Source organism: Myotis nattereri, assembly GCF_964212035.1.
Source record: "Myotis nattereri genome assembly, chromosome: 16".
NCBI classification, from domain to species: domain Eukaryota; kingdom Metazoa; phylum Chordata; class Mammalia; order Chiroptera; family Vespertilionidae; genus Myotis; species Myotis nattereri.
This window is the reverse complement of record NC_138091.1, coordinates 49,022,818-49,134,646: the sequence shown is the minus strand read 5'-3', so window position 1 is coordinate 49,134,646 and position 111,829 is coordinate 49,022,818. Positions and strand designations below refer to the sequence as shown.

The 111,829-nt window shown below is 43.5% G+C and overlaps 8 protein-coding genes and 1 pseudogene across 9 annotated transcripts; all 9 read left to right on the top strand.

The window, feature by feature from the left end:
- Positions 1–8,352: 8,352 nt before the first annotated feature.
- On the top strand, positions 8,353–15,912 carry LOC308531888 (uncharacterized protein; the record flags this gene model as incomplete). The annotated part of the gene is made up of 3 exons (XM_081108979.1): positions 8,353–8,428; positions 8,557–8,681; positions 15,541–15,912. The coding sequence occupies 3 exons, from the start codon at positions 8,353–8,355 to the stop codon at positions 15,910–15,912; spliced, it is 573 nt and encodes a 190-aa protein (XP_080965105.1).
- A 7,018-nt stretch (positions 15,913–22,930) lies between these two features.
- LOC308531886 (uncharacterized protein) lies at positions 22,931–23,365 on the top strand (the record flags this gene model as incomplete). The annotated part of the gene is made up of 1 exon (XM_081108977.1): positions 22,931–23,365. One exon carries the CDS (start codon positions 22,931–22,933, stop codon positions 23,363–23,365), a length of 435 nt encoding a protein of 144 aa, XP_080965103.1.
- A 6,807-nt stretch (positions 23,366–30,172) lies between these two features.
- On the top strand, positions 30,173–40,867 carry LOC308531885 (uncharacterized protein; the record flags this gene model as incomplete). The annotated part of the gene is made up of 4 exons (XM_081108976.1): positions 30,173–30,225; positions 36,025–36,261; positions 40,479–40,582; positions 40,671–40,867. 4 exons carry the CDS (start codon positions 30,173–30,175, stop codon positions 40,865–40,867), a joined length of 591 nt encoding a protein of 196 aa, XP_080965102.1.
- A 1,157-nt stretch (positions 40,868–42,024) lies between these two features.
- On the top strand, positions 42,025–48,528 carry LOC308531884 (uncharacterized protein; the record flags this gene model as incomplete). The annotated part of the gene is made up of 4 exons (XM_081108975.1): positions 42,025–42,097; positions 44,400–44,517; positions 44,567–44,816; positions 48,187–48,528. 4 exons carry the CDS (start codon positions 42,025–42,027, stop codon positions 48,526–48,528), a joined length of 783 nt encoding a protein of 260 aa, XP_080965101.1.
- A 3,807-nt stretch (positions 48,529–52,335) lies between these two features.
- LOC308531883 (uncharacterized protein) lies at positions 52,336–52,902 on the top strand (the record flags this gene model as incomplete). Its single annotated transcript, XM_081108974.1, has 1 exon — positions 52,336–52,902. The coding sequence occupies one exon, from the start codon at positions 52,336–52,338 to the stop codon at positions 52,900–52,902; it is 567 nt and encodes a 188-aa protein (XP_080965100.1).
- Positions 52,903–60,176: 7,274 nt separating this feature from the next.
- On the top strand, positions 60,177–60,695 carry LOC308531882 (uncharacterized protein; the record flags this gene model as incomplete). The annotated part of the gene is made up of 1 exon (XM_081108973.1): positions 60,177–60,695. The coding sequence occupies one exon, from the start codon at positions 60,177–60,179 to the stop codon at positions 60,693–60,695; it is 519 nt and encodes a 172-aa protein (XP_080965099.1).
- A 15,679-nt stretch (positions 60,696–76,374) lies between these two features.
- LOC308532420 lies at positions 76,375–87,830 on the top strand (annotated as a pseudogene). The gene is made up of 2 exons: positions 76,375–76,837; positions 87,674–87,830. The product of its transcript is annotated as an uncharacterized misc_RNA (transcript).
- On the top strand, positions 82,676–83,224 carry LOC308532408 (uncharacterized protein; the record flags this gene model as incomplete). Its single annotated transcript, XM_081109858.1, has 1 exon — positions 82,676–83,224. The coding sequence occupies one exon, from the start codon at positions 82,676–82,678 to the stop codon at positions 83,222–83,224; it is 549 nt and encodes a 182-aa protein (XP_080965984.1).
- Positions 87,831–109,761: 21,931 nt separating the features above from the next.
- LOC308532413 (uncharacterized protein) lies at positions 109,762–110,166 on the top strand (the record flags this gene model as incomplete). Its single annotated transcript, XM_081109862.1, has 1 exon — positions 109,762–110,166. One exon carries the CDS (start codon positions 109,762–109,764, stop codon positions 110,164–110,166), a length of 405 nt encoding a protein of 134 aa, XP_080965988.1.
- Between the last annotated feature and the right edge of the window lie 1,663 nt (positions 110,167–111,829).

The window sequence follows — 111,829 nt, the reverse complement described above, 5'->3', positions numbered from 1 at the left end:
GAACTGTATTCCTAACTGCAGGAGTCTTACCCTTTGTTTCTTAATAAATTCTATAGCATAAAATTCATCCATATTGCGTTTTATTTATTGCGCCGAATTCCTGACACAGGGATTTAAATACATACTGCATACTATATGCATTATCCCTACTGAGCATTGTAACAGCCCCACAAGAGGTATCTCTGTTTGTAGGGGGGAACCCCCGTTAATTGATTAAGGTCTCGTAGCTAAGACTGGACTGACTCAGATCCAGGAAAGTCTTCTGTTTCTGCCCAAAGGCACGCACATTTACATCCCAAAGAAGCCTCGGGTGAATGTTGTCACGGGGCATGCACCACTCCGTAAATGCCCACAGTCCCGATGCACTTCCCCCTGCTCTCTACCTTTCCTGCCAAGTGTCCCTCACCAAATAGGAACTGCATCCTCTGCCTGCTACTCTATTCCTATGACATTCCAAACTGACCAGATGATCATTCTGACTTAGATGATGTCCCTGACAAAAATGTGCTCTCACAGGAGTAGAACCTTCAGTCCAGGAGGGTCTGCAGCCGTGATGGGACAGGAAGCACAGATTCCCAAGTGTGTCACTAGTGGTTAACGTGAGGAGATTCACTCTGACGTCTGCCCAGCCCGTGTGTACTCCCATTCGAGGACATCTGCGGTCCTACGTTAATGATATAGTAATGGCCATTGGGTTAAGGTACAGTCCTCATCCAGAAGACAATATATCAATCCCGTATGTTGTCACCTCTATGGGGGTGTCGTTGCTGCACATCTAAGAGACCAGTCCAATTTTTTACCAGGCCAGCAATTCCTGTCACGTGATGCACGGTAGGACAAGTAGATCCATGGTTACGTGCCTATTGTTGACCTTGTTCATCATAGAGTGGGCCCCTTGGCCCAACGTGATGCTATTCAGGGTCCTATGACAATACTGTAAGCTGGTGGGTAGCACTGCAGACAGGGAAGACAATTCTTTTTGCCAAACATGCAATCAAGGTAAGGAAGGACTGCCTTTTTCAGTGTGGAAGTGATCCGAGTGGAACACTTGGGTCCACTTGGGGTGGTTAGTCTTCATAAATGATGCTATCGATACCAACTCACCTCTTGTCCCGACTTATGACGACAGCACATCCAGCAGAGGCAACTGTGGGGAGAGGGGACCTGTGCTGTGGGTCCACACCTGCCTCAATCCCTGCCACCATGGCTACTTGGTTCATGCCCCTGTGCAAGTACCGGTGCACCTGAGGACCTGGACAAGGTGAGTTATACCAACTTGTACTTGTCCAGAGCTTCCTCAGTGGTGGATGCTCTCTGGGGAGCACTGATGTGGCACACAAAGAGGAAGCACCATCTTCTGACATACCATCTCCATGGACACGATTCTTCTCCAAATGCCTTTATCTTCCAATCATGCTTCTTCCAGGGATAAGATAACTCAATCAGGCCTTTCACCATTTGCAAGTAGCCAATAAACATCATTTTCTGAAGCCATCGACCACCTCCCATACAAAATTACACACACACACACACAATCATTGTACTCATCACAGTTCTTTTCATTGGGAATATATCCTCTTTCCACTGTCTTTGCAGACCAAAAGTTTTTCATCTGTTGCAGTAAAAATTCTCCATCTGGCATAAAAGCTGCCATTGGGGCCATCAATCACTGAAGTTTAGGTAGTCCGTGTTCATATATTATAACCAAGTAGGGTTTGAAGGAGTCAGACGGAATTGTGCTGAAAATTACCACTCATGTATTTTTTTAGTCATTGAGATGAGCTCTAAACTCTCCATGGATGTGCCATGATTTCTCATTAACACCTTTGTTTTAATGTTTATAATTTGTAAACTGAGGTTAGTTTGTATTAACTCAGGGATTCAAAGATTACCAAAATAGACACTATCTTAGATTATTGAGGAAGGGAAGAAAAACTATTCTCTATAAATAATAAGGGCGATGAATATATTTTTTTCTGTAACATCCCTTGAAAATATAAGAATTGGGGTCTCTTATAAAGGTATCTGACTACAGACAGACTGAACCAGTAATATAGGGGGGAAAGAGAAAGAAAACACTTCTAGATTAATCCTTCGGCAGACCTATATGTAAGATGGTAGCTGAAAAATGAAGATATATTTGTAAGAGATAACACAGTATATTGAGAAACAATTCATGAGTTGGTTTAAGTGTATTCTATCTTTACCCCCAAAACATATGGCTAGTGAGTGCCAGAATAGGAATTGGGGACTCTTCCATATGAGTTTAATTCCCTTAACCAAAATATGTTGCATTCTACTTTCACCATAGAAAACTTACGGCCGAGGATAAAACAAGAGGTAAATAGATGCACAATCTTGGTGGCAATTTAGTATAGAAAATGGATAAGGCAAACTAGAAGCACCTTACAAAACAGCATAGGCACAAGTAATAAGAATGGTAAGATATGGCCGTATACTGTACAGGATAAGGAGATCTCATTCCACTAAACCAGAATCCGATAACACCTAGAATATTTTGAGAAACAACACTGAACTTCATCTTGCAAATCAAGATACATTTTCAAGGTTAGTGACAAGGGCCTTGGGGGAAAATGCACATCATAAAATTCATGCACTCAACAGGGAAATGCTGTCCTTTGTCAGGAAGCATCCCATGAGGCGGGGAAACACATGTCAGAGATCAGAGTGAAGGGAATGCGATGCTGCAGCAGGCCTCTCAGGGGACAAGGTGACTAATGAGAGGAGGAGCTGCTCTGCAATGCCCTCTGACTGTCTGATCAAAGGGATCCCGATGAGCAAAAGATGCAGGAGGCCCAGGAGGGTGGACGCTCAGATAAGGAAGCTGAGTCTCGCAGTCATCATATGAAGAGAAAGTAGCCAATTCTACATTATTTCATTCATATAAAGTTTAAGAACAGCCTAAACTCATGACGTTTGGGGATGAGTGAGCGCTATAATTTGAAGGGGATGAGGGTGAGATTCTCTCTCTCAACCAGAGTGACATGGATGTGTTCACTTTGAGATCTTTTATCAAGTTGAAAATTAATAACAATTTACTAAGTTGGAAATTATATATTTGAGCACTTTTTAAGATGAATGTTAAGCCATAAAAACTTTTGAACATGTTCATACTCAATGATACTTCAGGTATCATCTTTCCTGATCTAATTACTACATTAATGACAAAAAGAAAGACAGTGTGCAGTCAGTGACCTAAGTGACTCTGGAATAAACCGAGTGGGCATAAAGTCACCAACCACTGGACCTGCCCAGGCAGCAGGCACTCTATGGGTCAGAGCACCCACCCGATTATGAAGCAGGAACATGCTGATAATGTGACCATTTCTTATTTATCTATAGAAAGGTTCCTATGAGTTATTCTCAATTAAAAAAATAGATTAAGAACTTATTTTGAAGAGATTAATTACATTTAGGGAACAACTTCCTCTTCAAAATTTTCCAAGTGACAACATTAAATATGTAAACAAGAACAAGGAAAACCCGGGCCATTCGTGCCAACATTTTGGGCCGCAGGTATAAAAGCTCCAGAAAGAAAGGAGTCATCAGAATCCGAAAAACTCACCTCTGAACAGGATCCCACCCTCCACACCTGACACCATGTGCTGCTCCCCTTGCTGCCAGCCCAGCTGCTGCAGGCCCACCTGCTGCAGGTCCAGCTGTGGGTCTAGCTCAGCCGTGGGCAAACTACGGCCCGCGGGCCAGATCCGGCCCATTTGAAATGAATAAAACTATTGGAAAAAAAGAACGTACCCTTTTATGTAATGATGTTTACTTTGAATTTATATTAGTTCACACAAACACTCATCCATGCTTTTGTTCCGGCCCTCCGGTCCAGTTTAAGAACCCATTGTGGCCCTCGAGTCAAAAAGTTTGCCCACCCCTGGTCTAGCTGCTGCCAGCCTTCATGTTGATGAGTCTTCCCTCAAGAACCACCAACTGGAAATAACACCATCTGTGAACTGATTTGCCATGTGGACAATTTTACTTCCTAGACTTCGAAGACAGCCAGCATACCACCACCACCATTTCTGTCATGCACCAGCCGGCTCAGAGGCTTGAGATGCAGTGTAGAGGCCTTCACTCGGTTCTCTCTCTTCCATGCTATGGATCATTAGTCAGCTTCCTGCATCCTCGATATGGAGTCATGTTCTTGCTTTGACTCTTAAGTCAGGATCTCTTGCTCCTTTTAAGTAACTCATCTTCATAATTTTTAATAGGTTTCTGCAATTGATCAATATCTTCCTAATCATATATGCATAGTTTTTATCCTACTTCTTCTTTTCACAATCACTTTGTAACCTCTCCCCGGATGCAGGGAATCTTACACATTCCTTAATAAAATCGGTACCTTTTAAATCCCATACTGTGTTTTCTTTTACTGTACAGTATTCCTGACATAGGAAGTCATATACCTATTGCACACCATGTGCAGCATCCAACTGGAGCTGCAGAACGGACCTCCATGAATTATTACCCAGTTTTAGATGAGAAAACTTCATTGTGTGATGCCATGTAATAACGGACAGACTGAGCTCCAGGAGGGGGTCTTCTGTTCCTGCTCCAGGGCACCAGCGCTCACAGGTCCATACAAGCGTCAATGATACTGAGCGCCGAGGTCTAGCAAGAGGGCAAGTAATTTTCTCCCTCAACAGCGGCAGGAGCAACCCCTCATGTGTACAGGTGGTGCTGTTCAGCACACTCCTCCCGTGTCAGGTCCCGGCAGCGACATGCTCGGGCCGCAGGGACCGCATCTGCAGCTCTCCTGAGTGCAGGGAGCCTTTCCTGTCTCAGGCGCTGTCCAGCCACTCATGCAATTCCTCTGGCCACTCTCACCACTTGATTTAATATATTACGGAAAGTCCTAGCCAGAGTAATTAGTAAAAATAGGTTTTTTTAAACAAAGGCATCCAAATTGGGCATGAGGAAGTAAAACTGACTCTATTTGCAGTTGAAATAATATTACATATATTTTTTTAAAACCTAAAGATGACTCAGAAAACTTTTAGAACTAATTAATAAATTCAGGAAAGTTACAGGTTACATATATATATTGCATTTTTATATATTAGCAATGAATTATCAGAAAGAGGAATTAAGATAATTTCATTTATATTTGCATAAAAATGAATAAAATAACTAGGAACAAATATAACCAAGAATGTGAAAGACCTTTACCCTGAAAAGTAAAGATATATATGAAAGAAACTGAAGACCACACAATCAAAAATATATTCTATGGTCGTGGATTGGAAGAATTAATATTGTTAAGTGTCCAAACTACTCAAAACAATATTCAGATCCAGTACTATCAATATTAAAATTCTAATGGCATTTTTCACAGAAGTAAAAAAATATTAAAATGTATATGGAACCCCAAATATCTCTGACTAGCCAAAGCATTCCTGAGAAACAAGAACAAAGCTGGAGGTATCTTGCTCCCTGATTTCAAACGATATTACAAACCTATAATAATCAAAACAGTATGGTACTAGCATAAAAACAGACACATATCAATGGAACAAAATACAGAGCCTAGAAATAAACCCCCATATAATGGTCAATATATTTATAACAAAGGAGCCAAGAATACAAAATGGGAAAGGGACAGTCTTTTCAAAAATGGTGTTGAAATAAAATTGGGCACTCACATTGCAAAACAGTGTTACTGAATCACTACCTTACAGCATAGCATACACAAAAATTAACTCAAAATGGATTAAAGACTGGAATGTAAGACTGGAAACCACAGAATTCCTGGATAAATGCATAGGCGATAAGCTCCTTGACATGGGTCTTGCCAATGATTTTTGTATTTTTTTTTATATGACACCAAAAGCAAAGACAGCAAAATAAACAAGTGGAACTACATCAAACTAAAAAGCATCTGCATAGCAAAGGAAACCATCAACAAAATGAAAAGGCAAACTACTGAAAGAGAGAAAATATTTCAAATCATACATCTGATAAGGGTTAATATCCAAAATACATAGAGAACTCATAAAACTGCATAGCAAAATGAAGACAAAACTCCCAAACCCATAAAACATTAAATTTAAAAATTAGGGGAGGCCAGGGGATTGGCAAGGGTGGGGGGAAAAAAGGACACATATGTAATACCCTTTGTAATACTTTAAGCAATAAAAAAATAAAAATAAAAATAGACAGAGGGTCTGAATAAATATTTTGCCAAAGAAGACATACAGATGGCCAAGAGGTACACGAAAAGGTGCTCCACATCACTAATATCAGGGAAATGCAAATTCAAACCACAATGAGATATCACTTCATACCTGTTACAAGGATAAATAAACGAAAAGACAAGACGTCACACGTGTTGGTGAGGATGTGGAGAAAAGAAATCTCTTGTGCACTGTTGGTGGAAATTTAAACTGGCATAGCCACTGTGGAAAACAGTGTGGATGTTCCTCAAAAATTAAACATAGAACTGCCTAATGACTCAGCAATGCCACTTCTGGATATTCATCTGAGAAAAGCCCCACTAACTTGAAAAGATATGTGCACCAACAATGTTCATTGCAGCATTATTTATAATACCCAAGATATGAACACAACCTGCATATCTATCACACACACCTTCCCCCCTGAATATTATTCAGCCATAAAAAGTACATCTTTTCATCTATCACAACATAGACCTACAAGGCATTATGCTAAGTGAGATGAGTCAGACAAAGACAAAAACCATATAATCTAGAATCTAAAAATAAAACATTGGTGGTAGCCAGTGGTGGGGACTGCAGGGTGGGCAAGATGGGTGAGGGGGTCAAAAGGTACAAACTTCCAGTTATGAAAGAAATGAGTCATGGGGATGTAATGTACAGCATGATGACTACAGTTAAAAATACTGTATCACATATTTGAAAGTTGCTAAGAAAGTGGATCTTTAATTTTTTTAAAATTTATTTCAGAGACGAAGGAAGAGGGAGAGATAGATACAAACATCCATGATGAGAAAGAATCATCGACTGGCTGCCTCCGGCACCTCCCTGTCCACTGGGGATTGAGCCTGCAACCCAGGCATGTGCTCTGACCAGGAATCAAACTGTGACCTCCTGGATCATGTGTCCACACTCAACCACTGAGCCACACTGGCTTGGCAAGACCACTGAGCCACACTGGCTTGGCAAGAGAGTAGATTTTAAAAGTTTTTATCACAAGAAAATTAATAGCTATGAATGCTGAAAAATGTTAATTAGACTGATTGTGCTGATCATTTTGCAAATATCAATTCATAATGTTCGACATCTGAAAGTAATATCATTTAATACGTCAAGTATACCTCAATAAAAAATAAGCTGAGATACATACAAGTAGAACTCAGAAGGCTCAAAATATCAGCAAGAGCAGGAGGCAGTGTGGGTGGTGAAATGCAGAAACACTGTCCTAGCCTTCCTAGCCTGTTGACTCTATGCTTTCCCTATGACATGGCAATTACACTCTGGCATATGTGCTTAAGAGAGAAAATGGGGCAGAAACACGTTCTAACACGTATGTGATAACTTTCTACGTTTGTTGAAAAGTATTAATATACATACTCAAATTTCCCTTGGTCTTCATTTTATTTCGCTTTTCGCCTGAATTTATGAAAGAAAGTATGTGCAACTTGAGAGGTATCACCTGAGATCCCGATTCAGCTAGAAAACAAAGATGCAACATGAATGGCTTGATGCTCAGAAAACCAGTGGATGGCTTCTGCCTCTATTCTCCTGGTTGGGTGCTGATTTACATATGCAAAACAGTGGGGCAAGGACCCAAGAGTCTCTGGCAGAGCTGGGCAACACATTTCTCTTAGGAGGCCTCAGATACATATAGGCTGGAGTCTTGAATCCACTTTTCTGGGAGATCAGACTTAGACTCAAGCAGGGCTTCATTAATCACAGAACCCATCAACTCCTGACCACTCAGGGCACCTCCCAACCTAAATATGACCAAACGAACAACACTGAGAAGAGACCACTATCCTGACCTTCTTCAAACCAGCAGGAAGTAATAGACGACCAGATGATGTCACATGACCAGAAATGTTGCTGGGGATGATTCCTGATTGTTCCGTTTCTAAAAAGATTCTTAAGTGTATTCCCAATTAAGGAGATTAAACTGTAATTTACAGAACCCTCAAAACACGGGGAACAACTTCCTCTTTGACAATTTCCTTGTGACTATAAACAAGGAAACAACAGCAAGGAAAGTCCTGCTTATTGGTCCCAACATTGGGGGTCCAGAGTATAAAAGCCCCCAAAGAGAAGACACCATCAGAATCTGAGAAACTCACCTCTGAACAGAAACCCACCCTCCACACCTGACACCATGTGCTGCTCCCCTTGCTGCCAGTCCACCTGCTGCAGGACCACCTGCTGGAGGCCCACCTGCTGTGGGTCAAGTTGTGGGTCCTGCTGCTGCCAGCCTTGCTGCCGCCCTTGCTGTGGGTCCAGCTGCTGCCAGCCTTGCTGCCGCCCTTGCTGTGTGAGCAGCTGCTGCCAGCCTTGCTGCTGTAGCCCTCCCTGCTGCCAGCCCAGCTGCTGTGGGTCCAGCTGTGGCGGGTCCTGCTGCTGCTCACCCTGCTGCCAGCAAGTTTGCTGCAGTCCCGTGAATGTCTGCAGAACCTGCTACCACCCCACCTGCTGCTGCGTGCCTGGGTGCATAAGCTATGGCTGCGGATCCAGCTGTGGCCAGCCCTGCTGCTGCTGATCACCTTGCCAGACAACCACCATCTGCACACATATCCTCTGTGAACTGATTTGCCATTATGGAAACAAATGAACCTTCTGGATGTTGTTGACAACCAGCATGTGAGACCATAACTTCTGTGACTCGTCTGCCTGTTTAAAGAGTGAGCTGGATGGAGCGCAGCGGACTTCCCTCAGTCTCTTCCTCCCGTGTATGTGGATCTTGCCTCCACTTTGTGCATCCTCGATGTGCAGTCATGGACTTGCCTTTGACTCTGAAGTCAGGACCAATGGCTCCCTCTAAATAACTGAGTCAACAAATCTTTCTATTCCATTAATAGGTTTCTATAACTGAATAATAATCCTCCTAATCACAATTCCTTACAATGTACTGATGATTCTTATATAAGACTTTCTTCCTTCACGATCACACTGAGTTGTCTTACTAGATGCAAGACTCTTCCCTATGTGTTTCTTAATAAAGTCTTTACCATAAGCCATCCATATTGTGTGTGATTTATTGTACAGCATCCTGATAGAGGGATTTTAATATATACTGCATATATATATATATGCATCATTCATTCTGAGCATCATAACAGCCTCCATAATTATCATCTACAATTTCAGAAAAAGATCAAATGTATTGCGTAATCACAAGTTAATAATAATGACCAGACTCAGATCCAGGACTGGATCTTCTGTTCCTGCTCAAGACAATGACATTTACATGTCAAAGATGTAGAGGTCTGAGCCTAGGGTTACAATACCCTTGGTAAGCTGTGGTGTTGCCATTGCTCAGATAAGGTTGTCATGGGGCACGTACACACCATGAGACAACCCAGTAAATTCCCACATTCCAGATGTACTTCTCCCTGCTTTCTACATCTTCGTGCTAATTATCACTCACCAAAGAGTAACTGCTTTCTCTGCCTGCTACTCACTGTTATGAGGAGTCTAAACTGACCAGATGATAGCTATAACATTAGATTATGTTCCTGTCAAAATGTACATTCATAGGAGTAAAGTTACCAATCCAGAAAAGCCCAAAGGCCTGATGCGATAGGAAGCCAAAATTACAAAGTATATCACAAGGGGTTAAAGTGAGCGGGTCACCTTTACTTGCACCCATTGCTTCTGAATCCACGGATACTAACCTTTATGGATACATAGAGTACTACATATATGTCAACCTAACAATGGTTATTGGGTCAAAATACATACCACATTTAGAAGGCAACACATCAATCCTACCGGTAATCATTCTATGGTGGCGTCTTTGCTACACGCCTAGAACACCATTACAATGTTTTAACCAGGCCAGTAATTTCTCTGTCCTGTGATGTATGATAGGACAACTAGATCCATGGTTATGTGCCTATTGTTGATCTTGTTCTTTATAAAGTCCCTGAATCAAAAACGTTGCTGTGCAGCATCCTATAACCATACAGTGTACTCTGGTAGATAAGACTGCAGACAAGGAAGATAATTCCACACACCAAACATGCAATCATAGAAAGGGAGAACTGCTGTGTTTTCAATGTGGAACACTGTAGAACATTGCTCTGTGTGGGTGATTACTTTTCAAGATGGATATTACAGATAAGGATTCAACACCATTCTCTGCTTATGACAACAGCACATAGAGCAGAGGTGCCGTGGGGAGAGGAAGCCCTTGCTCTTGGTTCACACAAAGCCTCTCTCCCTTCCTCCATGGCTACTTTGCTCATGCTTCCTGTGCAAGAGTTGATGCACCTGAGAAGGGACGCAGGCTGAGCTGTATCAAACTCATAGTTGTTCAGTGTCTCCTAAATGGTGGATATGCTCTGGGGGGTTGGGCATTGAGGTGGGATGGGATGTGGAAACACTTTCTGTCCACAGATCATCTCCCTCTACATGGTTCTTCTCCAAATGCCTATAGTCCAACCTGCTACTTCCAGGATTCAGACAATCAGTCAAGCCTTTGACCACTTGCAAATAGCCATTTACATCATTCCAGCAGGTTGGTTTTCTGTTTGTTTGTTTTTGCAAAAAATTCATACAAATATAAGTAATACTCAATGTATTCAAAGTTCTTTTCATTGGAAATATTTCCTCTGTCCACTCACTTTGAAACCAGAAGTCATTGATCTCTTGCCATAAAAACGTCATTGGATGTAAATTCTGCTATTTTACAGAGGTAAATGAAAGCCATAGTTTGCATTCTCAAAGAAAAAATATCCTGAGAAAAGATTCAAGTGACCATAGTTTATTTGGGATGCGCAGAGCACTTGGCAGAGAGTTGAGAAAATGATGAGGCAGAAATGTGTATAAAGCCAGTATCAAGTTTACAACGACGTGCAAACCTGAGGGAAAAGTTTCCTAAAAGGATGGAAAACACACACTTTGGAATTGTCTTACTTGACAAATGAAGGAGCCAGAGTCTTTATAAAAAGGTCTCCAGAATTACTGAGTGAATGTTTTTGTTAGGTGACATGCACTGACATCATGACTTTCTGCTTTAACATGAATATAACCCAAAGACATAAAAGTGAACATCTGGTGGGAGGAAATTGGTCTGAGCACACTAAGCCCCAAAATACGTAAAAGTCAATTTGGAGAGCTATATATAACAAATGACTAATTAGTGGATTGCTCAAACAATAACATGTATTTCTCACAGTTCTGCAGGTTGGGATATCCAAGATCAAGGTGCTGGACGGGTATCACTAATCCTATCATGGGGGACTTGCCCTCATATCTTCAGCCAAATCTAATTACCTCTCATAGATACCGCCTCTAATGCCATTATATTGTATACTAGAGGCCCGGTGCACAAAAATTTGTGCACTCGGAGGGCTCCCTCAGCCCAACCTGTGCCCTCTCGCAGTCTGGGACCCCTCAGGGGATGACCACCTGCTGGCTTAGGCCCGCTCCCCGGGGGATTGGGCCTAACCTGGCAGTCAGACATCCCTCTGACAGCCCGGCAGCCCTCAGGGGATGTCCGCTTGCCAGCAGGGAGCAGGCCTAAGCTGTAGTCAGACATCCTTAGCGCTGCTGAGGCAGGAGAGACTCCCACCACCACCGCTGTACTGGCAGCCATCAGCCTGGCTTGTGGCTGAGCAGAGCTCCCCCTGTGGGAGCGCACTGACCACCAGGGGGCAGCTTCTGCATTGAGCGTCTGCCCCCTGGTGGTCAGTGTGTGTCATAGTGACCATTCATTCCCAGTCATTCTGCTGTTAGGGTCAATTTGCATATTTCCCTTTTATTATATAGGACTAGGGCTTCAACATATGAATTTTGAGAGGAAACACTCAGGCTGTAAAAGTGAGGTAACTGGAAACATCATCTGCAATCTCCCCTTGATACTCTCAACCTTCCTCTGCTTCTTCAAATTGTGAACATTCACAATTTCTAGATTAAGAAGAATAATTAGAAAAGGAAAAAGAGGAAGAGAATTCTACACCCAACAAAACTAGAAAAGGAAGAAATAAGGAAGATCAAAGTTAATAGAGAAAGAAAATAACAAAGACAAAAGCTGAAAAAAAATAGACTAAGAAGACAATAAAAAGAATCAATGAAATCAAGAGCAGGTATTTTGTAAAGAAGGAATAATGACAAACCTTTAGTTAGACTCGCTAAAAAAATAGTAATAAGACTCAAATAAACAAAATCAGAAATGAAAGAAACAATGCTACAATTGATATCACAGAAAATGTACCAAGAATAATTTGTAAAGAAATTGAAAATTTGAAGTCATCCTTTATAATAAAGAGCTAATATGCTAATTAGACCGAACAGCAGAATGACCATTTGGACATCCTTCTGGACAACCTTCCGGATGAAGCTGGGGCTGAGAGGGCTGACCAAGGAAGCCAGGACTGCAAGGGCCAGCCGAGGCTGCGAGGGGCTGAGAGGGCTGGCCAAGGCAGCCAGGGCTGCGAGGGGCTGCGAGGGCCCGTCGAGGTTTCAAGGGCCAAGCCCCTTACACGAATTTTGTGCACCAGGCCTCCAATATTAGTAATAAATTGACTCCATATTAGAAAACTTCCCACAAACAAAAGTCTACAAGCAGATGGCTTCACTAGTGAATTCCACCAACCATTGAAAGAAGAATTAATACCAATGTTTCTCAAACTCTTTCAAATACAGAAGAGGAAGGAACAATTTCCAATCTCATTTATAAGGCCAGCATTACCCTGATACCAAAACCAGACAAGGACAACAAAGAAAGAAAATTACATATCAATATCCCTGGTGAGCATAGATGGAAAATCCTCAACAAGATATTAGCAAAAAGAATTCAATGAAAGATTGAAAGACTCAAACACCATGATCAAGTGGAACTGATTCCAGGGATGCAAAGGTGGTACGACATCTGCAAATCAATGTGACACACCACATTAACAAAGTGCAGGATAAAAATCCTATGATTGTCTTAATAGAGGCAGAAAAAGCAGTAGCCAAAATTCAATACCTATTTATTATAAAATTATCAACAAAGAGGGCATATAGGGAACATACCTCAACATAATAGTGGCCATATATGAAAAGCCCACAGTTAACTTCAAACTCTATCGTGGAAAGCTGAAAGCTTTTTATATAAGACTAGGGGCCCAGTGCACGAATTTGTGCATGGGTGGGGTGCCTCAGCCTGGCAGGCAATTGGGGCCACAGGAGGATGGCTGGTGCAGGAGGTTGGCTGTGGGAGCACACTGATCACCAGGGGGCAGCTCCTGCATTGAGTGTCTGCGCCTTGGTGGTCAGTGCGTGTCATTGTGACCATCAACCGGTCGTTCAGTCACTTAGGCTTTTATATATATAGATCAGACACAAGACAAGAATGCCCACTCTTACTTTACATAGTATTTTATTCAACATAATATTGAACTCTTATTCAACATAGTATTATTGCGAGTCCTAGCCAAAGCAATTAGTAAGAAAAATAAGGTATCCAAATCAGTAAAGAAGAGGTAAAACTGACTCTATTTATAGATGATGTTGTATATAATGAGAGAAAAACATAAAGACTCCACCAAAAAACAGAACTAACCAACAAATTCAACAAAATTGCAGTCTATACAGTCAATATACAAAATGCTGAATTTCCACACATTAACAAAACATCAGAAAGAGAAATTCAGATAATAATTCCACTTTTAATTGCATCAAAATGAAAATATATACAAATAAATTTAACCAAGGGGGTAAAAGACCAGTGACTGTCACTAAAAGACATAAATGAAAGAAATTGGAGAAGACACAAATAATGGAAGAATATCTGTGCTCATGGAATGGAAAAATTAATATTAATGTCCACAATGCCTAAAGCGATCTAAAATTCAATGCAATTAATATTAAAATTTTAATTGCATTTTTTTCACAGAAATGGAAAAAAATCCTAAAATTTATATGGAACTAAAAAAAATTTCTGAATAGCTAAAACATCCTTGAGAAAGAAGAGCAAAGGTACAGGCATCATGCTCCCTGGTTTCAAACAATATTACAAACCTATCGTGATCAAAATAGTAAGTTATTGGCAATAAAAACACACCCACATATCAATGGAGCAGAATACAGAGCCTAGAAATAAATCCACATATTATATGGTCAATATCTTTATGACAAAGGAGCCATGAATATAAATTGGGGAATGCACAGTCTTCTCAATAAATGGTGTTGGGAAAACTGACAAATATTAACTAGACTTATTGTGGTGATCATTTGCAATATATACAAACATGAATCATTATGTCCCACACTTGAAACTAATATAATGTTTTATGTCAACTGTACCTCAATAAAAAGGCAAGTTTAGCTATATGCCACTAGAATTCATAAGGCTCACAATATCAGAAAAAGCAGGTGACCCTCCTGTAGTGAAATATTGAGACTCTGCTCTCTGTTCTTTCACACTGTTGACTATGTGTTTTCCTTACGACATGGCTATTTCACTCCTACAAATTTACCTAGAGAGAGAGAATTGAGCACAAAACCATTGAAAAATTTATGGCTGACCATTTTCCACATTTTTTGGAATACATCAATTACACAACAAATACACTTTAACCATCATATATCTCACCTGTTTGCCTCAATTTATAGAAGAAAGTATGAGTAAGTTAGGATGTGTCACCTGAGATGCTGACCCAGTAAGAAAACAGAGATGGAACATGAATGCATTGATGCTCTGAAACCTAGTGGGTGGCTTCTGCCTCTACTCTCCTGTTTTGATGCTGATTTGCATTAGAGAAAAAAATAAGTGATATGTCCTCTGCCCCAGGGTGTCTGATGGAACTGGAAAACAATTTCTAGTAGGTGGCCACAGGCAAATAATGCTCGCGTTCTCAATCCAGATTCTGGGAGATCAGACTTACACACAAGCAGGGCTCCATTCCTACAGAACTCACTGGCTCCTGACATCTCAGGACACTTCCCAATATTAACCGGGCCAACGGTGTAAAGATGAGAGGAGACAACTGTTCTGACCTTCACCAAGCCAGCAGGAAAGACCACCGACCACATGATGTCACATGACTAGAAATGTACCTGAGGATGATTCCTGTTTCATTTCTGGAAAGCGCTGTAAATTAGGATTCACAATTAAGGAAAAGATCAAACAGTTATTTACATAAGCCTCAAAACACTCAGAGAACAACTTCCTCCTTGACAATTCCACAGTAATTACCTAAGCAACCAAGAGGAAAGTCCTGCTTATTGGTCCCAACATTGGGGGTCCAGAGTATAAAAGTCTCAGAACAGAAGGAATCAACAGAATCTAAGAAACTCACCTCTGAACAGAAGCCCACCCACCTCACCTGACAAAATGAACTGCTCCTCTTGCTGCCAGCCCACCTGCTACAGGACCACATGCAGAACCACCTGCTGGAGGCCCACCTGCTGTGGGTCCAGCTGTTGTGGGTCCTGCTGCTGCCAGCCTTGCTGCCGCCCTTGCTGTGGGTCCAGCTGCTGCCAGCCTTGCTGCCGCCCTTGCTGTGTGAGCAGCTGCTGCCAGCCTTGCTGCTGTAGCACTCCCTGCTGCCAGCCCAGCTGCTGTGGGTCCAGCTGTGGCGGGTCCTGCTGCTGCTCACCCTGCTGCCAGCAAGTTTGCTGCAGTCCCGTGAATGTCTGCAGAACCTGCTACCACCCCACCTGCTGCTGCGTGCCTGGGTGCATAAGCTATGGCTGCGGATCCAGCTGTGGCCAGCCCTGCTGCTGCTGATCACCTTGCCAGACAACCACCATCTGCACACATATCATCTGTGAACTGATTTGCCATTATGGAAACAAATGAACCTTCTGGGTTTTGTTGACAACAAGCAAGCAAGACCATAACTTCTGTGACTCATCTGCCTGTTTAAAGAGTCAGCTGGATGCAGTGCAGAGGACTTCCCTCAGTCTCTTCCTCCCGTGTATGTGGACCTTGCCCCCACTTTGTGCATCCTCAATATGCAGTCATGGTCTTGCCTTTAACTCTGAAGTCAGGACCAAAGGCTCCCTCTAAATAACTGAGTCAACAAATCTTCCTATTCCATTAATAGGTTTCTGTAACTGAATAATAATCCTCCTAATCACAATTCCTTACAATGTACTGATGATTCTTATATAAGACTTTCTTCCTTCAGGATTACATTGAGTTGTCTGACTAGATGGAAGACTCTTCCCTATGTGTTTCTTTTTTAAAAAAATATATATTTTATTGATTTTTTACAGAGAGGAAGGGAGAGGGATAGAGAGTCAGAAACATCGATGAGAGAGAAATATCGATCAGCTGCCTTCTGCAGAAACCCACTGGGTATGTGGCCGCAACCAAGGTACATGCCCTTAACCAGAATCGAACTTAGGACCCCTGAGTCCGCAGGTCGACGCTCTATCCACTGAGCCAAACCGGCTAGGGCCCTATGTGTTTCTTAATAAAGTCTTTACCATAAGCCATCCATATTGTGTGTGATTTATTGTACAGCATCCTGATACAGGGATTTTAATATATACTGCTATGCTAAATGCATCATTCATTCTGAGCATCATAACAGCCTCCATAATTATCATCTACAATTTCAGAAAAAGATCAAATGTACTGTATAATGTCACAAGTTAATAATAATGACCAGACTCAGATCCAGGACTGGGTCTTCTGTTCTTGTTGAAGACACTGACATTTACATGTCAAAGATGTAGAGGTCTGAGCCTCGGGTTACAATACCCTTGGTAAGCTGTGGTGTTGCCATTGCTCAGATAAGGTTGTCATGGGGCACGTATACACCATGAGACACCCCAGTAAATTCCCACATTCCAGATGTACTTCTCCCTGCTTTCTACATCTTCGTGCTAATTATCACTCACCAAATAGTAACTGCTTTCTCTGCCTGCTACTCACTGTTATGAGGAGTCTAAACTGACCGGATGATAGTGGTAACATTAGATTATGTTCCTGTCAAAATGTGCTTTCATAGGAGTAAAGTTACCAATCCAGAAAAGCCCAAAGGCCTGATGCCATTGGAAGCCAAGATTACAAAGTATATCACAGGGGGTTAAAGTGAGAGGGTCACCTTTATTTGCACTCATTGCTTCTGAATCCACGGATACTAACCTTTATGGATACATAGAGTACTACATATATGTCAACCTAACAATGGTTATTGGGTCAAAATACATACCATATTTAGAAGGCAATATATCAATCCTACTGGTAATCACTCCGTGGTGGTGTCTTTGCTACACGCCTAGAACACTATTACAATGTTTTAACCAGGCCAGTAATTTCTCTGTCATGTGATGTACGATAGGACAACTAGATCCATGGTTATGTGCCTATTGTTGACCTTGTTCTTTATAAAGTCCCCGAATCAAAAACGTTGCTGTCCAGCATCCTATAACCATACAGTGTACTCTGGTAGATAAGACTGCAGACCAGGAAGATAATTCCACACACCAAACAAGAAATCATAGAAAGGGAGAACTGCTGTCTTTTCAATGTGGAACACTGTAAAACATTACTCTGTGTGGGTGATTACTTTTCAAGATGGATATTACAGATAAGGATTCAACACCATTCTCTGCTTATGACAACAGCACATAGAGCAGAGGTGCCGTGAGGAGAGGAAGCCCTTGCTCTTGGTTCACACAAAGCCTCTGTCCCTTCCTCCAGGCTACTTTGCTCATGCTCCCAATGCAAATGTTGATGCACCTGAGAAGGGACACAGGCTGAGCTGTATCAAACTCATAGTTGTTCAGTGTCTCCTAAATGGTGGATATGCTCTGGGGGGTTGGGCATTGAGGTGGGACGGGATGTGGAAACACTTTCTGTCCACAGATCATCTCCCTCTACATGGTTCTTCTCCAAATGCCTATAGTCCAACCTGCTACTTCCAGGATTCAGACAATCAGTCAAGCCTTTGACCACTTGCAAATAGCCATTTACATCATTCCAGCAGGTTGGTTTTCTGTTTGTTTGTTTTTGCAAAAAATTCATACAAATATAAGTAATACTCAATGTATTCAAAGTTCTTTTCATTGGAAATATTTCCTCTGTCCACTCACTTTGAACCCAGAAGTCATTGATCTCTTGCCATAAAAACTTCATTGGATATAAATTCTGCTATTTTACAGAGGTAAATGAAAGCCATAGTTTGCATTCTCAAAGAAAAAATATCCTGAGAAAAGATTCAAGTGACCATAGTTTATTTGGGATGCGCAGAGCACTTGGCAGAGAGTTGAGAAAATGATGAGGCAGAAATGTGTATAAAGCCAGTATCAAGTTTACAACGACGTGCAAACCTGAGGGAAAAGTTTCCTAAAGGATGGAAAACACACACTTTGGAATTGTCTTACTTGACAAATGAAGGAGCCAGAGTCTTTATAAAAAGGTCTCCAGAATTACTGAGTGAATGTTTTTGTTAGGTGACGTGCATTGACATCATGACTTTCTGCTTTAACATGAATATAACCCAAAGACATAAAAGTGAACATCTGGCGGGAGGAAATTGGTCTGAGCACACTAAGCCCCTAAATATGTACAAGTCAATTTGGAGAGCTATATATAACAAATGACTAATTAGTGGATTGCTCAAATAATAACATGTATTTCTCATAGTTCTGCAGGTTGGGATATCCAAGATCAAGGTGCTGGATGGGTATCACTAATCCCATCATGGGGGACTTGCCCTCATATCTTCAGCCAAATCTAATTACCTCTCATAGATACCGCTTCCAAATGCTATTATATTGGATACTAGAGGCCCGGTGCACAAAAATTTGTGCACTCGGGGGGCTCCCTCAGCCCAACGTGTGCCCTCTTGCACTCTGGGACCCCTCAGGGGATGACCACCTGCTGGCTTAGGCCCGCTCCTGGGGCATTGGGCCTAACCTGGCAGTCAGACATCCCTGTGACAGCCCGGGAGCCCTCAGGGGATGTCCACTTGCCAGCAGGGAGCAGGCACAAGGTGTAGTCGGACATCCTTAGTGCTGCTGAGGAGGCGGGAGAGACTCCCACCACCACCGCTGTACTGGCAGCCATCAGCCTGGCTTGTGGCTGAGCAGAGCTCCCCCTGTGGGAGCGCACTGACCACCAAGGGGGAGCTGCTGCATTGAGTGTCTGCCCCCTGGTGGTCAGTGTGTGTCATAGTGACCATTCATTCCCAGTCATTCTGCTGTTAGGGTCAATTTGCATATTTCCCTTTTATTATATAGGACTAGGGCTTTAACATATGAATTTTGAGAGGAAACACTCAGGCTGTAAAAGTGAGGTAACTGGAAACATCATCTGCAATCTCCCCTTGATACTCTCAACCTTCCTCTGCTTCTTCAAATTGTGAACATCCACAATTTCTAGATTAAGAAGAATAATTAGAAAAGGAAAAAGAGGAAGAGAATTCTACACCCCACAAAACTAGAAAAGGAAGAAATAAGGAAGATCAAAGTTAATAGAGAAAGAAAATAACAAAGACAAAAGCTGAAAAAAATAGACTAAGGAGACAATAAAAAGAATCAATGAAATCAAGAGCAGGTATTTTGTAAAGAAGGAATATTGACAAACCTTTAGTTAGACTCGCTAAGAAAAATAGTAATGAGACTCAAATAAACAAAATCAGAAATGAAAGAAGCAATGCTACAATTGATATCACAGAAAATGTACCAAGAATAATTTGTAAAGAAATTGAAAATCTGAAGTCATCCTATATAATAAAGAGCTAATATGCTAATTAGACCGAAGAGCAGAACGACCATTTGGACATCCTTCTGGACAACCTTCCGGACGAAGCTGGAGCTGTGAGGGCTGGCCAAGGAAGCCAGGGCTGCGAGGGCCAGCCGAGGCTTCGAGGGCTGCGAGGACCGGCCAAGGCGGCAAGGGGCTGTGAGGGCCAGTCGAGGCTTCAAGGGCCAAGCCCATTACACGAATTTTGTGCACCAGGCCTCTAATATTAGTAATAAATTGACTTCATAATAGAAAACCTCCCACAAACAAAAGTCTACAAGCAGATGGCTTCACTAGTGAATTCCACCAATCATTTAAAGAGGAATTAATACCAATGTTTCTCAAACTCTTCCAAATAACAGAAGAGGAAAGAACAATTTCCAATCTCATTTATAAGGCCAGCATTACCCTGATACCAAAACCAGACAAGGACAAAAAAGAAAGAAAATTACATATCAATATCCCTGATGAGCATAGATGGAAAATCCTCAACAAGATATTAGCAAAAAGAATTCAATGAAAGATTGAAAGACTCATACACCATGATCAAGTGGAACTGATTCCAGGGATGCAAAGGTGGTACGACATCTGCAAATCAATGTGACACACCACATTAACAAAGTGAAGGATAAAAATCCTATGATTGTCTTAATAGAGGTAGAAAAAGCATTAGCCAAAATTCAATACCTATTTATTATAAAACTATCAACAAAGAGGGCATATAGGGAACATACCTCAACATAATAGTGGCCATATATGAAAAGCGCACAGCTAACTTCAAACTCTATGGTGGAAAGCTGAAAGCTTTTTATATAAGACTAGAGGCCCAGTGCACGAATTTGTGCACAGGTGGGGTCCCTCAGCCTGGCAGGCAATTGGGGCCACAGGAGGTTGGCTGGTGCAGGAGTTTGGCTGTGGGAGCACACTGATCACCAGGGGGCAGCTCCTGCATTGAGTGTCTGCCCCTTGGTGGTCAGTGCGTGTCATAGAGACCAGTCAACCGGTCGTTCAAGTCACTTAGGCTTTTATATATATGTAGATCAGACACAAGACAAGAATGCCCACTCTTACTTAACATAGTATTTTAGTCAACATAATATTGAACTCTTATTCAACATAGTATTACTGTGAGTCCTACCCAAAGCAATTAGTAAGAAAAATAAGGTATCCAAATCAGTAAAGAAGAGGTAAAACTGACTCTATTTATAGATGATGTAATATATAATGAGAGAAAAACATAAAGACTCCACCAAAAAACAGTTAGAACTAATCAACAATTTCAAAAAAATTGCAGTCTATACAGTCAATATACAAAATGCTGAATTTCCACACATTAACAAACCATCAGAAAGAGAAATTCAGATAATAATTCCACTTATACTTGCATCAAAATGAAAAATATATAGAAATAAATTTAACCAAAGGGATAAAAGACCTGTGACTATCACTAAAGGACATAAATGAAAGAAATTGGAGAAGACACAAATAAAGGAAGAATATCTGTGCTCATGGAATGGAAAAATTAATATTAATGTCCACAATGCTTAAAGCAATCTAAAATTCAATGCAATTAATATTAAAATTTTAATGGCATTTTTTTTTCACAGAAATGGGAAAAAATCCTAAAATTTATATGGAATTAAAAAAATTTCTGAATAGCCAAAACAACCTTGAGAAAGAAGAGCAAAGATACAGGCATCATGCTCCCTGATTTCAAACTATATTACAAACCTATAGTGATTAATATAGTAAGTTATTGGCAATAAAAACACACCCACATATCAATGGAGCAGAATACAGAGCCTAGAAATAAATCCACATATTATATGCTCAATATCTTTATGACAAAGGAGCCATGAATATAAATTGGGGAATGCACAGTCTTCTCAATAAATGGTGTTGGGAAAACTGACAAATATTAACTAGACTTATTGTGGTGATCATTTGCAATATATACAAACATGAATCACTATGTCCCACACTTGAAACTAATATAATGTTGTATGTCAACTGTACCTCAATTAAAAGGCAAGTATAGCTATATGCCACTAGAATTCATAAGGCTCACAATATCAGAAAAAGCAGGTGACCCCGCTGTAGTGACATATTGAGACTCTGCTCTCTGTTCTTTCACACTGTTGACTATGTGTTTTCCTTACGACATGGCTATTTCACTCCTACAAATTTACCTAGAACGAGAGAATTGAGCACAAAACCCTTGAAAATTTTACGGCTGACCATTTTCCACATTTGTTGGGATACATCAATTACACAACAAATACACTTTAACCATCATATATCTCACCTGTTTGCCTCAATTTATAGAAGAAAGTATGTGTAAGTTAGGATGTCTCACCTGAGATGCTGACCCAGTAAGAAAACAGAGATGGAACATGAATGCACTGATGCTCTGAAACCTAGTGGGTGGCTTCTGCCTCTACTCTCCTGTTTTGATGCTGATTTGCATTAGAGAAAAAAATAAGTGATATGTCCTCTACCCCAGGGTGTCTGATGGAACTGGAAAACAATTTCTAGTAGGTGGCCACAGGCAAATAATGCTCGCGTTCTCAATCCAGATTCTGGGAGATCCGACTTACACACAAGCAGGGCTCCATTCCTACAGAACTCACTGGCTCCTGACATCTCAGGACACTTCCCAATATTAACCGGGCCAACGGTGTAAAGATGAGAGGAGACAACTGTTCTGACCTTCACCAAGCCAGCAGGAAAGACCACCGGCCACATGATGTCACATGACTAGAAATGCACCTGAGGATGACTCCTGTTTCATTTATGGAAAGCGCTGTAAATTAGGATTCACAATTAAGGAAAAGATCAAACAGTTATTTACATAAGCCTCAAAACACTCAGAGAACAACTTCCTCCTTGACAATTCCACAGTAATTACCTAAGCAACCAAGAGGAAAGTCCTGCTTATTGGTCCCAACATTGGGGGTCCAGAGTATAAAAGTCTCAGAACAGAAGGAATCAACAGAATCTAAGAAACTCACCTCTGAACAGAAGCCCACCCACCACACCTGACAAAATGAGCTGCTCCTCTTGCTGCCAGCCCACCTGCTACAGGACCACATGCAGAACCACCTGCTGGAGGCCCACCTGCTGTGGGTCCAGTTGTAGTGGGTCCAGCTGCTGCCAGCCTTGCTGCCGCCCTTGCTGTGGGTCCAGCTGCTGCCAGCCTTGCTGCCGCCCTTGCTGTGTGAGTAGCTGCTGCCAGCCTTGCTGCCGCCCTTGCTGTGTGAGCAGCTGCTGCCAGCCTTGCTGCTGTAGCACTCCCTGCTGCCAGCCCAGCTGCTGTGGGTCCAGCTGTGGCGGGTCCTGCTGCTGCTCACCCTGCTGCCAGCAAGTTTGCTGCAGTCCCGTGAATGTCTGCAGAACCTGCTACCGCCCCACCTGCTGCTGCGTGCCTGGGTGCATAAGCTATGGCTGTGGATCCAGCTGTGGCCAGCCCTGCTGCTGCTGATTGCCTTGCCAGACAACCACCGTCTGCACACATATCATCTGTGAACTGATTTGCCATTATGGAAACAAATGAACCTTCTGGACTTTGTTGACAACCAGCATGTGAGACCATAATTTCTGTGACTCGTCTGCCTGTTTAAAGAGTGAGCTGGATGGAGCGCAGCGGACTTCCCTCAGTCTCTTCCTCCCATGTATGTGGATCTTGCCCCAGCTTTGTGCATCCTCCATGTGCAGTCATGGACTTGCCTTTAACTCTGAAGTCAGGACCAATGGCTCCCTCTAAATAACTGAGTCAACAAATCTTTCTATTCCATTAATAGGTTTCTATAACTGAATAATAATCCTCCTAATCACAATTCCTTACAATGTACTGATGATTCTTATATAAGACTTTCTTCCTTCACGATCACACTGAGTTGTCTTACTAGATGCAAGACTCTTCCCTATGTGTTTCTTAATAAAGTCTTTACCATAAGCCATCCATATTGTGTGTATTTATTGTACAGCATCCTGATACAGGGATTTTAATATATACTGCTATGCTAAGTGCATCATTCATTCTGAGCATCATAACAGCCTCCATGATTATCATCTACAATTTCAGAAAAAGATCAAATGTATTGCGTAATGTCACAAGTTAATAATAATGACCAGACTCAGATCCAGGACTGGGTCTTCTGTTCCTGCTCAAGACACTGACATTTACATGTCCAAGATGTAGAGGTCTGAGCCTCGGGTTACAATACCCTTGGTAAGCTGAGGTGTTGCCATTGCTCATATAAGGTTGTCATGGGGCACGTACACACCATGAGACACCCCAGTAAATTCCCACATTCCAGATGTACTTCTCCCTGCTTTCTACATCTTCGTGCTAATTATCACTCACCAAATAGTAACTGCTTTCTCTGCCTGCTACTCCCTGTTATGAGGAGTCTAAACTGACCGGATGATAGCTGTAACATTAGATTATGTTCCTGACAAAATGTGCTTTCATAGGAGTAAAGTTACCAATCCAGAAAAGTGCAAAGGCCTGATGCGATAGGAAGCCAATATTACAAAGTACATCACAGGGGGTTAAAGTGAGAGGGTCACCTTTACTTGCACCCATTGCTTCTGAATCCATGGATACTAACCTTTATGGATACATAGAGTACTACATATATGTCAACCTAACAATGGTTATTAGGTCAAAATACATACCACATTTAGAAGGCAATATATCAATCCTACAGATAATCACTCCATGGTGGTGTCTTTGCTACACGCCTAGAACACTATTACAATGTTTTAACCAGGCCAGTAATTTCTCTGTCATGCGATGTATGATAGGACAACTAGATCCATGGTTATGTGCCTATGGTTGACCTTGTTCTTTGTAAAGTCCCTGAATCAAAAATGTTGCTGTGCAGCATCCTATAACCATATAGTGTAATCTGGTAGATAAGACTGCCGATAGGGAAGATAATTCCACACAACAAACATGAAATCATAGAAAGGGAGAACTGCTGTCTTTCCAATGTGGAACACTGTAGAACATTGCTCTGTGTGGGTGATTACTTTTCAAGATGGATATTACAGATAAGGATTCAACACCATTCTCTGCTTATGACAACAGCACATAGAGCAGAGGTGCTGTGGGGAGAGGAAGTCCTTGCTTTTGGTTCACACAAAGCCTCTGACCCTCCCTCCATGGCTACTTTGCTCATGCTCCCTGTGCAAGAGTTGATGCACCTGAGAAGGGACACAGACTGAGCTGTATCAAACTCATAGTTGTTCAGTGTCTCCTAAATGGTGGATATGCTCTGGGGGGTTGGGCATTGAGGTGGGACAGGATGTGGAAACACTTTCTGTCCACAGACCATCTCCCTCTACATGGTTCTTCTCCAAATGCCTATAGTCCAACCTTGCTCCTTCCAGGATTCAGTCAATCAGTCAAGCCTTTCACCACTTGCAAATAGCCATTTACATCGTTCCAGCAGGTTGGTTTTTTGTTTGTTTTTGCAAAAAATTCATACAAATATAAGTAATACTCAATGTATTCAAAGTTCTTTTCATTGGAAATATTTCCTCTGTCCACTCACTTTGAAACCAGAAGTCATTGATCTCTTGCCATAAAAACTTCATTGGATATAAATTCTGCTATTTTACAGAGGTAAATGAAAGCCATAGTTTGCATTCTCAAAGAAAAAATATCCTGAGAAAAGATTCAAGTGACCATAGTTTATTTGGGATGCGCAGATCACATTGGCAGAGAGTTGAGAAAATGATGAGGCAGAAATGTGTATAAAGCCAGTATCAAGTTTACAACGAAGTGCAAACCTCAGGGAAAAGTCTCCTAAAGGATGGAAAACACACACTTTGGAATTGTCTTACTTGACAAATGAAGGAGCCAGAGTCTTTATAAAAAGGTCTCCAGAATTACTGAGTGAATGTTTTTGTTAGGTGACATGCACTGACATCATGACTTTCTGCTTTAACATGAATATAACCCAAAGACATAAAAGTGAACATCTGGTGGGAGGAAATTGGTCTGAGCACAGTAAGCCCCTAAATATGTACAAGTCAATTTGGAGAGCTATATATAACAAATGACTAATTAGTGGATTGCTCAAACAATAACATGTATTTCTCACAGTTCTGCAGGTTGGGATATCCAAGAGCAAGGTGCTGGACGGGTATCACTAATCCTATCATGGGGGACTTGCCCTCATATCTTCAGCCAAATCTAATTACCTCTCATAGATACCGCCTCCAAATGCCATTATATTGGATACTAGAGGCCCGGTGCACAAAAATTTATTCACTCAGAGGGCTCCCTCAGCCCAACCTGTGCCCTCTCGCAGTCTGGGACCCCTCAGGGGATGACCACCTGCTGGCTTAGGTCCGCTCCCCGGGTGATTGGGCCTAACCTGGCAGTCAGACATCCCTCTGACAGCCTGGGAGCCCTCAGGGGATGTCCACTTGCCAGCAGGGAGCAGGCACAAGTCGCAGTCGGACATCCTTAGCGCTGCTGAGGAGGCGGGAGAGACTCCCACCACCACCGCTGTACTGGCAGCCATTAGCCTGGCTTGTGGCTGAGCAGAGCTCCCCCTGTGGGAGCACACTGACCACCAGGGGGCAGCTGCTGCATTGAGCATCTGCCCCCTGGTGGTTAGTGTGTGTCATAGTGACCATTCATTCCCAGTCATTCTGCTGTTAGGGTCAATTTGCATATTTCCCTTGTATTATATAGGACTAGGGCTTCAACGTATGAATTTTGAGAGGAAACACTCAGGCTGTAAAAGTGAGGTAACTGGAAACATCATCTGCAATCTCCCCTTGATACTCTCAACCTTCCTCTGCTTCTTCAAATTGTGAACATCCACAATTTCTAGATTAAGAAGAATAATTAGAAAAGGAAAAAGAGGAAGAGAATTCTACACCCCACAAAACTAGAAAAGGAAGAAATAAGGAAGATCAAAGTTAATAGAGAAAGAAAATAACAAAGACAAAAGCTGAAAAAAAATAGACTAAGAAGACAATAAAAAGAATCAATGAAATCAAGAGCAGGTATTTTTGTAAAGAAGGAATATTGACAAACCTTTAGTTAGACTCGCTAAGAAAAATAGTAATAAGACTCAAATAAACAAAATCAGAAATGAAAGAAACAATGCTACAATTGATATCACAGAAAATGTACCAAGAATAATTTGTAAAGAAATTGAAAATCTGAAGTCATCCTATATAATAAAGAGCTAATATGCTAATTAGACCGAAGAGCAGAATGACCATTTGGACATTGATCTGGACAACCTTCCGGACGAAGCTGGAGCTGTGAGGGCTGGCCAAGGAAGCCAGGACTGCAAGGGCCAGCCGAGGCTGCGAGGGGCTGAGAGGGCTGGCCAAGGCAGCCAGGGCTGCGAGGGCCAGCCGAGGCTGCGAGGGGCTGCGAGGGCCAGTCGAGGCTTCAAGGCCCAAGTCCCTTGCACGAATTTTGTGCACCAGGCCTCTAATATTAGTAATAAATTGACTTCATAATAGAAACCTCCCACAAAAAAAAGTCTACAAGCAGATGGCTTCACTAGTGAATTCCACCAATCATTTAAAGAGGAATTAATACCAATGTTTCTCAAACTCTTCCAAATAGCAGAAGAGGAAGGAACAATTTCCAATCTCATTTATAAGGCCAGCATTACCCTGATACCAAAACCAGACAAGGACAACAAAGAAAGAAAACTACATGTCAATATCCCTGATGAGCATAGATGGAAAATCCTCAACAAGATATTAGCAAAAAGAATTCAATGAAAGATTGAAAGTCTCATACACCATGATCAAGTGGAACTCATTCCAGGGATGCAAAGGTGGTACGACACCTGCAAATCAATGTGACACACCACATTAACAAAGTGCAGGATAAAAATCCTATGATTGTCTTAATAGAGGCAGAAAAAGCAATAATCAAAATTCAATACCTATTTATTATAAAACTATCAACAAAGAGGGCATATAGGGAACATACCTCAACATAATAGTGGCCATATAAGAAAAGCCCACAGCTAACTTCAAACTCTATGGTGGAAAGCTGAAAGCTTTTTATATAAGACTAGAGGCCCAGTGCACGAATTTGTGCACAGGTGGGGTCCCTCAGCCTGGCAGGCTATTGGGGCCACAGGAGGTTGGCTGGTGCAGGAGGTTGGCTGTGGGAGCACACTGATCACCAGGGGGCAGCTCCTGCATTGAGTGTCTGCCCCTTGGTGGTCAGTGCGTGTCATAGCGACCAGTCAACCGGTCGTTCAAGTCGCTTAGGCTTTTATATATATGTAGATCAGACACACGACAAGAATGCCCACTCTTACTTAACATACTATTTTATTCAACATAATATTGAACTCTTATTCAACATAGTATTACTGTGAGTCCTAGCCAAAGCAATTAGTAAGAAAAATAAGGTATCCAAATCAGTAAAGAAGAGGGAAACTGACTCTATTTATAGATGATGTAATATATAATGAGAGAAAAACATAAAGACTCCACCAAAAAACAGTTAGAACTAATCAACAAATTCAAAAAAATTGCAGTCTATACAGTCAATATACAAAATGCTGAATTTCCACACATTAACAAACCATCAGAAAGAGAAATTCAGACAATAATTCCACTTACAATTGCATCAAAATGAAAATATATAGAAATAAATTTAATCAAAGGGGTAAAAGACCTGTGCCTATCACTAAAAGACATAAATGAAAGAAATTGGAGAAGACACAAATAAAGGAAGAATATCTGTGCTCATGGAATGGAAAAATTAATATTAATGTCCACAATGCTTAAAGCAATCTAAAATTCAATGCAATTAATATTAAAATTTTAATGGCATTTTTTTCACATAAATGGAAAAAAATCCTAAAATTTATATGGAACTAAAAGAATTTCTGAATAGCCAAAACAACCTTGAGAAAGAAGAGCAAAGGTACAGGCATCATGCTCCCTGATTTCAAACTATATTACAAACCTACAGTGATCAAAATAGTAAGTTATTGGCAATAAAAACACACCCACATATCAATGGAGTAGAATACAGAGCCTAGAAATAAATCCACATATTATATGCTCAATATCTTTATGACAAAGGAGCCACGATATAAATTGGGGAATGCATAGTCTTCTCAATAAATGGTGTTGGGAAAACTGACAAATATTAACTAGACTTATTGCGGTGATCATTTGCAATATATACAAACATGAATCATTATGTCCCACACTTGAAACTAATATAATGTTTTATGTCAACTGTACCTCAATAAAAAGGCAAGTATAGCTATATGCCACTAGAATTCATAAGGCTCACAATATCAGAAAAAGCAGGTGACCCCGCTGTAGGGAAATATTGAGACTCTGCTCTCTGTTCTTTCACACTGTTGACTATGTGTTTTCCTTACGACATGGCTATTTCACTCCTACAAATTTACCTAGAGAGAGAGAATTGAGCACAAAAACATTGAAAAATTTATGGCTGACCATTTTCCACATTTTTTGGAATACATCAATTACACAACAAATACACTTTAACCATCATATATCTCACCTGTTTGCCTCAATTTATAGAAGAAAGTATGAGTAAGTTAGGATGTCTCACCTGAGATGCTGACCCAGTAAGAAAACAGAGATGGAACATGAATGCACTGATGCTCTGAAACCTAGTGGGTGGCTTCTGCCTCTACTCTCCTGTTTTGATGCTGATTTGCATTAGAGAAAAAAATAAGTGATATGTCCTCTACCCCAGGGTGTCTGATGGAACTGGAAAACAATTTCTAGTAGGTGGCCACGGGCAAATAATGCTCGCGTTCTCAATCCAGATTCTGGGAGATCCGACTTACACACAAGCAAGGCCCCATTCATACAGAACTCACTGGCTCCTGACATCTCAGGACACTTCCCAATATTAACCGGGACAACGGTGTAAAGATGAGAGGAGACAACTGTTCTGACCTTCACCAAGCCAGCAGGAAAGACCACCGGCCACATGATGTCACATGACTAGAAATGCACCTGAGGATGATTCCTGTTTCATTTCTGGAAAGCGCTGTAAATTGGGATTCACAATTAAGGAAAAGATCAAACAGTTATTTACATAAGCCTCAAAACACTCAGAGAACAACTTCCTCCTTGACAATTCCACAGTAATTACCAAAACAGCCAAGAGGACAGTCCTGCTTATTGGTCCCAACATTGGGGGTCCAGGGTATAAAAGCCCCCAAAGAGAAGACACCATCAGAATCTGAGAAACTCACCTCTGAACAGAAACCCACCCTCCACACCTGACACCATGTGCTGCTCCCCTTGCTGCCAGCCCACCTGCTGCAGGACCACCTGCTGGAGGCCCAACTGCTGTGGGTCCAGTTGTGGGTCCTGCTGCTGCCAGCCTTGCTGCCGCCCTTGCTGTGTGTCCAGCTGCTGCCAGCCTTGCTGCCGCCCTTGCTGTGGGTCCAGCTGCTGCCAGCCTTGCTGCCGCCCTTGCTGTGTGAGCAGCTGCTGCCAGCCTTGCTGCTGTAGCACTCCCTGCTGCCAGCCCAGCTGTGGCGGGTCCAGCTGTGGCGGGTCCTGCTGCTGCTCTCCCTGCTGCCAGCAAGTTTGCTGCAGTCCCGTGAATGTCTGCAGAACCTGCTACCACCCCACCTGCTGCTGCGTGCCTGGGTGCATAAGCTATGGCTGCGGATCCAGCTGTGGCCAGCCCTGCTGCTGCTGATCACCTTGCCAGACAACCACCATCTGCACACATGTCTGTGAACTGATTTGCCATTATGGAAACAAATGAACCTTCTGGGCTTTGTTGACAACCAGCATGTGAGACCATAACTTCTGTGACTCATCTGCCTGTTTAAAGAGTGAGCTGGATGGAGTGCAGAGGACTTCCCTCAGTCTCTTCCTCCCATGTATGTGGATCTTGCCCCCACTTTGTGCATCCTCAATATGCAGTCATGGTCTTGCCTTTGACTCTGAAGTCAGGACCAATGGCTCCCTCTAAATAACTGAGTCAACAAATCTTTCTATTCCATTAATAGGTTTCTATAACTGAATAATAATCCTCCTAATCACAATTCCTTACAATGTAATCATGATTCTTGTATAAGACTTTCTTCCTTCAGGATCGCATTGAATTGTCTTACTAGATGCAGGGCTCTTCTCTATGTGTTTCTTAATAAAGTCTATACCATAAGCCATCCATATTGTGTATATTTATTGTACAGCATTCCTGATTTAAATACATATTGCAAACTATATGTATCATTCATTCTGAGCACAATAGCTCCCACAATTATCATCTACAATTTTAGAAAAACAAATTCATTTCATAATGTCACAAGCTAATAATAATGACCAGACTCAGATCCAGGACTGGGTCTTCTGTGCCTGCTCAAGACACTGACATTTACACGTCAAAGATGTAGAGGTCTGAGCCTCTGGTTACTGAACCCTTCGCAAGCTGTGGTGTTGTTACTGCTCAGATAAGGTTGTCAATGAGCCTGCACACACCATGAGACACCCCAGTAAATTCCCACATTCCAGATGTACTTCTCCCTGCTCTCTACATATTCGTGGTAATTATCACTCACCAAATAGTAACTGCTTTCTCTGCTTGCTACTCTACTCATGTGAAAATTCTAAGCTCACCAGATGATAGTTATAAAATTACATGATATTACTTGATAAAAAGTGCTTTCTGAGGAGTAAAAGTACCAATCCAGAAGAAACTAGAGGCATGATGGTATAGGAAGCCCCAATTCCCAAGCATGTTACGGGGGATTCACATGAGAGGGTCACCTTTACTTTCACCCATTATTTCTAAATCCATGATACTAACTTTCATGAATACATATAGTACTACATATATGTCAAGCAAATAATGGTCATTGAACCAAAATATATGCCACATTTAGAAGACAATATATAAATCCCCAGGCTGTCATCTTTATGGTGGCATCTTTGCTGCACACCGAAAACACCACGCTCATTTTTTATCAGTCCAGCAATTCCTCTGTCATGTGATATATGGTAGGGCAAGTAGATCCATAGGACAAGTAGATCCATGATTATATGCCTATTGTTGACCTTGTTCATCATAAAGTAGGTCCCTTGGTCCTAAAATGTTGCTATCCAGCATCCTGCCACAATAGGCTGTAAGCTCGTGGGTAGCACTGCAGACAAAGAAGACAATTCCACACACCAAACTCACGACCATAGACAGGAAAAATCTCTGTGTTTTCAATGTGGAAGTGGTACAAGTAGAACATTGCTCTGTGTGGGTGATTACTTTCCAAGATGGATATTACAGATAAGGATTCGACACCATTCTCTGCTTATGACAACAGCACATAGAGCAGAGGAGCCGTGGGGAAAGGAAGTGCTTACTTTTGGTTCACACAAAGCCTCTGTCCCTTCCTCCATGGCTACTTTGCTCATATTTCCTGTGAAAGTGTTGGTGCACTTGAGAAGGGACACAGGCTGAGCTGTATCAAACTCAGAGTTGTCCAGTGTCTCCTAAATGGTGGATACTCTCTGTGGGGGGCATTGAAGTGGAACACAAAGTGCAAACACTTTCTGTCCACAGCCCATCTCCCTCTACATGATTCATCTCCAAATGCCTATAGTCCAACCTGCTCCTTCCAGGACTGTGAGCAGTCAGTCAAGGCTTTCACCACTGGCAAATAGTCAATTAACATCGTTCCCTCGGGCCACGTTTTTAATCCAAAAATACATACACATATAAATAATGCTCAGTATACTCCTGAGAGTTGTTTTGACTCGAAATATTTCCTCTGTCCACTGCCTTTGAAACTGGAAGTTGATCTCTTGCCATAAAAACTCCATTGGGCATAAATTCTGCTATTGGGGCTATCAATTAATAAATTTTGAGGTATTCCATGTCCATATATTATAATAATTGTAGGTTTTTCGGGAATAAAATGGAATTGTGCTAAAAATTACCATCCTTGTGTTCATTAGTCATGGACGTCATCGCTACACCATGATCTTCTCCCTGGTTTGGGAGAAGACCTACCATTATTCCTGGTTTGGGATGTTTATAATTTGTAACATTGAGGTCAGTTGTACTAAGTCAGAGATAAAGAGATAAGCAATAGAGAAATAAATCTTAGCTTATTAAGGGAAAAGAAAAGGGAAAGTTACTCTTCTCTACTAAAAATAAGGGTGATGAATTGATTTGTTTTTGTCATGTCTGTTGAAAACATAAGAACAGTGGTCTCTCCAAGAAAGTATCTGTCAGCAGACTGGCTGCCCCAGTAAAAGAAAGGAAAATAGAGGAAGTAACACTTCCAGATTAATCCATGGATGGTCATAATATGTAAGATGGTAGCTGGATAATAAAACAAAATATTTGTAAGGGATGATTATATGGTATAGGTAAGAAACAATTCATGAGTTGGCATAAAGAATACACTGTATTTCCCTTAACAGTAAAACTAGTGAGTGGCAGAGCAGGAACCTGAGGACTTTTCCATATTATTTAAACCTCATAACCAAAATCAATTGTACTTACTTCCACAATAAAGAACTTATGGTTGAAGATAAAATCAGAGATAAACAGATGTACAATCTACAGAAAATGGATAATGGAAACTAGAAGCATCTTACAAAATCGGCACAGATGCCAAGTAGTAAGAATAGTAACAAATGTCCATACATTTCAGGATCTTATTATATTCCATCAAACCATAATCTAGGAACAACTACAATACTAAGAGAAACTACGCTTAACAATTTCTTTGCAATAAGGATCTATTTGGCAATGTCAATTTCATGGTCCTTGAGAAAAATTGAGCTTCATAAAATTCATGCACTCAACAGGGAAATGCTGTCCTTCATCACAGTGCACTCCACGAGGCGGGGAAACACATGCAAGAGATAGAGTGAAGGGAATGCGCTGCTGCAGCAGGACTATCAGGGGACAAAGTGTCCAATGAGAGGAGGAGCTGCTCTGCAATGCCTTCTGACTGTCTGAGCAAAAGATGCAGGAGGCCCAGGAGGGTGGACTCGCACATAAGGAAGCTCTGTTATGGGAGATGTTAGCAAATGGGATAGGCTACCATGGGGGTAGGAACTCACATCACTGCAGGTATCAAGCATCAACTAAACAACCAATTGGTAGATACTGGGATATTGTATCTTTGATTTGCACTCTCCGTGAGTAAATTCAATAGGGGGCTCTAAGGGTCCTTTCCATTACTGAGTCTCTCTAAAGTCCCCGAATTCTCTCGCTTGTCCAATCACTGTCACTGATTGCTTGCTGACGTTGCTGTCATTCTCAGAAGTCCACAAGCATTCAAAAGCATCACACTGAAATAAATACATGGCAAGGGTGCCATGACATTTTTATGCATTCACCTGGGAGAACAAGAAGCTCTCCTTCAAGTCGATTTTCAGAATTGTGACAAATCTATGAGGAGCTGGATTTAAATCTCGCAGACTCAGACATCTGATCTCAATCACACACAAGGATGAGTTGCTACCTGACCCCTGAGGCATAACAACTTAATTGATCCTCATAAATTAATACGCCAATGATTAGCCACAATTATAAATGTAGTAACTGTAGTTTTTATAGTGTATTTGACCAGTGGTTTCTCGGTCCACAAAGGCCTACCAGGGTAGTCAAATAATAACAGGAGGGTTATTTTCTGAGCAAAGAATCAGAAGAAATAATTTAGAAGAACACCATGTTTAGAGGCACTGCCTGCATTCATGTCAAACACGTGCTCTTGCCTCAGGAACTGGAAGGCTCAGGCGCAATGTCTCTCTCCCCTGTGCGGGGCAGCTGTGCTCTGCTCACCTCTGCCCCTGTGCCTCTCCTGACTCTGAACTTCCAGGGTTCACTGCCACATGCCCATTTGAGAAACACACATTCATTTGTACATGATCTCAACCTGGGTAGTGGATATTCTCCTTGTCTTGATATGATTCTGCCTCTTTAAAGTGCCTGTATAAATTGGTTCTGCTCCTGTTTGTGTCTTTACATTCAGCTTTAGAAGGGCAATCCTATCATATGTGGATGATATAACTGTGCATCTAAAATGTCCAAAAAATCTATCAATGAGCTATTAGAAATAATCATGCAGTTTGATTACAGGATCAACATCCAAACATGAATTGTATTTGTATATGTCAGAAACAGAATTTAACATTTCAAGTATAACATATTCTAAATCCATGGATACTAACTTTCATGAATACATATAGTACTACATATATGTCAAGCCAATAATGGTCACTGGACCAAAATATATGCCACATTGAGAAGACAATATATCAATCCTCCAGGTTGTCATCTCTATGGTGGTATCTTTGCTGCACATCTAAAACACCATGCTCATTTTTTATCAGTCCAGCAACTTCTCTGTCATGTGATGTATGGTAGGGCATGTAGATCCATGATTATGTGCCTATTGTTGACCTTGCTCATTATAAAGTGGGTTCCGTGGTCCAAAATGTTGCTATCCAGCATCCTACGACAATAGACTGTAAGCTTGTGGGTAGCACTGCAGACAAAGACAATTCCACACACCAAACTCGCAACCATAGAAAGGAAGAATTGCTGTATTTTCAATGTGGAAGTGGTACAAGTAGAACATTGGCTGTGTGGGTGATTGCTTCCAAGATGGATATTATAGATAAGACTCAACACCATTCTCTGCTTATGACAACAGCACATCAATCTAAATACGGTATGGCCAAAGGAACAACACTGAGAAGAGACCACTATCCTGACCTTCTTCAAACCAGCAGGAAGTAATACACGACCAGATGATGTCACATGACCAGAAATGTTGCTGGGGATGATTCCTGATTGTCCCATTTCTGGAAAAGATTCTTAAGTAGTATTCCCAATTAAGGAGAAGATTAAACGGTAATTTACAGAACCCTCAAAACACGGGAACAACTTCCTCCTTGACAATTTCTTTGTGACTATAAACAAGGAAACAACAGCAAGGAAAGTCCTGCTTATTGGTCCCATTATTGGGGATCCAGAGTATAAAAGCCCTCAATGAGAAGACACCATCAGAATCTGAGAAACTCACCTCTGAACAGAAGCCCACCCACCACACCTGACAAAATGAGCTGCTCCTCTTGCTGCCAGCCCACCTGCTACAGGACCACATGCAGAACCACCTGCTGGAGGCCCACCTGCTGTGAGTCCAGCTGTTGTGGGTCCAGCTGCTGCCAGCCTTGCTGCCGCCCTTGCTGTGGGTCCAGCTGCTGCCAGCCTTGCTGCCGCCCTTGCTGTGGGTCCAGCTGCTGCCAGCCTTGCTGCCGCCCTTGCTGTGTGAGCAGCTGCTGCCAGCCTTGCTGCTGTAGCACTCCCTGCTGCCAGCCCAGCTGCTGTGGGTCCAGCTGTGGCGGGTCCTGCTGCTGCTCTCCCTGCTGCCAGCAAGTTTGCTGCAGTCCCGTGAATGTCTGCAGAACCTGCTACCACCCCACCTGCTGCTGTGTGCCTGGTTGCATAAGCTATGGCTGTGGATCCAGCTGTGGCCAGCCCTGCTGCTGCTGATCGCCTTGCCAGACAACCACCATCTGCACACATATCATCTGTGAACTGACCTGCCATTATGGAAACAAATGGTCTTCCTTGACTTTGCTGAGACGAGCATGCTGGACCATAATTTCTATGACTCATCTGTTTGGTTACAAGTTTTGAGTCAGCTTGTTGGAGGTCACAGGACTTTGACCTTCCTCCTATGCATGTAGGTCATGTACCAGTTTTATACATCCTCGATATGGAATTGACCTTGATTTTGAAGTAGGATTACCTAGGTCCTCTAAGTAACTTAGGAAATAAAATTCTCATAACTTTTTCATAGGTTTCTGTAATTGATCAATAATCTTCACAATCATATATTCTTTTTCAGTGTACTCATGGTTTTTGTATCATGCTTTCTTCTTTTATGATCACTTTGAGTTGTCTTTGTAGAATCAGGAGTCTTACTATGTGTTTCTTAATAAACTCTATATCATAATTCATCCGTATTGTGTGTGATTTATTGTACAGAATTCCTGATATAAGGATTTAAATACACATTGCATACTACATGCATTATCCATTCTGAGCATCACAATAGCACCTCCCACATTATTATCTCCAATTTTCAGAACAACAACACACAAACAGTTCATTGTGCGATGTCACAAGCTAATAATGAACAGACTCAGATCCAGGACTGGGTCTCCTGTTCTTGCTCAAAGGCACGTACATCTACATCTGAAAGACGTAGGTCTGTGCCCCAGTTACATCTGATTGGCATGCTGTGGTTGCTGTCCTTGCTCATTTATGAATGTCATTGAGCCTGAACCCACCACGAGTCACTCCAGTGAAATCCTGTGTTCCAGATGTATTTCTTTCTGCTCTCTTACCTTCAAGATAACAATCCCTCACCAAACAGTAACTGTTCTCTAGGAGTGCACAATGGCCAGATGATAGTTGTGTCTCCTGACAAAAAGGTGTCTTTCAAAGAGTAAGACCTTCAACCCAGGAGAGCCTAAAGGCATTATGAGACAAGAAACATAGATTCCCAAGTGTGTCCCTGGGAGTTAATTTGAGAATGTTCACTCCAACTTCCATCCATCATTTTCTGAACCTGTGGGTTCTATTTTTTCATGGATATGTGTGGTCCTACATATATGTCAGACCATATAATGGCCATTGGATTGAGGTACATTCCGCATCCAGAACACAACAGAGCAGGATGTCACCTCTAAGTTGGTGTCTTTGCTGCACATCTAAGAGACCATTTTAATTTCTCATCAAGCGTGCAATTTCTCTGTCATGTGACATATAATAGGATAAGTAGATCCCATGGCCTTGTGCCTACTGTTGACCTTGTTCATCCTAAGAGTTGATCCCTTGGTTCAAAGTGATGCTAACCTATGACTTATATACTGTAGTCTGGTGGGTAGCACTGCAGACAGAGAAGACAATTCTATGCACCGCACATGCAATTATAATAAGGGAGAACTGCTGCTGTCTTTTCAGTGTGGAAGTGGTCTGATGTAGAAAACTAGCCTCCACATGGGGTGGTTAGCTTCGATAAGGGCTCAATACCATTCTCTGCTTATGACAACAGCATGTACAGCAGAGGCAGCAGAGGTGAGAGGGAGCCACGCTATTGGTCCACACCTGCCTCTATTCCTGCCACCATAGCTACTTTGGAATTCCATCATGGCATGTGTGCCTGAAAGTGACTTGTGGGGTATTCCTGTGAACTGTTTAAAAGTTAACACTTTTCCCCAAGCCCTACTCTGCAAGAGCACTGTGGGTTAATCTTGTGGGTCATAAAAGTCCTTTGGAAGCCCAATACAGGGAGTCACGTCAGGTGCAAATTCAGTCACAGGAAGTGGTGTCATTCTGATCATATTCTGCCATATTTAGGGTTGACTTATTTGAGGGAGGTGGAGGAAATGGTATAAGAACTGAAGGATAAATGTGTGGGATGCAATCAGAGCATACGTCCTAAACCCAATATAAGCAGATCAAATTCAGCACCATATACATATGATCATAACCACACTGAATTGTTTACAGGAATACAAGGTTTGTTTAACATCAAAGCATGAATCAATTTTTTAAAAATCATATTTACTAAAAAAAGAGGAGGCTAATCATATGATTATGTCAATAGGTAAAGAGAAAGCATTTTGTAAATTTAAACACCTTTCAAATACAGAATGCCTTAGCAAATAGGAATAAAAAAACCCTAGTTTCCCTGATGGAAAGAATCTACAGAAAAGACAGAAAGCTTACTATTTAATTATGAAATATGGAGAGCTACAGAGAATACACAAAGAAATCCACTTCACCATTCTATTCAATATTAAAGGGAGGGCCTACCCGTGGACTAAAGAAGGAAACAATTTATAAGATAAAAAGGCTGCTGATGAATAAAACCACCATTTTCTGTGGATATGACTGTGTATTCAAAATTTCCAACAAAGTTTTATTAGTAAGCTATTTAAAATAATGAGGGAATTTGGTTCCAAGATAAATTCATATACAAATGAATGTTTTTCTGTATGTCAGAAGCAGTTACAAATAAAATTTTATATTATACCATAAATAAGACCATAAAAATAAAATATCTAGGAAAAACTAATGAAAGATAGCCAAGATCCTACAGAGAACAGAATAGTTTGAACAAGCAAGTCTATGAGAAATCTACTGCTAGGCATATATATATATATATATATATTTTTTCCCCGCAAAGGAACATTTATATATGTTTGCCAAATGACTGATTCAAAAAAATTCATAGAGATACTATTTTTTGAGTCCCAAACTACAAAAAATTTACATATTTCTCAAGTGGACAGTCAACAAATAAATTGTGTCATATTTGTCCAGTGGAAGATTATATACCAACAATAATAAATGAACTGCAAATATTTACATTGTTGAATGTCACAATCATAATGTAAAGAAGATCTAAAAGAGTGAAACCAACCTATAGGGTGACAGGTCAAGAGAGTGATTAGCAACCATTGGGGATGCATAAGGGGGTATGATTAGGAGTAAGGTTCATTTCTATTTCTTAACCTGATAGCATTACCACAGGTCTGTTCATTTTGTAATATCTGCCAAGCTGGAAATTAATTATTTGCATACTTTTAAAATTAATAGTATACCTAAAAAAGTTTAAACATATTAGACCTCAAAAATAAACCAGGTAACATCTCAACTAATCTAATTCCATCATAAACTGAGAGAGAGAGAGGCAGGGAGAGAGAAAGAGAATTATAAGAAAATGAGAAAAAAAGGAAAGACAGTAAATGTGCAGTCAGTGACATGAGGTCACTGAATCTGCAGGTTAACAAGGGTAGGACTGGAGTCACCAGCTCATCCTGGTTTGCCCAAACTACCCCTGTCACACCCCTGGGGAGTCCCGCACCCTGGGAAACCCCTTAGTACTGGGCAATCAGGACCATTGGTCACCCAGGAAGTGAAATGATTGATGCTTTCTCAGTCCCAGCTTCTGTTTCCTCCCACCTGCTTTGGTCCTGCTGTGCATATGCAAGAGATTATGCCAAACATCCTCTACCCAAGTGTCTGTGATCCAACCTGGATACACAGGTGGGGTGGGTTGCTCCAGAGAGATTCCTGTCACAATCTTGAATCAGGCTTTTGTGGGCAAACAGACTTGGACTCAGGACTCAGGAGTCAATTTAACCCCATGAACATACTAGCATCATGTCACTCACACAGGGATACTTCCCAATCTTAGCACAGTCGAATACACAAAACACATGCACTGACCCTCATGAGGCCATGAGGGACTCTCTCATATGACCACAATATGACCAAAGCAGGAATGATTATGTGACCACCTTCCTTTTATCTGAAAAAGTTTCTGTGACTTATTCTCAATTAAGGAACACATTAAACACTTATTTCCTAAAGATTCATATCACGTAGGAAACAATTTCCTCCTTGACTATTTCCCTGTGGTTACCAAAACAACATAAATAAAAACAAGGAAAGTCTTACTGATTGGTCCCAACATTGGGGGGCCACTGTAAAAAAAACATGCACGCAGAAGTCCTCAGAATCTGAGAAACTTACCTCTGAACAGAAACTCACCTTCTACACCTGACACCATGTGCTGCTCCCCTTGCTGCCAGCCCAGCTGCTGTGGATCCAGCTGTTGCCGGCCCAGCTGTTGCTGTCGCCCATGCTGTGGGTCCAGCTGTTGCCAGCCTTGCTGCCGCCCATGCTGTGGATCCAGCTGCTGCCAGCCTTGCTGCCGCCCATGCTGTGTGTCCAGCTGCTGCCAGCCTTGCTGCCGCCCATGCTGTGGGTCTAGCTGTTGCCAGCCTTGCTGCAACCCATGCTGTGTGTCCAGCTGCTGCCAACCATGCTGCCAGCCATGCAGCCGCCCTTGCTGTGGGTCCTGCTGCTGCCAGCCTTCCTGCTGCAGATCACCTCACCAAAGAAACACCTTCTTCATACACCATCTGTTAACTGATTTCCCATTTTGGGAAAAATTCAGTTCCTAGGCCTGGCTGATAACTTGCATGCTGTACTTTAACTTCTGTGACTCATTTGCCTGACACAAACTTGTGAATCAGCTGGATGAAGAGCAGAGGACGTCCCCAATCCTCTTCCTCCCAGGTTGGTGGATCATGTGTCAGCTTTGAGCATCCTCAATATGGAGCTATGGTCTCTGCTCTGACTCCGTAGTCCAGGTCTCCATCCTCTCCCTCTGTGTAACTTAGAAAAACAAATTTTGTAACTGTTACATAGGTTTTCTGCCACTGCTGAAAATCTTCTCAATCCTGTTTTCTTTTCTCATGCACTCCTAGTTCCTGTAATCCTGCTTTCTTCTCCCACAGTCACTCTGAATTGGTTCCCTAGAAACGGAAAGTTGTACCTCTATTTCTTAATAAAGTCTGTTCATTCCACATTGTGTTTGGTTTTATTATAAATCCTGATGTAAGGATTTGCACACCTGTTGCATATCATATGCATGATACATTCTGAACTTCATAAAGTCCACCCAAAATAATTATCTCCATTCTTCATATGAGAACATCTCACTTGGTCATGTTAGATAGCTGATTTGGGCAGACTCAGACCCAAGACTGTATCTTTTGCTTTACTGCTCAATGGCACTCAAGTTTCTATCTGAAGACAAATCAGAAAAAGGCCTGGACTGAGCACCAGCATGATGTTAATTTGTGTGTCTCTGCCTGTGGAAGTGATATTCTCCTGTATGCATATGCACATAACACCTATTTACAACGTTCTCCCCAAGTCAGTGTCCACATCTCAGCTACACAGTAGGGCAGCAAGGCCTGCAGTTCAGAGCTCTCCTGCATGAAGGATCCTTTCCTGTCTCAAGTGCTGTCCAGCCACTCACGCTTTCATGGGTATCCAATATTTGGGAATATCCAGTGTGTCCTCATGAGGCAGAGGCTCCTCTAAAGAGATTTGTTCTTCGCTTTCACGTAAATAAAAATTCTTGGATAACCTCCATCCACTGAGTTACCTATAGACTAGAAGAAAAGGGAATGAAGTCATTTCCTGCAGAAAATTCTACATTCCCCAACTTCAAGGGAATTTGTCATTCTGATCAAAATATTAATAAGAGAAGTGAGTTGGGACCTGAGAAATAAGCAATGGGCATGTACGACTTTGAGGAATTCATAAAACCTGAACCTCCTATGGAAACAGAACCATCTCCTGTGAATTGTGAGTCAACTCTGAAGCACTGGAGAGAAATAAAAACCTGTGTCCCAGGGGAACTGAAGTAGTGTGAGGAAGGTGAAAAGTTGAGGCGTCTGAGCACTCCCTCTATCATGCTGGACAGAGGCTGCTCTGTGGTCCTGAGCTAACAATGCTGTCTGAACCTGCATTGAGGTAAGGCTTGAGACTGGGTCTGAGAGATGTAGAAGAGTCTGGAACCTGGATCACCTCCTTGGGAGCAGTAGTGGGTGCCTCTGATGAGCTCACCAAGCTGGTATCCAGGACACGTGCTCCCTCCTGACACTGTGCATCGGGGATGCTCAGAAGAGACTTCCAAGACCAAACTTACTGACTGCTGGTCCTTGATGGGTGTTTGGGTGATTAAAATGAGAAACTAGCACAACCGTGGGCAAACTACAGCCCGCGGGCCGGATCAGGCCCTTATGAAATGAATAAAACTAAAACAAAACAAAAAAACGACCATACCCTTTTATGTAATGATGTTTACTTTGAATTTATATTAGTTCACACAAACACTCCATCCATGCTACTGTTCCGGCCCTCCGGTGCAGTTTAAGAACCCATTGTGGCCCTCGAGTCAAAAAGTTTGCCCACCCCTGAACTAGCATGTTCTGGGGGACTTACTATTTGCTGGGTATGCCCTCAGTGCTTCATCTACATATCTTTAATTGTTGAAGAAAGTTTCAATGCAGGTATAAATGTTTCCATTTTAGATGAGGATATTGAGACTGAGGAGGTAAAGAAATGTCATAGTTTGGTTTCTCTCAGAAGGCACTCTGAAGAAAAGATTCAAGTCCATGTAGTGGACTTGGAAAGCACAGGTGTCACTGGTTGGGGAGTGTGGACATGATACAGGAAAGGGGCATACAAGCCTGTATCACTGTGGCCAACTGCAGCTTATGCCTAAGTGAAAATAACAGAAATGATGCAAGCACACACTTGAGGAATTCCAAACTGAGCAATTTGAAGGCGCGTCCTTATAACCCTCTCCAGAAGCAGTGGTTGGGACACACACAGGCAGCATGATTTCTGTGGATGCAAGAAAACAGCCCTGAGGCAGAAATTGGCATGAACACACTAAAAACTCGGATCCATTCACTGGAAATTCAATAACTAATGTACACTCTATGATTTTCTCCACTAGCAGGCTAATAGTGTTACTCAATGTAAATTCACACTTTTGAGAAGAAGAGGACGGAGTAAGAAGAAATGGTAGTGCTGGTAAAGAAGGAGATGTAGAAGGTGGAGAAGATGGAGGTAGAAACAGAGAAAGCAGAGAGGGAGAAAAAGAAAAATGAGGGTAAGGAGGAAGAAGAAGAGAAGGAAGAGAAAAGGAAGAAAGGAGGAGGTAGAGAAGGAGGAAAAGGGAGAGAGCAGTAGAAATAAAAAGAGAGGAAGAAAAGAAGGCATCAAAGAAAATGAGAAAGAAAGAAAAAGAGAACACAGGAATTGTATAGTAACTGACAAGAGGTCACCGAATCTGTGGTTAACAAGGTTAGGACTGGAGTCACCAACTCATCCTGGTTTGCCCAAACTGCACCAGTCACTACCCTGGGGAGTTCCGCATCCTAGGAAACCCTTTAGTCCTGGACTCTTGGTCACCCAGGAAGTGAAATGATTGATGCCTTCTCTGTCCCAGCTTCTGCTTCCACCCACCTGCTTGGTCCTGCTGTGCATATGGAAGAGATTATGCCAAACATCCTCTACCCAAGTGTCTGTGATCCAAACTGGATACACACGTGGGTTGCTCCAGAGAGAGATTCCTGTCAGTCTAAATCAGACTTTTGTGGGCAAACAGACTTGGACTCAGGCATGGTGTCAATTTAACCCCATGAACATACCAGCATCACAATGTTTAAACAGGGATACTTTCAAAACTAAGTAAAGCTGAATACACAAAACACATGCACTGACCCTCATTAGGCCAGGAGGGACTCTGTCATATGACCAGAATATGATCTAAGCAGGAACCATCCGGATGAGGGGACCACCTTCCTTTTATCTGAAAACATTTCTATGACTTATTCTCAATTAAGGAACACATTAAACACTTACTTTCTAAACATTCATATCAGGTAGGAAACAACTTCATCTTTGCCTATTTTCCTGTGGTTACCAAAACAACATAAACAAAAACAAGGAAAGTCTTACTGATTGGTCCCAACATTGGGGGCCCAGTGTATAAAAACCCCAGAAAAGAAGAAGTCCTCAGAATCTGACAAACTCACCTCTGAACAGAAACTCACATTCTACACCTGACACCATGTGCTGCTCCCCTTGCTGCCAGCCCACCTGCTGTGGATCCAGCTGTTGCTGCCGCCCATGCTGTGGATCCAGCTGCTGCCAGCCTTGTTGCAGCCCATGCTGTGGATCCAGCTGCTGCCAGCCTTGTTGCAGCCCATGCTGTGGATCCAGCTGCTGCCAGCCTTGTTGCAGCCCATGCTGTGGATCCAGCTGCTGCCTGCCTTGCTGCCGCCCATGCTGTGTGTCTAGCTGCTGCCAGCCTTGTTGCAGCCCATGCTGTGGATCCAGCTGCTGCCAGCCTTGCTGCCGCCCATGCTGTGGATCCAGCTGCTGCCAGCCTTGCTGCCGCCCATGCTGTGTGTCCAGCTGCTGTCAGCCTTGCTGCTGTCCAAAATGGTGTCAGACCACCTGCTGTAAAACCACCTGTTGTCGGCCTACCTGCTGCTGCCGCCCTTGCTGTGTGTCCAGTTGCTGTCAGCCTTGCTGCTGCTGCTGATCACTTTGTCAAAGAACCACCATCTTCATAAACCATCAGTTAACTAACCCGCCATTTCCCAAACAAATGCATTTCCTTCTCTTGGCTGACAACCAGCATGCGGTACCTTAATTTCTGTGACCTATGTGCCCGATACAAGCCTCTGAATCAGCTGGATGGAGAGCAGAGGACGTCTCCAATCTTCTTCCTCCCACGTGTGTAGAACATGTGTTAGCTTCGTGCAACCTCGATATGGAGCTATGGTCTCTGCTTTGACTCCGTAGTCCAGGTCTCCATCCTCTGTGTTACTTAGAAAAGGGAATTCTTATAACTGTTACATAGGTTTTCTGCCACTGCTGAAAATCTTCTCAATCCTGTTTTCTTTTCTCATGCACTCCTAGTTCCTGTAATCCTGCTTTCTTCTCCCACAGTCACTCTGAGTTGGTTCCCAAGAAACAGAAAGTTGTACCTCTATTTCTTAATAAAGTCTGTTCATTCCATATTGTGTTTGGTTTTATTATGAATCCTGATGTAAGGATTTGCACACCTGTTGCATATCATATGCATGATCCATTCTGAGCTTCATAAAGTCCACCCAAAATAATTATCTCCATTCTTCATATGAGAACATCTCACTTGGTCATGTTAGATAGCTGATTTGGACAGACTCAGACCCAAGACTGTATCTTTTGCTTTACTGCTCAATGGCACTTAAGTTTCTATCTCAAGATGAATCAGAAAAAGGCCTGGATAGAGCACCAGCATGATGTTAATTTCAGTGTCTCTGACTGTGGAAGTGATATTCTCCTGTATATATAGGCACATAACACCTATTTACAAAGTTCTCCCCAAATAAGTGTCCCCACCTCAGCTACATAGTAGGGCAGCAAGGCCTGCAGTTCAGAGCTCTCCTGCATGAAGGTACCTTTCCTGTCTCAAGTGCTGTCCAGCCACTCACGCTTTCATGGGTATCCAATATTTGGGAATATCCAGTGTGTCCTCATGAGGCAGAGGCCCCTCTAAAGAAATTTGTCATTCGGTTTCATGTAAATAAAAATTCTTGGATAACCTCCATCCTCTGAGTTACCTATAGAATAGAATAAAAGGGAATGATGTCATTTCCTGCAGAACATTTTACACTCCCCAACTTTAAGGCAACTTGTCATTCTGATCAAAATATTAGTAAGAGAAGTGAGTTGGGACCTGAGAAATAAGCAATGTGCATGTATGACTTTGAAGAATTCACAAAACCTGAACCTCCTATGGAAACAGAACCATCTCCTGTGAATTGTGAGTCAACTCTGAAGCATTTGAGAGAAATAAAAACCTGTGCTCCAGGGGAACTGAAATAGTGTGAGAGAGATGAAAAGTTGAGGTGCCTGAGCACTCCCCCTAGTCATGCTGGACAGAGGATGCTCTGTGGTCCTGAACTAACAATGCTGCCTGAACATGCATTGAGGTAAGGCTTGAGACTGGGTCTCAGAGAAGTAGAAGAGTTTGGAACCTGGATCACCTCCTTGGGAGCAGTATTGGTGCCTCTGATGAGCTCACTAAGCTGGTATCCTGGACACGTGCTCTCTTCTGAGACTGTGCATCAGGGATGCTCAGAAGAGACTGCTAAGACCAAACTTACTGACTGCTGGTCCATGATGGGTATTTGAGTGATTAAAATGAGAAACTAACATGTTCTGGGTGACTTACTATTTGCTGGGTATGCCCTCAGTGCTTCAGCTACATATCTTTAATTGTTGAAGAAAGTTTTAATGCAGGTATAAATGTTTCCATTTTAAGATGAGGATATTGAGACTGAGGAGGTAAAGAAATGTCATAGTTTGGTTTCTCTCAGAAGGCACTCTGAAGAAAAGATTCAAGTGCATGGAGTGGACTTGGAAAGCACAGGTGTCACTGGTTGGGGAGTGTGGACCTGATACAGGAAAGGGGCACATATGCCAGTATCATTGTGGCCAATGCAGCTTATGCCTAAGAGGAAATATCAGAAACGATGTAAGCACACACTTGAGGAATTCCCAACGGAGCAATTTGGGAGCTGACTTCTTATAACCCTCTCCAGAAGCAGTGGTTGGGACACACACAGGCAGCATGGCTTCTGTGGATGCAAGAAAACAGCCCGAGGCAGAAATTGGCCTGAACAAACAAAGATCCCAGATCCATGCACTGGGACTTCAAAAACTAATGTACACTCTATGATTTTCTCAACTATCAGGCTAATTGTGTTATTCAGTGTAAACTCACAGTTTCTAGAAGAAGTGGACGGAGTAAGAAGAAAAGGTAGTGCTGGTAAAGAAGGAGATGTAGAAGGTGGAGAAAATGGAGGTAGAAACAGATGAAGGAGAGAGGGAGAAGAAGAAAAATGAGGGGGAGGAGGAGGATGAGGAAAGGAAGGAGGAGGTGGAGAAGGAGGAAAAGGGAGAGAGCAGAAGAAAGAAAAAGAGAGGAAGAAAAGAAGGGATCAAAGAAAATGAGAAAGAAAGAAAAAGAAAACACAGGAATTGTATAGTAATTGAAAAGAGGTCACCGAATCTGCTGGTTAACACGATTAGGACTGGAGTCACCAACTCATCCTGGTTTGCCCAAACTGCACCAGTCACTACCCTGGGGAGTTCCGCATCCTAGGAAACCCTTTAGTCCTGGACTCTTGGTCACCCAGAAAGTGAAATGATTGATGCTTTCTCAGTCCCAGCTTCTGCTTCCACCCACCTGCTTGGTCCTGCTGTGCTTATTGAAGAGATTATGCCAAACATCCTCTACCCAAATGTCTGTGATCCAACCTGGATACACACGTGGGGTGGGTTGCTCCAGAGAGAGATTCCTGTCATAGTCTTGAATCAGGCTTTTGTAGACAAACAGACTTGGACTCAGGCATGGTGTCAATTTAACCCCATGAACGTACCAGCATCACACTGTTTAAACAGGGATACTTTCAAAACTAAGTAAAGCTGAATACACAAATCACATGTACTGACCTTCATTAGGCCAAGAGGGACTTTTTCATATGACCAGAATATGATCAAAGCAGGAAGCATCCCGATGATGACACCAACTTCCTTTATCTGAAAACGTTTCTATGACTTATTCTCAATTAAGGAACACATTAAACACTTACTTTCTAAACATTCATATCAGGTAGGAAAGAACTTCATCTTTGCCTATTTCCCTGTGGTTACTAAAACAACATAAACAAAAACAAGGAAAGTCTTACTGATTGGTGCCAACATTGGGGGCCCAGTGTATGAAACCCCAGAACGGAAGAAGTACTCAGAATCTGACAAACTCACCTCTGAACAGAAACTCACCTTCTACACCTGACACCATGTGCTGCTCCCCTTGCTGCCAGCCCACCTGCTGTGGGTCCAGCTGCTGCCAGCCATGCTGTCGCCCATGCTGTGGATCCAGCTGCTGCCAGCCTTGCTGCCGCCCATGCTGTGTGTCCAGCTGCTGCCAGCCTTGTTGCCGCCCATGCTGTGGGTCTAGCGGCTGCCAGCCTTGTTGCCGCCCATGCTGTGGATCCAGCTGCTGCCAGCCTTGCTGCCGCCCATGCTGTGTGTCCAGCTGCTGCCAGCCTTGCTGCTGTCCAAAATGGTGTCAGACCACCTGCTGTAAAACCACCTGCTGCCGGCCTACCTGCTGCTGCCGCCCTTGCTGTGTGTCCAGCTGCTGTCAGCCTTGCTGTTGCTGATCAGCTTGTCAAAGAACCACCATCATCATAAACCATCAGTTAACTGACCCGCCATTTTGGAAACAAATTTATTTCCTTGACTTGGCTGACAACCAGCATGCGGTACCTTAATTTCTGTGACGCATGTGTCTGATACAAGCTTCTGAATCAGCTGGATGGAGAGCAGAGGACGTCCCCAATCCTCTTCCTCCTGCGTGTGTGGATCATGTGTCAGCTTCGTGCATCCTCGATATCGAGCTATGGTCTCTGCTTTGACTCCATAGTCCAGGTCTTCATCCTTTGTGTAATTTAGAAAAGGGAATTCTTGTAACTGTTACATAGGTTTTCTGCAAATGCTGAAAATCTTCTCAATCCTGTTTTCATTCCCCATGCACTCCTAGTTCCTGTAATCCTGCTTTCTTCTTCCACAGTCACTTGGAGTTGGCTTCCTGGTTAAAGGAAGTTGTACCTCTATTTCTTAATAAATTGTGTGCATTCCATATTGTGTTTTGTTTTATTGTACAGCATCCTCGTGGATGAACTTACAGCAGCACTACCTTACATGTTGCACATCATAATTCATTCTGAGTTTCATATAGTCCCCCCAAAAAAATTATCTCCACTCCTCACATGAGAACATTTCACATGGTCATGTTAGATAGCTGATTTGGACACACTCAGACCCAAGACTGTATCTTTTGCTTTGCTGCTCAATGGCACTTAAGTTTCTATCTCAAGACAAATCAGAAAAAGGCCTGGACTGAGCACCAGCACAATGTCAATTTGAGTGTCTCTGACAGTGGAAGTGATATTCTCCTGTATGCTTATGCACATAACACCTATTTACAAAGTTCTCCCCAAATCTGTGTCCCCACCTCAGCTACGTAGTAGGGCAGCAAGGCCTGTAGTTTAGAGCTCTCCTGGATGCAGGATCCCATCCTGTCTCAGGTCCTGTCCGCCACTCAAGCCTCATGGGCATCCAAAATTCGGGAGTATACAGTGTCCTCTCCAGGAAAAGGCTCATCTAAAGAGAACTGTTCTTCACTTTCAAGGAAATAAAATTTTTGGATGGCCTCTTTCTCGAGTTCCCTATAGACCAGAACAAAAGGAAATGAAGTCATTTCCTGCAGAACATTTTAAATTCCCCAACTTCAAGGCAATTTGTCGTTCTGATCAGAATCTTAGTAAGAGAAGTTAGTTGGGACCTGAGAAATAAGCAACGGGCCTGTATGACTTTGAGGGATTCATAAAACCTGAACCTCCTATGGAAACAGAACCATCTCCTGTGAATTGTGAGTCAACTCTGAAGCATTGGAGAGAAATAAAAACCTGTGCTCCAGGGGTATTGAAATAATGTGAGAAAGATGAAAAGTCGAGGAGCCTGAGAACTCCCCCTAGTCATGCAGGACAGAGGCTGCTCTGTGGTCCTGAACTAACAATGCTGCCTGAACATGCATTGAGGTAAGGCTTGAGAATGGGTCTGAGAGACGTAGAAGAGTTCGGAACCTGGATCACCTCCTTGGGAGCAGTATTGGTGCCTCTGATGAGCTCACCAGGCTGGTATCCAGGACACGTGCTCCCTTCTGAGACGGTGCATCAGGGATGCTCAGAAGAGACTGCTAAGACCAAACTTACTGACTGCTGGTCCGTGATGGGTATTTGAGTGATTAAAATGAGAAACTAACATGTTCTGGGTGACTTACTATTTGCTGGGTATGCCCTCAGTGCTTCAGCTACATTATCTTTAATTCTTGAAGAAATTTTCCACTCAGGTATAAATGTTCCATTGTACAGATGAGGATATTGAGACTGAGGAGGTAAAGAAATGTCATAGTTTGGTTTCTCCCAGAAGGCACTCTGAAGAACAGATTCAAGTGCATGGGGTGGCCTTGGAAAGCACAGGTGTCACTGGTTGGGGAGTGTGGACCTGATACAGGAAAGGGGCACATATGCCAGTATCATTGTGGCCAGTGCAGCTTATGCCTAAGAGGAAATATCAGAAACGATGTAAGCACACACTTTAGGATAACCCAACTGAGCAATTTGGGAGCCGCCTCCTTATAACCCTCTCCAGAAGCAGTGGTTGGGACACCCACAGGCAGCATGACTTCTGTTGTTTCAAGAAAACAGCCCTGAAGCCCTAACTGATTTGGATCAGTGGATAGAGCGTTGGCCTGCAGACTGAAGGGTCCCAGGTTTGATCCTAGTCAAGTGCATATACCTTGGTTGTGGACACATCCCCAGTAGGGAGTGTGCAGGAAGCAGGTGAATCGATGTTTCTAACTCTCTATCTCTCTCCCTCTCCCTTCCTCTCTATAAGAAATCAATAAAATATATTTATTAAAAAAAAGAGAACAGCCCTGAGGCACGGAGATGCAGTCTACTGGCAGAAATGGGCCTGAACACACTAAGATCCAAGATCCTTGCGCTGGGATTTCAAAAACCCATCTACAATCTATGATTTTCTACACCAGCATGCAGTATTGTATTATTCAGTGCAAACTCACACTTTTAGAAAAGAGGACAGAGTAAGAAGAGGTAGTAGCCTTAACTGGTTTGGCTCAGTGGATAGAGCGTCCGCCTCTGGACTCAAGGGTCCCAGGTATGATTCTGGTCAAGGGCATGTACCTTGGTTGCTAGCACATCCCCAGTAGGGGGCGTGCAGGAGGCAGCTGATTGATGTTTCTCGCTCATGGATGTTTCTAACTCTATCCCACTCCCTTCCTCTCTGTAAAAAAAATCAATAAAATGTTTAAAAAAAAAAAGAAGAGGTCGTGCTGGTGAAGAAGGAGATGTAGAAGGTAGAGAAGATGAGGGGGAGGAACAGGTGAGGGAGAGAGGGAGAAGAAGAAAAAAAAGAGGAGGAAGAAGAGAGGGAGGAGAACAGGGAAGGAAGGAGGAGGTAGAGAAGGAGGAAAAGGGAGAGAGAAGATGAAAGAAAGAGGAAGGAAAAAGAGAAGGTATCAAAGAAAATGAGAAAGAAAAAGAAAACAGTAATTATGTAGTAACTGACATGAGGTCACCGAATCTGCTGGTTAACAAGGTTAGGACTGGAGTCACCAACTCATCCAGTTTTGCCCAAACTGCCCTAGCCACACCTCTGGGGAATCCTGCATCCTGAGAAACCCTCTAGTCCTGGGCAATAAGGACTCTTGTCACCCAGGAAGTGAAATGATTGATGCCTTCTCTGTCCCAGCTTCTGCTTCCACCCACCTGCTTTGGTCCTGCTGTGCATATGCAAGAGAATATGCCAAACATCCTCTACCCAAGTGTCTGTGATCCAACCTGGATACACAGGTGGGGTGGGTTGCTGCAGAGGGAGATTCCTGTCATAGTCTTGAATCAGGCTTTTGTGGGCAAACAGACTTGGACTCAGGCATGGTGTCAATTTAACCCCATGAACATACCAGCATCATGTCGTTTAAACAGGGATACTTCCACAACTAAGTAAAGCTGAATACACAAAATACATATACTGACTCTCAAGAGGCCACAAGGGACTCTATCATATGACCAGAATGTGATCAAAGCAGTAACCATCCTGATGATGGGACCACTTTCCTTTTATCTGAAAACGTTTCTATGACTTATTCTCAATTAAGGAACACATTAAACACTAACTTTCTAAACATTCCTATCAGGTAGGAAACAACTTCATCTTTGCCTATTTCCCTGTGATTACCAAAACAACATAAACAAAAACAAGGAAAGTCTTACTGATTGGTGCCAACATTGGGGCCCAGTGTATAAAAACCCCAGAACGGAAGAAGTCCTCAGAATCTGACAAACTCACCTCTGAACAGAAACTCACCTTCTACACCTGACACCATGTGCTGCTCCCCTTGCTGCCAGCCCACCTGCTGTGGATCCAGCTGTTGCCGACCCAGCTGCTGCTGCCGCCCATGCTGTGTGTCCAGCTGTTGCCAGCCTTGCTGCCGCCCATGCTGTGTGTCCAGCTGTTGCCAGCCTTGCTGCCGCCCATGCTGTGTGTCCAGCTGTTGCCAGCCTTGCTGCAGCCCATGCTGTGGATCTAGCTGTTGCCAGCCATGCTGTAGCCCATGCAGTGGATCCAGCTGCTGTCAGCCTTGCTGCAGCCCATGCTGTGGATCCAGCTGCTGCCAGCCATGCTGTAGCCCATGCAGTGGATCCAGCTGCTGTCAGCCTTGCTGCAGCCCATGCTGTGGATCCAGCTGCTGCCAGCCTTGCTGCCGCCCATGCTGTGGATCCAGCTGCTGCCAGCCTTGCTGCCGCCCATGCTGTGGATCCAGCTGCTGCCAGCCTTGCTGCTGTCCAAAATGGTGTCAGACCACCTGCTGTAAAACCACCTGCTGCCGGCCTACCTGCTGCTGCCGCCCTTGCTGTGTGTCCAGCTGCTGTCAGCCTTGCTGCTGCTGATCACTTTGTCAAAGAACCACCATCTTCATAAACCATCAGTTAAGTGAACAGCCATTTTGGAAATAAATGCATTTCCTTGACTTGGCTGACAACCAGCATGCTGTACCTAAATTTCTGTGACTCGTGTGCCTGATACAGCCTCGGAATCAGCTGGATGGAGAGCAGAGGACGTCCCCAATCCTCTTCCTCCCGTGTGTGTGGAACATGTGTCAGCTTCGTGCATCCTCGATATGAAGCTATGGTCTCTGCTTTGACTCCGTAGTCCAGGTCTTCATCCTCTCCCTCTGTGTAACTTAGAAAAGGGAATTCTTGTAACTGTTACATAGGTTTTCTGCAACTGCTGAAAATCTTCTCAATCCTATTTTCTTTTTCCCATGCACTCCTAGTTCCTGTAATCCTGCTTTCTTCTTCCACAGTCACTTGGAGTTGGCTTCCTGGTTAAGGGAAGTTGTACCTCTATTTCTTAATAAATTGTGTGCATTCCATATTGCGTTTTGTTTTATTGTACAGCATCCTGGTGGATGGATTTACACCAGCACTACCTTACATGTTGCACATCATACGCATAATTCATTCATATAGTCCCCCAAAAATAATTATCTCCACTCCTCACATGAGAACATTTCACATGGTCATGTTAGATAGCTGATTTGGGCAGACTCAGACCCAAGACTGTATTTTTTTGCTTTTCTGCTCAATGGCACTTAAGTTTCTATCTCAAGACAAATCAGAAAAAGGCCTGGACTGAGCACCAGCACAATGTTAATTTGAGTGTCTCTGACAGTGGAAGTGATATTCTCCTGTATGCATATGCACATAACACCTATTTACAAAGATCTCCCCATTTCAGTGTCCCCACCTCAGCTACATGGTAGGGGAGCAAGGCCTGCAGTTTACAGCTCTCCTACAAGCAGGATCCTTTCCTGTCTCAGGTCCTGACCGCCACTCACGTATCATGGGCATCCAATATTCGGGAGTATCCCCACCAGGAAGAGGCTCATCTAAAGAGAACTAACTGTTCTTCACTTACACAGAAATAAAATTGTTGGATGGCCTATATCCCGAGTTACCTATAGACTAGAACAAAAGGGAATGAAGTCATCTCCTGCAGAACATTTTCCATTCCCCAACTTTGAGGCAACTTGTCATTCTGATCAGAATCTTAGTAAGAGAAGTGAGTTGGGACCAGAGAAATAAGCAATGGGCACGTATGACTTTGAGGAACTCATAAAACCTGAACCTTTTAAGGAAACAGAACCATCTCCTTTGTATTGTGAGTGAACTCTGAAGCATTTGAGAGAAATAAAAACCTGTGTTCCAGGGGTATTGAAATAATGTGAGAAAGAAGAAAAGTTGAGGAGTCTGAGACTCCTATAGACATGTTGGACAGCGGCTGCTCTGTGGTCCTGAACTAACAATGCTGCCTGAACATGCATTGAGGTAAGTCTTGAGACTGGGTCTGAGAGATGTAGAAGAGTTCAGAACCTGGATCACCTGTTTGGGAGCAGTATTGGTGCCTCTGATGAGCTCACCAGGCTGGTATCCAGGACACATGCTCCATTCTGAGACGGTGCATCGGGGATGCTCAGAAGAGACTTCCAAGACCAAACTTACTGACTGCTGGTCCTTCATGTGCGTTCGGATGATTAAAAAGAGAAATTAGCATGTTCTGAGGGACTTACTATTTGTTGGGTATGCCCTCAGTGCTTCATCTACATATCTTTAATTCTTGAAGAAATTTTCCACTCAGGTATAAATGTTCCATTGTACAGATGAGGATATTGAGACTGAGGAGGTAAAGAGATGTCATAGTTTGGTGTCTCCCAGAAGGCACTCTGAAGGACAGATTCAAGTGCATGGAGTGGACTTGGTTAGTGCAGGTGTCACTGGTGGGGGAGTGTGGACCTGATACAGGAAAGGGGCACATTAAGCCAGTATCATTGTGGCCAGTGCAGCTTATGCCTAAGAGGAAATATCAGAAACGATGTAAGCACACACTTTAGGATAACCCAACTGAGCAATTTGGGAGCCGCCTCCTTATAAACCTCTCCAGAAGCAGTGGTTGGGACACACACAGGCAGCATGACTTCTGTAGTGGCAAGAAAACAGCCCTGAAGCCCTAACCGGTTTGGCTTAGTGGATAGAGCCTTAGCCTGCGGACTGAAGCATCCCAGATTTGATGCTGGTCAAGGGCATGTACCTTGGTTGCAGGCACCTCCCCCGTAGGGAGTGGGCAGGAAGCAGCTGAATCGATGTTTCTAACTATCTATCTCTCTCCCTCTCCCTTCCTCCCTGTAAAAAATCAACAAAATAAATTTTTTAAAAAAAGAAAACAGCCCTTAGGCACAGAGATGCAGTCTACTGGCAGAAATGGGCCTGAACACACTAAGATCCAAGATCCATGCGCTGGGACTTCAAAAACCCATCTACAGTCTATGATTTTCTCCACCAAAAGCAGTATTGTATTATTCAGTGTAAACTCACACTTTCTAGAAAAGAGGACAGAGTAAGAAGAGGTAGTGCTGGTGAAGGAGATGTAGAAGGTAGAGAGGATGAGGGGGAGGAACAGGTGAGGGAGAGAGGGAGAAGGAGAAAAAAAAGGAGGAAGAAGAGAGGGAGGAGAACAAGGAAGGAAGGAGGAGGTAGAGAAGGAGGAAAAGGGAGAGAGAAGATGAAAGAAAAAGGAAGTAAAAAGAGAAGGGATCAAAGAAAATGAGAAAGAAAGAAAAAGTAAACATAGTAATTGTGCAGTCACTGATGTGATTTCCCAAAATCTGCGGGTTAACAAGGTTAGGACTGGAGTAAAAAATATTCCTGTTTTACCCAAACTGCCCCAGTCACACCCTTGGGGAATCCTGCATCCTGGGAAACCCTTTAGTTCTGGGCAATAAGGACTCTTGTCACCCAGGAAGTGAAATGATTGATGCCTTCTCTGTCCCAGCTTCTGCTTCCACCCACCTGCTTTGGTCCTGCTGTGCATATGCCAAAGAAATGCCAAACATCCTCTACCCAAGTGTCTGTGATCCAACCTGGATACACAGGTGGGCTGGGTTGCTGCAGAGAGAGATTCCTGTCACAGTCTTGAATCAGGCTTTTGTGGGCAAAGAGACTTGGACTCAGGCATGGTGTCAATTTAACCCCATGAACATACCAGCATCATGTCATTTAAACAGGGATACTTCCAAAACTAAGTAAAGCTGAATACACAAAACACGTATACTGAATCTCAAGAGGCCACAAGGGACTCTATCATATGACCAGAATGTGATCAAAGCAGGAACAATCCTGATGATGGGACCACCTTCCTTTTATCTGAAAACGTTTCTATGACTTATTCTCAATTAAGGAACACATTAAACACTTACTTTCTAAACATTCATATCAGGTAGGAAAGAATTTCATCTTTGCCTATTTCCCTGTGATTAACAAAACAACATAAACAAAAACAAGGAAAGTCTTACTGACTGGTGCCAACATTGGGGCCCAGTGTATAAAATCCCCAGAACGGAAGAACTCCTCAGAATCTGACAAACTCACCTCTGACCAGAAACTCACCTTCTACACCTGACACCATGTGCTGCACCCCTTGCTGCCAGCCCACCTGCTGTGGGTCCAGCTGTTGCCGACCCAGCTGCTGCTGCCGCCCATGCTGTGTGTCCAGCTGCTGCCAGCCTTGCTGCCGCCCATGCTGTGGATCCAGCTGCTGCCAGCCATGCTGTACCCTATGCTGTGGATCCAGCTGCTGCCAGCCATGCTGTAGCCCATGCAGTGGATCCAGCTGCTGCCAGCCTTGTTGCTGTCCAAAGTGGTGTCAGACCACCTGCTGTAAAACCACCTGCTGCCGGCCTACCTGCTGCTGCCGCCCTTGCTGTGTGTCCAGCTGCTGTCAGCCTTGCTGCTGCTGATCACTTTGTCAAAGAACCACCATCTTCATAAACCATCAGTTAACTGAACAGCCATTTTGGAAACAAATGCATTTCCTTGACTTGGCTGACAACCAGCATGCGGTACCTAAATTTCTGTGACTGGTGAGCCTGATACTAGCTTCTAAATCAGCTGTATGAAAAGCAGAGGACGTCCCCAATCTTCTTCCTCCGGTGTGTGTGGAACATGTGTCAGCTTCTTGCATCCTCGATATGGAGCTGTGGTCTCTGCTTTAACTCCGTAGTCCAGGTCTCCATCCTCTGTGTAACTTAAAAAGGAATTCTTGTAACTGTTACATAGGTTTTCTGCAACTGCTGAAAATCTTCTCAATCCTGTTTTCTTTTCCCATGCACTCCTAGTTCCTGTAATCCTGCTTTATTCTTCCACAGTCACTTGGACTTGGCTTCCTGGTTATGGGAAGTTGTACCTCTATTTCTTAATAAATTATGTGCATTCCATATTGTGTTTTGTTTTATTGTACAGCATCCTGGTGGATGGATTTACACCAGCACTACCTTACATGTTGCACATCATACGCATAATTCATTCTGAGCTTCATATAGTCCCCCCAAAATAATTATCTCCACTCCTCACATGAGAACATTTCACATGGTCATGTTAGATAGCTGATTTGACAGACTCAAACCCAAGACTGTATCTTTTGCTTTGCTGCTCAATGGCACTTAAGTGTCTATCTCAAGACAAATCAGAAAAAGGCCTGGACTGAGCACCAGCACAATGTTAATTTGAGTGTCTCTGACAGTGGAAGTGATATTCTCCTGTATGTATAGGCACATAACACCTATTTACAAAGTTCTCCCCATGTCAGTGTCCCCACCTCAGCTACAAGGTAGGGCAGCAAGGCCTGCAGTTTAGAGCTCTCCTACGTGCAGGATTCTTTCCTGTCTCAGGTCCTGTCCGCCACTCATGCTTTCATGGACATCCAATATTCGGGAATATACACTGTCCTCACCAGGAAGAGGCTCATCTAAAGAGAAATGTTCTTCGCTTCCATGGAAATAAAATTCTTGGATGGCCTCCTTCCCGGGTTACCTATAGACTAGAATAAAAGGGAATGAAGTCATTTCCTGCAGAACATTTTACATTCCCCAACTTTAAGGCAACTTGTCATTCTGATCAAAATATTAGTAAGAGAAGTTAGTTGGGACCTGAGAAATAAGCAATGGGCACGTATGACTTAGAGGAATTCATAAAACCTGAACCTCCTATGGAAACAGAACCATCTCCTGTGTATTGTGAGTCAACTCTGAAGCATTGGAGAGAAATAAAAACCTGTGCTCCAGGGGAACTGAAATAGTGTGAGAAAGAAGAAAAGTCGAGGAGCCTGAGCACTCCCCCTAGTCATGCTGGACAGAGGCTGCTCAGTGGTCCTGAACTAACAATGCTGCCTGAACATGCATTGAGGTAAGGCTTGAGACTGGGTCTGAGAGACGTAGAAGAGTTCGGAACCTGGATCACCTCCTTGGGAGCAGTATTGGTGCCTCTGATGAGCTCACCAAGCTGGTGTCTAGGACTTGTGCTCCCTTCTGAGACTGTGCATCGGGGATGCTCAGAAGAGACTGCTAAGACCAAACTTACTGACTGCTGGTCCGTGATGGGTATTTGAGTGATTAAAATGAGAAACTAACAAGTTCTGGGTGACTTACTATTTGCTGGGTATGCCGTCAGTGCTTCAGCTACATATCTTTAATTCTTGAAGAAATTTTCAATGCCGTTATAAATGTTCCATTGTACAGATGAGGATATTGAGACTGAGGAGGTAAAGAAATGTCATAGTTTGGTTTCTCCCAGAAGGCACTCTGAAGAACAGATTCAAGTGCATGGGGTGGCCTTGGAAAGCACAGGTGTCACTGGTTGGGGAGTGTGGACGTGAAACAGGAAAGGGGCACATTAAGCCAGTATCATTGTGGCCAATGCAGCTTATGCCTAAGAGGAAATATCAGAAACGATGCACGCACACACTTTAGGATAATCCGACTGAGTAATTTGGGAGCTGCCTCCTTGCTACCCTCTCCAGAAGCAGTGGTTGGGACACGCACAGGCAGCACAACTTTCTGTGGTTGCAAGAAAATACCCCTGAAGCACAGAGATGCAGGTCTACTGGCAGAAATTGCCCTGAACACACTACGATCCAAGATACCTGGGTAGGGAATTCAAAACCTCATCTATAATCTATGATTTTCTCCACTTGCATCCAATATTGTGTTATTCAGTGTAAACTCACCCTTTCTAGAAGAAAAATAAAGAGTATGAAGAAGCGGTAGTGCTGGTGAAGAAGGGGATGAGAAGGAGGAGGAGGTGGGTGGGAGAAATGGGTTAGGGCAGAAGGAGAAGGAGAAGAAGATAGATGAGGGAAAAGAGGATAAAGAGAAGGAAGAGGAAGGAAAGGAGGAGGTAGAGAAGGAGGAAGAGAGAGTAGAAGAAAAAGAGGGAAGAAGGAAGAAAAAGGAAGGAAGAAAGGAAGGGATTAAAGAAAATGAGAAAGAAAAAGAAAACACAGTACATGTGTAATCAGTGACATGAGGTCCCTGAATCTGCAGGTTAACAAGGTTAGGACTGGAGTCACCAGCTCATCCTGGTTTGCCCAAACTGCCCCAGTCACACCCCTGGGGAGTCCCGCATCCTGGGAAACCCCTTAGTCCTGGGCAATCAGGACCATTGGTCACCCAGGAAGTGAAATGTTTGAGGCTTTCTCAGTCCCAGCTTCTGTTTCCTCCCACCTGCTTTGGTTCTGCTGTGCATATGCAAGAGAATATGCCAAACATCCTCTACCCAAGTGTCTGTGATCCAACCTGGATACACAGGTGGGGTGGGTGGCTCCAGAGAGATTCCTGTCACAATCTTGAATCAGGCTTTTGTGGGCAAACAGTCTTGGACTCAGGACTCAGGAGTCAATTTAACCCCATGAACATACCAGCATCATGTCCCTCACACAGGGATACTTCCCAATCTAAGCACAGCCGAATACACAAAACACATGCACTGACCCTCATGAGGCCACGAGGGACTCTCTCATATGACCACAATATGACCAAAGCAGGAATGATTATGTGACCACCTTCCTTTTATCTGAAAAAGTTTCTGTGACTTATTCTCAATTAAGGAACACATTAAACACTTATTTCCTAAAGATTCATATCACGTAGGAACAACTTCCTCCTTGACAATTTCTCTGTGATTAACAAAACAACATAAACAAAAACAAGGAAAATCGTACTGATTGGTCCCAACATTGGGGGCCCAGTGTATAAAACCCCCAGAACGGAAGAAGTCCTCAGAACCTGAGAAACTCACCTCTGAACTGAAACTCACCTTCTACACCTGACACCATGTGCTGCTCCCCTTGCTGCCAGCCCACCTGCTGTGGGTCCAGCTGTTGTGGATCCAGCTGTTGCCGGCCCAGCTGCTGCTGCCGCCCATGCTGTGTGTCCAGCTGCTGCCAGCCTTGCTGCCGCCCATGCTGTGGATCCAGCTGCTGCCAGCCTTGCTGCCGCCCATGCTGTGTGTCCAGCTGCTGCCAGCCTTGCTGCCGCCCATGCTGTGTGTCTAGCTGCTGCCAGCCTTGCTGCCGCCCATGCTGTGGATCCAGCTGCTGCCAGCCTTGCTGCCGCCCATGCTGTGTGTCCAGCTGCTGCCAGCCTTGCTGCCGCCCATGCTGTGGATCCAGCTGCTGCCAGCCTTGCTGCCGCCCATGCTGTGTGTCCAGCTGCTGCCAGCCTTGCTGCCGCCCATGCTGTGTGTCTAGCTGCTGCCAGCCTTGCTGCCGCCCATGCTGTGTGTCCAGCTGCTGCCAGCCTTGCTGCCGCCCATGCTGTGGATCCACCTGCTGCCAGCCTTCTTGCTGCTGATCACCCTGACTTAAGTGTCACCATATGCACGCAACACCTTCTGTGAACTGACTTGCAATTTTGGAAATAAATTCACTTCCAAATGTTGCTGAAAGCCAGCATGTGGTCACCAAAATTTTTGTGACTCATTTGCCTGTTAACAAATTTGTCAATTTTCCCGACAGAGTGCAGAGGACATCACCCTGATCATTTCTTATGTCTTGTGGATCATGTGCCAGCTTCGTGCATCCTCAATGTGGAGTCTAACCTCCGAGTAACTTAGGAAAACAAACTCTCATTAATTCTCCTTGGATTTCTGCTGCTGGTCTTAATAGCATTCTTCATAATCATGTTACTTTTTCAATATACTCATGGTTCTTATATCCTGCTTTTTTATTTTCATGATCACTTTGAACTGTCTTTGTAAATGCAGGAATTCTCTCCTATATTTCTTAATAAATCCTGTAGCCTTATTCATCCCCAGTTGCATTTTGTTTTATTACACAGCATTCCTGATAGTGAGACCTATACACTTATTGCATACCGTATGCATTTCCATTTTGAGCCTCACAACAGCCTCTCACTAGTTATATCCTCAATTTGTTCAGATGAGAACATTTCACTGTACAATGTAGCTAAAAATGGACCGAGGAGTTCGAAGACCGGGCTTCCTGCTCCTCTCAAGGGCACTTACATTCCCATATCGGGACAAGTAGAGATGAACCTGGGACTAACCACCAGCAAGCTGTGCACTTGAGTGTCTCCTTTGACAATGGATAAAATCATTTCCCATATATGCAGTTACCTCTGTGTCTACAGAGTTCTTCCCCAGTCAGGGTCCCACACCTCGGCGAGCCATGGCTGTTTCAGTGAGGGTGGTGGTGAGTATCAGTTAGCGGGCAATGATGGCGCTGAAGAGCTCTCACGAATGCAGGGAAACTTTCATTCTCTCAGGATCTGGACACCCCCGCATGCAATTCATCCGCATCAAGTAATTTTGAGCATCCATCGTGTCCTCTTAAGACAGGCTTGTTTATCAGGACTTGTTCTTGGCATCATGTACTTTGTGTGTGGTCTCCTTCTCCCGCGTCCCTGTTTTAAAGCAAAAAGGAGTTAAGTAATTCTTCACAAAACATAGACCCTACATTACAATCCCCAACTTTAAACCAACTTGCTTCAATGAGTTTTTAAGAGGGATGTTACCATATTAAAGGCTCGTCATCAGTCCCTGCTGCTGACAAGTAGCACTTTCAGTAGAGGCAACTGTGGTGGGAGGGGGCGCATGTGTCTGGTTCCTCACAAAGCCTGGGTCCCTGCCACCAGGGCTCCTTTGTTTGTGGTCTATCATGGAAGCACTGGGGCACCAGAGGAGGGAGACGGGATGAGTTATCCCGAACTCCTGATTGTCCAGTGCCTCCTGAGTGGTGGATACTCTTGTGGGCACTGATATGGGACACAAAGAAGGAACACTTTCTGTCCACACACCTAGTTATAGCTACATGATTCTTCAAATCTCTGTATCTCCAATCTTTCAATCTTGCTCCTTCCAGGCCTCAGACCAATCACCCATGCTTTTCGCCACTTCCCAACAGCCCATGAACATCACTTCCTCATCCACTTTTCTTCTAAGCAAAATTTACAACTAGATGTACTGCTCACAGTTCTTTCCACTGGGAGTGTGTTCACTTTCCACTTAGACCAGAAGTTGTTGATCTATTTTAGAAAAAATTCCATATGGGGTATAATAGCTACTGTTGGGGCTACTAATTGATAAAATTTAAGGAATGCCATGATTACATATCATATTCCATTAGGTTTCTGCAGGGATAAATGGAGTTGTAGACCAATCGCGCTTGAGTCATGTAGGTCAGCACTACCCTCCTGATGTGCCATAGCTTCTTGCTAGCACCTCGGTCTGGAGGTTTAATTTGTAAATTTGAGATAAAGCTTCTGTTAAGTTGGGAATATAGGCATAAACAAGAGGCAAATCCCAATTACGAGAAAAAAGAAAAGGCAAATAAACCATTCTTTACTACTAAGGATTAGGAATAAAATATGTGTTTGTGATACCCTTTGACAATGTAAGAATGATGATTTCTTAAAGAAGGTATATGCCTACAGACTGGCTGATATAGTAAAGGAGGCTGAAAAAGAGAAAGAAAGAATTCCAGATTAATCCATGGGTGGATATACTATTTAGGATGGAAGTGGGAAAAAGAAAGCAATAGACAAAAGGAGATGACACCATATATGAGACACATTCATGAGGGTGCATAAATATATCCTGCATGACCCCCCGCCCCCAGCAACACACAGCTAGGGAGCAGCAGAACAGAATTTGAAGACTCTTCCATATGATTCTAATTCCCATAACCAAGATCTATTGTATTCTTTTCCACAACAGAGAATTTACAATTAAAGATAAAATTGGAGATGAATAGCTGACAGTCTTGGAGGGAACTTAGTACAGACAAGGGCTGATGCAAACTAGCAGCATCTTTACAAAATTGGCTCGCACATGAGTGGCTCTGTAATCAGGTGAGGGTGGGGGCTAGAAGCTCTGCAGAACTTTTCCCTATGTTTCTCTCTAGAAGTTCTATAGTTTCAGGCTTTACATTTAGATGCATAATACATTTTGAGTTGATTTTGTATAACATATGAAATATGGGCCCAAGTGGATTTTTTTTTTTGTTTTGTTTGGATATTTAGCTGTTTCAGCATCATTTGTTCAAAAGACCACACTTTCTCTGCATATTAATTTGATACCTTTTTAAAAAATCAATTTTCCCCCCATTGATCTATATCAGCGGTTGCCAACCTTCCAGGGGTCCACGGTTATTTTCTATGACATTTCTTCATGACCATGGACAATTGCCAAAGAAAGAAGGGTTTCCTAAGTATTATGAATTTTTCTGAAAATAAATGATAGAATTGTTCTCCTAATTAAAAGATAACCTATAAGAACTTATTTCCAGAAATGGGAAAGATAGTCAACATCAAAAGAATTATTAACTATGAATCATCATTTTTTAAAGACAGAGTACATCCTCTGGTCATATGCTAGTTTAAGCTAGTTTGGAGAAGAGGCCAGAGCCATTGTCACTAACTTTCCTCTGTTGATGCTACTTATATTGAAATGCATCTCTGAAGACAGAGCATGTTATTGATGAAACAAAGATGATGAATTCAAAACACATTTTAACACATTTTGAATATTTTAACAAGGCTTTCATCTGTGTCACACAAAACTTTTAGTAGCAAGCAACTCCACACAGGCACGTATTTTCAGTAGCAGGGAACGGGCTCAACTAGAACTGGCATGATCTTTCCCAGGCTGGGCTCCAGATTTGTTGGCCGGCCCGACAGCAAGCCTGCTCTGGGGACACTATATTTACATTTACTGGTAAAGAAAAAGCAGTTAGTCTGACAACTAAAATAGATTGCTTTGAATTGCAGTTTAGAACTACAAATGCCAAGGAGGGTAAACGGAGGAACAAAAGGGACAATAATGACGCCATCATGTGTATCAGTGGAGCAAAGCTGAATCGGGTGCATAATATTTTGAACACTTAGAAATTTCCATATTTGGATAACTTTTAAAAAGAAAGAGCCTCTTTCTTTCACTGGCAGCAATGAGGGCCCCTGAGACAGCTTCATGTGCTCTGAATTAAGCTGTGGCTAAGGATTTCTGGTGCCTCGGCTACTGAGGCGGCCTGACTTGGCTGCGAAGGTGGAGAAACCCCATGTTCGCAGGTCCAGCATATGGTAATGGCATTTTTCACTCAACATAATTTTCTATTGAGTCATCCAGGTTGTTGAGTATTAATAGTTTATTCTCTTTTGTTGCTGAGAAGTATTCTGTAGTATGCATGTTCCACAGCTTAATCACTCATTCATTGAAGAGAATCTGGGTTGTATCCATTCATTGGCTGTTATGAACAGAATTAGTACAAACATTCACTGTATGAACAAAGTCTTCACTTCTCTGGTAGAAATGTCCAAGTTTGCAGTTTCCAGGTTATATGGTAATTGCATGTTTTGTTTTAAAAGAACCTGACAAACTGTTTTTTAGAATAGCTACATCATTTCACATCTACATCAGTATTATACAGTGATATAGCTTCTCCACATCCTCGTTAGCATTCGGTGTTACCTATCTTTTATTTAAGCTATGATGATAGGTTTATAGTGATATCTCATCAAGGCTCTAATTTGCATTTCCCCAATGGCTAATGATATTGAACATCTTTTCATGTGCTCATTTGCCATTTATATATCTTCTTCAGTGAAATGTCTCTCCATGTCTTCACCCATGCTCTACTTTGTTTAATTTTTTTTTTCTGTTGAGTTTGAGAGTTCTTTATATATTCTAGGTACTAGTGCTCTGTCAGATATGTGGTTTATAAATACTTTCTCCCAATCTGTACCTTGTCTTTTCATCCTTTTAACAGCACACCTTACAGATCAAAGGTTTTTAATTTCAATGGTTCAGTTTATCAATTTTTTAATTTCAATGAAGTTCAGTTTATCAATTTTTCCTTTTATGGATTGTACTCTTACTATTGTCAATAGTAAGAACTCTTTGCCTAGTCCAAGATCACAAAGACTTTTTCCCCGCCCTAACCGGTGTGGCTCGGTGGATAGAGCATCGGCCTGCGGACTGAAGGGTCCCGGGTTCGATTCCGATCAAGGGCATGTACCTGGGTTACAGTCTCATCCCCAGTAGGGGGTGTGCAGGAGGCAGCTGATCAATGTTTCTCTCTCATCGATGTTCCTAACTCTCTATTCCTCTCCCTTCCTCTCTGTAAAAAATCAATAAAATATATTTTAAAAAAAGATTTTTTTCCCTATGTTTTCTTCTCAAAGTTTTATCATTTTACATTTAAGTTTGTGATGCATTTAAAATTTTCTTCTTCTTTTGCTTCCTTTGTAAAAAAAATAAAAAAATCAGTTCGGAATATTTGTGTGGTTCTGAGTCATCACTATCTTTTTATTTGAGATTTTATCCCATTCATATTTATTCTGATAACTAATGTGTTTATTATTGCTTTTTAAAGAGCTTTATTGAGATGTAATTAAAACCATCAAGTTCACCACTTTTAAAGTATAGTTCAATGTTTTTAGAATCTAAGCAGGTTGGGCAGCTATTACCACATCTGGTTTTAGAACATCTTCATCTCCCTGAGAAGATACTTCATATCCATTAGCAATCACTCCCCATGTCCTCAACCTCCACCCCAGCTGTAGGCAACTACTGATCTACTTTCTACTTAGATTGGCCTCTCTGGACATTCCATATACATGGAATCATACAATATGTGGTCTTTCATAACTGACTTCTTTTACTTAGTGTGTTGTTTTCAAGGTTCATCCACATTGTAACATGTGTCAATATTTACTTCCTTTTTATTGACAAATAATTCATCTGGATAAACAAAATTATAATATAAAGTTCATACACACAATTCATTAAAGGAATTTAAATGTTACACTAGAAAATATCCACTTAATGCACTAGAAGGAAATAAAGAAGGCATATCGGAAAATGGACTTGTATCAAGGATATATAAAGAATTCTTATAACTCACTAACTCAATAAAAAAATTTTAAATGGACACATAATTTTGTCCATTATTCTACATTTTGTTTATACAGTCATTAGTTGATGGACATTTGGGTTGTTTCCTCTGCTTTGATATATCTAGGAGCAAATTGCAGGGTCTCTACATGATAACTCTATGGTTAATTTCTCAGAAATTGACAAACTATTTTCCAAAGCAGTGCACCATGTTATAATCCCACCAGCAATGTATAAAGGTGTCAACTTCTGCACATGCTCATTGTAAGGGCATAAAAAAAAAAAAGCTTTTCTTTTTCTTTGCTGTGGCTTTCCACAATTTATGAAAAGCACATGGTAATTAAAACCCAAGATTATTAGCTCCTCTGATTCAAACAGTCCCTCTGTTCAAGCCGCAAGACAAGATAAGCTACTCTAAAGGCTATATTCTTGCCTTCCCCCTCTCCCTGCTGTTTTTACAACTCAGGGATAACTCACATCAAGGAGTTTTTACTTAATAGAAAGTTCCCTTCTCCCCTCCCGTTAAAACAAGTCTCTTTTGAACTCTTCATAACTTTTGCTCTAAGCATGTTTTATAGGCTTGGGAAAAATACTAATAACACACCTCCCTGGGGGCAGCAGGCGTGGCTCAGTGGTGGAGTGTGACCTATGAACCAGGACGCCATGGTTTGATTCCCGGTCAGGGCACATGCCTAGTGGGGGTTGTGCAGGAGGCAGCCAACCAATGATTCGCTCTCATCATTGATGTTTCTATCTCTTTCTCCATCACCCTTCTTCTCTGAAATATATACATACATATATATATATATATATATATGTATATATATATATATATACACACACACACACACATATATATACACACACATATATATACATATATACATATATATACACACACACATATATACATATATATATACATATATATACATATATATACACATATATATACATATATATATATTAAAAATAAAAAGGACACCTCCCTTGGACATCTGCAGGACTGTCTCCTAAAAAACAAACAAACTAACTTTTCAAGACAACAGCCCTGATGTCTACTCAACTTCAGCCCCAAATCCGCCTCCCTTCCTTATCACCTAGCAACCACAGCCATTACTTTTCTAAAGGGGAAGCTTGACTTTGTTTCTTGCCTTGTATTGATAAACAATGCACCGTCCTTTTCCTCGCTTGGAAAGTAAAATAAACTCCCTCTCTCTGCATCTATCTCTTCTCTCAGTTGTGAATTTTTTCACTGCCCGCATCACTCACCAATACTTGTTATTATCTTCCTCTTAAGTCCTAGTGGCCATAGAGTGGTGTATTGTAATTTGATTTACATTTCCCTAATGACTAATTATGTTGAGCATCTTTGTATGGGCTTATAAGCCATTTGTATATCATTTTTGTACACATGTCTATTCAAATTCTTTGACTCACATTTGCTCCCAAGTCTTTCCCGCCTCGTTTAAAAACATTGGCTTATGATGCCACAGAGTGCTCTTCCTGTTCTATCTTCTTGAGAAGAGAAAGTCTCAGCAAATTCAATTTTAGGCTTATTCTTATCAATGGAATTGCACCAGCAAGGAATTAGGAGAGAAGGTCATGGCCCTGGGCCCTCCTGGGCACCTTCCCAGAACATCTTAGCCAGTTTCTGAAAAATATAGATTTCTAGGCTTCATTACAGGGGATATGCGTCATTTGGTTATTTCATAGAGAAGAGATATGATAAAGATATGATAATTTCTTGTGCTAAACAGTGATACTGCCAACAAGAAGTCACAACAACATGAAGAAATCTGCCAAAATGCATTACTTGGGATTCCTTTCTCAGTGCACTAATCACCAGTCTGCACCTAGAGCCATACCTTTTCTCACTGCTCAAGAATCATTCATGGTGAGGGGGTGGAGGTTGGGGGGGAGGTCTCCTACTCCTCTCTGGGATCCCTCAATATATCATTCTGAGAATTATTTTATTCCCATTCGTCTGTGTCCTAAACTCATGACTCACAGTTTAGGCCTAGGCTGAGTCATGGAAAAGAGAAACATATGGACACTTAGCAACAAATGGTGAGTCTCATTCCAGCCGATGGGAGCAGAGAGCTGCAGTCCTGAAAATTAGATGATACACACAAGGAAGAAACACAAGTGTTGATTTGAAGAAAAGATTAGAGTGAAGATACATCATAGAAAGGAAGAATGCATTCTATCTCACTTTGCAAGAAAAAAATGATTATAATTACCTAATTGAAAAATTTCTTGCCTATTAAGATAAACAATAACAAGGAAAAAATTGCTTCAACGGGGTATAAAAGAGGGCCTGAGCAAGGAGATTCAGGAAACTCACTCTCCTGGAAACTCACCCAGAACCTCCACCCTCTGACACCATGGTCAACTCTTGTGGTTCCACCTGCTCTGACCAGGGCTGTGGCCAAGGCTGCTGCCAGGAGACCTGCTGCCGCCCCAGCTGCTGCCAGACCACCTGCTGCCGCCCCAGCTGCTGCCAGACCACCTGCTGCCGCCCCAGCTGCTGTGTGTCCAGCTGCTGCCGCCCCTCTTGCTGTGGCTCCAGCTGCTGCAGGCCTACCTGTTGCATCTCTAGCTGCTGCCGCCCCACCTGTTGCCAGACCACCTGCTGCAGGACCACCTGCTGCCGCCCCAGCTGTTGTGGCTCCTGCTGTGGTTCTTCTTGCTGCCGCCCCAGCTGCTGTGTGTCCAGCTGCTGCCGCCCCAGCTGCTGCACTTCTAGTTGCTGCCGCCCCTCCTGCTGTGGTTCCAGCTGTTGCAGGCCCAGCTGCTGTGTGTCCAGTTGCTGCCGTCCAGTCTGCTGCCAGACCACCTGCTGCCAGACAACCTGCTGTCGCCCTGTCTGTTGTGGATCCTCCTCTTGTTGTTGAACTACATTTTTCACCACCAGCCCTGAGTCAACTTATCAGTGCATCAATCTCGTTCTCATTTCCTTTATCCACAGCACCCGGCCCTTTTCTAATCTGTTACTATGTTTATTAACCTCTGCCACCAAGCAACTATTTAAAAAGTAACAACTTAAACTAAATACCACACAAAACCTCCAAGCAGACATTCTGTCAAATGACCAAATGTCTACTACTTCATGGGTAGGCTTCACCTTCACACTGAATGTGTGCAGTAGAGCAACCATGTCTCAATAAATACTTTTTCTCCTAGCATCAAAACATTTGTGGCCTTTAGTTATTTTTTAGTGTTGATTATGAATTGGAGATGAGTTTGGATAATTGTTATGAGCACAGAAAAACTGATTTTGCATATATCAATCAAAGCCTATCTAATCTAATAAAAGACAAACATGCAAATTGACCATACCTTTGCTACGCCTTAAGCCACGCCCATCACCAATCAGAGCGACTATATGCAAATTAACCCAACCAAGATGGTGGCCGGCAGCCATGGAGCTGAAGCGAGCAGGAGGCTTGGTTTCTCTAGTGATGGAGGAAGCCAAGCTTCATGGCCGGCTCTGAGCTCCACTGAAGGCAACAAAGTTTCAATTATAGAAGATAAATAAACCCAGATACCTGCTTTCAGCTGGCCGTAGCCATTGAGCTGGAGCAAGCAGGAGCCGGCTCTGAGCTCCACTGAAGGCAACAAAGTTTCAATTATAGAAGGTAAATAAATTCCAGAATTAAAAAAAAAAAGAAAGAAAGAAAAAAAGGAGAGGTTGGGAGCTTCCATCGCCAGGGGGCTTGGCCAGCCTGAAAACGGCCCTCAGCCCCTCACCCAGGCTGGTCAGGCACCCCAGTGGGGACCCCCCACCCTAAAGGGGGTGTGGCCAGCCTGAAAACAGCCATCAGCCCCTCACCCAGGCTGGCCAAACCTCCATGGGGTGAGGGTCCCCACTGGGGGGGGCCTTGACCAGCCTGAAAACAGCCATCAGCCCTTCACCCAGGCTGGCCAGGCACCCTAGTGGGGACCCCCACCCTGAAGGGGGTGTGACCAGCCTGCAAACACCCATCAGCCCCTCACCCAGGCTGGCCAGGCAGCCCAGCGGGACCCCCACCCTGATCCAGGACACCCTTCAGGGCAAACCAGCTGGCCCCCACCCGTGCACCAGGCCTCTATCCTATATAATAAAATGGTAATATGCAAATTGACCCTAACAGCAGAACGACTGGGAATGTCTGGTCACTATGACACACACTGTCCACCAGGGGGCAGACGCTCAATGCAGGAGCTGCCCCCTGGTGGTCAGTGTGCTCCCACAGGGGGAGCTCTGCTCAGCCACAAGCCAGGCTGATGGCTGCCAGTACAGTGGTGGTGATGGGAGCCTCTCCCGCCTCCTCAGCAGCGCTAAGGATGTCCGACTGCAGCTTAGGCCTGGTCCCCGCTGGCAAGTAGACATTCCCCGAGGGCTGCCGGGCTCCCAGAGGGATGTCTGACTGCCAGCTTGGGCCCGATCCTCCAGGGAGCGGGCCTAAGCCAGCAGGTGGACATCCTTCGAGGGGTCCCAGACTGTGAGAGGGCACAGGCCAGGCTGAGCCCCCCCCCCACCCGAGTGCACAAATTTATGTGCACCGGGCCTCTAGCTTATATAAATAAAAGGCTAATATGCTAAGTGTCCGTCTGGGTAATGACATCATGTAGCAATGCCCGGGTTCCTTTCCCTCGCGCCAGGCCATTGAACAATAAACGGTACTTTGGACCTGATGCCCACAACACTCGGCTTCCCCCAAGTGGGACACAGTCCTTGCCACCACCCTGGAATGATGCCCCACCAAATTGCAGCCGATGCTGATGAGACCCCATGGTGCAAAATGCGCCCACAGCCCAGACCAGCCCAGAAACAATGGCTGTAGGTGCCTGGTAATGATGTCACATAACAATGCCCAGCTTCCTCTCCCTAGCGACAACTAGCCTCCTTGCAGTCCAGGAACATGACTTGCTTTATAGCCAGGTGGAAACATTTTACACTTTAACCAAATGTCTGTGAAGTGTTTTCCCGTGCCTCATCTCATTTGATCCTCACAGAAGTCCTGGAGTAGGTAGATAGGAGACTCGGGGGAATCCTATTTTCTTTTCATTAGCCAGAAAACGGAGATTTAGAAAGCTTAGAAACTTGACCTGACTGAAAAGAAGTAAGAAATAGTGGACCTTGAAAATGACTTCAGGTTTTCTCACTGCGCAGAATACAGTCAAACACTGCTACAGTTAAATATTTACCCTTTGTTCTCCCTGCGTGATTTACAATAATAATCTGCTTCATGTTGACATTTACTGCTGTGTTGCTGACAATTACCTGAAAGAGAAGTTGGGGTGCTTCACTAGGCTGGAAAAAGTTTTCCTACATCATAAAGCAGGTCTAATTAAGCAAGTTTATTCTATATCTATAAAAGGCTAAGTGGACTCGCACATGCCGACACATATAAAGCTCTCGCTGGCGCCAATCGCACGCATGTGTTTCGATCTGTCACTGTCAATCGTGAATTTGGTTGACACTTCTATTATAGAGAAAGGGCAAATAGCGATATTAAAATATTTCTTCTAATTAATTTCCTTCAATGTGCATGAATTCGTGCACCAGGCCACTAGTATCAAAGAAAATGCCAAATAATTAGTCTTTCTCCAGCCAGATTGCCCACATTGTCTGCCAGCAAGTTTATTGAGAGAAGACAAGAACATCCTTTTAACTAAACTGAATTATGAACCACTTAGCAAGGTCCTTGTGCTACTGGGCTCCGGGAAGCTTGTAAGTTGAATGAGACCCAGTTCCTATCCCTCAGGTAACTCACAATGAAATCTTGGATTTAATAAAAAGACATATGTTAAGTAGAGTATGTTGGTAATAATGGTGAGAAAGAGGATTCTATTCTATTGGAGAAGATAATATATAAGGATTGATTCCTAAAAATAAAATGTGTCCAGTCTGAAAATTCAAGGGGAACATCCAGCTCACAGACACATAAGACAAGACAAAGTGAGGGGAGGAGTAAATGAAAGCATAATGTTTATATTTTTATGAAGGCAGTCTTTATTCAAAAAGGATTGGAAAAACACTGTCTCATATGTTGCTAGCCTGTGGACTGGGAGCTGTGCCATCTCCCTCCACCTGGAGTGGCTCCGTTTTCCCTGATTTATATAAATACAGTGAGCTTCCAGACAAGAAAGTATTTTTTAAAAGGTTTGAAAAACATTAATTGAAACAACAAATTCACATCAATATGAATAATGTGAATAAAATACTAAGAAAATGGCATAAGTGGAAAAATGTACATGAGAAATGTTATATTTAAAGTACTATTACAAAAAAGGAAAATGAAAGAAAGAGAGAAAGAGGAAAGAAAGAAAGAAAGAAAGAAAGAAAGAAAGAAAGAAAGAAAGAAAGAAAGAAAGGAAGGAAAGGAAAGGAAAGGAAAACACACCCAAAAAGTGGCAAAATTCTCCAATCCTTCCCTGGTCTATGAGTTTTGCATATGGCTGACAATACTGTTTTGTATACTTAAAATTTTCTAAGGGGTATATCTTTATGTTGTACTCTTATATTTAACACAACATAATTTTTTTAAAGCATATATGTTTCTGACTTCAAGGCAACAGACTAGAATTTTCAGATTTTATATCATATCTGCAAGAACCTCTGTATTTCTCAAATAAAAACTGGATTGAATAGAGTCCTGAAATAGACCCAAAAGCCGATAGGAATTAAGTACAAAAAAGGTGGCAGTTTAAAATCACTCTGTAAGGGAAGAATTATTTTTAAAATGGTATAGGTCAGCTAGTTAACTGGATAAAGAAAGAAGGAAAGGAAGGAGAGATACTACATTCATTAAACCAAAACAAACTTCAATAGAGTGAAAACTCATTATAAAAACGAAACTGTTAAAAGTTCTAAAAGAGATCAGGAGGGATTTTCAAACATAGTGTTAAGCTTATCCTAAGCAACACAGCAACAACAAAGCAACACACACACACACACACACACACACACACACACCACGAAGGAAAAAATATAGCCAATTAATACAAATAAATGTGACTGCAGCTGAGTCATCAGTAGGTCTGTCATAAAGACTCATGGAGACATTATTTTTCCCAAATTCCAGGTCATATAGAAACCTTGGAATTTTCTTCAGATTCCATAATAGGGCTCCCAAAGCCTTCACCCCATAACAACTTGAATCTGCATTTGTTCCCTCAGCTTTCTGTGACAGAAGAAGAGGTTCAGGACCTTTCCAATAAGATGCTGTGTGGGCTCATCAGAGTTATGATGATGCAGGCCCAGCACACCAGCCACACCTCCCAGCAGAGGTCCAATCAGGAGCCCACGTTGTCATCATCCAGGCTGTGTCCACCTGGAAATTTGAGCCAGGGCAGAAGTGGAAACTGGCCAGGAATTTTAAAAGCAACATAAGGAGTTTGGCTTATGAGATGTTTAAGCTGCTTAAGGTAGAAAGGGATCCTCAAACCCATTTCATCCAATCTCCTGTATCTGGATTTTCATTCTTTCTCGGTAACACCAGCTTACAATTCAAGCCCTCCACTGACTGTCTACAGAGGCCGTCATTCCATAACCTTACTCACCATGGTGAGTCAAATTTGATTCTATGAGACACCCACTTACCTGATATCAGCCTATTACAGGGGGGGTTGTCAATCCCTCACATTCAGCTACCATTCGACTAGCCCCTGGTCAGCAAACTGCGGCTTGCGAGGCACATGCGGCTCTTTGGCCCCTTGAGTGTGGCTTTTCCACAAAACACCACGTGCGGGCGCACATACAGTGCAATTGAAACTTTGTGGCCCATGCGCAGAAGTCAGTTTTTGGCCTGGGCGAGTCTATTTTGAAGAAGTCCTGTTGATTTTGGTTCTGTTGACTAATGAGTTTGCCGACCACTGGACTAGCCGACTAGGGTTCCTCAGAATGAGGAGCAGTGACAGTTCAGTTGGCTCTTTATACACATTCCCCCTTCAGAGTCAAGGAAACGTGGGAAAAAGAAGGACAGTTACTATAAAATCAGTTTTTATATTATGTTCTGCCAAATAGGCATCAGTTTCAACTTCAGGATAGTTTCTGGGTAGCCATTCCTGTCTGGAACTAGTCATCTTGAGAACAGAACCACGGACATCTCAACTTGGTTGAGAATTTTCTCATAAAATGAGAGTATTTTCATCAAAATATCTGGAAGCCATAAGGTAAGGGAGGTTGAATATGGTGAAAGACAAAATCACGAAGCAAAAATCTGTAGACATCCTTGCACAAGACACTAAATCCCACAGGATTTCCCAGCCAGGTGTGACTCAGCGGTTGAGTGTCAACCCAGGAACCAAGAAGCCACCAGTTTGATTCCCGGTCAGGGCATATACCCGGGTTGTAGGCTCGATCCTCAGTATGGGGCGTGCAGGAGGCAGCCAATCAATGATTCTCTCTCATCATTGATGTTTCTATCTATCTATCTATCTATCTATCTATCTATCTATCTATCTGTCTGTCTATCTATCATCTATCTATCTATCTATCTATCTCTCCCTATCCCTTCCTCTCTGAAATAAAAATATATTTAAAAATAAATAAATAAATACCACAGGATGAAATGTCAGAGCCTTTCTCAGATCTAGATGAGTAGTTATCAAAGCACATGGCATGTGAATTGGGGAGCTCTGACTATATTTAAATCTGGGGGAGAACTGATTTAACGTTGTATCCCCTCTCAGCACCTCTTCCCCAGGTGTACCATCATCAGTACGAGCCATGTTACTCCTGGCATCCAGTAGAAGAGATTGAGAAGTGCTGGTCTATGCCTATCCACTTTAAATCTATAAGAAAGACTGAAGCAGTTTGTAATGAAAAAGAAGTGTTTCATAGGCTGTACATCCACATCTACTGCCAACCAATATTGTCGTTATACTCGGAATGTCAATGTTGATACAGTAATAAAAGTGTCTATTATTCAGCCTTTCAAAAGGAAATCCTGCCAGCCTTAGCCAGTTTGGCTCAGTGGAGAGAGCATCGGCCTGTGGACCAAAGAGTTCCAGGTTCAATTCGGGTCAAGGGCAGGTACCTTGGCTGCAGACTCTTCCCCGGGATGGCCCTAGTCAGGCTCATGCAGGAGGTAACCAATCAATGTATTTCTTTCACATCCATGTTTCTTTCTGTTTTTCCCCTCTCTGTTTTACTCTCCCTAAAAATCAATGGGAAAATATCCTGGGGTGAGGATTAACAAAAGACAACAAAAAAAGGAAATCCTGCTATTTGTGATAGCATGGATGGACCTGGAAGACATAATGCTAAGAGAAACAAGTCAGTCACAGAAGAAAAAATACTGCAAGAATCCACTTATATAAGATATCTAAGAGAGTCAATTTTTTTCATAAAAGAGAATAAAATGGTGGTTTCCAGGGGTGAGAGGAGGAAGAAATGGGTAGTTGTCCAATGGACAGAACGTTTCCGTTATACAAAAAAAACCCCACACACACAAGTTTTAGAGATCTGCTGTACAATATTGTGTTTAAACCAACAGCACATTATGGTGCACTTAAAACCTTGTTAAGAGAGATCTCATGCTAATGTTTCTCATCAGAAAATCTAGAAAATGGTCCCTGATGCACAGTGGGGAGAGGAAATATCCTAAGAGTTATATTCTCATGCCAATAATGCCCTGATTCACATTCAACATTTCTCTGCCCACCTGACCCCACAATGAATGAGACATCAAGCTAAAATGCAGCTGTATCCCCCTAAGTCGCCAAAAGGAATGTGGCTCATTATCACCCAAAGGGAGACATGTTGGGCTGTGCAACATGAGACACACATACATGCTCTAAATGCATAAATCACATGACAGCTTTCTTTAAAGAAGATGAAGCAAGAAAGACACATAAGAGAAGATCCAGGAAGAGCTGAAGTGAGGAATCCTAACCCATCAGGAAAAGGAAACAATGTTTCCCATCCATCTTGAAAGGGTAGCCAGGAAAACAAACCTGGCTAATTTCCTAATCACCTGTTAATTAGGACAAACAGGACAAGGAAAGAGCACAGCTTCTGATGACAGCGGCCCTTAGCAGGGTATAAAAGGGGACCTGGGGCGAGCAGACTTCCAAACCTTCCAACCCACCTTCCTGAAAACTCACTCCGAACCTCCACCCTCTGACACCATGGTCAACTCCTGTTGTGGATCCGTGTGCTCTGACCAGGGCTGTGGCCAAGGCTGCTGCCAGGAGACCTGCTGCCGCCCCAGCTGCTGCCAGACCACCTGCTGCCGCCCCAGCTGCTGTGTGCCCAGCTGCTGCCGCCCTTCCTGCTGTGGCTCCAGCTGCTGCCGCCCCTGCTGTGGCTCCAGCTGTGGCTCCAGCTGCTGCAGGCCTACCTGCTGTGGCTCCAGCTGTGGCTCCAGCTGCTGCAGGCCTACCTGCTGCATCTCTAGCTGCTGCCGCCCCACCTGCTGCCAGACCACTTGCTGCCGCCCCAGCTGCTGTGTGTCCAGCTGCCGCCGCCCCTCCTGCTGTGGCTCCTGCTGTGGCTCCAGCTGCTGCAGGCCTACCTGTTGCCAGACCACCTGCTGCCGCCCCAGCTGCTGTGTGTCCAGCTGCTGCCGCCCCTCCTGCTGTGGCTCCTGCTGTGGCTCCAGCTGTGGCTCTAGCTGCTGCAGGCCTACCTGCTGCCAGACCACCTGCTGCCGCCCCATCTGTTGCCAGACCACCTGCTGCCGCCCCACCTGCTGCCAGACCACCTGCTGCCGCCCAGTCTGCTCTAGTGGTTCCTGCTGCTGACTGCCCTGAACTGTGCCCACTGGTTTTTGTCAGCCAATCTTCTTGATGCAGTTTAACTGAACTGAGTCATGAGAGGCCAATTGTAAAACCTGTTTCAACTGATTCTTAAATTGACTGTGGCCTCCAAATACACAGTCTCCTCCCCTCCTTCTTGCCCCCACCCCACCATGTTACTACCTGTCTCCCAAATGAACACAAAGTTTGAATTTTGTCTGAAATCTTTCAACCAACATGTCATCCCAATTGATATATTTCTTCCCGGCCGTCTTTTCTCATATGGAGATGTCCCTAAATCTTAAATAAATCTGAATTTCCCAGGCATACAAATACAAGAGAATCATGTCTGATCATTTTTCCTCGTGACTTGCCATCCTTAGCTGTCATTGGTCTGCTGTTCTCTCTGCAGGGAGCAGAGGACAGCAGGTGATTTCAGGATGTCCCCCCCCCCCCCCCGCCATGCCCTCAGCATCCTTGTTTTAATAAAGGAAGGTGGTTTCTTACAGCAAACACTTTGATCTGTAGGCCTGTGGACTTTCTCCGGATGAAGGAGCCAGCTTAAGGCAGGCCGGGGGTCCAAGTGTGTAGAATCAATGCTCGGCCAGTGATGGGTGCAGTGGGTACATACTCTAGCTCTTTCCTCTCAGGTGGGGCAAGGAGTACCACTCTCTACAGGTCCTTGGTGGAGTGACGCCCAGCTGCCCACAGGAGTAAGCTGCTCATTCCATCATCCTACACTGGCCTCTGTCCCTTCCCCGGTCACTTCCCAGGTTCCCTGTAGTGCCTTTTAGGATGATCTTCCTAACAGACTATTTTATTTGAAACTCGTGCTGGGGTCTGCCCCTGAGGGCCCTCCATCTAAGACACTGAGAATCACATTAAAGACCCTCCAACCCAGGGATATTCACATAGTGGGGTGTGCTGCCGAATAGACTCCAAAATAGACCTAACAGCCTATAGAAACTCAGTACAGACTAAAAATGTTTGCACTATAATAATAAAAATCATGTAAGTCAGCTCGTTAATTTCTGGGCAAAGAAAGGAGAGAGCTAACACTTCATTAAACCAAAGCAATTTTCATTTGGATGAAAAACTCAATATAAAAATTAAACTGTTAATATACTAGAAGAAATCATGAGGCATTTTGAAACATAATTTTAAGCTTATCAAGGAACACACACACCACAAAGAAAAATATATACTAAATTAATATAAATAAAAATTATCTCTACTGAGTCATCAGTAGGCCTCACTTATCAGAGCTCCTAAGGGACAACCTTTTTCCAAAACAGGAGGTCATATGGAACTCTTCGAGGTTTTTTCGGATTCCATGATGAGGCTCTTAGGGCCTCTCCCCCCACAGCAACTTGGTATCTGCTTTTGTTCTCTCATCTTCTGTGACAGAAGAAGGGGCTCAGGACTTCTCCCAAAAAAAGTGCTGTGTCTGGTTCACCGGCGTTATGACAAGACAGGGTCAGCACACCAGCCACACCTCCCAGCCGAGGTCCCGTCAGGAGCCCAGGTTGTTAGCACCCGGGTGTGTCCACCTGAAAATCAGAGCCAGGGCAGAAGTAGAAACTGGCCAGAAAAAAAGCAACATGAGGAGTTTGGTTTTATCCGACCTATACATCCCTTACGGTAGAGAGGGATCCTCAAACCCATGTCATTGATTCTTCCTCTGTAAAACCAGCTTAGAGTTCAAGCTCTCCACTGACTATCCTTGGAGGCAGCCATTCCATAAACCATACTCACCACAGTGACTCAAATTTGTTTCTATGAGACACCCACTTAGGCTATATCAGTCTATTATAATAATCTGGGGAAAGTCAATCTCTCACGTACAGCAACCATATGACTAGCTGATTCGTGTCTAAAAAATGAGGGCACTGACAGATCCTCTGTTAGCTCCTTATATACAGTTTCCACTTGGAGTCAAGGAAAGTCAGAGAGGGAGTAGGACACTTACTATAAAATCTGTTTTTTGGGGTTTTTTTGTATTATGTTCTGCCAAATAGGTGACAGCTTCAACTTTAGGATAGTTCCTGGATAGTCATTTCTGTCTTAGATTAGCCATCCTGAGAACAGAGCCAAGGACATCTCAACTTGGTTGAGAGTCTTCTTATAAAATATGTAAATGAGAAATAAAATGAGAGTCTTTTCATCAAAATATTTGGAGGCCATGAAGTTGAGGGAGATTGAATATGTGAATGACAGAATCTGGTTCAAAAAGCCCTGGACATCCTTGCACAGGACACTTAATCCCGCAGGATAAAAGGTCAGAGCCTTTCTGAGATCTAGATGACTAGTTATTAGTGCACATAGCACATGAGTTGGGTAGTTCTAACTATATTTAAAATTTTGGGCCCAAGTGGTGTGGGTCAGTGGTTGAGCGTCAACCTGTGAACCAGGAGGTCACGGTTCAATTCCTGGTCAGGGCAATGCCCAGGTTGCAGGCTTGATACCCAGTGTGGGGTATGCAGGAGGCAGGTGATCAATGAGTCTCTCTCATCATTGATGTTTCTCTCTCTCTCCCTCTCCCTTCATCTCTGGATATATATCTATATCTATCTATATCTATCTATATCTATATCTATCTATCTATCTATCTATCTATCTATCTATCTATCTATATATACTAGGGGCCCGGTGCACGAAATTCGTGAACTGGGTGTGGGTGGGGCGGGGGAGAGTGTCCCTCAGCCCAGTCTGCCCCCTCTCACATACTGGGAGCCCTCAGGCATTGACCCCCATCACCCTTCGATCGCCTGATCGGCCCCTTGCCCAGGCCTGACGCCTCTGCCAGAAGTATCAGGCTTGGACAGGGGACCCTCATCTCCCCCCGATCACTGGCTCTGGCCCCCGCCTAGGCCTGAGGCCTCTGGACCAGGAATCATGCCTGGGCAGGGGACCCCCATCTCCATCTGATCGCTTGCTCCACCCCCCGCCCAAGCCTGACGCCTCTGACCCAGGCTTCAGGCCTGGGCAAGGGGACCATCATATCCCCCCAATCCCCGGCTCCGCCCCCCACCCAGGCCTGATGCCTCGGCCAGAGGAGTTGACCCTCATCACCCTCCAATCACCAATCACCGGATCGGCCCCTTGACCAGGCCTGAGGCCTCCGGCAGAGGTGTCAGGCCTGGGCAGGGGACCCCCAGCTCCCCGCGGTTGCAGGCTCCGCCCCTGCCCAGGCCTAACGCCTCTGGCCTAGGCGTCCGGCTCTGGCAGCAGGGACCTGCAGTGGCAGCGGGGGGCGCCGCGATCGTGGGCTTCGCTTTAGGCCCAGGCAAGGGACCCCTAGCTCCTGGGACTGCCAGCTTCGACCGTGCCCAGCTCCCATCGCTGGCTCCACCCCTACTTCCTGCTATCACTGGCCAGGGCGGCAAAGGCGCCTGATTCTCCGATCATGGCTGGGGGGCAGGGCAAAGGCGGCCCCAGGGCCGCCTTTGCCCTGCCCCCCAGCTCTTAGCTCCCCCCTGGGTTTCCAATCACTGTCAGTGGCAGGGGGCTTCTTCCTGCTTTCCCTTTCGCGTGCCTACATATGCAAATTAGCCGCCATCTTGTTGGCAGTTAACTGCCAATCTTAGTTGGCAGTTAACTTCCAATCTTAGTTGGCAGTTAATTTGCATATAGCCCTGATTAGCCAATGAAAACGGTATCGCCGTATGCCAATTACCATTTTTCTCTTTTATTAGTGTAGAAACATATATATATAGATAGATAGATATGTATATCTATATATATATATTTTTTAAATTGGGAGAAGAAATGATTTGAACCACCCACACACCCTAACATTATATTTCCTCTCAGCGCCTCTTCCCGAGGTGTACCATCATCAGTATACCTGTTATCAGGTAGAAGAAGAGCTTGAGAACTGTTGGTCTATACCAGCTGTGGGCAAACTACGGCCCGCGGGCCGGATCTGGCCCTTTTGAAATGAATAAAACTAAAGTGAATCTAAGAATCAAGTGAATAAATAATCTGATGAACAGAATGAACTGGTGATTATAATAGAATCAGGGACATAGAAAGGGAATGGACTGACTATTCTTTGGGGGGAAAGGGGTGTGGGAGATGCGGGAAGAGACTGGACAAAAATCGTGCACCTATGGATGAGGACAGTGGGTGGGGGGTGAGGGCAGAGGGTGGGGCGGGAACTGGGAGGAGGGGAGTTATCGGGGGAAAAAAGAGGAACAAATGTAATAATCTGAACAATAAAGATTTAAAAAAAAGACCGTACCCTTTTATGTAATGATGTTTACTTTGAATTTATATTAGTTCACACAAACACTCCATCCATGCTTTTGTTCCGGCCCTCCAGTCCAGTTTAAGAACCCATTGTGGCCCTCGAGTCAAAAAGTTTGCCCACCCTTGGTCTATACTCTACCTACTGCAAATCTATAAGAAAGATTGGAGCAGTTTCTAATGAAAAAGACATAGATGTGTACAAGATATTAACTTCAAGATAAGCCACACTTACTGCTGACCACTGTTGCCATTAAACTCTGAATGCCAATACTGACACATTGATGAAAGTGTATATTATTCATCCTGAAATAAATTCTGCCATGTGTGACAACATAAATGGACTCAAAAGACATTACGCTAAGTGAAGTCAGTCAGTCACGGAAGTACAAATACTGCATGTTCCACTCGTTGAGATATTTAAAATAGTCAAATTCATAGAAGCAGAGAATAAAATGGTGAAATTTAGGACCTGGGGGAGGAGGAAGTGGGTTGTTGTTGTTCAATGGGTACAGAGTTAAAGATATACAAGATGAATGAATTTTAGAAATTTGCTGTACAACATTGTGCCTATAGTTAACAATAATAGTACGATACACTTGTTAAGAGGGTAAATCTCATACTAAGTGTGTTTAACACACAAAAATCAAAGGGACAGAAAAACTCTTTAGGGGAGAAGAATAGGTTTTTACCTTAATTTTGGAAATGGTATTATGGTGCATGCATAAGTCCAATCTCATCAGAATGTATACATTAGACGTGTAATTGTTTTTGTATATTACACATACCTTAATAAAGCTGAAGACAAAGAAGAAACATCAAAGTTAGATGACTTAGTTTTTCCTCCAACACCAGTTATTTGTTTCTCATCAGAAAGTCTAGAAAATGGGCCGCAATTCACAGGAGGGAGAGGAAATATCCTCAGAGTCTATTCTCATTCCAGCAATGCCCTGATTCACATTCAACATTTCTCTGCCCACCTGACCCACAATGAATGAGACATCAAACTAAAATGCAGCTTTATCCCCCTAAGTCACCAAAAGGAATGTGGCTTATTATCACCCAAAGGCAGACATGTTGGGCTGTGCAACATGAGACACACATACATGATCTAAATGCATACATCACATGACAGCTTTCTTTAAGGAAGATGAAGCAAGAAAGACACATAAGAGATGATCCAGGAAGAGCTGAAGTGAGGAATCCTAACCCATCAGGAAAAGGAAACAATGTTTCCATCCATCTTGAAAGGGTAGCCAGGAAAACAAACCTGGCTAATTTCCTAATCACCTGTTAATTAGGACAAACAGGACAAGGAAAGAGCACAGCTTCTGATGACAGCGGCCCTTAGCAGGGTATAAAAGGGGACCTGGGGCGAGCAGACTTCCAAACCTTCCAACCCACCTTCCTGAAAACTCACTCCGAACCTCCACCCTCTGACACCATGGTCAACTCCTGTTGTGGATCCGTGTGCTCTGACCAGGGCTGTGGCCAAGGCTGCTGCCAGACCACCTGCTGCCGCCCCAGCTGCTGTGGCTCCTGCTGTGGCTCCAGCTGCTGCAGGCCAACCTGCTGCATCTCTAGCTGCTGCCGCCCCACTTGCTGCCAGACCCCCTGCTGCCGCCCCTCCTGCTGTGGCTCCAGCTGTGGCTCCAGCTGCTGCAGGCCTACATGCTGCATCTCTAGCTGCTGCCGCCCCACCTGCTGCCAGACCACCTGCTGCAGGACCACCTGCCGCCGCCCCTCTTGCTGTGGCTCCTGCTGTGGCTCCAGCTGCTGTGGCTCCAGCTGCTGCCGCCCCTCCTGCTGTGGCTCCAGCTGCTGCCGCCCTTCCTGCTGTGGCTCCAGCTGCTGCCGCCCTTCCTGCTGTGGCTCCAGCTGCTGCCGCCCCAGCTGCTGCCCAACCGCCTGCTGCCAGACCACCTGCTGCCGCCCCATCTGCTGCCAGACCACCTGCTGCCGCCCAGTCTGCTCTAGCGGTTCCTGCTGCTGATCATCGTGACCTGTGTCCACCTGGTTTTCATCAACCGATCTTCTTGATATAGTCCAAATTGAACTGAGTCATGAGCGTCCAATTGTCAAAACTCAGTTTCAACTGATTCTTTAACTGATTGTGGCCTCCAAATATAATGCCCCCCGCCATATGTTACTATCTCTCTCCCAAATGAATAGAAAGCTTGAATTTTCTCTGAAATTCTTCAATGACTGTCATCGCAATTGATATATTTCTTCCTTACCACATTTTCTCATATGAAGATGTCCCCAAATCTTAAATAAATCTTAATTTCCCAAGCATACAAATACAAGAGTATTATGTCTCATTTTTCCTTCTTGAATCAGCATTCTTTTCTGTCCGCTCTTCTGTTGTTCTCTGCAGAGAGCAGGCTATCGCAGGTGATTTCAGGATATCTAACTTTAGTCCCACATCATCCTCACTCTCTTATAGGAAGATGGTTTCCTACAGCAAGCACCGGGAACTTTCTGTCTGAGAACTTCCTGCGGATGAAGAAGCAAGCTCTGGGCAGGCCACAAGTCAGAGTTCAGGTCTCTGGGAACACTGTTCAACCAGTGGACGGGCGTGTTTGGTCAATGCTGTAGCTTCTTTTGTCCCTAGTGGGGGCACGCTGTTCCAGGTTCCAGAGGGCCTCAGTGGGATTGCACCCCAGTTGTCTACAGGAGTAATCTCATTAAATCATTTCTATTGTGGGTCAAGCATCCAGATGCAGCTCAGCTGACCCCTCCATTTCATCCACTTGCCCAACTCTGCAGTCGAGGTGTTGGCTGGCACTGCGATCCCATCTAAAGTGTTGACTGAGCAGGAAGGAATCCAGTGCCAAGGTCACTTATGTGGTTGGTGAAAGGATTCAGTTCCTTGAGGGCCATTAGAGTCAGAGCCACAGTTCCCTCTGGTTGTCAGTAGAGTCTGTTTTCAGTGCTTTGCCACATACTTCTCTCCCACCCGGCCGCTTACTTCCTTCAGAGCCAGTGAGGGAGAGAAATCTGGCTAGTCACCATCTTTTGTCAGTCACTTGATGTTGATTAGAAGCAATTTTCTCACAAGAAGGGAAATATGTAAGACCATGAACACCAAGAGGTAGAAATCGCTGGGCCACCTAAGGGGCTGCCTATCATAACTCTTACATAATATTGAGAGAATGAAAACACACAATACATACATGAAGATTCCACTTATATAAAATTCAGAATCATGCAAAACTAAACTATATTGCTTAGGATGCATATTTAGGTGGTAAAGCTGTAAAGCACGTCAGTGAAAAGATTACTTTAAGGATCAGGACAGTAAGAATCAGGGGGAAGGAGAGCGATGTGGTCAAGAGAAGACACATCCAGGCCCCTCTTGGTGACAGCAGTGTCCTATTTCTTGACCGGGGTGTTGGGATAGATAGATGCTTGCTTCATAATTATTTATTATATTATACTTGTATGTTTTATACACTTTTCAGTATACCGTAGTCCCCCCTTGAATCTGAGATTCTGCTTTCTGTAGTTTTAGTTACCCACAGTCACCCATGGTCTGTGGAAAATTAGTAAATGGAAAATTTAAAAAATAAACAATTCATAGTTTTAAATTGCACGCCATTCTGAGCAGCCCCGGTGAAATCCTGTGCTGTCCTGTTCCATCCCACCCAGGCTGTGAATCATCGCTTCGCGCAGCAAATCCGTACTGTACATGCTGCCCACCGTCAGTCACGCAGTAGTTGTCTCAATGCTCAGATCACCTCTCTTGGTGTTGCAGTGCTTGTGTCCCTTCCTTACTGCTGCTGGTCATCGCGACCTGTGCCCCAAAGTGTAAGAATAGTGACGCTGGTGATTCAAATATGCCAAAGAGAAGCCCTAACGTGCTCCTTTTAAGAGAAAGTTCTTAATAAGAAAGTATTTTTTTTTAAAAGCATATGCTGAGCCTGCTAATTTCTACAGTAAGAATGAATCTTCTGGCCTAGCCAGTTTGCTCAATGGATAGGTCACCCTAACTGGCCAGCTCACTGAAGGGTCCCGGGTTCAATTCTGGTCAAGGGCACCTTCCTGTCTAGGGCACATGCCCAGGTTGTGGGCTCAATCTCCAGTAGGGGACGTACAGGAGGCAGCTGATCAATGATTCTCTCTCATCATTGATGTTTCTATCTCTCTCCACCTCTCCCTTCCTCTCTGAAATTCATAAAAATATTTTTTTAAAAAAAAGAATGGATCTTCTATCCATAAATTGTGATGAAGGAAAAAGAAATTTGTATTAATTGGTTGAGAGACCACATTCACATAACTTTTATTACAGCACTAGAGGCCTGGTGCATGAAATTTGTGCATGGGGGCGGGGGGGTCCTCTCAGCCCAGCCTGCACCCTCTCCAATCAGGGAAACCTTGGGGGACATCCCTCTTACAATCCTGGACCACTGGCTCCTAGTCGCTCACCTGCTGGCCTGCCTGGTCACCCCTAACTGCCCCACCCTGCTGGCCTGATTGCCCCTCACTGCCTCTACGTGCCAACCTGATTGCCCCTAACTACCCCCAGGCCGGCCTGGTCACCCCTAACTTCCCCCCCCCCCCCGCTGCCAGCCAGGTTGCCCCAACTGCCCCCTCCCTGACGGCCTGGTCACCCCTTACTGTCCCCCATGCCAGCCTGGTTGCCCCCAACTGCCCCCCCGCCAGCCTAATCGCCCCCAAATGCCCCCCCCCGCCAACCTGGTCACCTCTTACTGCACCCCCTGCCAGCCTGGTCGCCCCCAACTGCCCCCTGCCAGCCTAATCGCCCCCAACTGCCCCCCCCCGCCAACCTGGTCACCTATTACTGCAACCCCTGCCAGCCTGGTCACCCCCACCTGCCCCCCTTTGCCAGCCTGGTCACCCCTAACTGCCTCCCCCACCAGCCTGGTCTCCCCCAACTACCCCTCCTGCTGGTCTGGACACCCCCAACTTCCAGCCCCTGCCGGCCTGATCGCCCATGCAGCCTGCTGTTCAGTCATTTGGTCGTCCCTCACTAACCCCCCTGCCAGCCTGGTTGTAGTCAGCCATCTTTGTGAGGGTGTGAGGGTCAATTTGCATATTACCTCTTTATTATATAGCAGTGATGGCGAACCTATGACACGCGTGTCAGAGGTGACATGCGAACTCATTTTTTTGGTTGATTTTTCTTTGTTAAATGGCATTTAAATATATAAAATAAATATCAAAAATATAAGTCTTTGTTTTACTATCGTTGCAAATATCAAAAAATTTCTATATGTGACACAGCACCAGAGTTAAGTTAGGGTTTTTCAAAATGCTGACACGCCGAGCTCAAAAGGTTCGCCATCACTGTTATATAGGGTAGTCTTATAACTGTTCTATTTTATTATTAGCTATGTTTGTTTATCTCTTACTGTGCCAAATATATAAATTAAACTTTAACGAAGAGACCAGCTGGAGAGAGATACTGCAAACATATATGCCAGCAAAGTAACAACGTAATAAACTGTAGGATGCTGTAGTAACCAGAGCCATGTAGATAAATTGTCTGCCACAGTTTAGGATACAGAACATGATCCAGAGTTTGAAACACCTAAGGAAACCCATTCCAGTGGCACAGAGGCCACCAACATCACACACGTACAGAGGTCCCCTTCCTCATTGCTCACACATGACCCAGGGGTCATTCTTCTCTTGTCCCATGCCTGCCTGATGCCACACTGTGCGGATGGAATTTCCTCCACATTAGTCACTGGAAGAAATGCACAACCAGGAACATGTCTGCCCAGATCCCATCCTGAGGGGACACCGAGGGGAGAGTAAGGAGTGTGATCCCACATGCTAAATGGAGGAGGAGAGTGTGGCCTAGGAGACGCCCGCAGGTATGACTCAGAGGCAAAGCAAATCAGACAGCACTTAGCATATCTGGAAAGGAAAATGTTGTTTCCAATAAGTTTAAACCATTAGACAGATAAACATTCATGTGTAATCTGATAATTACTCAAACACTAGGTAAATAAAAACAAGGAAACATGTGGGCAGCTCACCCTGTTCAGACAGTATATAAGAGGCCTTGCCACAAGGAGACCCCCAAACTCAAGAACCTCACTCTCCTGGAAACCCACCCAGAACCTCCACCCTCCAACACCATGTCCTGTTGTGGCTCCGTCTGCTCTGACCAGGGCTGTGGCCAAGGCTGCTGCCAGACCACCTGCTGCCGCCCCAGCTGCTGTGGTTCCTGCTGCTGCCGCCCCAGCTGCTGTGTGTCCAGCTGCTGCCTCCCCTCTTGCTGTGGCTCCAGCTGCTGCCGCCCCTCTTGCTTCGGCTCCAGCTGCTGTGGCTCCAGCTGTTGCCGTCCCTCCTGCTGCATCTCCAGCTGTTGCCGCCCCTCTTGCTGTGGTTCTAGCTGCTGTGGCTCCAGCTGTTGTCGTCCCTCCTGTTGCATCTCCAGCTGCTGCCGCCCCTCTTGCTGTGGCTCCAGCTGCTGTGGCTCCAGCTGCTGCAGGCCCTGCTGCTGCCCCTGCTGCTGCCTCCGCCCAGTCTGTGGCCAGGTCTCCTGCCCCACCAACTGCTATCGCCCCACCTGTGTCATCTCCACCTGCCCCCGCCCCATGTGCTGTGCCATCCCTGACTGCTGAATCTCTGCCTATAATCTGTCACACTATGGATATCCTCACGAGTCACCTAAAATGTGCTGAGCCAGCCAGTGACTGGGGAATGAACGCTTAGCTTCCAACTCTTCTTCTGATTTGGCATTCAGAGTTGGTGTTCAATTTCAGGAAATGATAAATGAAAACACATTTGTCAAACGGTTTTAACCGAGGCCCAGATGCATCTATTTTTGAACCAACACTGTCTCGTCCGAAGTATATACTGTATGTGATGATCTCATATAACACTGTCTCCATATGTTCTTAATAAACAGCCATTTTCCCTGATATCGAAATCTCCTGATTTGTTAATTTGATGTGTGTGTGTGTGTGTGTGTGTGTGTACATGACTTCACACTAAGAAATGTTGCATGAAATGCAGGACAGTAAGTTTGGGAGCAGTTACTTATCTTGGCATCAGGATTCCACTAGGCATTCCTTGCATGACACAGGCACAGTTACTTCATATCTTTAAGCCTCAGTTTTTTCCTCTGTGAAATGGGGATAATACGCTATGCTCTTCAAAGGTTCAAAGACATAATCCAGGGAATAAATACACTTAGCACAGAGGTGAGGAGCATGATGTAAGCTCTCAGTAAATACCACTTTTATTGTTACTATTACTGAAACACTACCCTGGTTGAAAATACTACCTTTGTATCATGTTCTCTTCGACAGAACAACAAAGAAAGTTTGTGTAATTGTTTCACTGACCTCTAGAACTCTAAGTACTGGCATATGTCTCAAATGTCCCTTAAAAACTCCAGTGAACCGAACATCATACCGACACCTACACTTCACTGGACTGTATTTCTACTTGCAGGATGTCCCATTACTGGTTGTGTTAATAAATGTGGGCGTTTCGCTGAGCTGGAGTACTTCTTTCACCCTCCCTCTACCCCTTCCTCATTTTCTCTCTAAATAATAAACTTTATCTCAGAATACTAAGTGTGCCTTCTAAATATAGCTTTCTGGAAGTGTATTAAAGTCCATGGCAACCTCTCCATAAAAATTTTAAAACTTTTAAAAATATGTTTTTATTGATATTTATTTATTTATTTATTTGTGAGAGAGAGAGAGAGAGAGAGAGAGAGAGAGAGCGCTAGAAAACATCAATTGAGAGAGAATCATTGATCGGCTGCCTCCTGCACGGCCCTACTGGGGATCGAACCCACAACCCAGGCCCACACCCTGACCGGGAATTGAATCCCAGTGACCTCTTGATTCAGGGGTCGATGCTCAACCACTGAGCCACACAGCCTGTGCTTTTAAAGCTGTTTATTAATAGATGTGCAAGCCCAGCTGAAGAGGCTCAGTTGGCTGAGCTGCTGTCCCATGCACCAAAGGGTTGCCTGTTCATTTCCCAATCAGGGCACATACCTGGGTTGCAGGTTTGATGAGGGGGTAGTTGATTGCTGTTTCTCTCTCATATCTATGTTTCTCTCTCTCGCTCTTGCTCTCTCCATCCCTTTCTCTAAGCATGTCCGAAAGTTTTAGTATTTTAAAACGGGAACTCCTTCATGATTTTAGCCTCTCACGTTAATGAAGTTTCCTATCTTCCTGATGGTTTTACTCTCCTGTTTTCGGCTTTTGTCACCTTGCTTGGTCTTACGTAAGGGCACATGTGCAGGATATTTCTTTGAGACTCAGTTTTCTTGTCAACAAAACTCAGGTGAGAATGATCCTCCTTAGCTGCAAAAACATCTCACAATATATATACAATAATATCATTTTTATCCTATATAATAAAGAGCCAATATACTACTTAGACCGAACAGCAGAAGGACCATCCGGATGAAGCTGGGGCTGCGAGGGCCAAGCCCCTTGCACGAATTTTGTGCATCAGGCCTCTAGTACTAATATAAGGGTCTATAACTTTTGGTTCATAATCTGAAGTACAATAAAAAACATTTTAAATTCAAAATTTGTGTATATCAGAGTTTTACATATTAGCTGGGTTATATTTCCAAAAAAATAAATGTAACTAAGAGCTGATTGTTATTTCTAAAAAATTTTTTGAAAGTTCTAAGGTGTCAAGAAACAAACCATATAGAGGTTGATGTAAAATGGGCTTCACCCCAACGTAAGTTGAGTGTTAGGGTGTTAGTGAGAGGGTTAGCTTGACACGCAGGCAGACAGGGCAGGGGTCCAGTGGGAAACAAAGGCAGGTGGAACATAGGCAGGGGCAGACACGGACGGCAGTGTGAGCAAAGCCTAAGCACAGGAACCAACCACGCAGAAAAATAAAGTGTTTCTGGACTCAAAGCGGGAGACGTGAAGCTAGGGAGGGTCTGCAACAATAAGTTGAACTGACGCATAGAAACAGGGAAAGTTCAGGTCTGTTGCTGGGCAAGAATATTTGAGGGAATCAATCAGGTGATGACATGGATAGATACACAGCAGGCCTGTAGCCAATATATACTCCTAGACCACAAAGCTTCATGGGAAACCCATTATTGGGCCCCCTCCCCGTGCGGGAGGTCTGAATCTGCTTGTAATAAATTTTCCACACTTTTGCTTCAGTATTCTGGTCTGCAATTTAATTTGGCTTCATAAGACATTACCCCAGAGGAAAATAAAGCCTTGGCTCCGCATCCTTGTTATCAGTACGAAGCCTCCAGAAAAACCCAGAAGAATGCTGTTCAGGGAGCATCTGGTTGGTGGACATTTAGAGCACCATTTATCCTTTAAAATTTTTAACTGTGGGCTTTTAGGAAGTAGGTGTCATAAATTATACACACAGCTAGTTACAAAATATATAAGTAAATAGTTCAGTTAAGGCATCTTTTATAACTTTTCTGAAAAACCCTCCTTATATCTCCATTTTCAATTTGGCCCAATTCTTTTCTGATTCTTTCTTTGAAATAACTATTATACTCATCTTATCACCTGATGCTGTGAACACACCACCCACCCTGCCCCACTTAAAACTTTTAAGCAACATCTCTCCCCAGAAATCCAAGTGTATTTGGGCATTTCTAAAGGCAGATACAAAATTAAAATAAATCACATATAATAAATATATTACTTCTTGCCTAAAGGCCTTTAATAGATCCTCACAATTTCTTGTGGAATTCAAGGCTACATACAATCCTTCCCACATTCTAGCAACCTCACCATATCTCTCACTATTTATTAAAACAGACCTTCTAGACATACCGCTCTCATCATCACGAGCCAGAGTTATGTCTACTCTCATTTGTTTCTCTTTTGAATCCTTTTTCTGTCTATATATGTAAATAACATGTGCTCAACATCAGTGTGTCATTTTTTATGACCTAGACAAACTCTTCACTTACTAAAAAAAAAAACTCCTTTATCAAAAATGTGTTCTATTTCAAGCCTGCGGGATAAAAAGATGGGTAAAATACTGCCCTAATGGAGTTGACATTCTAGAGAGAGCTAGCTATATACGTACATTTCTGGCAGAGAATGCTATAGAACCCACACATACACAAAGCACAAAAGAAGGTCAATGAAGGAAGAACTTTGCTCTGCATTGGCCAAGAAAGACAATGGAGGAAGATGGCATTTGAACTTCCCAATAAAAGATAAGTAAGAGAATGCTGAGTTCACAGAGACTTTGCAGGAAGAGGGAATATCATGAGGGTAATTTGTTCTTTCCTCAATTTAGTTTTTTTCCTGAATGCCTGTGGCACTGAAGAAGACCTCTTATTATAACTATAATCATATAGGCATTGGTTACAAAACCATTTATGGATGCAATTTCTGTGTACATGCATGTATGATGGTGAATATGGCATTTATATTCTTCTTAATTTATCTAAGAAAATCTTAAATATAAGTGATACTACAAAAACTACTAGATTTTTTAGGTCAGCATGTTTAAAAAAGACTTTAAGAAAATGTCCATAAAGCATAACCATGACATACCATGATATTTTGAAAGGCCGATAAAAAAATTTTGTCCCAATTACTCTACCCCACCTGAGAGGAGATTTATGAAGATCAAAAGTGATCAATACCAGATGACTCTTTGCTATTTAAAAACACTGAGTCACTGCTAACTGTTTCAAAGTGCATCAGGGTGATGAAAAATAACACAGCTTGGAATGTCCTAGTAATTTTATTAGCTCAATGGACACCCAGAAAACACAATGAATCATAAGTTTCCTTCTTTCTCAAACTCAAAAAGATGAGCTTACTTCCTTCTTTCCTATCAGCATTCCATCTGATCGAAACACAAAATTTTCCACCAGAAAACCTAGCCCCATCAGAAGCGCTGCCATAATTATGTCAGGGTGAGGAACAGACAAGAGATAGTGGCCCACCTGTGTCACATGATACCCAGGGAGTGACATCTTATGACACTGCAAACAAGGGAAAACACAAAAGGTGATTCATGTGGGAACACTGGGGAACTGATAAAAGGGAAATAACTGTATTCTATATAATGAAAGTTTTAACTAGAAAAATGCAATGATATAATTTACTAAATGCATTTGTAGTCACATAAACATAAACAAGGAAATAGTATTTTCAGTCACAGAAGTCCCTCGGCTGGGTATAAAAGGGGGCATGTGGTAGGAAGACATCCAAACTCAAGAACCACACTCTCCTGATACCCCACCCAGAACCTCCACCCTCTGACACCATGGTCAACTCTTGTTGTGGCTCCGTCTGCTCTGACCAAGGCTGTGGCCAAGGCTGCTGCCAGGAGACCTGCTGCCGCCCCAGCTGCTGCATTTCTAGCTGCTGCCGCCCCTCCTGCTGTGGCTCCAGCTGCTGCCGTCCTTCCTGTTGCATCTCCAGCTGCTGCCGCCCCTCCTGCTGTGGCTCCAGCTGCTGTGGCTCAAGCTGCTGCCGCCCCTCCTGCTGTGGTTCTAGCTGCTGTGGCTCCAGCTGTTGTCGTCCCTCCTGTTGCATCTCCAGCTGCTGCCGCCCCTCTTGCTGTGGCTCCAGCTGCTGTGGCTCCAGCTGCTGCCGGCCCTGCTGCTGCCCCTGCTGCTGCCTCCGCCCAGTCTGTGGCCAGGTCTCCTGCCCCACCAATTGCTATCGCCCCACCTGTGTCATCTCCACCTGCCCCCGCCCCATGTGCTGTGCCATCCCTGACTGCTGAGCACCTTCCCTGAACCCTCTCTCTCCTGCATCTTGCTCATCAAAGAAGCAGACCCTGTGCACCTCAGAGATGCCTTAGGACTGCCCATTCCCTTCAACTCGGTGTCCATATCCTGGACTCAGGCCAAACTCTCTGTTTAGCTGACTTTTCTCTGATGTGGATCCAGAGTATGAAATTAGGTGGCATTTATCATAAGCAATTATTATATTTATGCACATTCTGTATCTGATCTTTTGATTTCTGGGTTCCAGGTCATCCTGTCCAAAACATGGAAATTCCTGCAGGGCCTGTAGGGCCACTGATGTCACAACCTCAGATCTGAACACCTTAGAGGGCCCTATTTTGTATTTCCTTTAAGAGGGATGATTCAGTATCTTATTGTTGCTTCTGAATAAAGCTCTATTTTCCTGGCTTAGAAATACATTGTTCTTCTGTCTTGTGTCTCTTCTGTGCCACTGAAGGCACAGAACTCCTGATAGACCAGAGATGGCAAACGAGAATTGGTTGTACCTTCAGTTGGTTTCAGCATAAACATTTTTTGGTTGTTTGGGGGGCGGGGGGTCTTGTGTGTGTGTGTGTGTGTGTGTGTGTGTGTGTGTGTGTGTGTGTGTTGGGGGGGGGATGCTGTATCAGTACATTTTTTCCCCAGAAAGATATAAAGAAGTGAAAAAAATTGAAATGATTGTCCTCATTTCCAGGGAAATTATATCCAACACACAATTGAATTAGGTTTTGTAATTCTTGTTCTCACCTTCAGGAAAACCCTAACATGTATTAACATTAAAAGCAAACAAATAAGCCCAGAAATAATAACAATATATAGATGACTCCAAAAGAATTAAAGAATAATAAAGATTTTTATTTAAAATGTGTGGGGTTATATCCCACAGCAAACCTTTCTTAAAGACTTTTAAGAGTATATCTTTCCACTCCTCTTAGTTGCCTTCATTCTCTCTCTCTCTCTCTCTCTCTCTCTCTCTCTCTCTCTCTCTCTCTCTCTCTCTCTCTTTCTCCTTCTCCTTTCCCCTCCCACATCCATCATTTTACCCTTGTATCTTTTTCTTGGAAAACCAGAGAGTCCTCCTCAAGGCTTACACATCTCTCATGTAATACAATTTATTACATTCTCAGCTTCTCTAATTTCAGCTCCACCCATTAACAACAAAATAGTTCTCTTTTGGAAAAAATCAACCTTCCTGAGAAGTTGGGGGATAGCAGAAAATGGAAAACACTCAAATTTTAATATTTTCCGATCTGCTTGGCTTTTCTGGGATGTGTATTTGACGGAATGGCCTGGAGCACTTAGGTAACAAATTCTATGGGGAATGTGGGGACTGACAAGAAACCAATTAATGGACTAGTTTGGTTCTTAGGTAAACCTGGAAGACTCCCAAATTCCTATGAACACTATCCTAGGAAAAATAAGGCAAAAATAAATTTCTGAGGAATACATGCTAGTGAAAGTAAGAGAAATATTTAGAAAGTTTTATGTGAAATGCATATTCTAGGAGTTGTAGGATTAATAAGTAATATAGTGGTGTTGAATCATGAATAGGCTTAACTTCCATAAATTCTACACATGTGTAATAAAGATAATGAAAAAAGAATTTAACTTGTGTAGGGGCATTACTCTCCAACCCCACTCAAGACACAGAACTCCTGATAGAGCAGAGATAGCAAGTGAGAATTGGTTGTACCTTCAGTTGATTTCAGCACAAACATTTGTTGGTTGTTGTGTGTGGGTTTTTTTGTTGTTGTTGTTTGTTTTGTGTGTGTGTGTGTTTTGGGTGGGGGTGCTGTATCAGTACATTTTCCCCCCAGAAAGATGTAAAGAAGTGAAAAAAAAATTGAAAAGAAAACAAACAAAAAGGACATTTTTTGCAGATAATCTGTCTTCATGGAAAATCTAGGAGCATTTCACATGTATGAAATTGGTACGTGTATTAGTCACTTAGCATCAGTTAAAATTTAGCAGTTTAAAAGAACAAACATTTGTTATCTCACACACTTCCGGAGGGTGAGAAGTTCAGCAGTGGTGTGTTGGGGTCTCTCATGAGCTTGCAGGAAGTTTCCGGCCAGGGCTGCATTCATATGAACAGAGGAAAACCCATTTCCAAGCTCACTCACACGGCTGTTGGCAAGAGGATTCAGTTCTTCCCCGTGTGGGCTGCTCACACAACATGGCAGCTGGCTTCCCCCAGAGTGAGAGGGATCTCAGAAAGCCAGAGCAGTAGGAGGAAAACCCAAGATGGAAGCCACATCTTCTTATAATAACCTAATCTTGAAAATTACTTACTCTTCCTACTTCTCTATTCCATTTATTCATTCGAAGTGAGTCACGGTATCCAGCTCGCACTAAAGGGGAGGGGATTACACAAGGACATGAGCACGGGGAGGCAGGGACTGCTGGAGGCCCTCTGAAAGGCTGCGAGAGGAGATGACAATCTAACGTGGTTTCTAATGCCATGGGCCGGTAGGGGGTGCCCTGGGTCACAGGAAGTTAAGTGAAGAGAAGATGAATCTGACCTGAGCTACAAGAAACACCAACATTTGTAAATTGAAAACGGAGCGACAGCAACCACAAGGAATCAGAAAGGACCAGCCAGAGAAGTGAGAAGACAACTAGTAGCATGCAGGGTCCAAAAGACAGCGGCCAATAGAAAAGTTCAAGGACAGGCTTCCACGTCCAGCTATGACAAAGCAGCTAGTATCACACAAATCGCTCAATGAAACTAACTATGAGAATTGGAGAAAACTGGGAGACCATTGTTCTAAAGCACTGGAAACTGACCTATGTAGGCAGGATTGAGGGCCCAAGGTCTAAGTCAATGAGATCATTTCTGGTGGAAGATAAATCACCTTAAGCCTCTGAAGTGTTTCATGTTCAATGTCTGGCATTCAATTCGAAAAATTACCAGATTTGCCAGGACATAAAGGACCAAATGACTAAAAACAGGGCAAAAGGCAAAGAAAAGATAATAGAAATAGATTCAAAGGTGATACTTATATAGGTGTTAAAAACTACATTTAGGGTAACGATGATTAATATGTTTGAAATAATAGATAAAAATAATAAATTTCATCAGAGAATTGGAATCTGTAAAAATAAATAAATAAGATAAATGAAAGTCCAGTGGAAATCCTAGAACTCAAAAACTCAAAAACTGAAATTCAGAATTCAATAAATGATTAGACGGAATAGATTAGGTTGAGCAGGTCACACAGAGTAGAAGAGAGAAAGAGCAAACTGGAAGCAGAAAATATCCACACTGAAGTACAGAGAGAAAAAAGGTAAAAGGTACAGACAAGAACACGAGACAGTGGAGTACAAGGGAAAGGTCTGAGCTATGTGTAAGCCGGGGTCCCAGGAAGAGAGAATGGGGCAGAAGCTCTGAATGAAGAGACAGTGATGGGCAATTTGACAAAGCCGTTGAAACACTTCGAGCCACAGATTCAAGACCCCCTTTGAACCCTAATGTTCGTATAGTCTCCTTCAGATCTTCAATTATCTAAATTCTTGGAGGTGATACTTCCTTTTCCTGCATCTACTGTGCTACTTATGGTGGGTTATTTTCTGTGTATTTCATAACATCTCCCCTATGGACATTGCATACAATCTCTGTGTGTTTTCTTAGAGGGTTATCCGTTCTGTGGTTAACGCTTTTTCAAGTTGTACTTTTATGGGGGTAATTGCTGTGTGCTGTGATTTTTACTTGTGTTTCTTTTGAGTCCAAGGACACTCGCTATTTTGCAATAGTCAGTTCTTCTCCTTGAGGTTCCTCACTATGCATATAGTGTAAAACAGAAAGCTTGGTGACGTTTCCGTGGTTGAGATGTTCATGGGAGCCTTGATTACCACTTACAACCCCTTGTGGGCGGACTAAGTTTTTCTTGTCTCCAGCTTACTTACAAGGGAAGAATGCAAACTTTATTCTGAATCTGGCCTTGTGACAGCCTGAGGTAGCATTTCTGGCATCATCCTGGGTTTTGACTACCAGCGCCCAATTCTGAAGCCTGTAACTAGATCCAAATCCTCCAAAGGCCACAGGGCATCAGCTACTGTTTGCAGTTTGAGTTCCCTTTTTGTAACTGGAAAGTGAGAACCTTTCTTCTCTTTAAGTTCAGCTATGTAATTGAAATATTTTAGAAATATTTTTAAAGCACTTCTATTCGCTTGTACCAGAAAGTAGAACTGTCCATAGCAGCTTATTCAGCCACGCTGCCAGAAGTGCTATATGATCAGGGACCCAAGAATAAGAAAGTTTACTGCATTGGTTAGAAATATAGGGTGTCCCAAAATTCATGCAAGATTTGAATTTTGCGTGAGCATTAACGACAGCAACAACAAAAAATAAAAGCCTAATTTTACTTGGTTTATTGAATCAGATTCTAATATCCATTGCCCTTTGATTTCGATCCCTTCAATTTGATAAGCATTACCAAGTACCAATTATGGCCCAGGAGCAGGGACAATGAAGACCAATGAAGACCACGGCTTTGCATATGTGCCAGCAAAGCCGTGGAGGCCATTTACCCGATGTGCTATTTTATACATAACCCTATATTGTATACTTTAAGAATCAATAAAAAATGTACAATTTTTAATAATAACTCTGTACTTTCTATCAAAATTACTTCTTGCGTGAATTTTGGGACACCTTATATAAGAAAGAGATCTTGGAGTAGAGGCTACTAAAAAGTAAACTGTATCAAATACTTTTGTATTTCCCCCCCAAAGACACAGAGTACTTATTTTTAATACACTAATACTGCAGAAAAAACAATTTTCAATCCCAATTCCCTTTGATATTTTTTAACTTTTTATTTTTGAAATTTTTCAAATATACAGAGCTGTGCCAAGTAACTCTTTTATACCATTAGCCTTTACCCTGATTCAACCTTTTGCCACATTTTGTTTCTCTCCTATAGAGAGAGATGAGTAGGCAGGTAAGTAGATAGATGGATAATGATCTGCTTAGATACAGATAGATTTATATCCTAAGACTAAGAACATTTTCTTGCATAATGACAGTACAGTTAGCAAATTAAATGTTGATACCTTACTATTACCTAACATATGTCTAACATCTAAATGACCCCGTCAGTTTGTGCCATATTAACAATGCTAACGTTGATCCTGTGGTGAAGGTTATGCTCTCAAGTTTCTCCACAGTGCAGCTCGTATGTCTTCCTTTGAAATTAATAATCGGTGGAGAACTATTTTGAAAGTGTACAAATAGCCTATTACCTGTCAAACTTTTACCCAACAGTTATAGCATCCATTGATAATATTTATTGGAATCAAGCTTTATTATGAGGGTTGTAAATGATGATTTGGTAACTCTGTTTTTATTCTTCTACATTTATTAGTTGATATTCTACTGTCATAGATAGTTGTCTCATCTTCCTTTTAAAAATATTTTTTATTTAATTAGTCTCACTATGGAGTCATAGATTTTTATTTTATTTAACGAGTTAAAATCCATTACTGCCATTATTCATTTTGGTGCTTACACTGCTCCATATTGAGTGAGAGTATCTTTTAATATTTAAAAACCATGAGTCATTGGCAACCGTTTCCAACTGAATGCAGGAAGTAGTACTTGGTACATATTTTGGGGCAGCCAGAGAGTCCACTATCTAATGAGCATCCATGTCTCACAGATAGGTTCTATCTTCCTCATTGCACACAGGTAACTCACAAAGGTGAGCCTTCTTCTTTCTATTCCCTACTGTAATTCTGCCTCTCTTTTAACATCAAAGAGATCTCGGCATAATGAGAATAATTGATCCAAACAGCATCATGGAATGATATACAGATCACAGGTGACTGAATCATGTGATAGCCCTTCTTGACCAACGAGAAAGTAGGAAAGACGATGCTGAGAAAGACCAGATTGGAAAATCTTAACACATCAGAAAAAAGAAATCGTATTTTTCTTCATCTTAAAAATCTTTAACCAGAAAAACATGATGCTCTAATTTTAGACTAATATTTATTTAGAAAAATAAACTAGAAAATGGTCCAGGACCTGGACACAGCACCTCGGCATAGTATGAAAGAGGACAGACGGCAGAGGGACTTCAAATTTGCTCAGCTCACACTCCTACCAATACCAAAGCCTCCTCCTCTGACACCATGGTCAGCTCCTGGGTGGCTCTGGCTGCTCTGACCAGGGCTGTGGCCAAGGCTGCTGCCAGACCACCTGCTGCAGGACCACCTGCTGCCGCCCCAGCTGCTGTGTGTCCACCTGCTGCTGCTCCTCATGCTGTGGCTCCAGCTGCTGTCCCCGCTGCTGCTGCCCCTGCTGCTGCCTCCACTCAGTCTGTGGCCAGGTCTCCTGCTGCACCACTTGCTATCACCCCACCTGTGTCATCTCCACCTGCCCCACCCCCTGAGCTGTGCCTCCTCTTGCTCTGTAACCACCGTCTCCATTTACCTCTGTCCTCACAGATGCAGACCCTCCTTTTGTGTGGACCGCTAGGGCACATGGAGTGGGGCTGATGTCGCTCAACTGAACTGGGCCTCATAATTCCAATGAGGCACCAGGTCCTGGGACTGAAGATGGATATGGCCTGGAGCTGCTGGCTATTGTCCAATCTTCCTGAGGAAAGTGGAAGCGTGCCTGTTTTTACATAGTCTCACTATCAGAGAATGTTGTCAAATTTTGAATTTTTGACAATCTAACAGGTGAGAGGTGGTCTGCAATATTTTCAAACTGTTTTAAATCAAATAGATTCAATAAGAAAAAACAGATAGGAACTTTGCTTCGATCCTTCATACCTCACTGACAATCCAGGAAATGCACAGGAATCACAGTATTCTTAATTGCAGACAAGTAACTGCTCCCCCTTTCCAAGATGGGTCTTCCACCTTCTTTACTACCAGTACCTGATATGACTTACTCTTTGACAGCAGAGATTTAGCACCATAAACCCATTCTCAACAGATTATTCTGAAGTCAAATAGAGAAATGAAAAATTAACCCTTGCAAAGTCCAATGAAGTGGTGTCATGTAATGGGTCTACTTGAGAAAACACATGGGACAGAGAAATATGGGCGCTGATTCACCTGCATTAACCAAACTAGACAGCTCATTATACTACAGGAAAAGGAAATGGTGCCGTTCCTATAAATAGGAACATTTACCAGATAAACACAATTATCTAATTTACTAAAACTAACTGATTTTCAACGAGGATAAACAAGAACAAGAAGGGGCCTGCACATGGTCACCGCAGCCCTCAGCAGGGTATAAAAGCAACAGAGGGCAAAGAGCAATCTCACTCAAGAACCTCACTCTCCTGGAAACTCACCCAGAACCTCCACCCTCCAACACCATGTCCTGTTGTGGCTCCGTCTGCTCTGACCAGGGCTGTGGCCGAGGCTGCTGCCAGACCACCTGCTGCCGCCCCAGCTGCTGTGGTTCCTGCTGCTGCCGCCCCAGCTGCTGCATTTCTAGCTGCTGCCGCCCCTCCTGCTGTGGCTCCAGCTGCTGTGGCTCCAGCTGCTGTCGTCCTTCCTGCTGCATCTCCAGCTGCTGCCGCCCCTCTTGCTGCGGCTCCAGCTGCTGTGGCTCCAGCTGCTGCCGCCCCTCCTGTTGCATCTCCAGCTGCTGCCGCCCCTCTTGCTGCGGCTCCAGCTGCTGTGGCTCCAGCTGCTGCCGGCCCTGCTGCTGCCCCTGCTGCTGCCTCCGCCCAGTCTGTGGCCAGGTCTCCTGCCCCACCAACTGCTATCGCCCCACCTGTGTCATCTCCACCTGCCCCCGCCCCATGTGCTGTGCCATCCCTGACTGCTGAGTCTCCGCTTTGAACACACCACTTCCTCCTTGCCTCCCTCCCCAGAGATGCAGGCTCTGCTTTTCAAAAACTGTGTAACTGATCTCTTGGATCCCATAGCAAACCCCAGCCCTACTGATTCTCTGTTTACGTCCTAACTTCCATCCAAACTTCCTTCCCTTCATTCAGAACCTTCTAATAAATTAAGTTCCCCCAACAACTCTTTCTTTATCTCCAAGACATCCATTCTTCGTGCTTAAGGAATTCGAAGATTGTCTCCATCACTTGTGGGGCCACAGATTCTAAGTCCTCTGACGTGGAAGTCCAGTGAACCCTTTTTCTTGTACTCCTGTGCGAAGATTTTCTTATACCGAAATAAACCTCTTTGTTCTGGGCACTGAAAATTAAATGTGATTTTAGTCTCTCTTTTTAAAGGTTGTATATGTGGGTCCTGGGTAATTGCAGTTTGCCTGTACCTGCTGGACAGACAGCAGAGACTAGTCAACCTCCAACAGAGGTCAAATGTCATTGGTGACCGGTTTTCTCTAGAGACCTTTTTAGTCTTAGGCAAGTCAACTAAGCATTTGCTGGTCTTTAGGGGAGAAAATGCAACTGAAGTCATGGTGCACCCATGACTATAATGAGAAAGTTTTACAAAGATTGAATATAAAACATGATCTTTTAAAACACCATCTTTCGGGGTTCTTTATTCACCAATAAAATGCAGCTAAAAAATACATAATAAATAAATAAATGTGACTTTCCTCCAGTGTAACTATGATCCCTTTGGAATATTTCTCCCTTTTTTCTCCATTAGTCAAAAGTGACATATTTTAAGGGGACCATTACATGCTCCTATGCCATCAAAAGCCTTCGTTTACTCAACAGATATTGGTCACTAGTGTCCTCTGCCCCAGCCCTGTTTGGAACATGATGGGACAAAGTAAATGTTATCGCTCATATCATCAGGGCGTCCGCATGGCAACTGGGGGAGAGACGGAAGTGAAAACGGACAGAGAGAGCGCTAAGTTAGGGGCACAATGCAGGGAACAATCACATGTGCATGGGCAGTTTCTCAGAAAGGGTATCACTGAGGAGGAGGCACTGTCCGCTGGCTTTCTGGCAGATGAATGGGAGTCCGCAGCGCTGACAAGAAAGAAGAAACATTCGGGAGGATGAGACAGCTTCAGCAAAGGCTTGGAAGTGTTACTCTTGGCACCTTCCTCGGCTGCCCTGAGATTAAGACAAGCTTACTTTCTGTTTAATCTTAGAGTTTTGTGTTTTGTTTTTTTAATTGAACTCAGAGAGGGAGGGAGAGGGAGAGAGAGAGAGAGAAACATCAGTGATGAGAGAGAATCGTTGACCAGCTGCCTCCTGCATGCTCCCCTATGGGGACTGAGTCTGCAACCCAGGCATATACTCTGACCGGGATCCGTGACCTCTTGGTTCATAGGTTGACGCTCAACCACTGAGCCACGCCGCTGGGCTTACACAAGTTTTTTTCTCGTACTTTCTCTGTGTTTCTTTTGCCTATTCCACTAAGAGAGTAACATGACTACACAGTACTTTATATCAGCGGTCGCCAACCTTTCGGACCTGACAGACCATCAGTGGCCCGCGGACCACCGGTTGCTGACTGCTGCTTTATATGGTTGTATTAAAGATTAAAAACAAATATTAGATATTCAGCATGCCTGGTACAGAGTGAATACTTCACAAATGAGAGATGTTAATATTCCCTCCACCTTTACTTACCCAGATACTGTATTTTTATTTTAATTACTTAATTAAGTCCCATTATTTTAATTGATGCCAAACTCTGTTCCCCATACATGTCTTCTTCTTATACAGGAAAGATTATGAGGGGTTTTCATCATGCCCCCATCGTACCCAACAGAATGTCTTGGATATGTGTGTGTGTTCCATGCTGTTGAGTCAGCTCTGACCCCTGGCGACCCTATGAATGAGGGATGTCCACAGGGTCCTGTCCTCAATAGGCCTGCTCAGCTCCTATAGACTCATTCCTACGGTTTCTTTTATGGAGTCAATCCATCTCATATTCTCGTCCTCTTTCCCGGATGCCTTCTATTTCCCCAGCATTTCTGTCTTTTCCAAAGAAGCCTGGCTTCTCATGATGTGCCCAGAGTAAGACAGCCTCGGTTTTGTCATGGAAACATGGTACTGAAAGCCTGATAATTGCAAATATTGTTTATATAACAAACGCTTCTGTAATAAAATATCCACTTTGAAGGTTTAACAATTAAAAGATAAATAAAAAATTGCCCACCGTTAAGGCCTATCGTGAAAAACATACAACAGACCCAATGCTAAGTACCTCAGCTTGAAACAGTAAAATAAAGTCTGACACAGAATTTGAAACTTCCTTGGGGTCCAGCTATTTCCCTGACCCTTCAAGATGCCCACACAGGATCAGTTATCCTCCTCATAGATTGTTATTCCCCTGACCAGCACGCGTTCCCCTCATCTATGCCGACAAAAGATAGGTTAGCATTGTAAGGACCATTCTCCATAATTTTCATGGAGCAGTACAGATAGGAGGAAATGTCCCATTCACAAACAAAATGTCAGAGTCATGTGACAAGTGCCTTGTAAAAGTCACTGCATCTGTCAGAAACATCGGTGACACCCATTAAGAAAAAAATGTGACAAGTCTTCTAATTGCAACGCAGAAACTTACCAGAAAAGGGAAATGTGCTATTTCTTCCATTTTTTGAGTACTTCACCAGAAACACACAATTATGCAATTAAATAATTAGGCTTTCTAGTGGGGTAAATAAAAATAAGGAAATAATGCCATAATGAGAGCAGCTCTTCAGCAGGGTATAAAAGGAGGTGTGGGCCAAGGAGACCCCCAAACACACGAACCTCACTCTCCTGGAAACTCACCCAGAACCTCCACCCTCCAACACCATGTCCTGTTGTGGTTCCGTCTGCTCTGACCAGGGCTGTGGCCAAGGCTGCTGCCAGACTACCTGCTGCCGCCCCAGCTGCTGCATTTCTAGCTGCTGCCGCCCCTCTTGCTGTGGCTCCAGCTGCTGCCGCCCCTCTTGCTGCATCTCCAGCTGCTGCCGCCCCTCCTGCTGTGGTTCTAGCTGCTATGGCTCCAGCTGCTGCCGCCCCTCTTGCTGTGGCTCCAGCTGCTGTGGCTCCAGCTGTTGTCGTCCCTCCTGTTGCATCTCCAGCTGCTGCCGCCCCTCTTGCTGTGGCTCCAGCTGCAGTGGCTCCAGCTGTTGTCGTCCCTCCTGTTGCATCTCCAGCTGCTGCCGCCCCTCTTGCTGTGGCTCCAGCTGCTGTGGCTCCAGCTGCTGTGGCTCCAGCTGCTGCAGGCCCTGCTGCTGCCCCTGCTGCTGCCTCCGCCCAGTCTGTGGCCAGGTCTCCTGCCCCACGAATTGCTATCGCCCCACCTGTGTCATCTCCACCTGCCCCCGCCCCATGTGCTGTGCCATCCCTGACTGCTGAGCCCCCTTCTCTGTAACCGTCATCTCCATGTACTTCTGTCCGCACAGATGTATTCACTTCTTGTGATGGCCCTTAGGACACATGGGATCTGGCTGATGTCACCCACTGGGCTGGGTTTCAGATCCAATGAGCTCACCACCGCCCCAATGCCTTTGTGAGCACATTCTGGTTCATTTACAACTCTCTCCCTTGCTATCATTTCCTTTAGATTTCGACCAACTCTGTATTAATTTGTAATCCACCAGATAGGAAATTATCCCAATCCTCCAAATGTCTCGTTCTTATCTTCCTTCGGGGGGCCTCGATTATCCTTCCAGCAAGGCGGGCCTCATCTGCAACCCCTGAGTGACACTGATTTGACACTCTCAGGCCTAGGGTCCATTTATACCCTGTATATTCTCCTAGAGCGAATTTCTCGGGTTTTGTTGTTTCTCTGCTTTCTAATAAACTTGTTTTTTTTTTTGCACATAAGTCATTGGCATTGTTCCCTATTGTTTTTATGATCATTTTACTCAGTAACTAGGCAGATATGGAAAGAACAACCCATGTTGAAATCACTTTTTTAGTTTCAAGGGTTCTTGAGGCTTAAATTCCAGAACTTACACAACTCATCCACCATGTTGTGTAATGATGGATTACACAAGGCCACACCAGACGCAACGAGTAGAGAAGGAGAATCTAACTCCTGGCGGAAAGAGCTACAAGACACGAGCTGCTGGCCCGTGTGGGGAAGTTCCGCCAAGCCAATGTCAGTCCTGAGGATCCCTTTCTCCCCATCTTACATCCATCTGAATGCGAAGTAAAAGCGTTTATGCAGGAATGTTGGATCCTCGTGTGTGTATGCATTACAATCAGCAAATTTTAGCTACGATTATTGGCAAAGATGGGGCTACAGGTAATGACAGCTCTTTATATGTAAGACAAAGAAATAGGGAAAATGAGAACTTGCAGACTGCAAAACAACACCAGCTGACATCAGCTACTCCTGGGTTGGGAGAATTTCTTATCAACTCATTGTAATGACAGAGACGGTATAGCCCCTACACACCCGAGATATGATATGGTAAAAAAAAAAAAAGTAAAAATGTCAAGAGGCAGATAGTACTATCATTTTTGCTTCTTTTTTATAAACAAATTAAGACTATTGAAATTTTGCAGTAGAAGCTAAAAGAGACCCAGAGGTAGAGTTGTGATTCTCAAAAGACAGAGAATTCAGAACATCTCTTTAATTTAGGAAGACATACTACAATCGGGTCACCTGCCAAAGATGATCGTTACTTTGGGTTAAAGGAATAATTACTGTCTAGTGTCCTCCATCTCCTCCCCCAACCAAGTGATCTGACCAAGGAATGCCATGCAAAGGCTTGGGGAGCCACTATTTCACTGTCATCCAAATGAACCACAGAGGTTCGGGGGGGAAGAGGGTAGGCAATCACACGGATGAAGAAGTAGAGAAAAGTCAGAGTTGTCACCATAACACCAAACAAACTAAGAAGAGCAGAAGTCACACTATTCAGACATAAGACTGATAATTGGTTGATTTATAAAAAATGAAAGCATAAGGGCACTTCCACATCCAAGGAAAATGAAATTCTTATAATACAAACAATTCCTGAAGATTAACTCATGATAAATAAAAAAAAAAAACGACGTATCACGCAGGGAAATGGACCTCCAACTTCATGATGGTTTGAGTTTGCTACTGCTGGGAGACCCAGGGGTTTCTCTGGCCTGAGACAAATAATTTCCTCAGCTTGGGATTCCCACACCACAGAGAAGTCTAAAACTGGAATCCAAACTCACTTAAATTGTAAGCTTTCAATGCTGAATACAGAATTGTTATTTCTTCAATTGACATTCACCAAAGAAAAAGATGAACTGGGCTTCTCTTATTGAGATTATCCAGTTCTCCTATGTCAGATGAGAGATCCCTCCAGAGTCTCAGGTTTAAATGGTCCCCAAGAAAAGGCTTTTGGCCCCGGGAGGAAGTTAAAACGCTGGCCCGGAGTCATTAGTTCATATCCTAAGAAAATTGCAGCACCAGATCCCAGATGGAACAGTCTGATCTTAAGTTCCTTCTTCATTCTGGCACCTGGGGATTTTTATTTTCTTTCCTTTAAGCTCAGAAATTTATTACTTTAAAACTTATATCCAGAATCTCCATATATAGGTTTTCAGAAGGGGATTTCATACTTGATTAGTATCTGTGTTACTGAAGTCCTTCATTAATTTTTCCCAAAAGAAAATTTCACCTGTTAGTCACTGGAATAAGTGGTACTTACATTAGGCAATGAAATATAATTTCTAATTAAATATTTGATTAACTCAAAAGACATTTTCATAAAATTGGTGTTTCTCTTTTGGACATCTAATCAAACATAAACTAACAGGAGACTGACAACATGAATTTCTTATAGAGAAATCAGGCAGTCTTTGTTTAATCAACGACATTTCTTGGCTGACCAGAAAGAAGAAGACAATGAATAAAAGTAACCTCGTAAATGGAGAACTAGTAAACATAATCTAACTTGATTTTCTAGGAGGCTGTATCCAACCTCCACAACAAAGATTATTAAATTAACTAATTCACTGCTCTGGTAGATTATATCATTCTTCATTAATATTTACTCTTTTCCCCTCACACCCCCTAGAAGGAGTAGAAGCCTCTCCCACCCACTACCCCATGGTTTGAACTTCACCAAGTCACGTGCTTTGGCCAATGGGATGTTAGAGGACATGACCCAAGCAAAGACCTGAAATATATTGGCATGACTGGGATTGCTTCCTGGTGCTGGTGCTGTCAGAGGTAGGGTTGTCAGTGAAAATACAGGACGCAGCTCACAGAAGTGGAATTTCAGATAAACAATGAATACTTACATGTCTGTTACTAAAAAAGTATTTGTTGTTTATTTAAAAAACAGAATTTAACTGAGTTACCTGTACTTTTATTTGCTAAATCTGGCAACTCTAATTCGGAAAAAAGTTCAAAACCAACCCATAGCCAAAAGGCAAGGCCAGCCTTAAACTGCCAAAACCCAACTGACTTGCAGACACATGACTAAGAAATAAATACTTGTTAGTGTATACTCTGAGAGTTTGTGGTTGCTTGCTATGCAGCAACAGCTGACTAATGCAACTGTGGTGGCAATGAGAAACTAGCTTAATAATCAATCAGTATGAAAAGATTAAGCAGATAGTTTTCTATAAAGAAAATAAAAATAAAGGAGTGCCCAAGTGTTTGTGCCAGGGTTGGTTTTATTTTAATAAACCTTCTGAAAGACATGGGTTAATAAATTTCTGGGCTTATAGATAAAATTACGTTTTTATGAATAATACAAAGTGAAATACTATGTTATACTGAAGGGCAATCCCATGCATTTTTGCAAGCATATTTGTTAAAACACAGGCTTAAGAGTTGTACATGCTTAAGTTGAATCCAGACTTTGAGCTGTGTAACTTTGGGCAAATTAGTTAACCTCTATAAGTTTCAGATTCTTCATCTATAAAGTGAAGGTAATAATGCCTAACTCGATTGTTATGATGATTGATAAGGTAGGTAAGGATACCTACCACAGTCCCTGGAACATACCAAATACTCCCTAATCATAATTTAAAGTTCTTACACAATGGGAAGGAAAATGGAAGCTGACATCCAATATCAGCAAACAAAACATAAACTGTACTTAGAGGAAAATGGGTGTAAGCTTCCAGTAAGAGCCTGGTTAGAAAATAAAAGAAAATACCTTATAAAACTATGCTATATGATATCAGTTCAGAGGACTGTTTGGCTGAGGCCAAAAATGGCCATAGGATGTTGATCTTAAATAAAAAGGCTATTTGTAAACAAATCAGAAAATATTATCCTCATACCAGATTATAATATGACTTTGCCTAGAATATTGAATGTAATTCTAGCCACATTATCTCAGAGAATTATTTAATCTATACAGTAAAAAAAAAATAAAAAATCAACTAATGTTATAAAGAAGCCAAGAGAAAATCTTGGCATAAGGAATACAGAGAATGAACTTGGTATAATTCACATCTATATCTTCCAGAATATCATCAAAGCAAAAATAGAACTAATTACCCATGACAAGAACAAAAAGCCTTCCCCTCGAAGCAGAGAAGGTAATTTTAGGACAAACGACTATTAAAAAGCATTGGCTTGGTGGTCTGCAAGCTCTTGGCCCTCCTTTTTTCACTTAGAGTAAGTGGGATTGACTGGACAGATTTCTTTCTTTCTTTTTTTTTTTAATTCAAATCCAAATAAAAGTGTTGATCTACTTCACTGGTAAGAAGTAAATTTATGGCCCTCATTATAAAGGTAAGATATCGGGTGAAGGTACAGATAAATAACAATGGAAGGAATGCGACAAGCACATGCCTACCTCACCGTGCCATGACGAGTTCCCAAGGGAAACCAGACTACACTTTGAGACTGACATGCAGAACAGAAGCGGCCCCCACCCCGTACCCCACAGTCCAGCTCTGATGATCCCCAGAGAGAAACCTCTGTGCTCATGCACAGGTCTGACTAGCTGTCATGGGGTAAAGCATTTCCCTAATAATCTTCCCTTATCACTTTTAATGACACTACTTACTTCAAGGCTTGAGTCGGTCTCTCTTCCATCCCAAGACTCGGGTGGAGCCTGGTCAACATAAATCTCATGGAGGCGGCTCTCTGAGGAATGAGAAGACCTGGATCCCGGACCTCACTGTGTGACCATAACCCCTCCTTAATGAGGGGATAGGCCTACACAACCTCCAGTCCCTTCCTGGATTGCACACATGCAATGAGTAATCCCAAATAAATGACAAACACACAAACTGCAGCAGATCCTCGGTGAGGGTTTTGCAATCAAGGTAGATGTTGATTTGGGGTTGGAAGGATGAGAATGGCATTCTAGGTGAATGTGGAGGCATTACAACAGGTAGGACAGCCCAAGGGTGGGAGGAGTTACTGAACCAGGGTGGCAGAGATCCAGGGTGCCATGTGGTCCCTCCTCCTGAGAAAACCTGCCTTTCAGTGAGTGGTGGGAAGAGACATCTGGGAAGCAGATGACTGTCGGTCGGCACTGGGGTGCTGCTATTAACCTGGTACTGTCACGTGCATGCATGTAGAGGAGGCAAGTCACTGTTTGGGGAGTAATTATGAGACTCTTTGAAGTCCATGAATAAAATACTAACTTTAGGGCCACAGGGCAGAGTGATTAGAAACTATACTGGTTTAGAAAACACATTCTTTTCTCTTTCATTTAGAAATATTCACAAGGAAATTCATCAGAGTCGAATCCAATGTCAAGATTTGGTGAGAATAAACAATACAGAAAAAGGAAAAACATTTGTGGTATGGGTGCATGTACAGGTATGAGGCGAGGATAACCAAAAGCTCCATTAGTCAATGCTAAATCCTCACTTAATTAGCCAGGAAATTAACCAGCACGTGACCCTGTGGCCTAGGGGTCATCTGCACCAGACCAGGGTATATAAAGGACCCCGCAGGGGAGGAAGACATTCACACCTGAGAACACCCAACTCCTCTCACCAGCTCAACCCAGCCCAGACCCAGACACCACCATGACCAGCTCCTGCTGTGGCTCCTCCTGCTCCAACTGTGGGGAAGGCTGCTGCCAGCCCTGCTGCTGCCAGCCCTGCTGCTGCCGAGACCCCTGCTGCTGCCGCCCCTGCTGCTGCCAGACCACCGTGTGCCGCCCCGTGACCTGTGTGACCCGCTGCACACGCCCCATCTGTGAGCCCTGCCGCCGCCCCATCTGCTGTGACCCCTGTGGCCTGCAGGAGGGCTGCTGCCGCCCCATCGCCTGCTGCCCCACATCCTGCACGGCTATTGTCTGCCGCCCCTGCTGCTGGGCCTCCACCTGCTGCCAGCCCATCTGTGTGCAGGCGCCCTGCTGCCGGCCCCCCTGCTGCCAGCCTGCCCCCTGCCGCACCACCTGCAGGACCTGCCCCTCCTGCTGCTGCTGAAACTCTATGGTCCCCACAGATCAATTCACTGAAGCCTAAGCACCTATTCTGCATTTTAATCAAATTGAAAGAAAAACAGATTTTTCCATAAAGTGACAATCGTCATTTTTATATCCTACCATTTGGACACATGAGGAGATCTCTATCTCCACTCTCAGCCAAATTCCCAGTGTCCCCATCAGCAGAAGTCACCATGGATGGCAAGCCCACCTTTACAAGTCCCTGGAGTGGACTTGGCAAACCCATCCTGAACTCTGGAGGCTGCTCAAAGCCTCCCAGCATCATCTGTAGTGTGCTGCTCACTTGTTTTCAATAAACTAATTTTTCCTGTAAACCTCACGGCTACCTGATTCATTTATTAGTGTACACAGATGAGCAGATGAGGAACAGGAAGGAGAGTGAAGAGGAAGAAGAAAAAAGAGACAGACAAGAGAGGGAAAGAGAGAGAGGTGCTAGGGGTCCTGGTATGACTCTTGAGCAGTGGTACAGGACGGCCAGGCTAGTCCTCGGGCTGCTCACGTGGGTAGGAAGTCTATGCACACCAGGCCCTCCAAGCCTGTCCTTTGTCCCCGTCTCAAGGTTCATGTCTTAACACTCCTCACTAAATTTCACTAAGCAACACTAAATTTCTCACAGTAACTGACACATGCCATGCTGTTCCATTTGTCTTTGCTTTTATCATGTTCTTTCATTTTTCACCTTCCTCTCCCCTCCACCTTCTTCACTTACCTAACTATGATCCATTTCCAAGTTCAACTCAGTCTTCTCCTAACCCTTCTACCACATACACACACACACACACACACAAACACACACACAGCATGCTAGGTTAGGTGCCCTAACATATGCCAATAGCATCCTGTGATCCCATGCTTATCTCCCTCCCCGTAAGGCATTGCATTGAGATTATCTACTTCTCTTCCTCCAAGAAAAAAACAGTTAATTCATTCTGGCTCCCAGCACTGCATTCAATGTTTAGAATAGAATCTCTTTGTTGAATCAAACTAAATTAGAAGGGAATTGTCTTTATGACAAGAATTCTAAAAGGTAGATATTTACTTAAAGCAAAAACTTCAGCATTGGCATAACTTAACTTTTCCCACCCTCAGGTTTCCTCATCTGCAAAACAGGAAAAATAATGCTAATCAATGTAGATTGCTGGGGAAGTCAAAAATAATAAAAGCCTAATATGCTAAGTGTCCAGTTGACGGGTAGGCCCTTCAACCAATCAAAGAGTAATATGCTAATGATATGCTAAGACCACTCAACTGTTCGCAATGACGTGCACTGACCACCAGGGGGCAGACGTTCCAACCAGTAGGTTAGCTTGCTGCTGGGGTCCTGCCGATTGGGACTGAGCGAAATGCCCTGGAGCCCTCCCACGGTCCCTCCTTGGCTGGCCAACCTCCCACGTCTCTCCCTGGCCTCGATTGTGCACCAGTGGGGTCCCTCGGCCTGGCCTGCACCCTCTCGCAATCCAGAACTCCTTGAGAAATGTCGGAGAGCCAGTTTCGGCCTGATCCCACCGGCCAGGCCAAGGGACCCCACTGGTGCATGAATTCGTGCACCAGGCCTCTAGTTCATTTATATTCCTTGTTGCACATATGAGCATCACTATATCATATGAGCCAAAATATGTGATATTTATTATATATCATGTCAT